The sequence below is a fragment of the Carcharodon carcharias genome, chromosome 13 (genome assembly GCF_017639515.1).
Source record: "Carcharodon carcharias isolate sCarCar2 chromosome 13, sCarCar2.pri, whole genome shotgun sequence".
In the NCBI taxonomy this organism is placed as follows: Eukaryota; Metazoa; Chordata; class Chondrichthyes; order Lamniformes; family Lamnidae; genus Carcharodon; species Carcharodon carcharias.
The window spans coordinates 104,971,567-105,105,937 of NC_054479.1; the positions used below are offsets into that span (position 1 = coordinate 104,971,567).

Sequence of the window (134,371 nt, forward strand, 5' to 3'; positions counted from 1 at the left end):
TGGTGAACAATGGCAGGTGTTTAAGAAAATAGTTCATGACTCACAGCAAAGATCCCAGTGAGGAAGAAGGGTTCTAGGAAGGGAATAAACCAAACATGGTTAACCAAGGAAGTTAAGGATAGTATCAAATGAAAGGAAAAAAAAACACACAATATGGCAAAGATTAGTGGTAAGCCAGAGGATTGGGAAAGTTTTAAAAACCAATAAAAGATGACCAAAAAATAATAAAGAGGGAGAAAATAAACTTTGAAGGTAAGCTAGCAAGTAAGATAAAAATGGATAGTCAGAGCTTCTTTAAATATTTAAAAAGGAAGAGAGAGGCCAAAGTGAACATAGACCCATCAGAGAATGACGCTGGGGAAATAATAACGAGGAACCAGGAAATGGCAGAGGAGATCAATGAATACTTTGCATCAGTCTTCACGGTAAAAGACACTAACAGCATTCCAAAAATACTAAACAATCAAGGGGCAAAAGTGGAACAGGGGAGGGGAATGGTGGGAGGAAATAAATACAATAACTATCACTAGAGAAAAAGTAAAATGGAAACTAATGGGGCTAAAGGCTGATAAAGCCCCTGGAACTGATGGGTTGCATCCTAGGATATTAAAGGGAGTAGCTATACAAATAATGGATGCACTGGTAGTAATCTTCCAAGAATCCTTTGCTTCTCAGAAAAAGTCCCAGAGGACTGGAAAACTGCCAATGTAACACCCTTATTCAAAAAGGGAGAGAGGCAAAAACACTTTAACACCTGTCATTGGGAAAATGTTAGAGTGTATTATAAAGGATGTAATAGCAAAGCATTTAGAAATACATAATGTAATCAAACAGAGTCATGGCTTCATGAAGGGGAAATCAGGCCTGACAAATTTATTAGAATTCTTTGAGGAGGTAACAAGCAGGGTAGATAAAGAGGAACCAGTAGATGTAATATATTTGGATTTCCAAAAGGCGGTCGATAAGGTACCGCACATAAGGCTAGGCTACTTAATAAGATAACAGCCCATGACATTGAGGATAGCATATTAGCGTGAATAAAGGGATTGGCTATCTAATAGAAGACAGGGTTGGGATAAGGGGGGCATTTTCAGGATGGCAACCTGTAACTAGTGTCACAGGGATCAGTGCTGGGGCCACAATTATTTACAATATACAGTAATGACTTGAATGAGGGAAATTAATGTACTATTGCCAAGTTTGTGGATGACACAAAAATAGGTGGGAAGGCAAGTGGTGAGGATGACACAGTCTACAAAGGGATATAGACAGGTTAAGTAAGTAGGCAAAAACTTGGCAGATGGAATATAATGTGGGAAAATGTGAGGTTATGCATTTTGGCAGGAAGAATAGAGGAGCTGAATTTTATTTAAATGGAGGAAGACTGTAGAAGGCTGCAGCACAGAGGAATTCAGGGGTCCTCATGCATGAATCACAAGAAGCTAGCATACAAGTTCAGCAGGTAATAGGGAAGGCAAACGGAATGTTGGCCTTTATTTCAAAGGGAATGGATATAAATATAGTGAAGTCTTGCTAAAACTGTACAAGACATTAGTTAAACCACACCTAGAATACTGTGAACAGTTTTGGCCCCTTATCCAAGGAAAGATATACTGGCTTTAGAAGCAGTGCAGAGAAGGTTCACTAGGTTGATCCCGGGTTTTCGTATGAGGAGAATTTGAATAGGTTGGGTGTGTACTCATTGGAGTTTAAAAGAATGAGAGGCAATCTTCTTGAAACATATAAGATTCTTAGGGGGCTTGACAGGGTAGAGGCTGAGAGGTTGGTTCCCCTTGTTGGGAAGTGTAGGATCAGAGGGCATAATCTCAGAATATGGGATTGTTCATTTAAGACAGAGATGAGGAGGAATTTCTTCTCTCGGAGGGTAGTGAATCTGTGGAAGTCTTTACCGCAGAGGGCTGTAGAGACTGGGTCATTAAGTATATTCAAGGCTGAGAAAGAGAGATTTTTAATCAGTAAGTGAATCAGGAGCTATGGGGAAAAAGCAGGAAATTGGAATTGAGGATTGTCAGATCAGCCATGATCTCATTGAATGGCAGAGCAGACTCGATGGGACGAATGGCCTACTTCTGCTCCTACGTGTTATGGTCTTATGGTCTAAGGAGGTGATGTATTAAGAAAGGTGGCCAATAGTTTGATCAAAGAGTAAGGTTTTAAGGAGCATCTTAAAGGAAGAGAGAGACATCAAATGACCATCAATGACCATATCTGTAGCAGCTTTTAAACACCCTTTTATACCGGTTTACTTTCTCTTCCATTCAGACTTTCTTTTGCCTTCCTGGCCTATTGACGTAGTAATATCCATCTTTGCAGCAACTGCTGCAGAGAGGCTGACTCCATGAATTGCTGGCCTCCCCACGCATCATAGGGAACACTCCATTGCCGTGCCACAAATTCACCCCTAATTGGGGTCTTAACTATTTAAATTACCTGCCCACCTCCATGCAGCTTCCTAGGTCTGCTTCCCATGTCTCCCGGCAAACTTCCCAGGCAGTGGGAATGCATTAAGGAGTCACCCGATGTGGCTTCCTGCTGTCTTCCGGCCCCCAAACCTTCACTCCTGTCACCATGGGGCTGGGAAAAATCAGCCCCTCAGGTCTGTGTCTGTTGGAAATTATTGGACAAAGACTGATTACCATAATTAGTTAACACGATCATTGTACAATGCAACTACCAGGTCCTGAGCAGGTTAGCAAGTGAACACTGGGCAAGGCTATGTGATTCTGGGGTTGAGGATTGGCTCCTTAATGCATTCCTGCCGCCTGGGAAGTTTGCTGGGAGACATGGGAAGCAGACCTAGGAAGCTGCTTGAAGGTAGGCAGGCAATTTAAATTGTTAAGGCTCCAGTTAGGGGTGAATTTGTGGCATGGCAATGGAGAGTTCTCTATGATGTGTGGGGAGGCCAGCAACTCATGGACTTGGCCACTCTGCAGCAGTCCAGTGGTACATCGAAGTCAGAGGCTATATCCCAAAAAGTGGGGTCTGCTGACAGGAAAGGCATCCCTCATGGTCCCAACAATGCACCTAGAGCGGTTTCCCCTCTGATCCGAGCCTCCCCCCTTTAAAATATTTAATTATTTTTATGCTTCCAAAGGCACCTCTGTTTTGAGGCACCCCCTCACATTCTCAGTCCTGCCTCAGCAGCTTCTACCTCTCCCGGTGGGGCTGCTGACACTCTAAAGGGCTGGCAGCATCTGGAGCCCAACCACTATCCCCAATAGGATGGCAAGCTTTGAGGTGGCCAATTAGGAGGCAGCCTCTGAGAAAATAGCTCCCCATTTAGTCTTGTCAGGGTCCAAAAGCCCAGAAGAAAATCCTGCTGGAGTTGAGGAAAATTCCCAGTGGTGGAAAGCTTTGGGAACCATTGATCCAATGTCAAGAGTTCCTCCTTGGAAACCAAGCATTCCCATAAAGCAGCAATCCCAAACCTCATATCCTATGATAATAAGAATTATCCTATTGTTACTCCATCCCTAGATGTGACATTCTCCAGCTCCTCCTTCACATGTTTTTAACTCCAACGCCTTACTTTCTCCTTGCCACATTCCTCAGTCCCTCATGGCACCTAGCCCAAGTCACAGCACCTGACAAGATCTCCACCAAGAATATATGTTGCTTGACCTCGTTATTATAAACCAGTCTATAAAAGTGAGAAGAAAAGATAGTAATCCTGATATTCTGATATTAGTAAAAATGGCACTGTACTAGCTAAATGCACAAGCTCGCCAGCAAAGGTTATATATCTATATATAGTGCATAAGCATCTGATTAAATATTGTAATGCAAGTTCCTTCCCCTTATTTGAATTGTTTACAGGCATAGGAAAAGCTTGTCCAGAAACTTGATGTCAGAAAATATAGCAAGTTGACCATTCTTAATGGGCAGCAGAGTCATCAAAGGGAGAGTTGCAGTGAGGAGAGAAATCAGAGGAATGGTTCACAATGACACAGCAGGACATTTGGAAAACATTGCTCCCTTTGATGCTGACAGTTGGGAGTCTTGCTGCTTTAAATGAGCCAAAGATGGGCCGTCCTTTAGGATAAGAACCAACATCTCACAAAAGCATGGGTGAAAGCTTCATTGTGGAAGGATGCCAACCAAGTCAATGTAGTCACCCAAGGTCTCTTGCACCAAGAAGTAGTCTCACATAAGTAAGATTACACTGTCTAATACAACATAATTGATGTAAATTCATATTTTACAAGATGATCCAACAGACTCTGAGAACTTTGTAAAAACATTTTTTTATTTTCTTAAAGTTAAGAAAAATAGACATCCTTGTTCATTCATTCAAGGTTACACATATATCAAAGATGTTGGCTTAATTCCCTAGTTTCTAAAGAGAGAAAAAAAGAAGTGAATCTGTTTAATCCTGTTCCGGAGGTGATAAATGAAGTAAGTAATGAGAAATGGCTTCCACTAGATAAGTACACTGGCACAAATCCCACTGAAGACCAATTGAAATTAAAGGATAATTAACATGATGAAATTTATATTCAAATTTGCTCGTATGATTTTGAAAGAATTAATTAATATTTTTGTCAAAGTTTGCATTTACCACATCCATGCTATACTGATGTTATAAAAGACATAATCCAATAAAAAAACAAGTGTTAATTTTATTTAAAATTTTAAACTGCACTTAAATTTGAGATCTTTCATACTAATAGCCTACCCGGTTTCTTAATTAAACGCTAAGGATAAATATATATACATGTGTATGCAGATGGGAGAGTTCAAACAGCAATGCATTGCAAATAATTCAGTTGGAAACAAATGTTCTATTCAATAGTAAGGTAATATTATTCATTTTTGAAATCAATTATTTCCTTTACAATAACACAACATATAAGATATGTGATTTTTAACTTGAATTTGATTTTGAAAGGGTAATCTTGACAATGATAGTGGCAAACACAAGCTTCATAAAGAACATAATTTGTTCAATCTTAGAAATGCAATAACAAACTGCTTACTGCTATAAGGTGTATTTTCAGGAACCATGGTCCCCTAGATTTTGAGAGGAGGCTGTTTTGTGACTTAGATGGGATCATAGAAAATACAAAGAGGTTGTAATTTGGGGTGCATGTGTGTAAATGCATGAAATATGGCTAATAATGTTGGTGAGCTGCAGGCACAAATAGCCACATGGGAATATGATGTAGTGATGATGTCATGACTCACTGGGGATATTGAGCTGGAATATCTAGCCCCACTGCTACTCGAGCTGCGACAAACGTGAAAATGTTTGATCAACCCATCTAATTGTTTAATTTAGGTTAACAGAATACAAGTGCCAGATTTGTAAACTTAATAAGTAAGTAACTGTTTATTGAACAAATTGTTTTTAACCAGTGGCAAAAGCAAGAAATAGGAACTGCTAATTTCTAACTCTATATCCTAAATTCTACCCATTCTTAAATCCCTATAGACAAGACACATAAGACACACAAAAACATGGGGCAGAATTTTGCCCTTGTCGGACGGGCTCAGTGGGGGCGGTCACCGCCCACAATCAGGGCTGGACCGCAATTTCACACTGGTGGGCCAATTAAGGCCCAGCATGAAACCCAAACGGCAGCGGTCAGCATTGCCTGTGTAGGTGGGGAGGAGGGTGAATGCAAACTTCGCATGTGTGTGCGCTTGAAAATCTCCCTGAGGCACAGAGCTGTCTCAGGGAGATGAACAATTTTTTAAAAAAAAGGAATTTTAAATTGTTATAAAACATGTCCCCGACTCTGTCACATGAGCCGGGACATGTTATAAATCAGTTTTAATTGCTGTTGGAAACCTTATCCTGCCCATGAATGAGGTTTCCTAAAAAGTGAAAAAGCCACTTGGCCTTTCTGCTTGCCCACCGAGTGTAAGGTTGGATGGACAGCAAAAAAATTAAGTTAATTTACTTTAAGTGGCCTTAATAGGCCTTTTAATTGTTGGCGGGTGCGCTGTCGATTCCCATGAGTGCCCACTGACTGAAATATCGTGCAACTGCGCGTTGACGTTGGTTTGCTCACCCGACGTCAATGTGCGTCATTTTACACTTGAGCGGGACATTGCCCGCCAAGGTAAAAATTCTGCCCGTGGATTTTAAGTGTGGGATGAAACAGTTCAATAGCACCAATTCCGGAGTACAGGATTCGATGGGTTGATTTTGATTGCTGTCTTCCAAATTCCTTTCAGTTCTTTGTTGATGGGGCACGAGGTGGTCTTCCAGCACTTTCAATCTTTAGTTCACTTGTTGAGCACTTGCCTTTCTGTGTCTCTAATCGTGATTTTTCCCTTTGCCTCTTGTCAGGGGTTTTCAGAGAGAGAGAGCAGGTTATACAGATAAGAGGAGAAAAAGCCAGCTCGCTATTATTGTAGAATTACTGGAATCTGACACACACAGGAGACAGGGGCTTTAGGTCATTTTCCTTTCAGGCTAGGAGCTATTCTGCTGCACTGTTCTCACACAAAACCTGGTCATCTGGTTAGGGGCCAATTAAAACATTGTTGCCAGTGAATTGCCCATTAGACCAGACTCCTCCTCAGCACCATCCTGTCTTTCATGGCACATTCTGTTCCAGGACAGCAACATTGTATATATCCCTCACACTGTTCCAGTAGACATGTCTTTCAAAGTGCAGCCATTGTGATTTTAATAGTTGAGTGATAGTTGAGATCAATATCAAAAAAGGGTGGGTTAGATGCTTAATATTCCTGTGTATAAGGGATGATAGGGAAGAAAAAAGGAGAAGGGGTAGCAATTTAGATTAAAGAAAATATCACAATGTGAGAAAGAGAGAATGTCCTTGAGGGGTCAATGACAGAATTTATTTGATTGGATCTAAGAAACAATAGAGGAGCTATTATGTTACTTAGTGTATTGTGTATCCATCAAATAGGGGAAGGAGATAGAGGTACAGATTTGCAAGTAAATTACTGAGAGGAGCATGAAGTAGTGAAAATGGGAGGTTTTAACCAATATTGAATGGGACAGTGGATTGTGTTAAGGGTGGAGAAGGGGAGGGATTTCTGGTGTGTTCAAGAGAAATTTCTTGATCAGTATGTTTCCTCAACAATAAGTAAGATGGTGTTGCTGGATTCAGTCCAGGAGAATGAAATGGATCAAGTGGACAATGTCAATGGGGGAGCATCTTGGGAATGGTGATCATTGTATCATAATGTTTAGATTAGTTATGGAGAAGGACGCGTAGCTATCTAGAATAAAAAATGTTTGACTAATTTTAGCGAATTGAGGAGGGATCTGACATGAGTAAATTGGAGTCAAAGACTGTCAGCCAGAAATGTAATTGAGAAATTGTTCAGGGTATAATCTGGTACATTCTGACAAGGGGAAGAGGAGGACAATCAAAGCCAGAGCTCCCTGAACAATGAAGGAGTTAGAGTGTAGCATGAAGCAGAAAGGGGCATATGACAGATATCAGTTTCATGATACAATGGAGAATTGGGCTGAATATAAAAAGTACAGAGAAGTAAAAATGGAAATAAGAGGGGGCAAAGACACAAAATGAGAATAAATTGGCAGCTAACACAAAGGTTATCAATCCAAAGGTCTTCTAATAGTATGTTGATTGTAAAAGGATTGTCAGAGGAGCAGTGGGACCAATTAGAGACCATAATGGAAAACAATTGGATGCAGGAGAAGTCATGGCTAAACTGTTAAATGAATACTTTCTCTTTTTTTGTTCATTGGATTTGGACGGCACTGGAAAGGCCAGCTTTTATTTCCTGTCCCTGATAGGAGAAAATGGTGGTGAGCGGCCTTTTAGAACTGCTGCAGTCAATGTTGTGTCGGTATGCCCACAGTGCTCATGTGGGAGCATGTATCAGGAGTTGACCCACCTGTGATGAAAGAACAACAATACATTTTAAAGTCAGGATGGTGTGTGACTTGGAGGGGAGCTTGCAGGTAGTGATGAAACCATCTGCCTACTGACCTTGTTGTTCTTGTTGGTAGAGGTTGCCGCTTTGAATGGTACTATCGAAGTAGCCTTGGCAACTTACTGAAGTACATCTTGTACACACTACCACTTGTGATAGAGGGCGTGAATGTTTATGGTAGTGAATGGGGTGCTAATCAAGTGAGTTTCTTTGTCCTGGATGCTGTCGAGCTTCTTGATTGGGCTTCCTGAGTGTTTCGTTCATCCAGGCAAGTGGGGATTATTCCATCACATTCCTGACTTGTAAATGGGGGACACAATTTTGGTCACATGTTGTCTTGATGTCACTGTCATTCACCCCTGAAATTCAACTCTTTTGTCCATTAATGGACAAAAACTATAATGGGATATGGAGCTGAGTGGTCCTGATGAAATTTATGTTGTTACATTTTGATATGAAAGCAAGCGTACTTTTTACTAATGAAAGGCTATTGACTTAAAACTTTAACTTTGTTTCTCTTTCCACAGATGCTGCCAGATCTGCTGAGTATTTGCAACATTTTCTGTTTTAAGTTCAGATTTCCAGCATCTGCAGTATTCTACTTTTGTACTTGCTGTGCAGCTGGAAGCCTAAGGCTTGTTTTCCATTGGTTATCAATTACAGAGCTGTTAGCAAATGGCAGTTCCATTATGGATTTTTTAAAAAGACAATAATTTTACATCTTGACATCCCTACCACCAGCACCCCTGACCCAACCTGAATGGAGCAGTAACATGCTGCTCTGAAGTTCCTTGCCCTACTCTGAGACGGATAAAATAATTTTCGGTGCAGAAGAGAGTTTGTCAAAATTCCTGGATTCTACCTCCACTGATGGGTGTATTGTGAGGCAGGATTTTCAGGCAACAGTTTGCCCCACCCTTGATCCCATCTCAACCCCAGTTCAAATCCCAGGATTGGGGTCTTTCAATTTAGGTACATGTACCTATATCAATGACCAATGCTTTCATCCTGTGGCTATTTGCATTGTTTTTTTCTTTTTCTGTGTTTATTACCGGTAGTTGTATGTTTGGGTTGTTGAAGAGTGAATAAGTATGTGAAGAGAGAATAGTCCCTCTGGAAAGCAGAGGGGTAAGGAGAATATTTTCTTGATGGTGACATCAGGCAGAAATACCAAAAAAGGATTTTGCAGGGATGGAAGCTGTTGGAAAGAGATGATGGGGATGGGGGTGTGGGTTAGTAGAGGGCAGCCCTGTCATAGCTGTGAGAATAGGGGGAAATTGAGAACAGAGGCAGGGGATAATCCCATTATTTGTATCTTGGGGCATTAAGGAAGTAGAAATAGGCTGTGTGCAGGTTCAATGATGTGTGCATGGTGTAAAGAGTGGGAGGAGGAGGTCTGCAGAAGAGACAAAACTGGTAGTAGTCTGTGAAATAATGATCTGATGTTCAGTAATAGGGTTATACCCAAAGGAAGATAGAAAGAGTCTTCAAACATTTGGTTCCAGCCTATTAAGGTGTCCTTGTACCATGACCAACAACATCTTATATCAGCAGATTTAAGGGGGCTATGAGGATTGGAACTGAGAGAACAAAGCATTACCAGTTCAGTGGGAGATAGACTAGAGAAACCAAGATGACTGATTTGTTTTCTGAGCTATAAGGTTGCAATGTTCCAATTAACACATCTGGATTCTCATCGACATGGTGCAAAATAGGAATCGAGAGAGTCATTTCCTGCTTGTTAAAGTGCTAAACTGTGGTTTTCACCATTGAATCCTGATGGGATATCTTAAATTTTCAGCAAGTTGGAGTCCTGCTGCTGCTGATTGGAAAATACGATACATTCCAGTGTTGGGGAGGGACTGTTGAGCTGTCTGCCTGCCAACTAACCGCTTGAAGGGATCTAGCACCTGAATTTGGAAAATCATCTGTTGTACTTTATCATCCCAAAAGCACCAGCGTGCCATGTCAATCATCCTAAAATGTGAACTATGGCAGTGAAAGTTGTACCGTTGCCATGGTGTTACATGACACGTATTCATTAATGATTTTTGAAGAATTCTATTGTGCCAAGTTTACTCTGTTTTTATCTTTATTCAGTTCTTTGGTGATAAATCCAAGTATATTTTCAGGACACTACATCTTATTGCTAAAATAAATCTGGTGCCATTGGAATGCTTCCTGAATTAGGTGAGTAGGTTCTGCGTTTGTGCTGATGAAAGATCATAGAATCACAGAATTGCTATGGCGCAGAAGCAGAAGGAGGACATTCGGTCCATCATGTCTGCACTGGTTCTTGAGCTAGTGCCATTCTCCCACCTTCTCCCAGTAACCCTCCACATTCTTCTTTTAGAGATAACAGTCTAATTTCCATATGATGCTTCAATTGAATCCGCCTCCACCACACCCTCAGCCAAACTCTAACCACCCGCTGTGTGAAAAAGTTTTCTTTGCATACTGTGCATAAAAACCACCTTAATGCTGTCTTTCTTTCTAGTGAACCAAGCAATGTTATGTACAAGGCCTCAGAAAGGGGCTTAGAGCCATGATACCGTGGAAACCATTAAACAAGTTAGATGCTGAAGTATATATTCCTGTGTATTTCAGGCAGATACTTAATGAGCACTCCCTGAGAAAGAGTGATTGTGGAAATAGGTATATGGGGGTCTCTGGAGTGGGTTTATAGATATTATGGAAAGGATAATCTTACTTGGTGTAAAGTTATTTCTTAAATACTTTTCCATCTTACAGAGATTTATAATTATTATAGCATTTAGATGGACATAAAATGCTAAGATCCTGATAAAAAGCTACATAAATTACTCCTAGACTGTTTCATATGGGCCTGAATTTTTCGCTTGACGGGTGCGTGTGATTGGCAGGCCTGGGAGCGAATGAGAAACTGGCCCCTCACCGCGATCAGCCCCTGACTGAGATTTCACGCTGGCCAGCTGACAAGTGCTTAGCACTGCCAGTTGGCGCAGGAAGAGGGCAGGCACCAACCTCACCATGGGTGCTGCTGAGCACTTCCAGTGAGCTCTCTGAAGGCAGACAGCTGCCTCAGGGAGCTGCAGACCTCCACAGAACAAATGAAACAACAAAAATGCTGCAAAATATATCCATGCAACACAATCAAGCAGCTAAAAGCATACCTCATAAAAAACAGTCCCCAGATATCTCTTTGTATTTTATTTCCCCACGGAGATTTCATCCTGCCCTGGATCGAGGTTTGAACCAAAATGTAAAGGTTGACTGGCCAATTGGCCCATCTACCAACCATAAAAGTGGACAGGAAAATCACTTTCAATTGCCTCCTTAATGGGCTTAATTGCCTGCTTAATTGCTGGCGGGTGCACTTCAAACTGCCGCCTGTGCCCACCGACCTGGAGATTGCTTGCGTGCGGGATGACGTTTTTGATGGTGTTGTATTTCGGAATTCTTTTTGAGTATTCCCACATTAGGACAGCATATATTTTTGACTGCGTTTGGCAATTAAATACTATATGACTTAATTAAAGGGGATATAAGGAAGAAAATGTAAATTGGCAAGACACAATATACAGTGACAAATCCCTATAATTTCTAGACTTATAGGGTGTAATTCGCTGCCTGAGTACTACAATTTGGGATAAAAATTCCGAGAGGCAGGAAAATAATGCATCTGATTTGAATTTTTGGGGCATGAGTTTGGTTGTGGGTGCCAGGTCAAGGAGGAAATTTGCATGATGCTGTCGGCATGAGGCCCAGGACACCAAAAACATGGCCCTGCAAATTTAGCAGTGGGACGAACATCTGCACAGATTGGGCATAAGCCATCCCACTGCTAAATGGTGTGTGTTTGGTCCAAAAAGGCAGGCACAAACCATACCATTTGCTTCCCAATGGAGTGTGGAATTGGTTCTTCGACATGGCCCTACTACAACCTAAACACAGCAACATTTTCGCAACCACTTTATATGATATAAGAAAATATATTGGAGCAACATATCACAGGACAATGTCAAAGTAAAGCTGTTACCTTTCTTATAGACATCAAAGAGCCTGACAAATGTGTTTGTAATATTACTTACTACCACTTTATAAAATTTACATAACTTTGTTCACCTCTCCTAAAAATTATTTTTTTAATTCTACATCCCAGTCAATTTGCAATATTTATTTTACATGCAATTTATTTATGGTTTTATTCTTCTCTTCTTAAAAACTCAATTTTCCCAGTTATTTATGTAATTTAAAAGGATTTTTATCTGCTTTATTTTCACAACTGGATTTCTGCTTCTCACTGAATCTGTCATTGACCTAGCTGTATTTTTTTGAGGAATTGTATTGGCCAATTTTCTGGTAATTCCTTGTTTCTGAAAGATAGCTTTGAAAAAAAAGGAAAGATTTGATTTCTCAGGTTTCTGCTATTATTCTGATACTTTGCTGCCTCTTTGAAAGAGCTAACTAGATAGATCTTTCAAAGGCCCAGCACAGGCATGATGGGCTGAATGGCCTCTTTTTATCCTGTATCATTTTATGATTTGAATGTCGGCGCCAACTGGGGACACTTTAACTCGGGCTGGTGGGAGGTGGGGGCAGGAATAGCTCAATGTGATGCAAAGAGATTTCAGCATTTAATGATAAAACTTCGTGTGCACACACTTTCCCTCCTCATGTTTTCCTTGTATCTTTGCAGTTGATTTTTAATGTAAATGTGCAAAACAATTGTTCACACAGGAGAAATATTGATCCAAAAATATACAAATAGACATTAAGGTTGCAGCATCTCATTTTTCTCCCTCCCAGTGCTCCCAGGAATTATCACTGGTTCACATAGCTTCAGCAATCTGGCTAAGGTCAGTATTAATTAAACACCCTGCAGCAAGGTTAGCCAAAGCTAGAGCATGTCTCAGAGATGCTAAAGCAAAGAAAAGGAAAAACTATGTAAATTAGTTATTGTTGATGGTCACCAATAATAGAATGTTATTTGATAAAAAGATTTTCAATACAAATGCTTACTTTTAAACCCTAATTTTCTAGAACTTGCCTTTAGCATAAGCAGTATTGAAGTTTCCATCCTGTGGATATTTGCATTGCTTTTTATTCCAGCTGAGAGGCATTGATGCCTATTTTCATTGCAGATCTTTATTGACTTTAGATACTATGATGCATTAACATTAGGATGGTTGTTTGAAACCAGACTTTGTTTCGGGGCGTGGGTGGAAATTTCTGGAGGACTGTGTTTGGCATTCAATTGGACAAAGTGCACGTTCCAACTGAGAGACTCGAGGCTAGCTAGACTTTGAGTCTCAGGCCTCTTAATGTTACTTGGAAAAGTTCCTGGCACAACTCCATCTCGCTAATTTTACGAAGATGTTTATTGGCCCACATGCTTTGCTAGCAGCAGTCTGAAGGTAAGTCCCTGGATGGGGGTGGAGTGAAGACAGGGGTGCCTGATCAGGATTATTCTCCTAGCTCTGTAGGAATGACTTTTGAAAACTTTGAAAGAAGAATGAAACTTGTCTTTTTGTCAGTGACTGCTGTTTGGGGCTCAGCAGCGACTGGAGAATCTTGAGTGGAGTTGGCCCAGCTCATTGGTGTTCAATATCCCAGAGGAGCCTAAAACAGGTGTTGTACTTTGCCCAAAATAGCCTTTGAAAAATTGGCGCAATGAAGTCCAATGAGCTTAGGACGGAATTGAAGTAAGTAAATTAAAATACAAAATATAAGAACTTGGCTCTTTTAAAGAGGTGCTGCTTGTTGCATCTCATTGGGATTTGTTTTTTTTAAATCTCAGAAACGATTGCACTGAAATATATCACAGGATAATCATAAATGAGACCATCTGACCCATTTAATTTCTCCATCATAGAAGACCTTCATGTTCCCCTATTTTATCATCAAACTTATGCTTGAATGGTTCCAGAGTTTTTCACTTTACTACTCTATCTAGGATTCCATTTTATGTATCGATCACTCAATGCATTAAGAAAAACTTGCAGACATCAGCCCTACATTTTCCCTTTGCTAGTTGGAAGCCGTGAATTTTAATTAAATGTTATGGATTTACCTTTTCTGTAGCACTTGCAAATTCATACCTCACTAAGATCAACCATTGGACATTTCCTTCTAAAGCTAAAATATTGTTTTTCTAACCTTTTCTCATAACACAGACTTCAAGAATTAGGAATCGCCTTGTGACTCTTCTCTACACTGCCTGCAATACCTGAATGTTTTTTGTTGTGCCTCAGTGCCCAGATCTGAAAACCATACTGAAGGTGTAGTCTGGCCAAGCAACATTCAGTTTTATAATGACACTCACTGACTGTTTTGGCTATTTAGTTCAACATTTTATTGCCCTTGCTTGTTGCAGATGTACATTGGTTGAACATATTAAGCATAAAGTGTACTAATACTTAAAATAATGAATTGCTTCATCCTTAGCTATTTCAACACCATTAATAATGTATAAGTTTTACTATTTTCCCTTCTTATGAGCAATACTTTACATTTGTTCATATTAAACTTCATCTTCTATTGCTTTTCTTAGTTGCATATTTTGTCTATTTTATTCTGTAATTTCATGAGCTGCCTCCTCCAATTCCACTGCCACTCCTTGTCTGAGTAGCATATGCAAATTTGGCCATAATGTAGTGGGTATCTGAGTGCAAGTCATTGATTAGAAATACTCATCCTTGCCTTCCATAGCCCTCTCCTCCCTGTCTCTATAATCTCCTCTTGTTTTACAGCCAACAACAACAACTTGTATTTATATAGCACCTGTAATGTAATAAAATGGCCCAAGATGTCTTACTTGAGTATAATGGAATAAAATTTGACATCAAGCCATATAAAGAGATATTAGGTCAAATGACCAAAAGCTTGGTCAAAGACATAAGTTTTAATGAGTATCTTAAAGGAGGAAAGAAAGGGAGAGAGATAGAGAGGATAGGAAGGGAATTCCAGAGTTTAGGGCCTTGGCAGCTGAAAGCATGGCCCCCAGTGGTGAAGCAATTAAAATTGGGATGCTCAAAGGGCCAGGATTAGATGAGCTCAGATATCTCAGAGGGTTATAGAGCTGGATGAGGTCACAGAGCTAGGAAGGGGCGACGCCATGAAGGAATTTAAAACAAAGATGAGAATTTTTAAATCAAGGCGTTGCTTAACTGGATGCCAGTGAATGTCAGTGAGCACAGGGGTGGAAGGTGAACAGGACCTGGTGCGAGTAAAGACATGGACAGCAGGGTTTAAATGACCTCAAGTTTATGGAGCAAAGAACATGGGAGGCCAGTCAGGAGAGTGTTGGAATAGTCAAGTCTGGAGTTAACAAATGAATAGATAAGGGTTTCAGCAGCAGATGAACTGAGGCATGGGCACAGTTGGACGATGTTACTTAAGTGGAAATATCTGGCCTTAGTGATGGGGTGATATGTGGTTGGAAGCTCATCTCTGGGTCAAATATGATAACAAGGTTGCAAACAGACTGGTTTAGCCTCAGATAATTGGCAGGGCGGAGAATGGAGTTGGTAGCTAGGGAAAAGAATTTGTGGTGGGGCCCAAAGACAATGGCTTTGCCTTCCCAATGTTCAGTTGGAAGAAATTTCTGCTCGTCCAATATTGGACATCAGACAAGCATACCTGTGCTGTTCCAATTCTTGCTCCTTGCCTATCCCTGATTTTAATTGCTGCACCATTGGTGGCTCTGTTTTCAGCTGCCAAAGCCCTAAACTCTGTAATTTCCTCCATATATCTCTCTACCCTCTTCGTTGTTTTTCTCCTTTAAGATACTCCTTAAAACAAACTCTTAGACTTGTTTTGGATTTCCAGCATCCGCAGTTTTTTGTTTTTATTTCTTTGTTTAATTGACTGCCACTCCTCGTCAAGGAATGCCTACCTTGAAGAAGTTCTGTTCCTCTCTGCGCCAAGATTACCGTATCTCTCTTTTGCCTTCTTCACTTTCATTGCTTTCCATTTCTCTCCTGGTGTTTGACAAGGTGTTTACTAAAACCCGCTTTCATAGCCATATCTCCTTTCTCAGTGACTGTCTCCATCTCTGACTTGACCCATGTGGATTTCAACTGAAATTCCATCCCTCTTGTTTCGAACCCACCCAGGATTACAGGTATCTCCGGGACACAAAACGTTTCTCGGACTGCTGTTCCCATCACATTCTGTGATCCACACTCAGTGCCTTGCACTATAAACTGCTTGCTTGGCCCTACAACCACCCCACCCCCCCACAACTTCTCTCTCCCCCCTCTACACCCCCCCCCCCCGCCCCCTCCTTAAACCAGCTTATATTTCACCCCTTTCCTAAGATTCACTCAGTTCCGTTGAAGGGTCATGAGGACTCGAAACGTCAACTCTTTTCTTCTCCGCCGAAGCTGCCAGACCTGCTGAGTTTTTCCAGGTAATTCTGTTTTTGTTCTTAGACCAAGTCCTTCATCATATGCCCTGGTGCTCTAGTGAAGTTCTTTGGGACATAAAAGTACATGAAAGGGGCTACATTAGTCCAAGCTGTTGTTGTATACATATCAGCTGTCACAAATTGATCATGTGGGATACAATTTCTCAGTAAAGTTATGCCTCGTGGGCTCTGAAATCTTAGGATTTTGTGACATGCAAATGTCACAGGTGAGGCTGGGGCTGGAAATGGGAAGCTGGCAGTGGCTGAAATTATTAGTATGATGGAGACACAGGGAAAAGAGTCAGTGTGCTCATAAAGTCATAGCCATAGAGTCATGGATGTCTACAGCACAGAAAAAGGCCCTTTGGCCCAATGATTCTGTGCTGGTCAAACAAGTACCTAACTATACTAATCCCATTTTCCAGCACAAGGACCATAGCCTTGTATACCATGGCATCGCAAGTGCACATTCAAATACTTCTTAAATGTTAGGAGGGTTTCTGCCTCTACCTTTTAGGCAATGAGTTCCAGATTCCCACCAACCTCTGGGTGAAAAAATTCTTCCTCACATCCCTTCTAAACCTCCTGCCCCTTACAAATCTGTGCCCCCTGGTTATTGATCCCTCCACCAAGGGGAAAAGTTCCTTCCTGTCTACCCTATCTATGCCCCTCACAATTTAAACACCTCAATCATTTCCCCCCTCAATCTCCTCTGCTCCAGGGAAAATAACCCCAGCCTATCCAATCTCTCCTCATAACTAAAACTCTCCAGCCCATGCAACATCCTGGTAAATCTCCTCTGCACTCTCTATAGTTCAATCACATCCTTCCTATAACGCGGATTCCAGAACTGCACGCAGTACTCTAGCTGTGGCCTAACCAGCATTTTATACATTTCCAGCATGACCTCCCTGCTCTTATATTCTATGCCTTGGCTAATAAAGGCAAGTATCCCATTTGCCTTCTTAGCCACCTTATCCACCTGTCCCACTACCTTAAGGGACCGGTGGCCATGCACACCAAGGTCCCTCTGATCCTCGGTACTTCCCAGGGTCCTACCTGCATTCATTGTGTATTCCCATGCCTTTTTTGTCCTGCCCAAGTGCATCACCTCACGCTTATCTGGATTAAATTCCATTTGCCACTGATCAGCCCATCTGTCCAGCCCGTCTCTATCCTCCTGTAATCTAAGGCTATCCTCCTCACTATTTACCACCCCACCAATTTTCATGTAATTCGCGAACTTACTGATCCACCCCCCCCTACATTCAAGTCTAAATTGTTTATATATACCACAAACAGCAAGGGACCCAGCACCGATCCCTGTGGAACCCCACTGGACACAGGCATCCAGTCTCAAAAACGCTCCTCGACCATCACCCTCTGCTTCCTGCCACTCATCCAATTCTGGATCCAATTTGCCAAATTGCCTTGGATCCCATGGGCTCTTACTTTGGTTATCCATGCGGGACCTTTCAAAATCCTTGCCGAAGTCCAAGTAGACTACGTCAAATGCATTGCCCTCATCTACACACCTGGTCACTTCTTCGAAAAATTCAATTAAATTAGTTAGACATGGCCTCCCCTTAAACAAACCATGCTGACTGTCCTTGATTAATCCCTGCCCCTCCAAGTGTAGATTAATTCTGTCCCTCAGGATTGCCTCCAATAGTTTCCCCACCACTGAGGTTAGACTAAAAGCAAAAAACTGCGGATGCTGGAAATCCAAAACAGAAACAGAATTACCTGGAAAAACTCAGCAGGTCTGGCAGTATCGGCGGAGAAGAAAAGAGTTGATGTTTTGAGTCCTCATGACCCTTCGACAGAACTGAGAGATACAGAAATCTTGTCGCAGAGACGAACAGAACTTCTTCAAGGAGGTAGGCATTTCTTGAAGAGCAGTGGCAGTCAATTAAACACAGAGATAAAAACAAAAAACTGCGGATGCTGGAAATCCAAAACAAAAACAGAATTACCTGGAAAAACTTAGCAGGTCTGGCAGCATCGGTGGAGAAGAAAAGAGTTGACTTTTCGAGTCCTCATGACCCTTCGACAGAACTGGTTCTGTTGAAGGTTCATGAGGACTCGAAACATCAACTCTTTTCTTCTCCATCGATGCTGCCAGACTTACTGAGGTTAGACTGTCTGGCCTGTAGTTCCCTGGTTTATCCCTTCCTCACTTCTTGAATAACAGTAACATATTGGCTCTCCTCCACATTGGCTGTCTGGCAGCTGCTGCCAGTGGTGCAACAGATCTCAATAGTGGTAGCAGCTCTTGAAGTTGGGATGGAGTGGGGGTGGAGAGTAGCGGGTAGGGCTCCAGTCCAGCCTCTATATCTTGGCCTGAAGTAGCAAGCTATTAGCAAATTTTTTACCAGTCCAGGCCTGGAAGACACTGGACTCAGTTCCTGTAGCTGTGCTTGTTTAGTTTGCTGGGTCTAGCCTAGCAGTGCAAGGGGGTCCCAGTTGGTCTCATTTTCCTATGAGCACTGGAGAGGAAAGGTCAGTCAGTTTCTGCTCCTGAATTGCTGTCTAATGATCTCTCTTAGGAAGTGCATACACATATTGGTGTGTTTGTACTTGCATATTTGTATATTATGTGGGATATTGGGTGAAAACAAGATTTTACTTGTCTCTGATGCCCTTCCTGCTGAATAGCTGACTTAAGGTAAAACTTGAATGAGATACCAATTGAACTGTTAACCAACAAGATATGGTGCCTAAAATTAGAGGGAGTGGGAAAAGGGAATTGGATAAATACTTGAAGAGGAAAAAACTTCAAGGTCTCTGGGGAAAGATGACATGGATAGCTCTGGCAAGAGCCAGCATAGGCTCAATAGGCTGAATTGCCCCCTACTGTGGTGGGAGGGCAAATCCTTTTTCAGATGTGCTGGGATAACGGGTAGATGAAAAAAAATTTGTCAAGCACTTTCAAATGCAATAACATAGTTTTTGTAAAGAACTCTGACCTGTTTGAGAATTAAATACACCAGGTTCAGAAACCTACTGTCAATCTGTATTAGATCATGTTTGGAAAAAAATAGCAACTCATGATTTTTATACAAGGTCACTTGAGTTAAGAGGCGGTAGGGATGACATTATTGTTGCTGTTATGGTTTGTTTTGACCACTCAAACATGACCCACAGCTGCGCTGTCGTATATTGACCAGCACTACAGGACTCTGCAGCAGGCAGCATCGCGCCTTTAAACAGAAATTGTCTTTTCTGAGCTGTTGTTTCACCGACGTAAATTCCCGGCCCTGGCAGTTTCCATGGTTTCTGGGGTCACGTGTAACTGGGGTTGTTGAGTGGTGAGGCTCTTGTGAAAGATGCTGCGAATTATACTCTGCCATTGAAAACTGGTAAGGAATGGGGTGGGAAGTACCATGATACTTAAAACTCAGCAAAGCGGCATCCCCCATGCAATATATTAGGGTCAACTCAGTTTCCATGTGCAGTAACTATTTGAGACGGCTCAGCATTAAGTTACTGTTGCTTTCTATTGATTCATACACATACACATTGTATCTATAGATATTTTGTGTGTAGTAATTCCCTGTGCATCGCAGCATAGGAATGAGCATTAAAATCCCAGCTGGGCTGACAGACTTGCTGCAGAGCTTCACTGTGGAGGTGCTGAGGAAGCAACCGGCCGATCTGGTCGAGTTCGCCGTGCAGTACTTCAGCAAACTGCAGGCGAGCCAGAAGCTGCCATTCGGCAATGAGAAGAGCGGCAGCGGCGCTTTCCGAGCCACCAAGGCGGTTAACTTCGCCGATGAGCCCATGCAAACCGACTCGGAGAACGGCGGGGAGGACGACGAAGACGAAGAGTTTGAAGGTACCGTCGCTTAGATTTTAAACTTTTATGTATGATCGATCTGAATAGATGGGGTTCGTTGCATTGCATTTACTTTTGCATTTTAACTATGCGAGAGGGCCTTGGGGATGAGGAAGGGATTTTTTTTTAATCTTGGCAATGTAATTAATGGGAAGCTTGATAAGTACATGAGGGAGGAAGGAATAGAAAGATATAATAGAATGATATCACAGAACCACTATCCTCCCCCGACTCCTAACCCTATCCAGCATACACAGCCATTCGGGTCATCCTGTGTGTTGGATAGGGTTATGAGTGGGAGGAGGTTCGTATGGAGCTGGCATCGACAAGTTGGGCCAAATGGCCTCCTGTGTATGCGAGATAGAGTTAGGAGTGGGAGGAGGCTAGTGTGGAGCTGGCATTGACCGGTTGGGCTGAATAGTCTGTTTCTGTGATGTAAACTCTATGTAATTGGCTTTGTTTGCAGTCGGCCTCATTAATTGGAGCCCCACAGGACAAATCGTCTGATCTACGTTTAAAAAATATCCTGCAGCTTTTTTGTTAGGGTGAAAACACTGTGTTGGATGTGACAAGCGATGGTTACTGTTTTATCATCTTGAAATTGTTTTCACTGTTAGCTGGGCACAGCATCAATAAGTGCACAACTCGCTGAGAATAGACAATGAGCCCGGGAGCTGAAAAGCTGCCGGTTTGACATGGACATTTCATATTTTTCAGAAGGGAATCTCTTTAATTTGGCTGCAGTGTGAGAAACAAAATAAGCAGGAAAGCTGAAAAGCAATTAATCGAAATGCTGCAACTGTTCCTGCAAAGTTTAATAAATTAATGCAGAGATCAGAGTTAATCTGGTCATTATATAGACAGTTATTAATTAACAATTGTTTTGCTTTTACATGAAGCATTACTGTAATTTGTAGTCCTGTATATTGTAACCAGCATCTCAACATCTTGCTTGGGCATTATTAAAGTTTTTTGCTCTTTTTTTCTGCCCCACCCCCCCACCCCCCCACCCCCCTCCCCCCACCTCCATGAACCCATCACTAATAACTCTGCTTCAAAGTCCTGATGAGACACCAGATTATGTCACTATTTTCCCTCACTTCTGCTACACTGCATATGAGTATTGGCAGGTATTGTGAAATTTGTATTGTAACCTGTATCAAACAACGTCTTGAGAAAAAATATAAACTTGTGCATAAAGCCATCTTTAATGGTTTGCCCAAGATTTCTCATTTGCGGATTTGAGAAACTGTGGAAACAACATAATCTTTGGTGGTTGAGAGTTTTCAAGGCTTAAATGTCTACCATTAATGGTGATCCAGCACTTCAGGAGGAAAATCCATTTTTTATAAATGGAGTTTTGTGCCCAGGAAATTTAATCAGTAATCATAAGAACTCTTTTGTAAGTGACTGATTTGCAGTTAGGGGTTTAGTAAGAAATCACTAGCTATTCTGACCTCAAACAATGTTACATCAAGTTAGTGTTCCAAGCAATTGTGTAGAGTAGGAAGCAAAACTTAATATGTGAAAACTACTTTTTTTTAAATTCATCCATGAGATGTGAGCATCGCTGGCTGGGCCAGCATTTATTACCCATCCTGAGTTGCCCTTGAGAAGGTGGTGGTGAGTTGCCTTGAACCACTGCAGTCCGTGTGGTGTAGGTACACCCACAGTGCTGTTAGGAAGGGAGTTCCAGGATTTTGACCCAGTGACAATGAAGGAACAGCAATATATTTCCAAGTCAGGATGGTGAGTGACTTGGAGGGGAACTTCCAGGTGGTGGTGTTCCCATCTATCTGCTGCCCTTGTCCTTCTGGATGGTAGTGGTCATGGGTTTGGAAGATGCAGTTGAAGGAGTCTTGGTGAGTTCCTGCTTTGCATCTTGTAGATGGTACACACTGCTGCTACTGTGCGTCAGTGTGGAGGGAGTGAACGTTTGTGGATGTGCCAATTAGCTGATATGCCATAGCATTTTACAAGGAGAGTTGAGAATAAATAAATGTCTTTAGATGGCAGGGTATAATTTAAAGTCATAAATTCTGTATTTATATTTTATATCTCTTATAACTTCCTTTCATTATGTCAATTCTCACTAAATTTTGTCTCACTGTTATTGCAGTCTTTTGCCAGTAATAACATTGTAGTGCCTCCACTGGTGGATGATGTGATGGCAAGTATACATAGGAGGCGGAATTTTGCCGTCGGCGAGCAGGGGGTGGGGCCCACTTGCCGACGTGGGATGACGTCGGGTGGAACCTCTGACATCATCCCGCCCCATTTAAATTTTCAGGAAGGTGGGGGCGCAGCAAAATCAGCTGTGCGCCCGCTGACCTGTCAATGGCCAATTGGCGGCCAGCAGATAAAACATGAAACCTCATTCACTGGCGGGATGAGGTTTCATGTAGGGTTTTAAAATTTTGAATAAAGTCATTATGTTAATTATGAACATGTCCCATCTCATGTCATTTGCACATGAGGGGGACATGTTAGGGAATTTCTTTTTCCTATTTTTAATATTTTTAAAAAGGAAAGCGAGCTCCCTGAGGCAGCGCTTAGCCTCAGGGATTTGTGCGCTCTTTCGTGCGCATGCGCGAAAGAGTGTGCTCTTGCTTTTGGGGAATCCCCCCTTGCCCGCACAGCATAGCGCTTCCTGTCGGATGTCACGCAGTTGAATCAAGTCAAAGGAGGAACTAGCAGCAGAGACGATCAAAAAGTTTTGCAAAGGCTTGTGTTTTAAGGAGGATAATAAAGAGGTGGAGGGGCATAATCAGTGGTATAATTATATCATACCTTGGATCAGTCAAGCATTGGGTGCACATTGTTGGTGTGATTTTAATGCTGTTTTTGGATATGTGGCTGAGTTTGATTAAAAATGACAAGACAGATGTCCTCTATGTACTCTGTAGTCAGATCAGCCTTAGCCACACGTTGCACTCCTGTAATTCCAAATGTCATTTTGCCATCTGCTTCTTTTAGCATATTTTTTTTTGGACATATCAGTCTAGCTCTTCTAATTTTGGTTACAGCTGATGTTAACCCATTATCATGCTGTTAAAATAATACCAAAATAATCAGGCTTCTGTGCCTTCCTATTCTTGTTGTGGAACACAAATGAAATCACAGCTGTTAACCATAATGCAAAATATTTCAATAATCTTGAAATACAGAACTAAAATTTTCAGTACAGCACCAGTAGTCATTGTGTGGTAGATCTTTGTAAATCACATGTCTCATTCTTGCAATCACTCTCTAACTTGATCTGGCCATCTCTTTTGTTCCTCAGCACATCTTTCCCAGTCTCTCAAAACTATGGAACCCAGTCTTTAATTTTCCTATAATTTAATCCATATTTTTGTTTTATCATCTCTACTTGTTTTTCCAACCTTGATTGTGTCTTGGTCTACAGGCTTCTGACCTTTTGCCTAGATTTCTATCTCTGTTTTAAAGAAAGGCATTGGTACATTAGCTGAACTAGACCAGAGCCAATGGGGCTTATCACTGCTGTCTGAATGGAACAACTCCATTTAGTTCAGAGCAGAATGCTGCTCGGTCTTGTAGAATCTTCTTCTCAGAAACGATGAAGACTGCTTTGGGAAGCCGTCTTAATATGATTTAGGGGAGATGGTGGCATAGTGGTAATATCACTGGACTAGTAATTCAGAATCCCAGTCTATTGCTCCGGGGGGGCGGTGGGGGGGGGTGCATGGGTTCAAATTCCACCATGACAGCTGGCGGAGTTTAAATTTAATTAATAAATCTGGGAATATAAAGCTAGTTTGAGTAATGGTGACCATGAAAACTATCATTGATTGTTGTAAAAGCCCATCTGGTACATGAATGTCCTTTAGGGAATGAAATTTGCCATACTTACCTGGTTTGGCCTACATGTGACTCCAGACCCACAGCAATGTGGTTGATTCTTAACTGTCCCCTGATGTGGCCTAGCAAGCCACTCAGTTCAAGGGCAATTAGGGATGGGCAACAAATGCTGGCCTTGCCAGCAATGCCCACATTCCAAGAAAGAATAAAATATAGGTACATCAAGTGGTTTCTCTATAATTCTAAACGTAATGAATCCCTATTTATGTTTTCTTTTATTTATTCCATCATGGAATGTCAGCGTAATTGGCTAGGCCAGCATTTGTTGTAGATCCCTTATTGCTCTTGAGAAGGTGGAGGTGACCTCCTTGTGCCATTGCAGTCCATGCGGTGTAGGTATACCTACCGTGCTGTTAGGAAGGGAGTTCCAAGATTTGGATCCAACAACAGTGAAGAAGGGTAATATAGTTCCAAGTCAGGATGGTACGTCGCTTGGAGGAGGACTTGCAGGTGGTGGTGTTCCAATGCATCTGCTGCTCTTGTCTTTCTAGGTGGTAGTGATTGTGGGTTTGGAAGGTGCTGCTGAAGGAGCCTTGGAGAGTTCCTGCAGTGCATCTTGTAGCTGGTACACACTGCTGCCACTGTGCGTCGATGGTGGAGGGAATGAATGTTTGTGGATGAGTTGCTAATCAAGTGGGCTGCTTTCTTCTGGATGGTGTTGAGCTTCTTGGAGTTGTTGGAGCTGCACTCATCCAGCCAAGTGGAGAGTATTCCATCACACTCCTGACTTGTGCTTTGTAGATGGTGGACAGGCTTTGGGGAGTCAGGAGGTGAGTCACTCGCCACAGTATTCCTAGCCCCTGACCTGCTTGTGTAGCCATAGTTTTTATATGGCTGGTCCAGTTCAGTTTCTGGTCAGTGGTAACCCCCAGAATTTGATAGTGGGGGATTCAGTGATGGTAATGGCATTGACTGTCAAGGGGAGATTGTATTTTCTCATTGGAATAGTCATTAACTGGCACTTATGTGATATGAATGTTAACTTGCCACTTATCAGCTCATTGTCCAGGTTCTGCTGCACATGGACATGGACTGCTTCAGTATTTGAGGAGTCATGAATGGGGCTGAACATTGTGTAATCATCAGCGAATATCCCCACTTCTGACTTTATGATGGATGATAGGTCATTGATGAAGCACTGAAGATAGTTGGGTCTAGGAAACTATTCTGAGGAACTTCTGTAGCGATGTCCTAGGATTGAGGTGATCAACCGGAACCATCTTCCTTTGCACCAGGTATGACTCCAACCAGTGAAGAATTTTCCTCCTGATTGCCACTGACTCCAGATTTGCTAGGGCTCCTTGTCAAATGCTGCCTTGATGTCGGGGGCAGTCATCCTTACCTCACCTTGGGAGTTCAGCATTTTTGTCCAAGTTTAGGCCAAGGCTGTAATGAGGTCAGGAGCCAAGTGCTCTGGCGGAACTCAAACTGAGCGTCAGTCAGCAGGTTATTATTGTGTAAGTGCCGCTTGATAGCACTATCAACAGCACTTTCCATCACTTGGCTGATGATTGAGAATAGACTGATGGGGTGGCAATTGGCCAGGTTGGCTTTGTCGTGCTTTTTGTGGGCTAGATGTAACTGGGTATTTTTCGATATTGTCGGGTAGATGCTGGTGTTGTAGCAGAAGTCTACAGTTCTATTGCCAGAATGTTGTCAGGGCCCATAGCATTTGCAGTATCGAGTGTATCAGCCGTTTCTTGATACCACATGGAGTGAATCGAATTGGCTGAAGACTGAGGCTGAGTTGAATCACCCACTTGGCACTTCTGGCTGAAGTTAGTTGCAAATGCTTCAGCCTTGTTTTTTGCACTGATGTCTGGGTTCGCCCATCATTGAGGGTGAGGATATTTGTGGTGCCATCTCCCCCAATGAGTTGTTTAATTGTCCACTGCATGTGGCAGGACAGCTGAGCTTAGACCTGAGGGATTGTTTAACTCGAGAGCATGCTGCTTCCACTATTTGACACGCAGGTCATCCTGTGTTGTAGCCGCACTAGGATGACACCACATTTTTAGTTCTGCCATGTGCTGCTGCTGGCATGCGCTCCTGCACGCTTCATTCATGTTAAGCTGCTCAAGAAATTTGTTACATTATATGAAGTCTGAATCTGGTGTTGTTTTGGTCCACTGTGAACAGTTTTAATATTGTGTAGCTTGCACCGGGCTTGATGTGAAAAGCTCTGATTTTCAATTCTTTTGACCTCCAACCCAATTTGCTATTGTGTCCAATCATGCATTGTATTTTACAACTATCCCAGGGGGATTTTTTTCATAAACACACTTCCAATTTTTAAAATAACTAAATACTATTAGCCATACGTACCAATATCATAGAAAAAGCTTGCATTTATGAGGTCCTTTGCAGTACTTGACAGCCAGTGATGTGCTTTTACAAGTGTAGTAAATTTTTGTAATGCAAGAAATTGTGCTCCAATTTATGCACAGCAAAGTTTGTAAACAGTGGGTAAAATAAATGACCAAATTAAACTTCCAAGTGATGTTGAGTGACAGTCACATTTTGCCAGGACATTTATTAGAGCTGTGGGATCTTTTCTGCCTACCTAAAAGGTTTAATGTCATCCAAATGATAAAGTTGGCCTGTTTGTGGCCAGTCATTACTACATAGATGATTCCATATTCCTGATCTAAGATGCTGTTTTCTGATGTGCCACAGCTCATTTAGATTGATGTTAACTGTTCAGAAGATTGATCATTTCACATTTCAATGCTATGTCCTTGAATTTAATTATCCTCTGATGGTCAGATAATGGTGTTTGGTCCACCATTGTACAAGTATGCGCACAGCATATTCCTTTTCAGAAATTTAATACTCTGGCTTTCTGGTGGCAACCATTGCTCTTCCAAAGGTTTTTGCCTTGAACAGAAGTTTTTTTTTCCCTAACAGTTTTTGTAACTTCACTTTTTCTCTTTTGATTATATTAAATCTTGTTTATATATGGATGACCTCCTTACTTTGCAAGTTTCATATTGCCATGTTATCATCTTATCTGGGCCATTGTAATGCTTACCAAATTTTAAGCTTTACTGTCAAATTTGATGTCAGCTGCCTCCAATTCAAGGTCCATGTAATCTCAGATGTTATCAGTTCTTTCCATTTGCTTTTAGGGGTCTTCACACAGTTCTACAGCAGAGAACTTGAAGCAGCAAATTCTGCGCCCTAACCAAAAATGTTTTTTGAGGTTGTTTTTTCGTTATCAAGACTTTTCACAGTAAATTAGCATGTCTTCCTGTCTACGGTGCCATGCAGAATGAACATGTTAAATGAAAAAATTATGGCCACTGGAAAATGAGTATAACTCCAACTTTAAATATACTAATTAATCAATTTGATTTTGAAAGCTAATGGCGGTATGAACAAAATTGCTGGAATCTCGTTGACATTTATACAACTTATATAGTAAATAATGTGCTGGTTGATGCATTGTTTTCAGCTTCGTTGGAATCTGTGATGGTGTTCTGGATATTAATATAAATTAATATTTATTAAAGAAAATGGCCCTTACAATTGATACGGTTGGTGAGTGCTAAACTGCAATCCTTGGAAACTAGCTTTGTGATTACCACTTTTTAAATATATTTTGCGCATTGGCAAAACATAAATTCACTTCTATAAATCTAACCGACGACAAATTGGTACCACTACAAAGTATATAAAGCTGAAAAAAATAAAGAGCCAAACAAGAACACGTCCTTATAATCAGTTTACACCTGGTCACTGGAACCTTGACACACCGAGGGCAACATGACATGTATTACAATGACAATTACTGTGACCTATGCTTGATGTACCACTGCATATTACACTTAGTGCAACAAGTTGGTGCTAGGTCAATAAATTAATTTGAAAGCATTTTAAAATGTTCAGCTCCATAATATAAACTTGTAGGTTATACAAGGAAGCAAATCATGTTGATAATGTTGTAGAATACTATACTACCTTACAGGGAAAGGAAATGTATTACTCTCCAGTTATGTGGCCTCTATTCATAGTGTAATATTTAATCAGTTGTGGTACTTTGCTGCAATATATTGCATTGATCATACAAACTTAATTGTATGAGTAGAAAGCAGAATAGATTCCATTGGAACCCCCTGGTCCCTATGACTTGTACTTGTATCCTTGTTGAGCCTCTGCTTGTTTCTGCTAGTTGTATTAGCACAATCTGGGCAGAATTGGTTGAACCAATGCACAACATTGGGCTATTTTAAATGCAAATGAATTATTCCCAAAACCAATTATGTTTGTGTTTTCCGTGAACTTTTATGCTGGTTCAATTTGACTGAATCAGGCTTCGCACAAAGAACTGGTCATGTCCCTAGGTCAAATTTGCAAGATTCTGCCAATTGCGCTGGTTCAGGAAAGCTATTTCAAATTGCGTTCATTTTCTTAGGCAGCCAGGCATGAATGACCCAAGTCCCACTAAGCTGCATGGATATTTGGCCCAGCAGCAGTCCAGAAGATACCTTGTAAGATTTGTTCTATAGTAAATGTCATGTGTGGACAGCCATGCAAAAAATATTAGAGGGACTTTGCCCTGACAATTGGCCATGCAAAGCAAGCGAAGCTTAAAAGGAACTTTGACTAGTAAGCATGTTTTATCATATCAAAATTATTTAATGTACTAAGTTGACTAATGTATACCAGTTAAACATTTTAAATGGTTTAGTATAGATTTTCAAGTCATTTTCAGTGATTTCTTTTAAAACCAGCTTATCACAGGTGGGGAACTTATCATCCATATTTAAAAATGCTTATTTTTGGTGATAAACCCATTTTCAGCTGAATTAGTGAAATGGCACTAGGTTGCCATTCTTAAAGGCATCAAGAAATAGTTTATAATGGAAAGGAAAAAACCTGAAACAGTTGTATTGTGATATGCTCTCCAGGTGTGCTGGTTAGTGGAATATTTTGCTTTTGGTTATGCAAATTGATTTTAATTAAAATTTAAAGTGTAAATAGCCAGCATATTTTTGGTGCAAATTCTTGCTTGTGGCCAAAGGAAAAACTTTATGCAAGTGACTTTTATATAGCAAAATGCCTTTGAGTGGATCACTGGGTGGTCACCAAGGGTAGCAAGGGTCGCCAAACAATATATGAAAGAGCTGGGGAAAGTAACCAAAAATTTGACTGAAGAGGTGGAGTAAGGTGGAAGAATATAGGAAATTCAACCTGCAATACTGACACTTGCCTCATCAGCCTGGACCAGGAGAAGGGCTTTGACAGTGTATTGCACACCTACATGGTGGATGTGCTCTCCAAAATGGGATTTGGGGAGGGAATCCACAACTGGATCCAACTGCTCTACACAAACATCTGGTGTCAGGCAGGTCTACCCTCTCTCCCCTGTCCTGTTCGTGTGTTGCATTGAACCCTTTGCTGAGTCTATCAGGAAGGATTTGAGCATAAGAGGAGTGACGGTCCCAGGCAGTTGGACTCAGGTCAAAGCCTCCCTGTACATGAACGATGTCGCCGTCTTCTGCTCAGATCCGCTGTCGGTGCGCAGACTGATCAACATCGGGGACCAGTTCGAACTGGCCTCAGGAACCAAGGTGAATCGTGGCAAGAGCAAGGCCATGTTCTTTGGGAACTGAGCTGATGGTTCCTTTATTCCCCTTCACTGTCAGGTCAGACTACCTGAAGGTGCTGGGGATATGGTTCAGAGGGACCAGGTTATGTGTCAGAAACTGGAAGGAGCGAGTAGCTATAGTGAAAAGAAAACTAGGCATGTGGGAGCGACACTCCCTCTCCGTTGCAAGTACGAACCTAGTCATCGGGTGTGAGGCACTCTGTATTGCTGTACATGACACAGGTCTGGCCCATTCCTTATCCCTGCGCTGTGGCGATCACCTAAGCCATCTTTTGCTTTATCTGGAGGTTGAAAGTGGATCGTGTTCGCAAGCCTCTAGATAAAGGGGGAAAAAATGTGCCCAACATCGCCCTTATCCTGATGGCCACCTTTCTGTGTGGATGTATCAAGCTATGCGTAGACCCTCTGTATGCAAACTCCCAAGTGTCACTACGTGCTGAGGTTCTACCTGTCCCTGGTATTGCGAAGGATGGGTCTGGCCATGCTGCCACAGAAAGCTCCAAGTAGTTGCACTGTGCCATACCACCTGTCCGTTGTGGAAAAATTTATGCAGAGAAGCACCTTGGACCACAAGTCCATCAGGCAGTGGTCGGCATGTAACGTCCTAGAGGCCCTGCAGGAAAAAGAGATAGTGGATCCTGTGGGATGGTTCCCTGAGCAGACTGTCAAAGTCATTTGGCTGAATGCCTCATCACCAAAACTTTCCAACAAGCACCAAGTTGTAGCTTGGCTGGTGGCGAGAAAGGCCTTCCCTATCAGATGTGTCCACATGCCCAGAGTCTCACCCGACTCTGCACGTTGCCCTTGAGGTGGCTGTGGTAGAGAAGACTGTTGTCCACCTCCTTGTGGATTGTGCAAAGAAGGTCTGGAGAGAGATGCAGTGGTTTTTGTCGCAACATGACTATGTAGATAATTTAAATATCATTGCACTTTGGCTATTTTTGAAATGTTTTGTAATGTTTTTTCAGAAATTGTATGAAGTATATTTGTACAAAAAAAACTAAAGCAATGATGGAATAGATGTTGCTTTGTTTAATGCTGACACAAAGTTCTTTCTGAATTCTGTCCTCCTTGAGTGTGTTTCATTTGCAACAGACTATTCCTCTTAACACGACAACTGCATGCCTTTCATTTCAGGTGGCCAGGGTGCATGAGGTAGGGGAAACAAAATTTAATTATGTTGCACGCAACATATTAGCAATTCAGTGCACCAAATTATTCATGTTTATGATTTAGAATGGGATATTAATTAGTAGTTTCTGTGAAGTTGTTAGGGAAATATGTCTTTGATGTCTGTATTCATATTGAAAAAGGCAGCAAATGCAGATTCATTAACATAGGTACTAAAGCCACAAATGTGGCTTGATTGGGTTACATGCTGTTAAATTGTACATTGGAACTATTTATTTTTATAAACATACCTGAATGGTAAATTATTTAGGCTATGGAGAAGCTGAATGCTTATAGCAGTAATTTAAATATTTGTGCTATGAAAGAAAATGTATTAGTAATAAATTGCAAATAAAGCTTTTCATCTTTTTTCTTCATATCAGATGATGCTATCTGACTGGGGTTAATGACCTGACTATCAACGTTCAGTACAGTAGTAAAAGAAACCAGCCCCTACAGCAGCATGGAAAATTGTAGATTAAACAAAGACATGATTTGAGTAGTTTGTTTTGTACAGGTTATCCCATGGATTAGAGCATATGTCAAAGCAAAAACTCATTGAAGGAATGAAATGATAGATTACACCACAGAGTGAAGTTCAACCAGATTGTGTCCTCCCAATCATGAGGGATGTTAATTGGAAAAGTGTGGTATTTCCTGTAATAGGTAAAAATAATGATTTCTTTCAATTTATTTTACTTGTGGGCAATGGACTGGGGTTTCAGAGTGGAGTGATGCACACAATGAGTTTTTTAAATGTACCACATGATTTCATGAATAGGAACAGCTCGTTTGATTTTTGCCTGCATGGACTTTAATAACTTGTGCTTTTTAAAACTGGAATTACAATTAATCTTTATAAACCATCCATTCTTCGTTGTTTGAGCCCTTCAATTAATCCCGTAGTTTTGCGTTACACTATCCATGCAGTTATCTGTTTATAATATTTAATCTATTTAAAGTTGATGTTCAATACTGGTGCATTATGTTTGTATAATTCTTGCACAGCTACAGAAAATGTATTGTGAGATGCATTGAGTGGCTGTACTCTGTTCAAGGGAATAGAAGATTGAAAAAATGTCAGAAATTTTAAGTGGCCTTCATGTCATTGCTCATCTATCTCCCTTGCTGTAAGTTAAAATAGTGCAAGGACTGAAAGCTGATGGTTTCTTTGGTCCACTATTTATATTTAACTGAACCCTCACTGATGTTGGACTCCTTATATTTTAGTTGAGAGGGCAAACTTAGTTTTGTGAGGAATTGTTTTTAACATGCCTCAACATTTTTATATCTGCCTTGGAATTTGCACAAATACATTTGCTGAGTTATAGCAACCACCAAGAGTTTAAAGATTTCCATAAAAGGATGATAAATCCAAAGCTTAAAAAAAGAACTGGGCAGAATCTCTTTTGATATTCCTTCGTGGGACTCGGCCAGTACTAAAATTGGCATTCCAGAATTCCCAAGTATATTGTTTTTGCTTGACAGTATGTTGAAATAATGTAATGGCAACTAACTCAGACTGAGATATTTAAGACTTTATGAAATGTATATACTTTTGGGAAAAGTTTTTATACGACAGGAATATGGACATTCGTCTTTCACTTTGTCACCTGGAAACGCAGGCTAGTAATGCCTCAAGCCTACCTGCAGAGCTCCAGAGGCTGCTGCAGCTGTGAACTCCTCCTGTGCTGATTAAGTTGACATTTAGACAGCACAGCAGATGCTGAGAAATCGTATTTTAAGGTTAATTCCCTTTTGCTGGTTATAAATTACCACTGTTAATGGGAAGATTTTTAATGGGTTAAGATTTATTGGTAATGTAAATATAACTCTCTAACATTCTATCTAGTGGCTTGTTAAAATTTCACAATTATTTCCCAATGTTTCTGTTTAATGTTTTATGCACATTTGAAGAACGCACAACTTTTTTTACCTATTCTTCTTCATTCTGTATTCTAACTTTGCAGCATCATTAACTTTTTACTTGTTTTCTACCTTTCAGTCATTTGGGATCTGCAAGGAATTCCTGACCACTTGTAAAAATCCCTGTATTATTTTAATATTGAGGTCAAAAGCAAGTACATTTGTTCTATCTTCTGCATGCCTGTATGGAGATTATCAAAAGTACAGCCTGAGTTCCTCATTTTTAGTGATTGGACGGCCAATGTAACTGAAGTTCTTCATCCCTGGTACCATTCTTGTGAATCTTTTCTGCACCCTCTCTAATGCCTTTACATCCTTCCTGAAATGTGGTGCCCACAACTGAATGCAATACTCTAGTTGAGGCCAAACCCCAGGTGTTTTATGCAGGTTTAACATAACTCCCCTGCTTTTGTACCCCACGACCCAGTTGTAAAGTCCCCGATGCCGTATGCTTTATTAAATGGTCTCTGAACCTGTCCTGCTCTGATTTTTGCCCATATAAACTCAGAAACCCCCTGCGCCCACTTTAGAATTGTATCCTTTATTTTATATTGTCTCTGTGTTCTTCCCACACTTCTCTGCACTAAATTTCATCTGCTACTTGTTCACCCATTCCATCAACCTATGTCCTTTTGAAGTTCTACATGATCCTCCTTGTGGTTCACAATGCTTCCAAAGTTTGTATCATCCACAAATTTTGAAATTATGCCCAGTACATCAAGGTGCAAGTCATTAATATGTATCAAGAAGAGAAATGTCAAATCAAGCTAAATGGAGAGACAAAATGAAGTGGGATTGAGAGAAAGAGCTAAAAAGAAGTCAAAGAAAAAAGACATTTTTAAATCTCCAACACGAGTTAAAAATCTAAAAGGAATGAGCTCCCCCACTTCTAAAAGTTCATTTTCAGAGCCAATGAGCTTGTTTGGCAGTAGTGAAGACTTATCACTGGACAAACACTCACATTTCTGGCATGTTTAGTGGGTACCTACCCTGCAAATACAAGAAATTCATGCTGTTCCATGTGTTTCAATGCCAGTTCTTTGTGAGATATCCACTGTACCTCCTGCCAGCACAAGTTGGCCACTGATAACATGCGCACTGGTCCACACATGTGCAGAAATCCAATGACATCACGCCTGTCAGGCCAGCAGGACAATGTAACAGAGATCCAGAGCCCACATCAATTTCAGAGAATTTAATCCCCTGCATGGACACACAACTCTCACCTTGCCTGGGAAAACTCCCCCCAGAGGTCTGGGCTGTTTGTCGGGTGGGGAGGGTGCTGGGAAAGGCTACAGCCGAGGAGCAATGAGATTAACGTTGCGGCTAGAGGGAAGAGTGCAGTTGGCAGGTACAGATCGAGATTGGATTGGTAATGGGGAGTTCACAGGGGAGGGGGTTCACATGACTGTTTCATAGTCATCAGAGTCTATCTCACAGTTTTCTAGGCTGCTTTCTGAAATATGATTCTAAAAATCTATGAACATAAAATATGAATTTATTTAGCATTATACCTTGAAGTTGAAACAATGGACTTTGTTAGAGTCACATGCAATTACGTTATTATAGATCAACATTCCTATAATAGCTAATATTATGTTAAATGCTCAATTTATTATTTCCCTTTCCTAATTTTATACAAGAAAATGTTTCACACTGGCAGGAATTAAAACTCAAAGACGGTCAAAGAAATCCATGCTTCCCTGTTTTCGGACCAGAACCCTGTGCCCTGTTCCTAAACGCCGTCAGAGTAAAGCGCTAGAACTACACATGCATGGCATTGGCAACAATTGCAGCCTGAGATATTGATTATAACATAGCTTTTAAAGGAGCAGGGCAGCAACTTCCTGATTGGCGCATTTAACTGTGCTTGTGCTGTCGACACATGTTGCTGTTAGTGTTGCCGTGTATTCCTACACTGCAATGCCCTGGCCAATTATTTGTCTTTGTGCTGTTCAGTGGACTCAGTAGATTTGCTCACACCTGACTATACTTTCAGACTTACCCAGTCAGCTCTTATCTTGCGGCTCTTGAAGGGGCAATGCCCCTTTCTGTTGTATAAATCTGCCCAGTCAACTCATTATTTCCAATTATCATCTCATTCTTATCTAGTGGCATTTTGATACAGTTCTTTACACAATCCTACAGGTATTTTTTTATCACCTTAAAAAAACTAGCTAATTTAAATCTTGTAGTGGAACCCTATTGTATTGTGGGTAATTAATTTTAGAGCTATTATCAAGTTTCACATCAAACCTATTCCATGCAATAGGAGGGGAGTGCACATAATATGGAAAACTCAGCTTCCAACTTGCATTAAACATTTGTGTCCTAACCTGGTTCAGTCCTCCTAACTTAATTTCTTAAACAAATACCTCCCAAAGCTTGGATATTGGACCATATGATTTTAAACTTTGCTCTGCTGAATGGCTAATTTTAACTTTCAGGGCTAACGTGTGCAAGTACATCTCAGATGCTTGTTTCTTGATACAATGAAAAATAAATGCTTTGAATATCATTGGAGTACATTTAACCAAAAAGCTGGCACATCAGCTTTTGTTTGAAGAGGCTTTAATGCAACGTCAAGAGAAAGGGATTTTGAAAAGAAAACATCTGTCAGTATTGAATGAGACAAAAATACATGTGCAACAGACCTGATAGTTTATACTTTTAAATCCTGGCTTTCCTACAGATTCTAAGGTCTTTCTATTTTCTTAATACTGTCATGTAGTCGGAGAAAAACATGTCTATTTTTAGCCCAATTTAAAAAAAATTATGGTAGTAATTTTCTTAGAATTCTGCAGAGATTGAACATGAGTTGGCTTTAATTCCCAAGCTACTTTGTGAACGTTTCCTTATTGTTTTCCGTAGTAAGATCTCAGTAAACCCAGCAATGATCACTGCACTGGGAAAATACAGATTTATAAAAATGGGATGAAAACTTCCAAGATATGTCAAATCTGCAGCACTGAGGGGCAAAGAGAATTGCATATAATGTTGCTTTATGAAATGCCATTTTCTATTGTCCATTTTTTTACTTCCAAGAACAGCCTGTTAATTGCTGCAGTAATTGATCCTAATTTTCTGCAAAAACAAAAATCCTGTTTGCCTTTTAGATCAATTTGAATGTGCTATACTGAGAACTCTGATTTTCATTATTAGTGGATTCCTCATGGCATTGTACATATGTTGGATGATATAGTTGGGGGCGGGGGAAGTAGCCAGATAAATTTTTGAAAACTGAGATCAGGTGGAAATAGAATTTAAAAGCTGTATGGCTTGGAGTTAGTGAGTGAAGGAATATGTTTAGGCAGTCGGGGCTAGGAACTTGAAACGGGTGAGTGGGAAACTGCAGTGACGCAAAACTTTGAAGGATCCATGCTAAGTTTCATGGATGAAGAAAGTTCCAAGAACTGTGGCCAGGGACAAGGTTAGGCTGGGATTTGGAGACTGTTGGCTGGATAGGCTGCAAAATGTTAAATAGTCATAGCCAGAGGATGGTTTGGGAATGTGGGAGAAGGTTGGGAGCATATTGCAACAACCAGACCTTTTCCAGAAGGGGTCAAAGAGGAAGAAGCACTGAGGTTTTGAAGAGTCAGGCTTCAGAACAGAGAGGGCTAACATTTTACATATGGGGTAGGAAATCTGTTTGGGGTAGGGTTAAAATTTGTGGAGAGTGGGACTGGATCGAACATAAGAGAGCAAGGATGACAATGGGGAGGCAGAATTTTTCCTGGAGTCTGAGGGGAAAAGACACTTGCAAGCACTAATCTAGGAAAGCAAGTGTGGCTGAACCTCTGTTGTGAAGATATCCAGATTGCAGGCAACCAGAAATAAATTTAAAAAAAAAACAAAACTTTGAGGCTGAAAATTAGGCAGACAGCCAGAAGATGCTCAGCGGTTTGATGGGAAGCGTATAACTACAACATGATGGGTAAATGTTTACATCAGACATTGCTATTGTAAATATTTATGTAGGTGGTTAGATTAAGAGTTATTCAATATGATTTAAGGAGTGTGTGGGTACAAGATTTTCAATAGTATGCATGTGCATACTGTTCATAAGAATATAACTTAAGAAATAGGAGCAGGAGAAGGCCACATGGCCCATCGAGCCTGCTCTGCCATTCAACATGATTATGACTCATTTTGGGCTTCAACTCCACTTTCTTGTCCCTGCCCCCACCCCCATTGATTCCCTGAGAAATCAAAAACCTTATCTATCTCAGCCTAAAGTATGTTCAATGATGGCTTATCCACAACTATCTGGGGAAGAGAATTCCAAAGGTTCACAGAAAATGCTGAAAAAACTCAGCAGGTCTGACAGCATCTGTGGAGAGAGAAATAGAGTTAACGTTTCGAGTCTGTATGACCCTTCTTCAGAGCTCTTCCTCAAGCTCTTCCTTAGAGCTTTCATCCCAAGGATCAGCCTTCACTGCACTGCCTCCAGTCAAGTTTATATTTCCTTAAATATGGAGGCCAAAATTGCTCACAGTATTCCAGATGCGGTCTCATCAAAGCCCTGTACAATTTTAGCAAGACTTCTTTATTCCTGTACTCCATTTCCCTTGCAATAATGGCCAACATGCCATTTGCTTTTCTAATTGCATGCTGTACCTGCATGCTAACTTTTGTGTTCCTTTGTGAGTACACCAAAGTTTCCCTAATTTTGAAGTTCCACACTTTAAAAAAAATTCTGCTTTTCTATTCTTACAACAAAAGTGAATAATCTCACTTTCCCTGATTATAATCTATTTGCCATCAATTGTTGCTCAGTCGCTTAACCTGTCTATATCTTTTTACAGTCTCTTTGTGGCCTCCTCGCTGCTTGCATTCCTACCGTAGCATTGTTTCATCAGCAAACTTGGATAAATTACTCTCTGACTCTTTGTTTAAGTCATTAACATCGATTGTGACTCGATTATGAAGAACTGAAGCCTCACCACTGATCTTTGCAGCATTCCACTAGTCACAGCCTGCCAACTTGAAAATGCCCCATTCATTCTTACTCTAAGCTCCCTGTCTGTTAACCAATCCGCAATTCATGCTAATATATTGCTCCAACTCCAGATAAGGATGAGCCCTTATCATCTGTGGCCAGTTGGTAAAAACCAATCTGGTTCAGTAATGTCCTCTAGGGAAAGAAATCTGCCATTGTTATCTGATCTGGCCTACGTGTGACTGCAGACCCACAGCAATGCTGTTGATTCTTAACTGTGCTCTGAAATGGCCTAGCAAGCCACTCAGTTCAAGGGCAATTAAGGATGGGCAACAAATGCTGGCCTTGTCCGCGATGCCCACATCCCATAAAAGAATAAAAAACAAGTTACCCACCCATTCCGCAGCACATAGCAGTTACAGCACATGAAGGAAGGGGTTTCTTGGATAGGGGCCTGCTGGACATTAATTCTTCTCAGTTTAGTTGGGAGCTGTCAGGTACTGTAGCCGTACAGCAGCCATCTCCCTGTGTGTTGGCTGCCAATGCAGCTGATCCTGGGGTTGGGACATCCATTCCTCAAAGGTAAAAGACTATCAATGGCAGTGAACCGATTGAACTGATATTGCATCTCACTAGCCTGGCTTCAGAATTAGCCACAATCCCAGCTTGGGACAAAATAAAGAAAGAACACTGCACAATAACCATTTTGGAAATTGGAACACCTGAAGCAAGTTCCTTGGGTGCCCCTAATTGACAGGTTTCACTGTAATCAAAGAACACTATTAGATGTAACTACAAGCATTGGAATGAGTTAAGACTTGACAACCTTAGCCTACTCAAATTTCCAAACTTCACTTTGTTAATGTCACGGTGTGTCAGGAGAGATCTCTCGCAGACTAGACAAGCAAGTTAGATATGATTGAAATTAATCATATCTGGCAATCAACCATTCAGATCCTGCATAACCATCCCTGGCATGACATGCCTCACTGGCAATAACTGATCCACCAAAAGTGAGGATACAGTGGCAGATATTGTTGATGGGAACTAGAAACAGAATCAGGAAGTTGAGCCAAATGATAAGTTTATACAAATTCCAATGGGAGAAGTGTTTACTTAGCAAGAATGTGGGGAAGACAGGTGGCATCATTACATTATACAGGAGCCTCTCACTCTTAAAATCACAAATCGAATTAGCAAAGTTTTGGTCCATGTATGTTATTTTGTTTGACTTAATGCATTGGATTTTATTTATACTGAGTAACATAGGAAATTTATGGTACAGAAGGAGGCCATTAAGGCTATTGTGCCAGTTGAAAAAGCGCTATCCAGCTTAATTCTCCCTTTCCAGCCCTTAGTCCATAGCTTTGTAAATTATGCCGCTTCAAGTGGATATCCAATTTTTAAACTTAAATACGATAAGGGTTTCTGCCTTAACCAACCTTTCAGGCAGAGAGTTCCAGATCCCCACCACTCTTTGAATGAAAAGAATTCTCCAATTCCTTTCCTATTCCGTCTTTAATTTTAGATCTGTGACATCTGTCAATTGGCCTCTCAGTTAAGGGGAATAGATCCTTCTGATCTAGTCTACATGGACCCCACATAATTTTATACATTTCTATTAAATCTCCCCTTGGCCTCTTCTGTTTAAAAGAAAACAACCCCAACTTATCCAAAAGAAAAACAGAATTACCTGGAAAAACTCAGCATATCTGGCAGCATCGGCGTAGAAGAAAAGAGTTGACGTTTCGAGTCCTCATGACCCTTCGACAGAACTTGAGTTCTTATCCAATCTTTCTTCACAGCTAAAATTCTCCATTCCTGGCAACATAGTCCTAAATCTGCTCTGTACCCTGTCTCATACTCTAGCTGATACCTGACTGGTGTTTTATACATTTTAAGAGTATCCTTCCAGCTCTTATATTTTATGCCTTGGCTAATAAAGGAAATGATCCTGTACCCCTTCTTAATTACCTTATCTACCTGCCCTGCTACCTTCAGGGATCTCTGGACATGCACATCCTCTACACTTCAGTTTCCTACCATTTACTATGTATTCCCTTGCCTTGGTTGCCTTCTCCAAATGCATTACCCCTTCTCCAGATTGAATTCAATTCGCCATGTTACTGCCCTCCATGAATATCAGTCCATTGATACCTTCCTACAATCTGCTGATTTCTTTCTCACTGTCAACCACACTGCCATTTTAGTATCACCTCCAAACTTTTCAATCATGCCTCCTACACTGAAGTCAAAATTATTGATATACTATGAAAAGCAAGGGAACCAATACTGTGCTGTGCGGAACCCCATTGGAAGCAACCTTCCAGTAGCACAACCACCTGTTGACCATTATCCTTCACTTCCTGTCACTTTCCCTCTATTCCCATGGACTTTTATTTTTCTGACCAACCTGCCATGTGGGACCTTGTCGAAAGCTTTGCTGATATCCTTGTAGTTTTGCTTACTTAAGTACTCGTGGGTAATGAATCTTGGTTGCTCGGATCTGAGGTCTCCTTTTGCAGCACTTTTTATGTTTACCTGATTAGTCTTTATTTTAGAAGAGAAAGCACCCAGTGTGTGATTTGAATTTGGTGCTTGTTTTGGCTTCTGGTGCTGATACTCCATTTAAAAATTTAGTATTTAAATAAATTATTTGGCAAAGTCTAACTGACCTCAAATTTTCCCCTACCCTAAATGAGTACTTAATTGATTGACAGAATACAAGTTGTAATCTACTCATGAAATTATGTTCAGACCACTTGTTTCCATTTGTATTACTTGGACCTTGAGGTGAGAAACAGAGAATAGTTATGATTAAGCTGACTGCTAGCAAATTAGGGGCATAGCTGGCTGTGAGGAAGAATTGAGAAGGACACACTGGATGTACAAGTATGTGTAGATATGTGGCAGATGCAATTCAATGCAGATAAATATGGTGTATATGTGGAAAATTCATGAATGGCGATATGTGAATAAAAATTGGTTGTTATATATATGCAACATTGAATGCAAAAGGAAAGACTAAAAGTACATACAGGGTTTATTAGTCGAGGCATTGAATACAAGAGCAGGGAGGTTATGATGGAGATGTATAAAATATTAGTTAGGCCACATGTGGGGTACTGTGTGCAGTTCTGGTTGTCACACTATAGGAAGGATGTGATTGCACTAGGGAAGGTGCAGAGGAGATTTGCCAGGATGTTGCCTGGGCTGTAGCGTTTCAGCTATGAAGAGAGACTAGATAGGCTGGGGTTGTTTTCCTTAGAGCAGAGAAAGCTGAGGAGAGACCTGACTGAGGTGTACAAAATTATGAGGGGCATAGATATTGTAGATAGGAAGGAACTATTCCCCTTAGTGGAGGGGTCAATAACCAGGAGGCATAGATTTAAGGTAAGGGACAGGAGGTTTAGAGGGGATTTGAGGAAAAATTTTTTCACCCAGAGGGTGGGGGGTATCTGGAACTCTTTGCCTGAAAGGGTGATAGAGGCAGAAACCTTCACAACATTTAAAAAGTATTTAGATGAACACTTGAAATGCCATAGCGTACAAGGCTACGGGCCAAGTGCTGAAAAATGGGATTAGAGTGAATAGGAGCTTGATGATCAGTGTGGACACAATGGGCTGAAGGGCCTTTTCATACTGTGAAAATCTATGACTCTATGGCGTTTGTTAGGCTACATTTGATGTACTATGTGTAATTTTGGGCATCCCATTGTTGGAAAGGATACAGTGAAAATTCATGGAATTAAAGGTTATAGTGTAAAGGAATGCTCAAAAAGTTGGAGCTCACAGGGTTCGAGAAAGGGAGGCGGGAGTTGGACACTTTTAAAAACTTATGAATGATTTTTGAAAGGATAAGTAGAGGATTGTTTCTTCTGATTGAAAACAAGTGATAAACTCAGGATGATCACAAAGAATGAAGGAGGAAGTTACAAGATTGTTTTCAACATAAGGTTACTAGAACATGGGGAACTTTATTTTGAAGTTATTGAGGTAGATGTTCACAATATTCAGATGGGAATTGGATAAATGTTTCAAAAAGGAAAAATGTGACGATAGAAGGGAATAAGATTAAAATAGTTGCAACTTAAATCTAATACAGCTGTGATGGGCAGAATAACCTCCTGTGCTGTGATTCATGATCCTGTTTCATGAAGATTTTGCTGTTAGCCGGATTTTTGTTTTAATTACATCTTTTGGATAGAATGAATTTTACACCTCTGTTTACAAGTCAGCGTCACCTTCATCCTGCAGTGGTGATAGTTCCTGGTTTCACTGTTGCTAATTTGTTATCACAATGACTTCAAGTTAGAGTATGCCTTCAATGGAAGCATTCAAAGATTTCTTATTGAAGTGCAGCAAACTTGTCATTAGGCTTAACTACCAATTTCATGTAGATTATGATGCACAAGTAACAATGTATTTTCTCTATTTACAATTTTCACAAAAAATGTTTGTGAAATCTTTGCAACATTGACATTTACATTGGACTTTTTTTATATATAAATGTATTCTCAAAGGTTTTTAATTCAAACCAATATTCTTTAATCAATGATTTGAATGAAATTTCCCGAAGTATTCGCTAAAACGCTGCATTCTTCCTTTTTGTTTTCCAGCTCCGGTGATAAACAGATTTACTCGACGAGTGTCTGGTAGGAACGTATTATGTACTCATGATTCTCCTTGGTGAAGAATGAAATTAATGCTTTAGAATTTAATACAAGCTTTGACACTTACTGTCAAATACAGTACAGTATGCTTGAAAAAGTTATTGAATTCTGTGTTTCACTGAATCAGTGGACAATAATTTCACACAACACTGGAATTATGTAATGCAAAATACAAGCTAAAAAGATCATTTATCAGCTGACAACATTGCAAAGTTCATTGAAATACAGTGTGGGCAGATTTTGATAGTTCAGTTCTGAAAGAGGAACAACTTATTGCCGAGGAAATGACTTTAAGACATTTTTTCATTTATCCAAATGTCTCATATATATTTGCCTCTGTCATTTATCACTTGCAAACTTGCCATTACCAGTGAGCTATTCTGTAAATAGGATTGACACTTTTAAAAAGCCTTGTCCCCATTATGCACACTGTCACAACTGTAAGATACTCGATTTATATACGTAGGAATACGATTGGTTTTAATCTCATCATTAAAGTTTTTGGTTTCTTTTTACTTACAGATAGCTATAGTTCAAATATACAAGCTAGAAAATAATGACATAATTACAGTTGTCCATTTCTAAGATGGTTTGGGGTTTAATGTGTCAAGGTGCAATTTAGTTGACAATTGTTTAGCTTCTGCAGAAAGTGCAGGATGTGTAATTCGTGTCTGTTCCCCTATTTTTGTGACTGCATTGTGAATCGCGATAGCCAAGGCAGCTTTGAGATAGGAAGTGGGACAATGTTACCCTTGAATGCTAGGCAAGTTGGCATCTGGTGTTTTTGAAAGAAAAATTTAATTTCAGGCTGTCTTGTTCACAATAACACTTGTCATGGCATAATGAATCAGCAATGCCTGTGTTCATGAGAGAGAGCTGAGGCAGATATTAAGATTTCCTTCACAATTTGGAGAGAAAGTCAGGACTGAAGATTATTTGTCGACCCAGGGGAATACAAGTCTTATTATTTATTGCTTTGTGTCTGCTACTCAAAGATATTGCCTGTATTTAAACTTGGTCTAATACAATAAAAAATGTTAGAAACAATATTTGATGTAATTTTCAAACTTTTTTGTGATCCATTGCAGGTATTCTTAATAAAATTTTAACTTAAAATTTATTTTTCTTCTATGGCCAGACGTGGATCCTTTGGAAAAGCTGAAATGTAAACTTTGCCAATGTTCTCTTTTTAGTATTAACATGTCTAATATCTTTTTAGTGGGTTGGTTTGGCTATTATTAAGATTAGCAGGTAGCGAGACCAGTTGGGGTAAATACAAATCAATTTTGCTTTTGAAGAATTCTATCAAGAAGAGTGTTTATTCCGCATTGCAAGACCATGTCATAACTTCAAAAAGATACTGTGGTGTACTCTTTCTTTGGAAAAAAAACAGAAGCCTGTTAAACATCAGCTTATCTCCCATCACGGAATAGCAAACTAGCAGTAACATTTGCATGCAAGAATGGTGGCATTTGTACAGTAATGAGAAGAGCCTGAAATGGTAAACAAAGCTGATGGCTTCCAGTAACTTCATTGACAGTGTATTAAGTCATCACAATTATAACCTTAAATTTGAAAATTATGTTGTTTGTGTATTAAATCTAATGTAGGATCACAGCTAAAATACCTCATGCACAATCTTTTTAATGGAACGTTATATTTTGTAAACTATTGCCCATGCTTGGTCCAACTGTTAGAGACAGCTCTGGTGCTAAGAAATCTGACAGATTCTCAACTGCTCTCAAACTGCAAGTAGAACCCTTCTAACTAGTTGCCAGGAAATGTAGGAGATTTTTGGGTTAATTTTTGTATTTTTAAAAAAAATTTCGACTCCACAGGCAGGTGCTGCAACCTTGGCTTTGCACTTCCCCAGTCATTTGAAACGGCATTGTTGCTATTATGTTACTATCAGCTTGAGACCTTTTGTTCGCCAGTCTTACTTCCTTTAATCTTTGCCTCCGTGTGCTATCTCATGCTGAGATACAATTTCACAGAGTCAGGCTGCTCTCTGGTTCATACTCAAGTGGTTTTTGTTCATGCGTCAATCTATATGATGGGTATTTGCAGACGTTTCAACATGGAGATCATCAATCCAACATCACCAATTCAGACACTTCAGTTAGATGGAGAAGCCCTCTTTATTTTGTCTTTGGTAATTGTACTACATATATGATGACTTTGGCAGAAGTCATTGAAGTTGGCATAAAGCAGAGGTGGAACCTGGGACCATGTTGATCAATATGCCTTAGAACCACACCAAGTGCTACATTTACTCAGTCATCAGGAGAACTCTACTATTTTAGTTTATTGAGGAGAATAATTTCAAAATGTATGTACACTCCTTAAAATGCAAAAAGATACTTTTTTTCCCTTTGCATTGAGCCTATGAAGCACTCATTTCCATAGCTTCCTAAAATGGGTAGCGTAGGGCCTATCCTTGCTGGAGGTTGATGGGGGACGCTTCTAGCTTTCCATCACACTCTTCTCTACATCTTCCATTGGATGCCTAAACTGTAGTGGTCCTGATTTAGTGATGGTGCCTTCCCTGAGACCCATTTCAGACTGGAGAGTTTATGGTGATCCAAGTAGCTGTCATTGGAATGGGTGCTTTTTCATTCCCTTTCTGTCCTTCTCTCTCTTTCTCCACTTCCTCCTCTGCCGACACTCCTGTCAACAATCAGGCTCTGAGGCGAGTGCTCTCATAATCTGACCACAAGGCCCTGCCAAGGGATTAGTGTGCCTCAAGGTGCAGGATAGCTGCAGGCGGCCATATTTTGGATGCCATGTAGTTTGTTGAGGAAACGAGACCAGCAAGGAGAGCATTGAAGTAATCGAGTCTGGAGGTGACATGAACATGGTTGATGGAGATATTCGTAAGGGTAAGGAATGGTAGAGATGAAAGTGGGCAGCCTTCACAATGGGAGAGGATATGCTGTTGAAAAATAAACTTGGGGTTGACCAGGACCTTGGAGGATGTGAACAGTCTGATTCAGCCTGAGTGTGTGATGAGAGAGAGGTGTTATCTGCACTGGGGACTGAAGATAAGTTTTACCGATGTTAAGCTGAAGAAAATTAAGATTTTTCCAAGACAGGATATTGAGCAAAAAGTTAGCACAAGAGGGTGTCAATGGTGTATGTGTGGAAGCTCAGCTGATGTCTTTAAATGCGCCTCTTGAAAACATCATGCAGAGGAAGGGGCCAGTGATGGATCCTAGAGCGTCTACCCATGTGAATGCTGGGGTAGAAAGAGAAGTCATTGACAGAGTTTTTCTGATAGTTATGGGTTCAGGAGCCTTGGAAAGAAAGGGGGGTTCAAGATGGGGTAATGGTGAAGACATTAGAGCAAATGGTAGATTTTTTGATTATGGGGGTGAAGGTGGCTTTGATTGGGAAGGGGAGATAGGACTTGAGGAAAAAGAACCGCATACAATGGAAGAAACTGGAAATTGGGTGGACAGGATTTAATGGGGGCTGGACTGAATCATATGGAAAAATGAGCTTGGACAGACCTGCGAGGGTATTGGGGAGCAGTTAGAGAGAGAAATGGGGATGTAGGATGTAAAGGAACTTGGGGAAAGTGGGAGGAGCATTTGAGGCAGCAGAATAGATGGCTGTGATCTTGGGACAAAGTTCATCATCTGAGCTGTGTTTATTTCTCATTCAGTTGGTGGATGGCTAAGTCAGTCATCTTTTAAATTCACTGAAATTTGTCATAGAGTCATAGAGGCCTACAGCACAGAAAAAGGCCCTTCAGCTCATCGGGTCTGCACTGGTCAAACAAGTACCTAACTATTCTAATCCCATTTTCCAGCACTAGGACTATAGCCTTGTATGCCATGGCATCGCAAGTGCACATCCAAATACTTCTTAAATGTTATGAGGGTTTCTGCCTCTACCACCCTTTGAGGTAGAGAGTTCCAGATTCCCACCACACTCTGGGTGAAAAAAATTCTTCCTCACATCCCCTCTAAATTTCCTGTCCTTACCTTAAATCTATGCCCCTGGTTATTGATCCCTCCACCAAGGGGAAACATTCCTTCCTGTCTACCCTATCTATACTCCTCATAATTTTATACACCTCAATCATGTCCCCCCTCAGTTTCCTCTGCTCCAGGGAAAATAACCTCAGTCTATCCAAACTCTCCTCATAACTAAAACTCTCCAACCCATGCAATATTCTGGTAAATCTCCTCTGCACTCTCTCTAGTGCAATCACATCCTTCCTATAATGCGGATTCCAGAACTGCACGCAATACTCTAGCTGTGGCCTCACGAGCATTTTATACAGTTCCAGCATAACCTCCCTGCTCTTGTATTCTATGCCTCGGCTAATAAAGGCAAGTATCCCATATGCCTTCTTAACCACCTTATCTACCTGTCCCGCTACCTTAAGGGACCGGTGGCCATGCACACCAAGGTCCTTCTGATCCTCGGTACTTCCCAGGGTCCTACCTACATTCATCGTGTATTCCCATGTCTTGTTTGTCCTGCCCAATTGCATCACCTCACGCTTATCTGGATTAAGTTCCATTTGTTACTAATCAGCCCATCTGTCCAGCCCTTCTATATCCTCCTGTAATCGAAGGCTATCCTCCTCCCTATTTACCACCCCACCAATTTTCATGTCATCTGCGAACTTACTGATCAACCCTCCTACATTCAAGTCTAAATTGTTTATGTAAACCACAAACAGCAAGGGAACAACACTGGACACAGGCATCCAGTCACAAAAACACCCCTTGACCATCACCCTTTGCTTCCTGCCACTTAACCAATTCTGGATCCAATTTGTCAATTTGCCTTGGATCCCATGGGCTCTTACCTTGGTTATCAGTCTCCCATGTGGGGGACCTTATCAAGAGCCTTGCTGTAGTCCAAGTAAACTACATTAAATGCATTTCCCTCATCTACACACCTGGTCGCCTCTTTGAAAAATTCAATCAAATTGGTCAGACATGACCCCTTAACAAAACCATGCTGACTGTCCTTGACTAATCCCTGCCTCTCCAAGTGTAGATTAATTCTGTCCCCCAGAATTGCTTCCAATAGTTTCCCCACCACTGAGGTCAGACTGACTGGCCTGTAGTTCCCTGGTTTATCTCTTCCTCCCTTGAATAACGGTACCACGTTAGCTGTCCTCCACATTGGCTTGCTGGCACCTCTCCTGTGGCCAGAGAGGTATTGAAAATTATTGCCGGCGCCCCTGGTATCTCCTCCCTTGCCTCACTCAACAGCCTGGGATACATTTCATCCGGGCCTGGCGATTTATCTACTTTTAAGCCTTTTAAATCATAAAATGATAAGGACAAAATGAGGCCATTCAGCCAATCATGCCTATGCTGGGTCTTTGAAAGAGCTATTGAGCTAGCTGTTTGAAAGAGGCAGCGAAGTATCAGAAAAGCTAGCAGAAATCTGTGAAATCAAACCTTTCCTTTTTTTTCAAAGCTATCTTTCAGAAACAAGGAATTACCAGAAATTGACCAGTACAATTCCTCAAAAAAATACAGCCAAGTTAGTGACAGGTTCAGTGAGAAGCAGAAATCCAGTTGGGAAAATAAAGCAGATAAAAATCCTTTTAAATTACATAAGTAACTGAGAAAAATTGAGTTTTTAAGAAGAGAAGAATAAAACCATAAATAAATTGCATGTAAAATAAATATTGCAAATTGACTGTGCTCCCCAACTTGTAGATGGGGACCAAGGCTGGAGCAAAGCGTTGTCTAGGAGCCAAGGGAGGTTTCGCAGAGGCTTTTGAACAAGGGGTGCAGGTCAAGTCCATCATGATATGCAAGTAGTTATTTGGTGATAAAGGCATATGGTCCATCATGCAGTAGCTCATAGTTGAACTCTGCTATCCATATACTATCCTATCCCTAGTCTCCATTCTCTTACCGAGTGCATCTGACATAGAATCCATTGTAATTTCTACAAACTCCCCGAGGGCTTGTTAATGTTGCAAATGCTGTGACAATTAAGTGCGTGCTCTGGTTGTGGTTAAAAGCAGCTGACACTAATTAAGGAAAGGTTAGGGCACATATAAGAACCAGTTCCCACTTGCGGAGAGTGAGGCCTGTATGGAAGGAAATGTAGTCTGCGCTTATGTTATGCCAGGTTTGGGAATAAATTGATTGTTGAAGACAGACTGGCTCCAGCTTCTTCCTTTGCGATGGATGTTCAATGAATTAACAGGGCTCAGCCCTCCCCATCTCTGAAACCTTTCCACCTCTTGATGCCAGTGAACACCCTTCCTTGCATTTACCATCTGCTGCATTCCACCAACCTCACCCCAAGCCCCCAGTCACTACTTTTCAGTTGCAGAGCATTCAACTGTTCTTGGCCCACTGATCTGGGAATGCTTTAATTTCTTACCTGCTTCCTTCTTTGAAAAGCTTCTCAAAATTAGTCCATTGGGCATGCCTTCAGTCCTCTATCCTCTTATTGCCTTGTATGTTTCGTGAATGAGAAATGGAAGTTGATTTGCTCAAGTTACTAAGCAGTGAGAATTTTCTAAACCCTTAATGTTTGAAGTTGCCAAAGATGAGTTGCATGGCAAGAATTCCGATCTGTATACTTGAGGTTTTGTACCTAGTCTGTATCTGTAGTGTACACCTTAAGGCATCAAATTTGAAAGTGTCGCACATCCATAGCACTAAAATATCAATTGCCTCAAATAGCCACTTAACTGTTAATAATCAAACCTGACTAAATGGAAATGGATTTATGAGTGAAAAACCAAACAGATAGGTGGAATCTTGGGTTAACATCTCATCTGAAAAACTACACCTCTGGTAGTGCAGCAGAGCCTCACTAATGCAAATAGTGGAGCTAAAACCCATAACCCTCCTCTGAGGTGAGAGCACTACCACTGTATCAAATTCCTGCAAAGTTACAAAGCAAGCTTTGTGAACTGGTAGATACACAGTATTACATTTGCACCAGGCCTGTATCTTTTGTTATCTTAAAGAGCAATATTCTTATACTGACAGTCAATTGATATTTAATAATTTGCTGAAGACTGCTGTTTACTTGTAGAATAAAATATTTGTATGGTGAGGCTTGAGTTCTACTTTTGTAATGTTGAATGCAATTTGTATGTGTTAATGTATAGTTTAGAGTCAGATTTCCAAGAAACAGTGTGGTGTAACTTTTATTTGAAACCCACAAACTCACGTGGAACCTATCTGTTGTTAATGTTTTGGTATCCTGTGCCATAGTTGACAGGACATGGGGAATCATAAGGACAACTTTGTGGTGAAACGTTAATCTCAACTATCTTACTTACTGGAACTGCAGAGTGGAGGTCAGGCACTTTTTCTCACTTGTGTGGTGGGATTAAGAGACGAATGGGGAGGAAGGGCTATAGCAGCCAATCACTCTAGGCTTCTTGAAGGGCTACGTTATTGAATGGTGTGATTTGAGAACAGTTATTCAGCCTGCTCTTGTGGATGAGGAAGGTGTAAAGCATTGGAAAGGAACAATTGGCAACTGTTGACTGCTCCTTGTTCCTCCTCTACCAGTGTGAATTTGCCTTTGTGGGGAATACAATTAAAAGCTCTCTTGCATGCATGAAATTGTTTTAAATTTTGCAGAGTGCTTTCATTTCAACAGAGGAATAGCAGGATTCAAACTTCTCTAATTGAATTCTCAAAAATGTAGGTTGCAGTAATTTATGAACCCACTGCATAATTTGATTGCATGCTGCTGGATTTTTTTTTGGCCAAAACTGCTCCTCTGCTGGTAGCATTGGGGATCCAGGTGTTGTGCCAACTTGTTTGGGTTTGGGGGATTAGTTTGGCTTATGAGCCCAGGAGGGGGAAGGGGAAGGAGGAAAGGTTCTGCATAGTTTCTGATCGTGTTAGTTGAGATTGTTGCCCTTCATGGTCTGTGGGTAGGATACTCAGGTGGGAACATTGCACTAAGGGAGGCTCTTACGACTTGAGTTCCAGGTAGAGGTTGCTGTCTGATATGGAGGGATGAAATTTGTACAGCTTATGATGTATGATCTTGAGTTAGCCACCTATCTACAACAACGTGAATTTATATAGTGCCTTTATCGCTTTTTTAAAAAATTGCAGGATTCTTCACAGATGTGTAAGGAAAGATTGATGTCAGTCCAGGGGGAATGGGCTCATTAAAAGCTAGTCAGAGGTGGGTTTAAGAAGACTCTCCAGGTAGGAAAGAGATGATAATTTAAAAATTAAAGCAGCCTTGGAAGCTCCCATTGCCATAAGATCGTGAAGAAGGTTAGTAGACCTGATGGAATCTTCAGGAATGTTAAGACCAACCTGTAGGCTGAAAGGATTGCATTAGGGTATATTTAACTTTTTTTTGTTTTGCTCTTGTCTCAAAAGATGGAGGAATCATGAACTCTGTTGGAGGCTGGCCTGGATACTGGTCTTCATTCCCAACTATGAGTTTTGCTGGGAAGCTGGGGACCAGGCCATGATCTCTTGGGGCTAGGTTGCCCAAAAGAATTGAGCAACGTCTTGAATATTTGAGTTCCTCCCCACTGTTTCTCATTTCAGGAACTGAAAGTACATTCAGCCTTCCAGGTCCCACTTTCTAGAATTCCGTCTCTAGACCCTTGCACCTCTCCATCCTCTCTCTTTCACAATCTTCTTAAACCTCTTAGGGTGGAGAAGTTTCAGTGGCAGAGCAGTGAGCTTCAGGAATGAAGTATAGAAAAACTCAACTGAATTACCATCAGACAGGGAAATCGTTCCCATTTTAAATGCTGTATCTCCAACTGGAGCTCACTGGTTGAGTTTGGGTATTGGGCAGTTGACTGTGCCTGATACTTGGCAATAGAATGCGATATGGTAGTTTATGAATTCTATATTCCTTGGCAGCATTGGCAAACTTTAAGAAGGTTCCCAGGGACATTCAACTAGCCAAGAGTTGAAGCATAGATGTAGATCGGGCTGCAGTCTATTTGAAAGCCATTAATAAAAGGAGGGGAGTAAATTGACCGATGTATATTTTATGAATGAGTACTATTGTGGGGAAAAAAAAACAGCAGTCATTAAAATGTTGAACTGTATTTTTATTGCTGGGAACAGCATGGTTTCTCACAGTGGAGCTCTATAAATATAATTCACAATGCTCCTTGGGTTGAGTAATTCAAATGTGCTTGTGGTGTTAGAATTCACTTGAAGCATCAGAACACCAAGATACTCGGAACCACAATGGAAGGGTTGAGACATTCTGATATCAACACACTAAAACAATTTCAAATACATTAAGAATTTGTGTTCAAATTTTTTTTAAACAATGTTTTCATCAAGATCAGAGGAGATGTCGTCAGAAATGCCATTTCATTGAAAATTTGATTGAAATGATTAAGGTTCCTCATTTTCTTTTTGATCAGATAAAATGCTGGGATAACTAGTTTTTTTGACCAGAATATTAAATCTACAGCATTACAACTTCATAAACTTTGCAGGAAGCAACTTTACATATGGACATAATTTTAAGGCAAAGGTTATTTCTTTTCGATGAAGAGTCTCCTGCTTGTTTTAGTTTCATTATTGATCCAAGTTATTGTGTCCTTTGGTTTGAAGACTGGTGATGTGCTGAAAAGTTGAATATTTAATAGGGTCTTTTGAACTGGATTTGGCCATCGTGCAAAATTAGGTTAGGCCACAAAATCTATTTGGGAGTTGTTTAGCGATGGTTTGGGCTGTTGAAACCAAATTTCCATGTACTTTGTGACAAGTGTGTAAATGAAGAGCCTTTGTGACATTTCATTATCTCACATTAATGAAACTGGAAATTCATTGCATTCAAACTATTGATGTTTCATTTTATGATCAGTAAGTAGTTACAACCACAAATCCTCTGTCACCACCCCCACCCCCCCACCACCCCCGCCAATCCTTGCATTAACTTCAACAACTTGAATTAAAATGCAAGATTTTTAAAAAATAATTTGATTACAAAGAAAGCTTTGATGTACCCTAACCTAGTAACATTCCTTTAACTCATGACCTTCAACTGAACAGCTGAGGACCTCTTACCCGCTGTGATTGTTGGAATTAAACTGCTGATTGAGGTCAAACAAAGGATAAATGGCATGAATACTTGAATAACCCACTGGCTTAGATGGCACCCTGAGGGAAAAGCATAGTGGGGAAGATGGAACTGATAGGGAGGTTGTCAGTAAAGGCAGAATCTTCACATGCAAGTATTTATGAAGTATCGTCATTCCAGAATAGCAAAGCTATTATTTTTCTTCCAGTAATCAACTTAATTATACTATTAAATTCATTGCAAACTAATCAATTTTTTTGTTCTGAGCTTTGATTTTAATTTCTTTTGAAACTAAATGCTGAAAATATCAGGAATGTATAGAAAGATCTGAATTGAAGGGATCTGCCAGGATGAGATGATTAATAAATTTTTCGTCCAGAATTAAAAGACTGTGTGCAGTTTTGGTTGCCCTATTATAGAGGTGGCGTGAAAGACAGAGAGCACACAATGTATATCTTTCTTATTCATCCATGAGAATATGTTGTGGGCAAGGCTAGCATTTATTGCCACCTCTAATGGCCCATGAGAAGTCAATAGCGAGCCATTGCAGTTCATTTAGTGTGGATACACCCACAGTGCTGTTTGGGAGTTAGTTCCATGATTTTGACCCAACAACAGTGAAGGAATGGTGATATAGTTTCAAGTTAGGATGCTGTGTGACTTGGAGGGAAACTTGCAGGTGATTTTTTCCCCATACATCATCTGCCCGTTTTCTCCTAGGTGGTAGAGATTATAGTTTTGCAAAAGTATTGTCAATCAACCTTGGTAAGTTGCACAGGTGATGGAGGGAGCGAATGTTGAAGGTGGTGAATGGAGTGTAACTCAAGCAGGCTGCTTTGTCTTGGATGATGTCTAGCTCCTTGAGTGTTGTTGGATTTGCATTTGTCCAAGCAAGTGGGGAGTATTCCATCACACTCCTGACTTATGCCTTGTAGATAGTGGACAGGCTTTGGGGAGTCACGAGGTGAGTTACTCGGTCTAGACCTCCCAGCCTATGATTACTCTTGTTGCCACATTATTTGTATGGCTAGTCTAGTTATGTTTCTGATCAATACTAATCCCTAGGATGTTGCTGGTATGGGATTCAGCAATGGTAATGCCATTGAACATCAAAGGGAGATGGTCAGATTCCGTCAATTCTTTGGTGTCGATGTTATTTGTCACTTATTAGCCTAGCCTGACTGTGGCCCAGATCTTGCTGCACATGGGCATGGCTTACTTTTGTATCTGAGGAGTTGCGAATGGTACTGGACTCTGTGCAATCATCAGCAAACACCCCCAATGCTCACCTAATTTTGGAAGAAAGGTCATTGAAGCAGCAATGTTGTGGATGCCCAATTTTTAGCTGTTGGATCTGTTCTGAATCTATCTCATTTAGCACTGTGGTAGTGCCACATAACACGATGGAAGTGTCCTTAATATGTAGGATTTTGTCTTCACTTGAACTTTTGATGGTCATAACCTACCTGGACAGATGCATCAGTAATAAGTAGGTTGGCAAGGATAAGGTCAAGTCGGTTTACCCCCCTGCTGGTTGGCTCATCACTTGCTGCGGGAGCAGCCTGGCAGATATGCCTTTCAGAACTTGGCCAACTCTGTCAGTACTGGTGCTACGAAGCCACACTTGGTGATGGACATGATGTCCCCATCTAAAGTATGTTCTGTGCCCTTGCTACCCTGAGTGCTTCTTCCAAGTGGTGTTGAACATAAGTTGAAGGAGGAGGGTGGCTGGTGATCAGGAGATTTGATGCCAAAGACTTCCTGGGGTCTGGAATCAATTTTGAGGATGCCCAAGGCCAATTCTTCTATGTCTGTATATCACTGTGCCACTGAGGGGCAAGCTCTTCTGTACAAAAATATTGTTGTCTTGCTGATCAATGGAAATGTCACTTTTTTTTCTCACAAGAGTTTGTGTTTATTATTGTCTGTGATCAAGGTTTCTTTTTAATACGTGTGGTTAGTGTGTGTTCTTGTCCTCGGAGTGATTTGTCCCAATTAAAAATGTTCCAGCAGCAGGCTTTTGTGAATTTAAAAATAAAGATGATTTATTATTAATTATTTATTAGGCCACAGCTACGGCACTGTGTGCTGTTCTGATCGCCACATTATAGGAAGGGTGTGATTGCACTGGAGGGGGTGCAGAGGAGATTCACCAGGATGTTGCCTGGGATGAAACATTTAAGTTATGAAGAGACATTGGATAGACTTGGGTTGTTTTCATTGGAGCAAAGACTAAGGGATGGCCTGATCGAGGTGTACAAGATTATGAGGGGCATGGACAGGGTGGATAGGGAGCAGCTGTTCCCCTTAGTTGAAGGGTCAGTCACAAGCGGGCATAAGTTCAAGGTGAGGAGTCAGGAGGTTTAGGGGGGATGTGAGGAAAAACTTTTTTACCCAGAGGGTGGTGATGGTCTGGAAAGCGCTGCCTGGGAGGGTGGTGGAGGTGGGTTGCCTCACATCCTTTAAAAAGTACCTGGATGAGCACATGGCACGTCATAACATTCAAGGCTATGGGTCAAGTGCAGGTAAATGGGATTAGGTAGGTAGGTCAGATGTTTCTCGTGTGTCGATGCAGACTTGATGGGCCAAACGGCCTCTTCTGCACTGGAGGTTTTAATGTGATGGTTCACACATACTATCTCACACTCAAAGAATAGATACGGATGAGGAAGTAAACCCCAATACAATTACAATTGAAATGACTTCAGTCTCTTTTGTAGGAGGCCTGTAGTTTCTTAACTGAATTGATGATGTAGCTGGAGTGTAGGTTGGGTAAAAGTGGAGGATCCTCAGTAAGCTGCAAGGTTTACTGTAGTTGGATTACCAGGTGGTCGGCTGTCAGCTGACAGGTGAAACAGGTTTGGGGGAGATTCAAGATATATCTGTTTTACCTTGGCTGCGTTGTCTTGCAGCTGGTTCAATGTTGTTTCAGATGAAATCTCTCAAGGTGTTTCTCTGATCCAAACGACTTATCCTGTAACATTTAAAAGCAGGTACAAGCATGGTTCCCTTAACCAAATGACCTATATAAGTCCAAAGACAATTTCCAAATAAGGCCATGGGTTTGGCTGATGCACATCCTGTCTTGTGGCCTTTCACAATGAGTGTATTGAGATGAGGGACCAGCACAATGCAATGAAAGGCTAGCAATACTTATTTCATATTCATCTAACATCCATTGAGTTTTGACATCTCTGTTGTCCACAGTAAGGCAGGAACACAAATCAGCTAGTGTCATGGTCCTGGTTGTTTACAGTTCATCGTTTAAAAAAAAAAGGGCTTGTGAATTTCAGTGGCTCGGATTGTTTATATTTTTGAAGCATTTGCTTAAGTTTCATGTCTTGTCTGGAGCCAATATTGTCAAAGTCATATGATGTGTTGCCAGCCATCTTAAAAACTGTGGTGTCCATTTTTTTAAAATACAGACTTAAAATTTGTAACATCTTCATGCCTGTACTGGACATGACAATTTGCTTTCTCTCAAGGATTACCTGACAGGTGACTTTGATGTTCTGGATCCAATAGGGAGGAAATCCATAATGTCTATTGGGGAGCCAAGGGTCTAATGAATCATAGAAGGGTTACAGCACAGAAGGAGGCAATTTGGCCTGTCATATCTGAGCTGGCTGCCAGCAAGAGCATCTAGTGCGACTCCTCAAATTGCTATTTTCCCTTGGCTTGAGAGCCTAGAAATAGGGGTCATATCTCAGGATAAGAGGTCAGTCATTTAGGATTGAGATGAGGAGAAATTTCTTCAGAGGGTTGTAAATCTTTGGAATTCGTATCTCAGAAGGCTTGGCTGCTCAGTTGTCGAGCATATTTAAGACTGAGATTGGTTAGGATTTTGGGAACTAAGGGAATCGAGGGATATGGGAAAAAGGTTGGAAAAGTGGAATTGAGGCAGATCAGCAGGAGTAGGCTAAATTGATTATATGGCCTTCTTCTCTGATATCTTTATCTTTTACTGGTAACATGCTAAATGCTGTACCTCCTTAATTACATTTTTTTTATTTTCATATTTTTACAACGGTGTGGCCAAAACTACAGTCATTAGTCCAGCTGCAGCCTGATTAAGGTTGTGTACAAGGTTAACATTATCTTATTTTGTGTTCCATGTCTATAATACAAAAAAAAGGATTCTCTTTCAAAAGCAAAATACTGCAGATGGTGAAAATCTGCAGTAAGACATCAGTGTGTGAAGAGAGAACCTGATAACATTTCAGGTTGATGACTCTTCAGCAGATGCATGTACAGTGCATGTTTGTTGCATTTCCTATCATGTCCATTATTTCTTAAGAATTCTGTGAGGTTGTTCAAAGATGAAGACTGAATGTTTCCTGCTTTATCCCTGTTTCATTTTGAAGAGGGGTTACATTTATCACCAAGCAGCCCTCTAATAATTTTTCTTTCTACAAAGTTTTGATACATTATGGGCTGAGCCACTCTGTTTCTTCTCTAATTCCCTTCAACATCCTTGGATGTGAGCATTCTGGGCCCTTCAGTTTATATACCTTAAATTTGAAAACTTTAAATACCTTTTCTCTTTGAACAATGCTTCCATAGTTCTAAACCCATTTCTGGTGACTTTTACAATCCCAATGCCTACCACTTTTCATTACAGGCTTTCCTCTTTGACTTAACCATCTTATTCTCGCCTTGAATTTCCCTTACTATGAACATGCTCATAGGAAACCTTCTACTACAAACTCACTCAGTCTTTCTAATGGCCTTTCTGTAGCTTTCCTTTATTTCTTAAGTATCTATCTCATAGGAAGTGTCTTTGAAAGAATACCTGTTGGTTCGAGTGCATTATCACAGCAAGAAAGTCATGGAAACCAGATGGAAATCGAACAATCTTGATTGAAATCTAAATCCAAAGTTATAGTGCATATGCCTAATTATTCTGTGAAGGTGGGTTGATCCTAGCTTAGTTCTTTCACGTGGATTTTCATGCTGTCCCATCTAATTTTGAGGTAAAACATAATCTTGAAATGTAAATCAGCAAAATTTAAACATCAAATCTAGTGATCAGCTTTAACTAAATCAGGAATTCTGCCTTTGATCTTGTTAAATTGCTTTTTTGTGTTTAGGCAGTAATAATTTCTTAGAGGTCAGCATTTTGTTATCTTTGTGTCAGTTACAAACCAATAGTTGCATGGCACAAAAAAATGTTCACTTGTATAGCCACTCTATCCATGGCTGTTAGAACAGACAGAATTCATGGCCGGAATTAATGTAAGGATGGGTAGGAGGTGGGCAGGTATGTAATTTGGTGCCGCCGGCATTCATGCTAGTTTACCGCCACAATCCTGACTCTGGGTCATTTTCGGGGTCAGGATTGTGCTGCCTGGTGCTTCCCAGTGGGCAGCCAATTGAGACCAATTGTTGATAATTATGGGGTCTATTAAATCCTGTTTATATAATGATTTGGATTTTCAATCGCCAATGCAGGCAGCCCACATCGGCCTGGACCCTGTCCAGGCCAATGTGGTGGACTCAGGGCAGGAAGCAAAACTGGGGATGAGCATGATGGATTATGTGAGAGAGCCGCTCTCAACTCATAATGGTCACAGGGCCACAAGTGTGGCTGATGGCCGTCTCCTTGAGGAGTTGGCCCTCCAGGATCATGGCCAGGCAGCTGTGATGTTTTTAAACAGTGAAGAAAGCTTTTCCTCTTTTTTGACCTTCAGATCCCATCTCAACCGGTGGGGCTGCCAATCAATAAGTGCTGAAGGGTCTCCCATTGGCCCTCCAGCATGGGGGTGCTGCCTGCCGTCCCTGATTAAACAACTGAGCCCACCACTGGCCTTTAGTTGACTGCAGCTTTGAAAATCGTCATGGGCATGCCTAAAACATGTTGTGCAAGATCAAGACCTGGAGCAAACTACTATGTCCGGTTCCCAACTCTGATTGAAAATCCATCCCAAGGTGCGTGTAGGATTGCTCGGGAAATGGGGTGGGAAAGAATGAATATTTAGTTGGGATAATGGAATGTACCCAATGACAGTGAGGGATGGGAGAAAAGGGATGTCAAGTATGAGTGTGTCTTTTTCTTTACTCATGGAAACAATTTAATGAATAACATTTTTAAAATCTTCAATTTACAATCTGCGCACAGAAATAAACTGGTGACTTAATTCATTATTTAGTACCCTGATATATAAATTTGCATCTGGATGATTTACTTAAGCAATCTGGATGGTCATTTTAGAACAAAGCATTCTTTTAGACTGATAGTCACAGAATGAAATGTTTAGCTTTCAGGCATGCTACTTGTGTGCTCATTTACTGGAAGTAAAATTAAAACTCTTTAAAAGCTATGGTGACATTGAGTAAAAAAAATTGACATGGCATAAAAATACAAAATGGCATATTTCATAATGAAAGATCTTGAAGGTCAGAGTCAGGTTTCCTATTTGTATCTCAAAATAGATGTAAGGCTGATGTGGTCGAAATTGGACACACAATTTCTTGTCACTGGGAAATATCTAATGGAAGTACTGTACAGAATTTGCAAATCATATAGTATCGAGGATCTTATGTTATTAACAAATAGGATACATCTTTCTTATTCCGTCAAATAACTGTTAAAAAAATATTTAGTGTTGTTCAGTTTACACTTCAAGTGAAGAGATTTGCTAAATTATCTTTTGCATCACTTACGCTATTTTCTCATCTTTGAAGGAAAGTATGCAATTACCAGTGATACTTCTGTTTAATAGATTTCACCATTGTTAATAAAAAATGTTTTTGATAACACTGAGAACTGCAGTAGCTTTATTTTCAGTAAAATATGGTGAGCTAAGAGTATTTTGTAGTACCCTGTTGAAAATTTCTTATGGTTTTTCTGATGAAAATAAGCGTTGTTAGTATTAAGGAGTGAAATACTTTGCACTTTTTGTCATACCACCCAACACAAATGACAAATTTGTGGTATGCTGAAGGTTGCTTCTGGGGTTTTCAGACTTTCCTTTAAACAGATTCTGTGTCACATTCTCATCAGTTTATCTGCACTTTCCAATAGCCAATCACTGGCCAAGGGGTTGTAACAATTAAAAACCTTGCATTATATGAACTGGATATGGTAATCTCACTTGTGTCTCTACATGTGATTGTCTCACTTTTCGAAGGACAAATTGATTCAACACAGTTTGGTGAAACAAGACCAGATGTAAATAAACAGCTGGTTGATTTTTGCAACTGTTGCATGAGCAGAATATCTGTCATAAATTGCATCATTTTACAACTTATTTTGTTAAAACAAATGATACTAAAATTAGTAAAATGCACTACTTCCTCTGTTAGACAAGATGATCTTTAGTTCCCTGTTGACCTTTCCTTTGGATGCGACTGGTTACATGTTGAATTGAAAAAGCCTCCGCTTGCTTGGTACGGCACCCTTCTCATTCTACCAAGCTTTCACTTTCTCTATCAGTAAACCTTCTAGTGTTCACTTGTCAACTGTGCGCTTCTGTTCCTTTGTTTCCTGGCTTGACAAGAAACCAACTACTTAACCTTTCACTGATTCCCTGTCTTGGGAGTTAGATAGTAAGGCTGCCAATTAAATCAGTTACTGCCTCCTTGCATGGCTCTACACAGAAGTATCTCCTCTGTTCTCAGCTGAATGGTACTGGGGTTTCCATCCTGAACTAATGATTCTGCATAACTCATAGGAAGGTTCATATGCTCCCTGTTATCTCAAGCTACAGTGATATGCTAAAACACTGGTTTTTCTTGCTCAAATCAGGGTTGAAAATTTGCTGGGATGGCAAGCGAATTCACTCTCGAAAACCCACAAAAAGCTTGTGAAAATTCAATCGTGGGGCCAACCAATGAAAAAAAATTGGCCCCCTATACATGGAAGAGACAGGACCTGTGAGGAGCTCTCCTCCAATCACAGATTCTGTCTCTCCCATGCTACTGTTCCAGATCCTCCAATCACAGGTTCCCTCTCTTCTGATCCCAGAGGCAGAATCTGTGATTAGAGGAGCAGAAAGGGCGGGAGACCGGGGGCCTGGATGGACCAGAGAAAAGCAGAGTGCAATCGAGAGAGGTAACTGGAAACACAAGTGTACAGATCAGAAACAGGTCAATCCACTGTTAGTAAAACTATCTCTGACTCTCTCCAATAGTGACCAGTCCTTTGACAGATCCTTTGGGTAGCTCTGAAAAGAGCCTTTGGATTATTAGATTTACATTTTGCTCATTCTGTGCTGGACTACAGGTGCTTGCAGTAAGAGAGGAGGCTTTACTTCCTTCTGGACCTGGGCTGGGACCCTCGCTGTTACTCTAATTCTCAATCTATTCCCTCTCCATCTTGGAGTGGCACAGGGTGGGATTTACCAAGCTCCATAGTCTAAACTTGTCGCTCAGTCCTGATGCCTGAGTCCCAAGCAAGGGGATTGACAGTGGGAGCACTTGCAAAATCTTTGCAAAGGGACTCAAGCTTGACAAACCCAGTAGCGTTGTGCGCCTATAGCAACTTTACACTCCAGCATAACTCACAAACGTAGCTTGCATCATCAGCCTTAGTAATGGTTGGAGCCAAAGTGAGCCACTTTTAAAATAAATCCCCATTCTTTTACTTCACATTTCCAAACAGTGGAAAAATACACGAGCAAAATATCACACCGGAAGCTGATTATTTTATTCTTACTTATTATATTCAAATTATGCAACAGGCCACTGCCCTTTTGATGCCTCAGATCAAGCTTTGTAATGGTAGTTCTTGCTAACTTAGCTAAACGGTAAAAAGGCAAAAGGCAAGGAGGGCTACCTCACAACATTGGGATGGTAAAGTAATTGGGTTGAACTTTACAGGGATGTTTGGGGGGGTCAGGGGTTGCATACAGCTGATTGCTGCCCCCCCTTCCCCACTCCCCTGGAAGAAATATCTAGACTGGGGGTCTGGAATTAGGGAACATAGTCTTAGAATATGGGGCGAGCCATTTAGGACTGAGATGAGGAGGAATTTCTTAACTCTGAGGCTAGCGAATCTTTGGAATTCTCTCCCCCGAGGGCTGTAGAAGCTCAATCATCGAGTTTGTTCAAGACAGAAATTGATAGATTTCTAGATACTAATGACCTCAAGGGATAAGGGATGGCACAGGAAAATGGCGTTAAGGTGGACAATCAGTCATGATCTAGTTGAATGGCAGAGCAGTCTCGAAGGGCCGAATGGCCTACTCCTGTTCTTGTGTTCCTATGACTGATGGTAAACAAGGCTGCCCGCAGTCATAATGCACTCTGGGAGGTGAGGGTGGGACCTCCGGTCCCTCAATGGGCTGTGAGCAGTCCCAGCAGTGCATACTCAGTAGTGGGCTCTGCTGGGGCTGCAAATAGGCCCCAGGATGAAGCCAACATGGATTCTGGGGATATAGGGAGGGGTGGTAAGGTTGCAGGGGTGGCAGGGGTTGGGGGTGGGGAATGCGGTGGGGGGGCTGGTTGGGTGAGTTTTGGTAGCCAGGCAGGACGTGATAAGGTGATTGGGGTGGCGGGGTGGGGGGCGGGGAGAAGGTATCCCTGACAGGCACAGGGCATCCCCTGAAGGACATACCCCCTTCCTTTCTGCCTTTTAACCATTGGATTTAAATCAAGGCCTTCCCACTCCTGCCCGTCTGTCCACTCCAACTGTATTATGGTGTGGGCAGCTTAATATGCGGGTTAATTGGCTTGTTAGTAAGCTCAGTTGTCTGGTAATTATGGTTTTAAAAATGGCTGCTGGGCTGCTGATTTTAGGTACCTGCTTGACTACCGTTTTTTGAGGAATGGGTCAAAGCTAGGTGGGAAAGTAGTGGGCGGGCCACCCGTCATGTTTTATATTTGCCCCCCCCCACCCGAAAACGTGCAGGAGGGGGCAGGGATGTAAAATCCGGCCCATTGAGTGAAGAGCCCCAGAAATCTATACAAGAACCTCCCGATCTACACAAATAACCTGGACTGAGATTTAGTGCTTGTGAACTTAGTTTGAAGATGAGGAGAGCAGAAGGTGTCAGAAGGCCTCAAGGTCTTAGATCAGCAACAAAGCAGCATTTATATCTGAGTAAATGATGTCTGATACAGCAGCTTATATTTATATAGAACCTTTAACTTAATGAAATGTTCCATGGTGCTTCACAGGAGCACTATAAAACAGAGTATGACACTTAGCCACATAAGGAGATGGTAGGTCAGATGGCCAAAAGAGGTAGGTTTTAATGAGTAGCTTAAAGGAGGAAAGTGAAGGAGAGAATTGGAGGGATGTAGGGAGGGTATTCCAGAAGTTAGGGTCTTGGCAACTGAAGGCATTGCTACCAATGATGAAGCGATTAACACTAGGGATGCACAGGAGACTAGAATTAAATATGTTGGGTGGTTGTGGAAGTGAAGGAGATTGCAGAAATGGGGAGGGGCGAGGCCATGGAGTGATGTGAAAACATGGATGAGAATTTTGCAATCAAGATGTTGCTTGATTGTGAGCCAATGTGGGTCAGCGAGCACAAGGGTGATAGAGGAATGGGACCTTGCTGCAAGTTAAGATGTGGGCAGCAGTGTTTTAGATTACCTCAAGATTAAGTAGGGTAGAATGTGTGAGACCAGCAAAAAATCAACATAAATACAGAAGGTAATGATGATATGTGACTGCATTACCTAATAAAGGAATTGGTGAGAATGAAAAAGGAGACCCTGGAAGCCAATAAGTAGGCCCTGAAAAACAAAAGGTAGCCCATGTGAAAATCTCAAGAAGTGCCGTCCCCCCACCCACCCACCCACTGCCCAAAAAAGACATTTTGATCTCTGACTCAAATACACATTTCTTAGATTGCCTGTTGAACAAAATACTAAGGATGTTGGAAACCTGAACTAAAAACAGTTATAGTTGGATATACAAGCTGCAGATCAGGCAGCACCTGTAGAGAAAGAAACAAGAATTAACTTTCAGGTTGATGACCTTTCATCAGGAACAGAATCTGTTTGTGTACTAAACTGGATGGACACTGTCTTGAAACCTTCCTTCAAGTGAACATTTCCTGTCTTTCCAAAGATGGACAGAGAAACGTTTTTTTGTAATATGAGGCTAGATGTGAATTGTGATGTGCTCTTCATGTAACAGTCAAAACAAATTCCACTTGGTTCATTCCATCGCCCTTTGTATTCAGACAATATTGATTGAGGGGGTGGTGGGAATGGAACTAACCAGCTGCTAATCCCCTTAACAGCTCACTTGCATGCTTTCGGAATTGCATTTCTTTCTAGGCACTTTTTTAGCTGCAAAGCTGCATGTTGACTTCCAGCTCCTAACTGAGGATTGTTCATCACAGTAATTTATTCAAAAGCACACATGATCCCTGCCACACCATCTGAACTTAGGTGTTTTCTCCTTTGTAAATTACGACATCAGGAAGCAGAGGTGCGATATTTGACACCTTGTCTATTCAGTGGTACAGTTAGTCCTGACAACCAAAAATGACAACTGCCTGTACTGCAAGTATATTCTTAGCAAACAATAAACATGAAGGAGGAGAGAAAGTGCGGAAGGATCTGAACCATAAAATAGCTAAAGTTGCATCAGTTACCAGGATAGCCTATAGAAAATAAGAATGTCATTCTGGAATTATGCAGATTGCAATCTGCTTCAGAGAAATACTGTTGAGATGGTAATGTGTTCAGCTGTTCAAGACAACCTGGTGAATGGACATGTTAGGTTGTGTTTGCCAATGATTTTAGTGATCTGCTAGTTGCTGCCTTTATAAGGAAAGCTTGAGTTTTGGAAACAGATGGGTTCAATGATTTGAACATTTTAAGAAATGCCATAAAACCACATCTTGGAAATGATACCAGGGTCTCTGATTTTTCTTCACCACCTCCTCCTACCTTTTGTGCATGTGGGTACAATTTCATGGGGACCAGCACCCAGCCATTTTTTTTTTTACCCATGTAACTTTATTCATTCATTCATGGAATGTGAGTGTTGCTGGCAAGGTCAGTATTCATTCTCAGTCTCTAATTGCTTTTCAGAAGGTGGTGATAAGCTGCCTTCTTGAACCACTGCCATGCATGAGGTAAAGGAACTCTCACAGTGCTGTTCGGTGGAGTTCAACAATTTTAACCCAGCGATGCTGAAGCAACAGCCACATATTTCAAGGTCAATGTGATGTGTGACTTGGAGGGGAATTTGGAGGTGGTTGTGTTCTGTGACTGCTGCCTTTGTCCTTCCTGGTGCTAGAGGTCACAGAGTTGGAAAAAAACTGTTGAAAGTGTCTTGGCGAGTTGCTGCAGTGCATCTTGTAGATTGTACAGTGGCCAGCATCTGACTTGATCTTGCAGCCGCAGTACTTTTATTGCTTATTCAGTTAGGTTTCTGATCGATGATGACTTCTAGGATGTTGATAGTGGAGGATTTGAAGGTGGTAATGACATTGAATGTCAAGGGGAGATGGTTTGACTCCTGTTGGCGGGGGTTGGGGGGGTCATAGCCCAGTTCTTGAGTGGCATGAATGTTATTTGCCACTAGTAATTTATCTCCCAAGAGATGTGACCTTTCAGCAGCATTCTTCATCTCTTTTTTTTCCCCCTTTGGTTTAAAATTTCCAGCATCTGCAGTTTTTGTCTTTTGAGGGGCATTGGACTGATTTGAAAAATATTTATCTTAATTTAGAAATACACCCTCAAAACAAGACAAGATTTATAGATCAATTAAACAATAGAATTCTCAACTGTAACTCTTCCTGTGTACAGAGTGCAGTGCTCCAGAATTTATCTTCAGGAAAGATTCTTTCTGGACCTTCCACAGCTGGTTCAGGTCTTGGGAGAAACAACAATAATGAAAGTCTTCAATATTTCATGATGATACATTTTTGGCATTCAGAAAAGCTTGAATTTTAAAGGCATCTATTGCCAAGTGGAAAGAGATTTGTTTGTGTTATGGTGCTAAGACAAGCATTTCACATCTATAAACTGACATCTTTGCTTTATTTTCAACAGTTCTACTGAAGCACCAAAGATCTCTGTTTATAATCCATTTAGTAGCCAACACTCTTTTTATAGATGGAAATCCAAATATTAGCAACCTCTGTTGTTACAATCCATCATAAGGACCTGAAAGATTTAGCCTTTTCTTTTAACCTACGTGCATACAAAGGATCTGAAAAGAGCATTTGGAAATTGTATGAAGACGTCTCCCTACGTCTTAAACTTCTTAAAAGTAATACTATTGCCTTTAACTAGTAACTCATCAAGCCAAAGTGATTCAGATTTCCACAATAGATTCACTGTCTCCTGTGTTCGAACTATGGATGGGACTAGGTAGAATTTCCATGTCGTTGGCAACAGTGCCAACATTCTTTCTACCATTGCGTTCCTTAGAAAATGAATGTGAAATTTGCTGCTCTGACAACTTTTGAACCTTGGCCTATTGTACCAGTAGCCGAAAAGCACTGCCTAATTTAGTGACTAACTCACTTAGATCATTTGGCAAATGAAGCTTTGGGCCCCCATTATCAATTGATATTTCCATTATGGAAAATGTTTTTTTTTTCATCATGAAGTGACGATGAGTAGATCAAACGAATGGAAAAAGTTTCCCAGTCATGTGGTTATGTTTGGACCAATGTCAAGAATGTAGATTCTATTTGCCAAATGGCTACTAATCTTCATTTCCTGCCTGAATATTGTTTTCTGAATTTCTAAAAACTCTCTTTAAGACAAGTCTCAGCATTAAATTTTAGTTAACTCACTGTGGTCCATGCTGCCACCTTGATGTACCAATGGGGGTCCGGGTAGTGCATGTTCAGAAAGATTCTCTGAATATATACTTTGCTCTTGGCTTTTTTACTAATTGTTACAAACTGTAGTTGGAATGTTTGCACTTGGTTTTAGCAAACCAATGAAAATTATGTTATTGCGGCTTCAATTTCTGTCACTGCAGTTGAAAACGACTGCTCTGGAGTGGAATTGAGGATGGATTCTTTCCTTTGCAGCAACAAATTGAAAAATAATTTTTCGAAATGTAGTTTTGAGAATAATCTGATGCAAACATTTTGGTGGGTGGGATTTGGTTGAATAGTAACATTATTTTCATGGTACGTGGAATATTAATTTCATGATTAAAGGTCCTATTACCCCAGGGTCTGATGATTTTTGCCATTTATTTTAACTCTGTTCCTGAATATGTGACACGAAGTGATATTTGTGAAGCTAAATAATGTTCAGCATGATCCATTGCAGCCCAACACCTAAGACCAATGCTGAGAATAATGGGTAGTCATGTCACTGAGATACTGTAGAATTCCTTTTGCTGTCTGCTCACAACAAAGCTTGAGAGCTTGTTTTCATTTTCAGTTGTGAGCTAAGAGCATTATAGCCATTATGTAACTGTACTATATTTTCTTTACTCTTTCATGGGATGTCGGCGCCATTGGCAAGGCCAGCATTTGTTGCCCATCACGTCTAGAATCATAGAACCATAGAAAAGTTACAGCACAGAAGGAGGCTATTTGGCCCATCTTGTCCATGCCAGCCTGAGGACACCCAGGTGCCCTTTCTAATCCCACCTTCCTGCACCCGGCCCATAGCTCTGCAGTTTACAGCACTTTAGGTGCAGGTCCAGGTACTTTTTAAAAGAGTTGAAAGTTTCTGCCTCTACCACCAACTTGGGCAGCGAATTCCAGACACCCACTACCCTCTGCATAAAAAAGTTCTTCCTCATGTCCCCCCTACATCTTCTGCCACTTATCTTGAATCTATGTCCCGTGGTTCTAGAATTCTCCATCAAGGGAAAAAATTTTATCCTGTCCACTCTATCTATTCCCCTCGTAATTTTGTACACCTCAATCAAGTCACCTATCAGCCTTCTTTGTTCTAAGGAAAATAACCCCAACCTATCCAATCTCTCCTCGTAGCTACACTTTTCTAACCCTGGCAACATCCTTGTAAACCTCCCCTGCACTCTCTCCAGATTCCCTTCCCTAATGGACATAAGTGAACCAGATGGGTTTTTATAACAATCAATGATCATAGTCATCATCGTTACTAAGACCAGCTTTCAATTCCAGGTTTATGAATTCAATATAAATTCCACCAGCTGTCATGTGGGATTTGAATCCATGACCTAGAGCATTAGCCTGGGCCTCTGAATTACTTGTCCTGTGACTTTACCAATACGCCACCATCTCCTCCCCTTGTCTATATTGAAACTTACTGCTTCTGAAAAATGATCCACTCAAGCAAATTAAATTGTTCATGTGAACATCTGTCATGTTATAGTTTGAGTTTGTGATTAGTTATTTGTAATGCCTTATATCCGAAGCTGTCAGAATGCTCAAATTATTTAAAAACATGTCTGATTATATACAATGTAACCTAGAATTCCCATGTTATGAAAAATGAGTTTTTTGATTTAATATGTATATATATTAAATGTTAATCATATTAAAAAACCAGTAATGAAGCTGTCAGTCACATTTTAGAATTGTTTCTTTTGGTGTGAATTAGTTAGCCATGCAATCCTTTTATATTAATGTTATTGTCTCCTTTTAGTATGTGCAGAAGCTTTCAACCCTGATGAGGAAGAGGAGGACACAGAGCCTCGGGTAAGCAACATTATTTAGAAAATGGAATGTACGAGCAAGTGGATGAAAGCAAATAAAATCTATTATTTTGAGGGGAAGAAGTAACTTCTCACCACACCCCCATAATCTTCCTCATTGGTGGGCCTACATACAGACACTTGTCCTCATATCTGTGCCACTTGATTTTTAAAAGAATCCAATTATATTTGGTTTGGGAGAGGGTTGTGCACTGATGGTAAGCAGCAGATTTGGGATAGGAAGTGCAAAGAGGAATAGTGTAGCAGAGGTTTTGAAGATGTAAACCATCTTTTTGTAGCAGTGCAGCAACAAGAGAGAAGAATATCTGCACCAAGACACACACATAGAGGGACAGAAACACAGACACATACACACGCTGTATTAAAAAAGGGAAAGTAAGGCAATGGAGAATATTAAAAACAAATAATGGAATGTGCAAATGGGAGGGATTACCTTGTAAACTAAAATCACAAACATTAAGATTTTTTTGAGGATTGCCTTTTTATTGCAATATCATTTGGTAATTATAGTTTAGGCTGCAGCCACTGCTGACTGCCTTAAATTTGCATCGTGAAATCAAAGCATATGAAAGCTCTTGTCGCATGAATATCAGAAAGAATAGCAGAGGGCTAGTGAATTGCTCTCTGATCATGTGGCCCAGGGAGGTCTGTGGAGACTGAAGTGTTTTGTGCTCAAAAGAAATGCACTATGTAAAAAGTAACATAAGAATGATGGCAAGTAACAGTAGAAAATTAATTTGACTAGTTCTGAAAGTATATCAGAGAAAATATGTTATTTGTGTTGTGTCCCAACTTTGAACTATGCTATAAACATGAGGGAAGAAGAACACTGCCTTTGTATCATGCGGAATTATTTTCCTAAACTGCATGCTATCAGTCTGTTTAAACTTTACTGTATAAATAGCCTAAATGCAGAGATTCTACACTAGCACTTTGAGTTAACAGTCGTTAGCTGCTATTTCTCCCCCTTAAGATATAATAAGTTAGCTAAGTCTAGCATTCTAATTCAGGTAATTATTTTAAAACTTTAATTTTATTCCATGCCTAAAGCTCTTTATTTTCTTCATTCCTTCCTCCGTTGCGAGAACAGTTGGCAAATATTTGCTTCCAGGACTCTGATTGTACTAATCATGGGAGATGGGCATTCCGAATTATTTTTCCTTGCCCCTCCAGCTGCTTGGTAGTTCCCTATGATGGCATTGGTGAGACCCCATTTAAATGTCTTGGTACAAACCTGCAGCCTATATACTTGCCTGTTGAACAGGGACTGTTAAATAATATGAATTTGTAAAGCTATATACAGCAATATCCTATCTACATTTTAGGTTGTCCATCCCAAAACAGATGAGCAAAGAAGAAGATTGCAAGATGCTTGTCAAGACATTCTTCTCTTTAAGAATTTAGACCAGGTATGACCTTGGCATTAAGCTTTAGACTATAACAGAAATAAGCAGGAGTTACTGTGAAGAAATCAAAACTGTTCCAGCTATTTGAAAAATCTTAGCCTCGCGTTACATTGCAAAATAAAATATTGTTCATGTATTTGGTTTGAATTCTGCCCTTTCCTTCTGGGGGAACCAAGATCTAAAGCCAACACGGACTGAATTTTGAAACCAGAAAAGGGCATTCTGTCTAATGAGCCCATCTCTTTTTTTTAATTCATCAACCCCACTTTTCACCATCTCTCATTCTTTACTGTCTAAGTGTTTGTGTAAATGCTTCCTTCTTCATTCTTCTCTAGGAATTTGCTTCACAACTCATTTTGGGTAAACAGACTATCCCTAACTTCCTTTCTTATTCCCAAATGTGTTTCCTGGTTTTTGAAAGTTTAGCATACTGGACAAATTTGCTTGATAAATTTTCTTGTTTTGTTGTTGAAAATGTCAATTAAGTCATCATAAAGTCTTGCCTTGTCAAAGTAAACTGTGGAAATGAGGAGTGGATGTTTAAATGTAGCCTTACCTGGATTGCTTGTATCCCAAATAATTTTCTTTCAAATAAAAAAGGCCAACCTTTTAACCACTTCTCCTAATTTAATTTGCTGACTCTTTTCCTGTTTCTCAGCTGGCTTTATGTAAAGTATGCCTGAGTTTTAACTTGATGTCAAAGTCCATGAAATTTTCATACTTTCAGGAGGTGAGGATTGTAAATTGAGACTATTTTCTATTCCCAGTCATGCCATCTGAGCTCATTTTCATCCATAATGTCTAACTCTTAGTCTCCTACCAATGTATACTGCTGACCACCCAATTTCACTTTCATGTCCCATTCTAGTGGAGATTGTAAATGGTTCCCTCTCCTAGGGTACTGTCACTTCCTTCCAAAACAGTCATCGCCTGCCTCCTCACAAAAAAACAAATCCTTGACCCTCCCCTTCCCCACCCACTCTGTCCCTGCCAACTCCTATTCCATCTCAAATCTCACTTTTCAAATTCTTGAATGTGTTTAAATTGACTTTGCTCTCCTTATTTAACACCTTTCTTAAAACCCAAGTTTTTCACCCATCCTGATAGCTTCTCATTTGGCTTGGAGTCCATTCTGTTTGTTCACACCTTTGTGAAGCACCCTGGAATGACTGCTACATAACGAAGCTGTGTAAGGGCAGATTGCAGTTGTGACCCCATAACATACGAGTGTATAGAATCTTGAATCACATTGTCTTTGGGGATTTAAGTTTTTTTGTGGAGACTGATATCTTCAAATGGTTCCACAGCTTACTGCTTCTGAGCTTTGGGCCAAGGTGTATTAATTGGTCAAAATAAAAGTAACTTTACACTTATTTTGTTTTTGTGCCTGACTTGGGAGTGTCTGGCAGAGTGCCTAAAGTGAGAATATTGGATTTCTCAGACAAAAAGATCAAAATGATACCCATATGAATAATTGTTTTTCTCAATAAGCTGAAGATTTTAAATGCAATAATTCATACATTTGTACAACCTTGGACTCTGATTTGTTGCTTTAAATTAATATTTAGCACATATGCTTTCCGAACACTTGCACAGGCTATGCCTTTAGTAATGCTTTTGAATTTCTTCCCTTCCCTTTGTTACACTTCTATCATTGATCAGCTACATTTAGTGATTCCTGTGTCACCAAATCATTTCTTGCATTTCAGTATTGATGGTAGCCAGGATTTAAGGTATTGCCTGCTGTGAGATCAAGAATGTGCAATATACTACTTTGGTGAGGGAAGGTACAAAAGTAGAAATTTGCTTTTTTTTTTATTTGGTAATTTATTTGCAAACATGGAATACTACGTCACTGATTGCAGTATATGATAACCCCTGTCTTTTACAGGAACAAATGTTTCAGCTGTTGGATGCCATGTTTGAAATGCATGTCAAAATTGGTGAACATGTCATTGATCAAGGGGATGATGGTGATAACTTCTATGTTATTGAAAGGTAAGAATCTTTCTAAATTCCATTTTATATTCTGCCCAGTTTATGTATTGAATAAGGTGTAATGTTTTAGGGTTATTAACTGAAGCTGGATGGCATGGGATTTGACTGGAAAGAAAGATTTGGGTACTACAAATTTTGTCAGCTAAATAAAGGCATTCTTTCTGTAATATTTATTTGATAGTCGTGGGTCCTTGTTACAAATTTCAGTTAAAGATTTTATCAAGCTCAGCATCGTCTCCTACAATTTTGCCTACTCAATATCTAATTAAACGATAGCTTGAGCAGGGTATCATAAATGACCTATTTTGTGTACTTGATACTATGATCTCTCTCATGCTGTCACGTGATGCCTTCTGTCTTGCTGAAGCCTCTAAGACTCAGAAGGAAAAGTACTCTGATGAAGTGAGGCATGATTGCACCCTGGTTTATTTTACATGAAATATTTGAATCAACAGAAAATACATTTTCCTGTGAGAAATGCATCTACTTCTTGTCACTCTGTAGTGTAAAAATAATAAAGATACAACCTTGTGACGAGGCAGACATGATTTGTAAGCTAACTGACCTTAACTAGAATTTCCAAGGTCACATGGGTTCACTGTCATTCTTCAGCCTGTGTCTGTTTCTGGCTGACTCTCCCTATGGCTATATTTCTACATCCACAGAGGATAAAAATACACATAGGTTCAATTTATTTATATATTTATTCAAGCACCCTCTGCTGGGCTCAGTGAATGTACATCATTCTAACACTAAGATGCAAACTACTTTGGAATTCACTCAGTATCATCCCATTTGTCTCAAATCACAGAATCACACAATGCAGAAGAGGCCCTTTGGCCCATTGAGTCTGTACCGACACGTGAGAAACATCTGACCTACCTACCTAATCCTATTTACCAGCACTTGGTCCATAGCCTTCAATATTATGACGTGCCAAGTGCTCATCCAGGTACTTTTTAAAGGATGTGAGGCAACCCGCCTCCACCACCCTCCCAGGCAGCGCATTCCAGACCGTCACCATCCTCTGGCTAAAAAAGTTTTTCCTCACATCCCCCCTAAACCTCCTGCCCCTCACCTTGAACTTATGTCCCCTCGTGACTGACCCTTCAACTAAGGGGAACAGCTACTCCCTATCCACCCTGTCCATGCCCCTCATAATCTTATAAACCTTGATCAGGTTGCTCCTCAGTCTTCTCTGCTCCATTGAAAACAACCCAAGTCTATCCAACCTCTCTTCATAACTTAAATGTTTCATCCCAGGCAACATCCTGGTGAATCCTCTCTGCACCCCTTCCAGTGCAATCACACCCTTCCTATAATGTGGCGACCAGAACTGCACACAGTACTCCAGCTGTAGCCTCACCAACGTTCTATACAACTCCAACATGACCTCCCTACTTTTGTAATCTATGCCCCGATTGATAAAGGCAAGGGTCCCATATGACTTTATCACCACCCCACTAACGTGCCCCTCCACCTTCAGAGATCTATGGACACACACGCCAAGGTCCGTTTGTTCCTCAGAACATCCTAGTATCATGCCGTTCATTGAATACTTCCTTGTCAAATTACTCCTTCCAAAGTGTATCACCTCACACTTTTCAGGGTTAAATTCCTTCTGCTACTTATTTGCCCATTTGACCATCCCGTCTATATCTTTCTGTAGCCCAAGACACTCAACCTTACTGCTAACCACCCGGCCAATCTTTGTGTCATCTGCAAACTTACTAATCCTGGGCATACTTTGTAAAAGAGCAGTTTCGTAGCTGTTCCTGCCTGGGTTCAACCCAGAAAATATCTTTTCAACATTCCAAATCGCTTATGTATCTCTGGGAGCTGAAGCTGGATAGGATCTTAGAGCTGTAACCTAACTTAAATAGCTCCCAGACCATAAGTAAGAGTCACAAATGTTATAGTTCTCTTGTTAATGCTAACACGTAGCATTAACCTAGCATCTACTTTAGTCGCGACACCTGTTATAAAAAGATCCATACACAGAGCAAATTCCCATTTTAAGTAGGAACCCTATAGATTTAACGGATCATTTTCACGGCAATGATCTAAACTTGGGCTCCCGGTGACTTGTGAGTATCTCAAACTTGGAACATGAACTTAAGTATATTCCTGATGCTGCTGCCTTCTTGTAATTCCTTTCTGTTGTGTGTCATTATATGAAACCTCCTTATCAGTTGACTTGTAATTCTATCATCATCATAAATTTCGACCATGTTCTGGTGATTGCTCAAGCTGTTCGAAGATACTGGCCATGAAACTCCCTAGCGGGTCAAAATAAGAATTCTAATATCTTGCATATTATTGCAAGCCTAAATCAGGTTATTAATTGTTTGCTGTCATTAATGATTATTTGTTTAAATGGGGCTGTTATTACCAATTTGTATTTTTACTCTTACTGTAATTCACTTCAAAATATGAAATGTATTTTAACTTTCAAACATACCAGTGTCTTCAGTCTTCACCATTTTTAAGCTGTTCCCATGAGAGAAACTAAATATGGACCCTTCTACTAATTAATCTTTCCCCTTTGCAGGAGTTTAATAAAATTAGGGAAGATGTTAATGACTTCACATTCTTAGATGTTTTGGTTGGGTTCTTACGCCCTTTAAAAATAAGCCCGGCAACGTGGAAAATTGCCCAGATATGTCCTGTCCAAAAAAGGTAGGACAAATCCAACCCATCCAGTTATCACCCCATTCAGTCTACTCTCATCCATCAGCAGAATGATGGAAAGTGTCATCGACAGTGCTATCGAGCAGCACTTACTCAGCAATGATGTGCTCACAGACGCTTCGTTTGTGTTCTGCCAGCGCCACTCAGCTCCTGATCTCATTACAGCCTTGGTCCAAATATGGAAAAAAAGAGCTGAATTCAAGAGCTGAGGTGAGAGTGACTGCCCTTGACACCAAGGCAGCATTTGACCGAGTGTGGCATCAAGGAGCTCTAGCAAAACTGGAGTCAATGGGAATCAGGGGGAAAACCTAACACAAAGGAAGATGGTTGTGGTTGTTGGAGGTCAACCATCTCAGTCCCAGGACATTGTTGCAGCAGTTCCTCAGGGTAGTGTCCTCAGCCCAATCATCTTCAGCTGCTTCATCAATGACCTTCCTTACATCATAAGGTCAGAAGTGGGGATATTCACTGATGATTGCACAATGTTCAGCACCATTCGCGATTCCTCAGATACTGAAACAGTCCATGCCCATGTACAGCAAGACCTGGACAATATGCAGGCTTGGGCTGATAACTGACAAGTAACAATCGTGCACACCAGTACCAGGCAATGACCATCTCCAACAAGAGAGAATATAACCAAATCCCCTTGACTTTCAATGGCATTATCATCACTGAATCCCCCACTATCAACGCCCTGGAGCGCATCATTAACCAGAAACTGAACTGGACTAGCCATATAAATACTGTGACTACAATGACAAGTCAGAGGCTGGGAATTCTGCAACAAGGAACTCACCTCCTGACTCCCCAAAACCTGTCCACCATCTACAAGGTACGTCAGGAGTGAGATGGAATACTCTCCATTTGCCTGGATGAGTGCAGCTCCGACAACACCCAAGAAGCTCGACACCATCCAGAACAATGCAACCCACTTGACTGGCACCCCATTCATCACCTTGAACATTCACTCCCTCCACCAGCAATGCACAGTGTCAGCAGTGTGTACCATCTACAAGATGTGCTGCAGGAATTCACCAAGGCTCCTTTGACAGCACCTTCCAAGGCCACAACCACTGCCATCTAGAAAGATGAGGACAGCAGACGCATGGGAACACCACTATTTTGCAAGTTCTCCCCCAAGCCACACGCCATCCTGACTCGGAAATATAACACTGTTCCGTCACTGTCTCTGGGTCAAAATCCTGGAACTCCTTTCCAGGGCCTGTGATACAAAACACTGGGACCTGGGGCTAGGGGGGGGGGGGTGCCTCGGGCTCATTGTTGTAATTTGAGTTCTTGTCGCTGTCCTGACTGAGTAGCCAGAGCTTCACATCTAAAAAAAATCATTTATTTAAAAGCCTGCCTTTTGGGTCAGTTTCACTAGGTTGCCGAGCTCCTCCTTTGGGCAGTTTCATGGGCAGAATATTGGCGTTGGCCTGCGGGGGTGTGCCTGACATGCTGACGCGTAAAATGACCTGCGATGATGTCAGGCATGCATCCTGATGTCATTGCGCGTCATTTCGATAGTTCGTTCAGCGGGCACGTGCCGGAGGCGGCTATGTGCCTGCTGAACTGTCAATGGCCTATTAAGGCCATTAAAAAAGTAATTAAAGTTGTTAACAGCACTACCCATCCAACCTTAAGGTTGGCGGGCAGGTGAAGAGCCCAAGCGGCCTTTGCGTTTTCCAGGAAACCTCATCCACGGGCGGGATGAAGTTTCGTGAAGGGTTTATAAAATAATTAAATTTTGCAAATTTCACAGATATGTCCCAGCTCATGTGACACTGTCACATGAGGAGACATGTTTAAATAATTTTTTACTTTATTTATTAAGAAGTTTTATTATCAACTTAATGTCCCTGAGCAGCTCCGTGCCTCAGGAAGATTGCCACGCTGTTTCACACACATGCACGAATGAGTGCAGGCCCCGACTCTCCCTCCTCCCCCCACCCGCACAGGTAGCGCTGAGTGCTACTGGCCACGCGTTACGCTGGGCAGGCCTTAATTGGCCCGCCTGTAAAAACTGGCAGTGTGCAACTGATCACGGATGGCGATCAGCTCTGCTCTGCCCAGCCTGCCCAACAAAGGGAAAATTCTCCCCCATGAGGCCGATCTTTTTTTTAAACCAGTCAAACATGAAGCTGCCCAAAGGTTGAACTGTTTACAGAGCAGTGATTGGAGGAGCAGAAGGCATGGGAAGGACAGAGCTGCTTCTCCCACTTGTGCACTGGCCTCCAAAATTCTTCTGATAACTTTGAATGAATGTGGAATGGATTACTTATTGTTTTTTTAAATCACTCACTCCGGGATTTATGCATTCTGCTCATGGAAAAAAGAGGAGGATGTGCTTTTAGAGATGGTATGAGGAGATGGGGGCGGGGGTAGGTGTGGAGAGAGAGGGATTGTGAGAGAGGGAGGAGTGGAAATAAAGACTCTGCCTATAATCACATCAGCCATAGCGAGCTAGAGTGGACAAAGGTTAATGTGGAAATCTGTGCAGAGGTGAGAGGTAAAGCAGCAAAGATTTCTTGGGCTGTCAGATTGTGCTGATGTCCTTTCGTGTTGTAAGTTATTGAGCGTAGTTCATTATGTCTTATTAAGGTGTTTGTAATCTTTGGTAGTTCAAATGTAAGTATTTATTAACTACTAAAAACTAGATACATAGGTATATCAAAGTCCAAGCCAGGAGCTGTCTCCATGCTTTCTTCTACACACAGCTCTGTCCAACACTACACCAATCCCAATGTGCTCTCTCTCATCAATTTGTGGGCGGTGCTGTACTGAGTCACATGTTAACTCTTTATGTGCAAGGCCCTTATACTACAGATGAAGATTAGTATGGAAATGTATGGAGGGGCAAGAGGCAAAGCAGCAAAGATTTCTTGGGCTCTCAGATTGTGCTGGTGTCCTTTGGGGGGCGCTGGATGGTTAAAACAGCTGGAATTAAAACTTGTCTGTTTCAGGTTTCAATGGAAACAGGGAATCAGTTAAATAATCAAGTTTTTGAACTTAAAAATACTTAGAAGGGCCAGCACTAGGGGAGCTCCGTAGAATGACATTTCTGTTAGTGTAAGTGATTGTTTGTAAACCTGTTATAAATCGTTAGAGTTTTCAACAGCATCACATTCATAGGCCCAAAAAGGCTGAGATTTTACTTGTTTTTAGCTAAGATTTACATAGAAACGAGGAGCAGGAGTAGGCATTCGGCCCTTCAAGCCTGCTCTGTCATTCATTATGATCGTGGCTGATCATCCGACTTAATAGCCTGCTCCTGCATTCTCCCCATATCCTTTGATCCCTTTCACCCCAAGAGCTATATCTAACTCCTTCTTGAAAACATACTATGTTTTGGTCTCAACTACTTTCTGTGGTAACGAATTCCACAGGCTCACCACTCTCTGGGTGAAGAATTTTCTCCTCGTCTCAGTCCTAAATGATCTACCCCATATCCTCAGACTGTGACCCCTGGTTCTGGACTCCCCCACCATCGGAAATATCTTTCCTGCATCTACCCTGTCTAGTCCTGTTAGAATTTTATAGGTTTCTATGAGATCCCCCCCTCATTCTTCTGAACTTCAGCGAATATAATCCTAATCGACTTAACCACTCCTCATATGTCAGTCCCGCCATCCCAGGAATCAGTCAGATAAACCTTCACTGCACTCCCTCTATAGCAAGTACATCCTTCCTCAGATAAGGAGACCAAAACTGCACACAATATTCCAGATGTGGTCTCACCAAGGCCCTGTACAATTGCAGCAAGACATCCCTGTCCCTGTACTCAAATCCTCTCACCATGAAGGCCAACATACCATTTGCCTTCTTTACCGCCTGCTGCACCTGCATGCTTACTTCAGCGACTGGTGTACAAGGACACCAAGCTCTCATTGCACGTTCCCCTCTCTTAATTTATAGCCATTCAGATAATAATCTGCCTTCCTGTTTTTGCTACCAAAATGGATAACCTCACATTTATCCACATTATACTGCATCTGCCATGCATTTGCCCACTCACTCAGCTTGTTCAAATCACACTGAAGCATCTCTGCATCCTCCTCACAGCTCACCCTCCCACCCAGCTTTGTGTCATCTGCAAATTTGGAGATATTACATTTAATTCCCTTATCTAAATCATTAATATATATTGTAAATAACTGGGATCCCAGCACCGATCCCTGCGGTATCCCACTAGTCACTGCCTGCCATTCGGAAAAAGACCAGTTTATTCCTACTCTTTGTTCCCCGTCTGCCAACCAGTTTTCTATCCATCTCAATAAACTACTGTTAATCCCATGCGCTTTAATTTTACATGCCAATCTCTTATGTGGGACTTTGTCGAAAGCCTTCTGAAAGTCCAAATAAACCACATCCACTGGCTCCCCCTCATCCACTCTACTAGTTACAGCCTCGAAAAATTCCAGTAGATTTGTCAAGCACGATTTCCTTTTCACAAATCCATGCTGACTCTGTCTGATTCTGCCACTGTTTTCCATATGCTCAGCTATTAAATCTTTTATAATGGACTCTAGAATTTTCCCCACTACCAACGTCAGGCTGACTGGTCTATAATTCCCTGTTTTCTCTCTGCCTCCCTTTTTAATGTGGGGTTACATTAGCTAACTTCCAATCTGTAGGAACTGTTCCAGAGTCTGTAGAATCTTGGAAGATGACCACCAATGCATCCACTATTTCTAGGGCCACTTCCTTAAGTACTCTGGAATGTAGATTATCAGGCCCCGGGGATTTATCGGCCTTCAATCCCATCAACTTCCCCAACACCATTTCCCTACTAATACTGATTTCTTTCAGTTCCTCCCTCATTTCCCCAACATTTCTGGTATGTTATTAGTGTCCTCCTTTGTGAAGACAGAACCAAAGTATGTATTTAGTTGTTCAGCCATTTCTTTGTTCCCCATTATAAATGCCCCTGTTTCTGACTGTAAGGAACCTACATTTGTCTTCACCAATCTTTTTCTCTTCACATACCTATAGAAACTTTTACAGCCAGTTTTTATGTTCCCTGCAAGTTTACTCTCATACTCTATTTTCCCCTTCTTAATCAATCCTTTGGTCCTCCTTTGCTGAATTCTGAAATGCTCCCAATCCTCAGGTCTGTTGTTTTTTCTGGCCAATTTGTATCCCTCTTCCTTGGATCTAATACTACCTCTAATTTCCCTTGTAAGCCATGGTTTGGCCACCTTTCCATTTTACTTTTGCACCAGACAGGAATAAACAAGTGTTGCAGTTCACCCATGCACTCTTTGAATGTTTGCCATTGCCTATCCACTGTCATCCCTTTAAGTAACGTTTCCCAATCCATCATAGCCATCGTAGTTTCCTTTATTAAGATTCAGGACCCAAGTCTCAGAATCAACTACGTCACTCTCCATCTTGATGAAGAATTTTATCATATTATGGTCGCTCATCCCCAAGGGGCCTCGCACAACTATTGCCAATTATTTATGTTACAAAACAGAGCCACTGTCCAACAATAGATATATCAAATATAACAACTTAGTGCCATTCTTAATGGCCTCTTTTTTTCCAGTTGCAGTATTTTAATCTGGCCATTTTGCAGCTCCTAACATTTACAAAATCTCCTGCTCTACAATATTAGAATATTAATTTTTTGTGGAAGTTAAAACAGTGCACTGTGCAACAGCAACAAGAACTTAACTGATTTATTTATGGTATTCATTAGAAAGCACCACTGCTTTTAATAGTTGTATTTTTAATCTTTTTGGCTTTTCTGACAACCATTTCTAACAGTATTGAACAGGGCAAATAGTTGTTTTATTGAACTTTGAGTCTGTAGAAAACCCACACACAGTCCTGGATTTTCATCCCCTGGGTGAGTAGTGGGAGTTGAGAAAATTCCCAGCTCGACTTGCCTGCCTTGGGAGGAAGTGCTCGCAAAGGCGGGATCTTCGTTGCCGGGGTCCGGTGTGGGCTGGAGTCAGGCCAACTGACCTGGGAAATAGTTTGGAGGCAGCGACAAGGCCTGCTGGGTGCAGCCTGCTTTGGTGCAGTGCAACTTTGTCCCAGTTAAAATAACAACATAAAGGCCCTCCAGCCCTCATCCCTCTCACCTCCTGACCCTCCAAACACTCCCTGTGCCCCATCCATGCCAGCTTATGCCCCCCTGGCACCACTTATGGCCCCTTATGCCCCCATGCCAAGCTCTGCCCTTCCACCCACCCACTATGCCCCCCCAGGGAATTGCTGCTTCAACAAGATTAATGGATGTCTTGTACATACATAATGAGGCTTGACTGAGAGCCCAGACATCCATTATTCATGTTGAAACAGCTACACTCCAAAAAAAACAGTTTGATTGACAGCTCAGGCTCTTTGATCTCTGCTGTCAATTTCACACTGTTTGCTTGCGCAGGTTAATTGCTTTCAAGGGTTTGTGGTTTTTGTTACTGACACTTTATAGAGTCTGGATGATTGACACTTTTATTAGCTAGTAGTGAAATGACTTGTTTCAACAGATGAGAAAGTTATGAATTGATTACTTTTTTTTCAAAGCTTTTTTTTTACACATCTGTCACTATAGGTTTCCTTAGTTCCAGACAGTAGGTCAATGAGCATGGAAGTGCCATAGCTTAGCATAGTGGGTGTTTGAAAGGGCAGAGCTTGGCATGTCGCCATGAGGAGGACCTTTTGAACTTGCCTTTTAAAAGGTCCTCTTATGCAGGCTAGGGTTCACGACTCCTCTGAGGGGCCATGAACCATGACTCTTTGAAAACCTGGCTCGACTCCATTAAAATTACCGAGGAGTAGGAAATTCCATATCTCCGTAATGGAGCCAGCCAGGTCGGGAGGTTAAATGTGGGTTTTTGACAGGAACCCTTTAAAGGCATTTCCGAAAATCAGACCGGGAATGGGATCAGGAATCCTGGAATCTGGACCTTCCTGCCATTTTTAAAAGGCTCCCAAGTCATCCTGCCTCTGAAAATCCAGACCATTCTGACTGCTATTTGTGTTTCCAATCCAGTTGCCATCCCAGAGTAAGGACTGAGGTCCTCGGCTCACTGGTAGACAGGGTGCATTCTTCTTGAGAAGGCAAACCTGTCAGTGAAGCAGGTACCACAATGCATTCAGGAGTTCTTACAGAACACTGGGATCCCGCTTAATCTGAGAGGCAGTTTTATTCACCTTTGTCCAAGTAAAACTGCATCCCTAGCCTTGCAAAGCCCACTTTGGACATGCATGGGGGTGAAATTCGACTTGGTCAGGGTCATAAAACAGGAGGAATTGCTTTAGCTTCCCATCATACCATACTTCTACTGAAGTAATTGGGATTGAATAGAAAGCAGAGCATACAGTGGTTGTTTCAACCCAATTGTCTCTAAACTCTGCAAACTCTTCTCTTATACTTTATACTGAGAGCAGTCCCTACCCTGGGGATCTGTGGGGACCACATACTAGAAAAGGACAATGCTGTGAAATATTGCCATTCCAAAGCTAAATGAACAAATAGGCGAGTTACCAAAAAACTTCTATTAATGTGATTATTTGTTTTGTCTGATCATTGTGAGGAACTGTAGGTGGAAGGAAATGAAGTTTGGGTCTCTATCACACCTCCATCACATCCGTCAGCTGTGACTGTGATTCAGTTCTGGTGCTGTGTTTATATTGAACATGTAAACTCTCACCACATAAATGATCTCTGTTTTAATAGTGTCTGGGTAAGGAAATGTAATTATACCCAGCATCCTTATAACCTGGTGTAGTTCAAATCATAGAAATAATTGTGCATTGTATAAAAATAGGTTCATGTGGTCCATTGATGCAATCCCCACTGCTTCCATCCAATAGAAGCTGAGGCTCCTGCTTGCTGACATGATCCACTGGATGTATGCAGTTCTTCTTTTCGTTCTCTTGTTTCTGGTGATTTGCTGGTTTTCCAGTGGCTCTTTGTGGTGTGGTGCTGTCTGTTCCTCTCTCCCTCTTGCTGCTTGGTCTGCAAAGGTCATCTAGCAATGCACTTCGTTCTACGTCTGAGAAAGAAATGAGCAAGTTATCAACAGGTGTGTGAGAGAGTGTTTCTTTCAAAGCTGTCATGTTATTTCCCTTTAAGTTGCAAAGATCTGTTGAATGCAATCTGTTGGGGAACCCAATGAGACATGATAAGACAATGTTCGGTGGTTGAGTTAGTCATTGCTCCAGCTCCTCCGATCATAGGTTCCCCCTCTCCCAATTTTGTTGTTCCTCCAGAGACAGAATCTAAGATTGAAGGGGCAAGAGAGAAGGAACCTGTGATTGGAGGAGCTGCTGCTGTTATATTGGCCATACCCCCTGGCCGAGATGGAGCAGGAGTCTTTCAGCTGCAATGAACAATTTGTAATGACATCTTCCGGAGGCCCAGGAGAAGAAGCAAAATATGAAAGAACAAGAGGGAGTGTCCTCTGGTAACGAGGCTGGAACAGGCCTGGGAAAGTTGTCACTCAGCCTCATGCCAGGCTGGACCCGGCTGTCGTCCACATCCGCAGAAGGAGCCATTTCCAGGGAACAGGAACCTCACTTCTAGTGATACTGAGTTATCTTGAGCAAGGCAAGTGAGTGCTGTTGTTAGTGTGCCTGGAGTCAGAGGAGGGACCTTAGGCAGCAGCAAGTGAATGGAACTGTCCCCTCCCCTTTTTGCAACTCTCCAACAATGAAACCATGTGAGCTGCAGCATGGAGACGGTCTTTCTGTTCTATACAGAACAGGAAGTCAAAATATATAAAATATATAAAACCTGGAAGGTTTTCTTGTAAACTGGATTGCAATTATTGAAATTTTCCCCCAAATATGAATTTACTGTCACTATCTACATATGGTGTAATGTACAGAACATGTCAATGAGGACCGAGGCAGCCATCAAAACCAGTGTTATCACCAGCACAGTTATAAATAACCGGAATATTTTCCTGTCAAATTAACAATATTGCACGGTGCTGTTGAAATAAAATTTGTACTTGCTGGTTTATTTAATAGTCACAGTGGGATCATGTATGGGTGCACACAAACAAATACTGTATTATATCGTTACTGCTCTTAATATTAATGTCCCATGCTGCAATATTTGTAGCCAGTTGCAAATATTGGGAGTTATCATTTTACGAGGATCCTTCTGTGATTGATTGTTGAATTGATTGGTGAATCTTGAAAGGGCAAAAAATGTCGCGTATGATTGAGGGTGAGGAGGGGATAAGGGGCCCAGAAACAGGAGAAGCACCAAGGCCCATGATTTCTCATGGTTCTGTTGAAGGGTCATTTGGACTCAAAACTTTAACTGTATTCCTCTCCGCAGATGCTGCCAGATCTGCTGAGTTTTTCCAGGTATTTTTGTTTTTGCCCATGATTTCTCTCCCTGGCCCTGCTTTCTTCCTAACAGCACTGTGGGTGTACGACACCACATGGACTGCAGTGATCCAAAAAGGTGGCTCGCCACCACGTTCTCGAGGACAATTTAAGGTTGGGCAATAAATGTTGACCCAGCCAGCAACACCCGCATCCCAAGAAAGAATTAATTTTTAAAATCACATATCTGGACCATTTCCGGGTCCCCAGCCCTTGATTGCTGGCAGTGTGCCCACTGGTGTTAACCTGTGGGAGATGGCCTCCTAATTGTCTGCCGCAGTCAGTCCAATCAGAGGGCCTGAAGCTTTGAAAGTAGTTCCACTGGGAGAGGTGAGTGCAACTCGTGTAAGTTGGGGATTGTGAGGGCACCTCCATCTTGAGGAACCCTCTGAAGAACTTTGAACTTTAAAAAAAATAATAAACTGTGCCACAGCTTCCAGACTCAATTTTATGCGCTCTTCAGCAGTTTGGAGTTTAATTTAATCCTAGATACTTCTTCATTCCAAATGCTGATTTGATTGAAAACACTGAGGGTTAGCAGAGTTATTTGCTCATAAAATATGAGGATATTTTTCTTTGACTAAGGCCAGGCAATGTTTACATTTTCCAGGGGAAAATATGATATATTTGTCAATTTGGATGGATTGCAAAGGTGTGTCGGGGTCTATGATAATCGTGGTAGCTTTGGTGAGCTGGCATTGATGTATAATACTCCCAGAGCAGCTACCATTATTGCTACCTCCAATGGAGCACTATGGGGTCTGGTAAGTGTTGAGGAATTTGAATTTTATAAATAAATACATTTTGTGTTGTCCAGTCAGAGCAGTTGAAATAGGAAACCAATACATGACATGTTGAAAAACTGAAAATACCCAATATTCCTATCTGAAAGCACTTACTTGCTGAATTGAAATCTAGGCCCAACTATCTTCAGTTGTTTCATCAAGACCTTCCATCCATCATAAAGTCAGAAGTGTGGCTACTCACTGAGGATTGCACAATACTCCGAACTCCTCAGATACTGAAGTAGCCCATGTCCATATGCAGCAAGACCTGGATAATATCCCGGCTTGTACTGATAATTGACAAGTAACAATTGTGTCATGCAAGTGCCAGATAATGACCATCTCCAAAAAAAGAGAACCTAACCCTCTCCCCATGACATTCAATGGTATTAGTCCCACTATCAACATCCTGGGGGTTATCATTGATCAGAAGCTGAAATGGACCAGCCATATAAATACTGTGGCTACAAGAGCAGGGCAGAGATTGGGAATTCTACAATGAGTAACTCACTTCCTGACTCCCCAAAGTCTGTCTACCGTCTACAAGGTACAAGTCAGAAGTGCAATAGAATGGTCTCTACTTGTCTGGATGAGTACAATTCCAACAATACACAATACCCTTCACCTTGTCCATGGCAAAGCAACTGCTTGATTAGCACCCTCTCCGCCACCTTAAACATCACTCCCTCCACCACTGAAGCATAGCGGCAGCAGTGTATACTAACTACAAGATGCACAGCAGCAACTCACCAAGGCTCCTTCAACAGCACCTTCCAAATCTGTGACCAATACCACCTAGAAGGACAAGGGCAGCAGATGCATGGGAACACCAGCACCTGCAAGTTTCCCTCCAAACCACTCACCATCCTGACTTGAAACCTATGTCGCCACACCTTCAGTGTCACTGGATCAAAATCCCGAAACTCCCTTCCTAACAGCACTGAGAATGTACCTGCATCACATGGGACTGCAGCGGTTCAAAAAGGCAGCTCACCTTCTTGAGGGCAATTAGGAATGGACAATAAATGCTGGCCTTGCCAGCGATGCCCACATCCCGTGAACGAATACAAAATAATCTCGATGGAATACAATGAGTATTTAAAGATTCTGCAATAATATTTTCAGGCAACAACCTTACTGGCCCTAAAATGCCCACTATATTTTGCAACTGTCTCCTACACATTTGACATCTTGAACACTGAAAATTATGGCTTAACTGCAACATGGCAAGGTGGGTAATCTGATGGTACAGATGTGGCTATGGAATAGTGTTACTTTTTCCCCCACGGATGTGGGTAACCACGGCAAAGTCACAATTATTGACCATCCCTGGTGGGTCTTCTCCTGGAATAACTTAAGTATTCAGCCTGATGTTGCTTCCAAAATAATGTTTGGTAGGGAAGCTAGGATTTTGGACTCTAACTGTGACAATGACGATATGTCCGAGTCAGGGTGGAGTGCAACTTGGAGGCAAAGTTGGAAGTGATAATGTAGTGCATAGATAGTTAGGCATTAAAAAGATTGTGTATACTGATAACATCTCCATGAGCAACATGTTACATGAACCAAAAATTGGGGCCAAAGATGAAACCTTGTTGAGTGTAACTGGATGAGAGGGGAAACCATTGTTCGAGATATGCTACCGTCATTGGACTTCAACCAAACTTAGCCAGTCCCCTGGTGAGAACCAGAGGAGAAATGGTGGGCTATGAGGGAATGGGCGACCATGCTAACAAAAAGCTGAGAAATTAAGGACAAGAAAGGATAATGACTGTAGTTATGGTTAAATTGTATAGACACTTTGTCTAATGCTGTCTTGAAGCTATGGGCAATTTGGTAATCATGTTACAGGGATTGTAAGATAGAATTTCGGGTGAGGTGACTATCTTTGTGGCAATGGTATACATTCAGTACAGTATTCAATTTCAGCACCAGGGACTTGAGACACTTTTCCACATGGAGGGAGATGAACAGTAGGTTACTGTTGTGCATCATCTTGTGGCTAAACTTGGGTATTGCTGGGAAAAGTGGGTGGGAGGGAAGAGTTTTGAAATGGGAAAAGGTATTAATACATTTTTGTATATCTGACTAGCGTGTTAGCACATTATGCTCAACAATATATTTACCAGTAAAATTTGATCAGAGCATTACAAAAAGTCAGATTTGAAATTAATAAAACTGAAAATATAATTCTACAATTTAACTTGACTGTATAAATTTATAGCTAGCTACCATTTTTTTTAGGACAGAGCAACTTTTCGTAGAATTATTCTCAAAAACAATGCGAGAAAGAGGAGATTGTATGAAGAATTTGTCAAGTCACTGCCACTTCTAAAATCACTAGAAGTAAGTATGGTTTATGCAGTTTCCGATTCAACGTACCAATGAATTGTGTTTGGATACTATATTGAACCTACTATTCTGTCCTTGGAAGCTTAAATTGTGTAACAATGTAAATATATCGTTTATAATGTTTGCAAATTGGCATGGCTAAGAAATTTGGAATTCCCAGAATTTAATTTTTGTTTCTTATTATGTATTTCTTGATGTAGATAAATACTTAGAGCTGATTTAAGGAGTAAATATTTAACATATTTATCCACAAACTCCTAGGATCTTATAACTTGAAAATCTATTGAGAATATGTTCAAAAGGCCAAACTTATTCACAAATAACACAAAATGCTGGAAATACTCATCAGGCTATGGCAGCATCTGTGATTTCCCCAGTTCTAATGAAAGTCTCACACCTAAAACCTTAACTCTGTTTATCTCTCCACAGGTGCTGCCATAACCTGCTGAATTTCTTCCAGCATTTTCACTTATCTCAGATTTCCAGCACTCTCAGTATTCTGCTTTTCAAACTTATTCTTGCTTGTGTGAAGCATTGCAACCAATAACAGAAAATTATTTCAAATCTCAAGTTAGGAGAACGAATGAAGGTAGTTGATGTATTTGGAACCAAAACGTATAAGGATGAAGAACGAATAATTGCTCAGGTGCATCATTTTTTATTCTCCTCCTCCTGTTACATTAAGTTTGATCCTTAACAGTGTTTACAATGGGTTCAAAACATAGAAATTTCAAACCATTGGCATGGTAAAATTAAAAAAATGGCAATTTTACTGGGAAAAATGTATTTGCTTAAATAATTATGGATCTAACATGGCAACTTAAATTTATCACAGAAAAGTGTGAAGTGATGCATTTTGCTAAGAATAAGGAGGCATTATGAACTAAACAGTACAGATTTAAGGGTGTATATGTCCCCAAATCATTGAAAATGGCAGGATAAATCGAGAAGACTGTTTGTTTGGGGAAGAAAACAAACATGGGATCCTTGGCTTTATTAATAGAGGAATAGAGTATTAAAGCAAGGATGTTATACTAAACCTTTATAAAAGACAGGTTAGGCCTCTGCTGAAGTATTGTATTCTGGGCACTATGCTTTAGGAAGGATGCCAATGCCTTAAAGAGGGTACAAAATACTTTTACTAGAATGGTACCAGGAATGGGAACGTCAGTCAGTTATATGGATAGACTAGAGAAGCTAGGGTTGTTCTTGCAACTGAGAAGGTTAAAAGGAGATTTGATCAAGTTGTTCAAAGTCATAAATGGTTCTGGTAAACTAAATAACTGTGGCAGATGAAACAGTAATCAAAGGACACGGAGTTAAGGTGATTGGCAAAAGAACCAGAAGAAACCAAAAGAATATTTGTAAAACATGCAAATATGAAACATTTTTTTACACGGCAAGTCCATTGTAATCTGCAGTGTACTGCTTGAATGGGTGCTGGAAGCAGATTCAGTAGTAACTTCCAAAAGTGAATTGGATAAGCACTTAAAGGAAAATAAATGACAAGACTATGGAGAAAGAGTGGGGCGGGGGTGGGGGGTGGTGGGATTAATTGGACAACTCTACCAAAGAGATAAAAACCAAAGAGCTTGCCTAGGCATAATGGGCCAAATGGCAGCCTTCTGTGCTGCATAATTCTACAATTCTTTAATTTAAACAAAATGATGAATGCAGTAAATTCATGTCCCAGTATTTAAACAACCAGCCAAACCTTGCAGGCTCAATTTCAGATAAACTTTGTTTATTCATGTTGGACCCTGTGTGATTAAAGCCATCAATATACATGATGAAATTCAGTTAGAACACATAATTGTATTATGCTCTCACAATGTCACATCAGAATTCTCTTCCCCCTCCTTTCATCCCTGTCTTTCTTTCTTCTCCTTGTCATTTGCTTCTCTCGTCTGCTTGACTGATACTGTGGGCAGGAAGAGACAACACAGTTGGAACTCAGGCAGGTGGCTGAGCAACAGTCAGCAGCTTCAAGGTTCGGGTAGCAATCCAAAGTCAGCATCAGGGGTTGGGTAAATGGGTAGGTTAAAAGCAGCTGCATCTTGGGAGTCCTCTCGGCAAGCGGTGTTGGAAGCACTGGCATTGTGACTCAGCTGATTGGCCAGATTAGAAGAAACAACATTGGAGTACAACATATTGGTATGGTGGTATCGGAGGCAAGAGACACTGATGTATATTAGGAACACAGTCAGAGTCTCCTGGTTAAGTAGCCTTCTATGGGTCTGTTTTGGAGGATGGCAACAGGCATGCTCAGCTTTCCAATTTTAGGTTAGTTTGTTGTTCCAGGATGAGGTATTCTCCTTTCTGGTCTGAGGACAGAACTGCAGACTGGAGAAATGAGTGCTGTTAATGAGAAATCCATTCTGCAACATCCTGCCAGTGGGGCAGAACTTTACAAAAGTGCAGCTGGCCTTCTCAACAGTGCTGACCCAGATTGACGTGCATCTCTTGCCCTGCTTCTAGCTGTGTTGCTCCTCCCAAACCACAACTTGGGCCTTGTCTTGGGGATCCACAATACTGCAGGCTCCAACTGATGGAGGAGAGTGGTGTTGCAGAAGGAGAAGAGATGCATCAGTTTCGATGCATTTAATGCTGAGAAACCCACCAGCACTGTTGCGTTAGCCTTTCATGATCGCAAGAGTGAAAGATCAGTTGCTGCTGTCAACAGGAGATCAAAGACTAATCTTATTGAGTCAGGCAATATTGCCAGATGGGTGGTAAGTTGACACATTGTGTTTCACCTATGACGTGGTAGAGCATTGGATTTCATCATTCTCTCCACTGATTCCTTCTATGGCTCCATATATCAATGCCCTCTTGTATTTCTTTTCATGCACCATCTAATGTTTTATCATCTTGGGGAGCCAGTCCTTCCCTCAAATCCTTGATCGTCTATTTTAGCTTTTTACATAGCCACATCAAAGACTTCTTAAAATAGAATTGCAGCCATTTAAAAGTTGCTACTCTCTTGATTCCTCAGCCCCTTCAATTCTTAGTACTTACTCTGCTTGCTTCTGAAAATGTGAAATGAGCACATTATTATTATTTAAACAAGCTGACCTTGTAGAATATAGCAAAGTTAGATTCAGATTTCCCATGCACAGGTCAGCGGATGCTCCCTATCTTGGCTCTATATTTTCCAGGATGGTGTAATCGGCCTTGTAGTGTCTTATCACCCTGAAATCTCTCATAACTTGGCACCACAAATCCACCTTCTAAGCCTATTAAGGTAGCACAACTATACACTGACAGCAATGACAACGTATTTATATAGCGCCTTTGACATAATGAAAAGTCCCAAGGTGCTTCACAGGAGCATTACAAACTGAAGCATGACATCAAGCCAGGCAATGAGATATTAGGTCAGATGACCAAAAGCTTGGGCAGGTTTTAAGAAGTTTAAAAGCGGAACGTGCAATAGAAATGCCCCAATGCAGAGAACTATAATTGACCTTGACTCCCTCAGCCTCCTTTTCGGGAAGAAGTTTATGTTGTGCAATGCTGCTATTAGTGAATAATAAATGGTGCATTTCATAATATAAACTTCCTCCTAAAAAGGAGGCTAGTTTGGAGCTGCTGTGAAAGATAACTGTCATAACTGCAGCAGTGTTCACTGGAGGGTAAAGGATGTTTTCAGATACTGTGTCAAGATTCATGTTCAGCAGTCTGAGGTTCACCACCCATCTTTCCTCGATTTGCTGTTGGAAATCTGAATTTCGGGATTGTTGTGAAGAAATAGCCTAGTGCAAACTAAATTTAATTTAAATCCATTCTCACATGAGTATTTTTCTTTGAGGAGGAGGCAAGAGAGGCCTTGTGCCTATAAGTGAGCAGCAGATCCAGTAACTTAGAGCTGCAGCTACTAATTTGCAAGTAGAACATGTGGAGAGGCAAACTAAACATTGCCTGCCAGTCAGCTGGAGGGCCAGCTAACTGTGGCTCATAGAACACCCTCTTTACGTTGCAGATGTAAAGCTGGCACTAGGAAAATATAGCAGAACCTCACAGGGGCTTCATGGATCAATAATGCTTTTCCTGGTGAATGAACTGCTGCTGAAATGGATGTGTTGCCCACTGCAGAGGAACCATTTCACATTGACACGGATAATGTGGTTGTAACTCCATTATCGGGCAAACCAATTGTTATGAGAGTTTAGTGTGCAGTTTGGCTGGGGTAATATTATTGGTCCCAGTGGCACTGAGAAATCACCCTGCTATTTCATGACATTATTTTGATAGAAGCTGGTCATCACCATCAACTGTCTACCAACCAGGCTCTTGCTGGCCTTTTTGGGGGAAAGGAGATATGTGTCACCCAGAGAAATGGGAAGTGTTGTGCTTCCTTCCATTCCACGCTGTGTGGCCCAGTAACAATATTTGAAATTCAGGAGCCTTGTCCATCTTCTTTTTTGCAGCATTAGTTAAAGCGATTAACAGCATATTCTTGGTCACCTCTGTTTTCAGACACATTTTTGATCTGTTCCTTTCATTCATTCCCCTCCTTTTCCCTCACTCTACCCAAACTCTCCATGCTACTCCATCTAACATAACTCGTTGCTATGATCCACAGTCAAGAAATGGAGCAGTCAGTTCAAGATCTGATCATGTATAGCAACCAGGATATTAGAACAGAGTGCGAGCTGTCCTTTCCTGCTAGCTTTACTGTTGGTTATGAGAAAGATGCGAAGCTGACTAACTGACTTTCATCCTTCGGGAGAAGCCAAATATAATTTATTTTGGATTTAAACTCCAAATGCTTTTTTTGTGAATACTGCAAAGATTATTACTCTGAACTAACACTATCTAGGTTCAGGGTAACTTTCCTATGGACAAGTTACTTATGCCATACAATTTACCAGAATGGTTCCAGAGATGGAGGAATTTAGTTACAAGTGTAGGCTGGAGAAACTGGGGTTGCTTTCCTTGGAGCAAAGGAGGTTGATCGAAGTATGCAAGATTGTCAGGTTTAAATAAGGTAGACAAAGAAAAGCTGTTCTTATTAGCAATGGTACAGTGTCTAGCGACTTAGATTTAAAGTTTTGGATAAGAGATACAGGGGACATGTGAGGAAGAACTTTTCAACGCAGCAAGTGGTGATGACCTGGAACTCGCTGCCTATCAGGGTGGTGGAAGCGGAGGTAGTCAATGATTACAAAAGGAAATTGGATAGGCACTTGAGTGAAATTAACTCTTTCTAGGGAAGTAGAGTGGGGGAAGAGAACCAGTATGGATTTGATGAGCCAAATGGATTTCTTATGTGTTGTAATTATTCTATGACTCTAATTTTAAACTCTTTTTAAACATAAATAAAACTTATTTTTCACGCTTTATGAATTTAATTTTTTTTTTGTCCTTCAGGGAGAGAAAGCTGATTGTTTTTATATTGTAGAATCTGGAGAGGTTCGGATAACAATGAAGCACAAGGTAAACACAAGTACTCAGTCTTTTAGAAAGACAAATTAAATTACTAATTGCACATAAATGTATATGAACAACACAAAGTTTGTGTAATGCCTCATTGAAAATCATAGCATTGCTACATTGTATTTCCATTGCTAACCCTATCCAAATAAAAAATAAGAAACTGGATGATGGGCCAAGTTAAACAGAGGAGCACTTTCTGCACCCACATTCTTCTTTTCCTACTTCATGCTTATTCAGTAGATGACTCCTGTTTGATCATGAGCAGGTTGACATTCCCACCTGAACTGCTTCTATAGTCTGGGTTTGTTCAGCTTCTGCCCTTTCCTGCAGCCTCCCTGCCCTCAAAAAGGCAAAGTCTGCTTCATTAAAGAAAATTTTGTGTTTTCACATATTTGACTCATGAAAATACCCATGTTAATATTTGTGAATGTAAATTAACAGATGATCGAGGAACATCTATTGGACAGAAGACTCCACTTGAACATGCTGATCCTAAACCAGTTGAATATTTGTAATTCACCCCAACTATCCAATATTCTGTATGGAGCTGCCTTCATTATCCCATTACAAAATACTCTGTTTTAACTCTGAGAAGTGCAGCTAAGCTGTTCATTCCAGATGCTTGTAAAGCAACTGACTAGATCACTCTTAGTTAGCCAGTTTGGGCTCCATCTGTTTTTAAATTCATTTTAAATTTTCTATTTGGATCTGCCCGTTTACAGAACATAATCTGAAGTAGGATATGTGATTGGGGAAGTTTTTTTTTGCACATTGTGTGTAATTTGGGGATTCGGGAGAAATGATATGACGATTAATTTGAGCTTTCCATCTATAAATTCTTCCCTCCTTATTCCCTGCAAAAGGAGTTTCACTGTAAATGTAGGATAGAAATTCAGGACACTTCTGAGAAAAGAGAGGGACATGACAGCTTCAGAATTCTTTTCAAACTTGATCAAGGGAAAACACCAAAAAGCTACATGAAGTGAAAACCTGTGTAGCTTAAAATTTGTTTTTTTATTATAGACAAAATTATAATAGGTTTTTAAATTACACAATTACTATTTTTAACATGTGGTTCATTTAAAACCCAGGAAAATGTAGATGGTAGTAATCATCCTAATCTTTTGCTCAGTCAGCATGTAATGCAAAACAAGAACTGGATCAGTTAGGCTTAACATTGGTGGAATGCAGGTACACTTGGAGATTCTCTTTGATTACTATACCAGTATAAGCACTACATTTCAATTCAGGGTTAGCACTTAAAATATATATTGAAGTAAATTATCTTACATCAAAGGGTTGATTTATGACTGTTCTTGAAATTAGTAAACAAATGTTTAATGCTTGGCTATGACAATTTTTTGTTTGGTATGTTAATGGAAGCAGTCATAATAAACTGGTTTAATGTCAGTGTTAATATAGCACACAGAAGATTATTGTACCAAAATGTTTGGCATTTAGCCTCTAATACAGCAAGTCATATTTTTAACTGCTCTATTCTGTTTTGAACAAGATTCCTTGTTCTTTAAAAGCAAAAAGTACAGATGTTGAAGATCTGAACATTACATTAAAGGCATTATATAAATAATAAAACGTCTCAAGGTTTACATTATAAAACAAAATGTGACAATGTGTCACATAAGATATTGGGTCAGATAACCAAAAGCTTGATAAAGGAGGTAGATTTTAAGGAGTGTCTTAAAGAAGGAAAGCAATGTGGAGAAATGTATGAAGGGAATTCTAAACCTTGGGTCATCAAGGCAGTCATCAGTGGTGGCGCAATTAAAATTGGGGCTGTTCAAGAGGCCCTAATTAGTTGAGTGCAGACACCTCAGACGGTTATGGGGCAGGAGAAGTTTACAGAGATGGGGAGAGGCAAGGGCATGGAGGGATTTGAACACAAGGATGAGGATTTTAAAATCAAGATGTTGATTTCCTACCTGGGAGCGGAGCAGAGGCAGGTCGGGAACCTGGAGCAGCAGCATAAACAGAGCCCAGGGATTGGAGCGAGGCTCTTCCTACCTGGGAGTGGAGCAGAGGCAGGTTGGGAACCGGGAGCAGCATAAACAGAGCCCAGGGATTGGAGCATGGCCTTTCTTACCTGGGAGTAGAGCAGAGGCAGGTTGGCAACCAGGAGCAGCATAAATAGAGACCGGGGATTGGAGCGCCACCTTTCCTACCTGGGACCTGGGGGTTATATGGATATATCAGAGAGTAATATCAAGGTAAACAGAATACTTGGAGAGTTTGATGAAATTAGAGTAGGCAATAGAAAGTAATTAGGTGGGGCCAGAATCAGTGGAAAGTAAAAAAAAGCCTAAATCAGGGCTAATGTGCTTGTATGTGAATACATGGAATGTGGTTAAAAAGATTGGTGAACTGCAGGCACAGCTTGACAAATGGAATTATGATATTATTGCTATAACAGAGACCTGACTCAAAGAAGGGCATGACTGGGTATTAAATATTCCTGGGTACAAGGTGTTTAGGAGAGACAGGAAAGGAAGAAAAGTGAGGGGAGTGGCAATATTGATTAAAAATGGCATTACAGTATTGGAGAGAGGGGATGTTCTAGAAGGATCAAGGATGGAATCTCTCTGGCTAGGTAAAGGAATGAAAAAGGTACAATAACATTGATTGGTGTAGTATATAGACCACCAATTAGTGGAAGAAGACAAATTTGCAAAGAAATTACAAGAGGCACAAGAATTATAGAGCAATCATAATGGGGAACTTCAATTATCCAATATAGACTGGGATAGGAATAATACAAAAGGACAAGAGGGGCGAGAGTTCCTGGAATGCGTTCAAGATAATTTTCTGCAGCAGTATGTTTCCAGTCCAATGAGGGACATGTACTTTTGGAGCTGGTTCTGGGGAATGAGTTGGCCCGAATGGATCAGTGGGGGAGCTTCAAGGGGACAGTGACCATTGTATCATAAAATTTAGGTTAATCATGGAAAAAGATGGGGAACAATCCAAGCAGGGATAATTAATTGGGAGAAAGCCAACTTCAATAGGAATGCATCCGAGTTGAGAGAGTTGGAATCAAATGTTGGCAGAAAAGATGGTGGCTGAACAATGGACCACCTTCAAAGAAAAAGTGTTGCAGAAAATGTCAAGGTATATTCCCTTGAAGTGGAAATGTAGGACAAATAAACCCAGAGTGCCCTGGATGACAAGAGAAATAGGGGTAAAGATGAAAAGGAAAAAGTGCATGTACGACGGATGTCAGGTAGAAAATACAATGGAGAATCAGGCTGAATATTGAAGGACCAGAGGGGAAGTGAAGAAACTAATAAGAAAAGCGAGGAGGGAGCATGAAAAGCAGCTGGCAGTGAACATAAAAGGGTCTTTACATAAGAACCAGGAGCAGGGGTAGGCAATTCAGCTCCTCGAGCCTGCCCCGCCATTCAATACAAGCATGGCTGATCTCATTTCGGCCTCAACTCCAATTTCCCGCCCTCTCCCCATAACCCTTCAACCCATTACTAATTAAAAATCTGTCTATCTCCTCCTTAAATTTATTCAGCGTCCCGGCATCCGCTGCACTCTGATGTAGTGAATTCCACAGATTCACAACCCTTTGAGAAAAGTAATTCCTCCTCATCTCTGATTTAAATCTACCACCCCTTAGCCTAAAACTATGGCATTCTCATTCTAGAATGCCCCATAAGAGGAAACATCCACTCCACGTCTACTTTATCTATCCCCTTTAGCATCTTATATATCTCAATTAGACCTCCCCTCATCCTTCTAAACTCGAGCGAGTATAGGCCTAAACTGCTCAATCTCTGCTCATAAGACAAGCCCCGCATCTCTGGAATCAATCTAGTGAACCTCCTCTGAACCGCCTCCAATGCAACCACATCCTTCCTCAAGTAAGGGGACCAAAACTGTGCACAGTACTCCAGGTGGGGTCTCACCAATGCCTTGTGCAGTTGTAACAACACTTCCCTATTTTTATACTCTCTTCCTTTAGCAGTAAATGCCAAAATTCCATTTGCCTTCCTTATTACCTGCTGTACCTGCATACTAGCTTTCAGCGATTCAAGCACGAGGACACACAGATCCCTCTGCACTGAAGCATTCTGAAGTTTCTCTCCATTTAAATAATAAGTCACCTTTTTATTCTTCCAACCAAAATGGATAACCTCACACTTATCCACGTTAAACTCCATCTGCCAAATTTTGGCCCATTCACCTAACCTGTCCATATCCATTTGAAAATGTCTTATTTCTTCATTGCAACTTACTTTCCCACCTATTTTGGTATCATCTGCAAATTTAGCTGTAGTACCTTCTATCGCTGAATCCAAGTCATTAATATAGATTGTAAATAGTTGGAGCCCAAGGACCGAATACTATGGCACCCCACTAGTTACAGCTTGCCATCCAGAAAAAGACCCATTTATCCCAACTCCCTGCTTTCTGCTGGTTAACCAATCCTCTATCGAAGCTAATATATTACCCCTAACTCCACGTGATCTTATCTTGTGTGTTAATCTTTTGTGCGGCACCTTATCAAAGGCCTTCTGGAAGTCCAGGTATATTACACCTACAGGATCCCCATTATCCACTTTGCTTGTCACATCTTCAAAGAACTCTAGCAAATTAGTCAAACACAATTTACTCTTCATAAAACGATGCTGACTCTGATGGATTGCATTTTGACTTTCCAAATTCCCCATTACTACTTCCTTAATAATGAATTCTAACAATTTCCCAATGACAGACGTTAAACTAACTGCTCCACAGTTTCCTACTTTCTGCCTACCCTCCCCCCTCTTTTTTGAATAAGGGTGTTATATTAGCATTTTTCCAATCTATTGGAACCTTTCCAGAATCCAGGGAATTTTGGAATATTGTAGCCAATGCATCCACTATCTCCGCTGCCACTTCCTTTAAGACCCTGGCATGTAGGCCATCAGGTCCAGGGACTTGTCACCCGAAAATCCCAATAGTTTGTTCAGTACTTTTTCTCTAGTGATGGTGATTGTTCTAAGTCCCTCCTTCTCTATACCTTGTGCACTATCTGTTACTATTGGGTTGGTACTAGTGTCCTCCACCGTGAAAACTGAGGCAAAATATTGATTAAGCATCTCTGCCATTTCTGCGTTCCCACTATTAACTCCCCATTCTCATCCTCCAAGGGACCAACATTCACTTTAGCTACTCTCTTTCCTTTTGTATACTTGTAGAAGCTTTTGCGATCAGTTTTTACATTTTGCACTAGTTTTCTTTCATAATTTACCTTTGCTCTTTTTATTATTTTTTTAGTAACCTTTTGTTGATCTTTTCCTAATCTTCCAGCCTGCCACTGATCTTTGCAATTTGGTATGCCTTTGTTTTTGCCTTTGTTATCTTTAACTTCCTTGCTTAGCCATGGATGCTTTTCCTCCTCTTAGCATCTTTCTTCCTCTTTGGAATATATTTTACTTGAAAGGAATTGAATATCACCTTAAATATCTGCCACTATTCATCAACTGTCCTACCTTGTAGTATTCCTGCCCAGTCCACTAAGGCCAAATCTGCCCTTATGCCTATGTGGTTACCTTTGTTTAACTCCAGAACACTAGTGTGGGACTCAAAATGTAAATAATAAAAGGGTGGTAAAAGAAATAGTAGAACTGATTCGAGACAAAAAAGTGGCCTTGCATGTGGCGGCTGGAGAAATAGCTTAAGTGTTAAACAAGTATTTTGCATCTGTTTTTACAAAGGAAGAGGATCCTCCCCAGACTGAGGTGAGAGAGGAGGTAACTGGTACATTAGAAGAACTCATAATTGAGAGGAAGGAGGTTTTGGAAAGGCTATCTTTAATTAAAATAGATAAGGCACCAGGACTAGTTGAGATGCATTCAAGAATACTGAGAGAAGTGAGAATGGAAATCGCAGAGACACTCGTAATAATCTTTCAGCCTTCCTTGGACAAAGGGGAGGTGCTAGGGGACTGAAGGATTGCGAATCTTATACCCTTGTTCAAAAAGGGGTGCAAGGATAAAGTTGATAACTACAGACCAGTCAGTTTGACCCCAGTGGTAGGGAGTTATGGAAACTATAGCACGGGATAAAATCAATAGTTACTTGGACAAGTGCAGGATAATTGAGAACAAGAGTAAGGAGGTCATGTTGAACTTGTATAAGACTCTAGTTGGGCCTCATCTTGGGTACTGCTTCCAGTTCTGGTTGCCATACTGGAGGAAGGATGCAAAGGCATTGGAGACGGAGGAGATTCACAAGAATGATTCCTGGGATGAAGAGCTGTAACTTTGAGGATAGATTGGAGAGGTTGGGACTGTTTTCCTTGGAGAAAAGAAGGCTGAGAGGTGACTTGAAACGGATATTCAAGATCCTGAGGGATATGGACAGGGTAAATAGTGAGAAAATGTTCTCACTAAAGAGTACATCAAGAACTGGAGGGCACAGATTCAAAATAATTGACAAAAGGAGGAAATGTGATGTGAGGAAAAAACTTTTCACCCAGAGGGTGTTTGGAGTCTGGAACAAACTTCCTGAAAGGTTGGTGAAGGCAGGTTCGATCGAGGTATTCAAAAAGGAATGGGATTGCTATCTGAAAAGAGAGAATGTTCAAGGTTATGGGGATAAGGCTGGGGAGTGGGACTCCGTGGAATGCTCTTTCAGAGAGCCAGTACAGACTTGATGGGCTGAATGACCTCCTGCACTGTCAAGATACTGTGACTTCCTTAACTGGGAGCCAGTGTAGGTCAGCGAACACAGGGACAGGTGAATACGATTTGTGCGAGTTAAAATACGGGCAGCAGAGTTTTGGATGACCTCAAGTTTACAAAGGGTAGAATGTTGGAGACCAACCAAGAATGTAATGGAATAGTAAGGTCTAGAGATAACAAAGGCATGAATGAGGGTTTCAGCAGCAGTTGAGCTGCAATAGAAGTCGGCTAATGTTTTGGAGGTGGGAATAGGTGGTCTTAGTGATGGTGTGAATATATGATTGGAAGCTCATCTCAGAAATAAAACATTTTGGAAGCACTGAGCAAGTCAGTCAACATTTGTGGAGAAATGGAGATGTTTCAGTTTGAGCGTGAATGTTTTGTCAGAATTCAACTCTATTTTGTTATGGGTTCCACAATCTAAATGTTAACTCCTCTGTTCTCTCCACAGATGCTTCCTGACCTGTTGAGCGTTGCTATCATTTTCTATTTCTGTTTCTTCAAACTTTATTTACACACAGAATTTGTATGTTGAAAGATCATTTTCCTTTTTGACTTCTTTTAATATAGGCCAAACCCGATGCAAATGGTGGAGTGGAAATAGCTCGCTGTTCAAGAGGGCAGTATTTTGGAGAACTTGCTCTGGTTGCAAATCAGCCCCGTGCAGCTTCTGCATATGCTGTAGGAAATGTGAAATGTTTAGGTAAGTCTTTCACATTTTAAGGAACGTTTTAAAAATGGGTTGGGGAGGGTGGAATCTAGTTAATGGTTTCCTGGCAATTCCTTTAATACTTTTTATATTAAATTGCTTCAATGTAATGAATGTTGTTCACAGAATTTCACACAGGCTAGAAATTTCATGGACTAAATGTAACCTGTATGTATTCCTCTAGAATAGAACTGAAAGGCAAAGACATGATTAAACATATATTGGTTAGACCATACTTGGAGTAATATGTGCAATTCTGGTCTCCATGTTCCAAAAAAAGATATGGAGGTCCTGAAGAAAATGGAAAAAAGATTTACAAAGATGATACAAGAATTGAGAGCTTGTAATGATCTGAAAAGGCTAAACAGACTGGGGCTCTTTCTGCTAAAAAAGAGCAGGCTAAGGAATTACCTAATTAGAGGTCTTGAAAATTGTGAATAAGTTGATAGGGTAGATGTAGAGTAGATGTTTTCACTTTTGGGAGTGCAAAACTGTAGGCAATAAATATAAGATGGTCACTAATAAATCCAATTAAGAATTCAGGAGAGCCTTATTTATCCAGAGTATGGCTGGAACATGAAACTTGTTGTCACATGGAGTAGTTGAGATGAATGGCATAAATGCATTTAAGAGCAAGTTAGGTATATAAATGAGGACAAAGGGAATAGCATGATTTGTACTTAGAGTTAGATAAGTAGGATGGGAGGAGGCTTGGATCAAGGGACTGAATGTGTGGTAGCTAAATTTGTTGATGACACAAAGACAGTTCGGAAAGTAAGTTGTCAAGAGGACATAAACATTCTACAAAGGGATTGAGATAGGTTACATGAGTGGGCAAAAATTTGGCAGATGGAGTGTAATGTGGGAAATGTGAACTTGTCCGCTTTAGCAGGAAGAATAGTAAAGCAGTGTACTATTTAAATGGAAATAAACTGCTGAACTCTATCGTACAGGGCATGTGTCCTGGCACATGAATCACAAAAGGTAAGTATGCAGGTACAGCAAGTGATTAGGAAGGCAAATGGAATGTTGGCATTTATGCAAGTGGAATCGAGTTTAAAAGTAGGGAAGTATTGCCACAGCTGTACAAGGCCTTAATGAGACCACATCTGGTGTATTGTGTACAATTTTGGTCTCCTACTTAAGAAAGGATATAATTGCATTAGAAACACTTTGAGAAGGTTCACTTGACTGATTCCCCAGATGAACGGTTTAGCTTATGAGGAAAGGTTGGGCAGGTTGGGCCTAACCCATTGGGGTTTTGAAGAATGAAAGGTGATCTTATTGAAACAAGATCCTGAGGGGACTTTACAGGGTAGATGCTAAGAGGGTGCTTCTCCTTCTGGGGGAGTCTGGAACTATGGGGGAGACAATTTAAAAGTTTAGGGGTCTCCCATTTAAGACAGAGATGAGAATTTTTTTTACTAAGTGTTGTTAGACTGTAGAACTCTTTTCCGAAGAGAGCAATGGAGGCTGGGTCATTGAATATATTCAAGGCAGGGTTAGATTTTTGATCGACATGGAGTCGAGGGTTATGGGAGGTAGAATGGAAAGTGGAGTTGAAGCCACAATCAGCCATGATCTCATTGAATGGTGGAGCAGGCTCGAGGGGCCAAATGACCTCCTCCTCCTAATTCTCATATGAATCATAACTCATGCAGAGACCAACAAGATCAACTGACCTGTTCATGCGTAACTTCTATACTTTATTCATGTCAATTGGGAGCACACTTTTAAATGTACATGAGCATTTTTCCTTAATCATTGCTAAATGTCAGTGGTTTAATTATTGCTGAAATAGAAGGTATTTTACTGTAGTTCTGTATCTACAAAATGTATATCTTAAATAGCATAGAAGATGCATTTGTACTGCAGCTCTAGCATTGGTGTGAAGTGGTTTCCACTTTGTGAAGAGGGATCTGTAGAAATATCCAGTTAAATTAGAGATGTAAACCAAAGATGGAGTAACATAAAAATGAATTAAAATTTATTTTTTTTAAACTGTGGCAGACTTTTTTATTTTGTCACAGTAATATTAAGATGATGTATTTTAACATTTGAGAGAGAAAATATTTTCAGTGTAAAATGCTTATTCAAAACCTCTTCCTTACAGGGAATATATTTTAGGTAATTTTGAAAGTTCAAAAGTTGTTTTTCTGGGACTAATTTACAGTGGTATTTTTCCCATCAAGAAGTCAGATTAAATAGTTATATCTCAGAAGATGTGGTAACTAATCCCTATACCACCAATTCTAAATTGCGAATTAAATTAATTTTTGTGTACTTTATTTTAATTACTCAGAAAATATGTGATATACCCATTATGAAATGGGTAATGTGGTCTAGGACGTTTCCAGTTTAATCTCTGGCTTTTGCAGAGTTAGCAGTTCTTTCTTATGATGGCTGAGGCATTACAGTTGTATTGTTGCAAATCAGTGCAGCTAGCAGTATCTGACAAACCTCTTCATAAGTGTGACCCAGCATCAAAAAAGCTGACATATAGGTCTTGTGACATACAAAGACAAAGTTACATGATGATGTAGTTAAATATGGGTTCCTGTCATTTTAAGGAGTAGGCATAATTTGTAACATTTTAAAGTCTATTGTAATATCCCTTCCAAATCAAAAAATCTTTACCTGCCAGAGTAAAATATATTTTAATTATAAAATGAAGTCATTATAAAGAATGCAATACAACTTTAGAGGCCCCAGCTCCTTTCATTTGAAATTGAAACTCATTATCTGAGCTTTCCCTATAGAGGATCCCGTTGCAGTGCAGAGAATTGCAGGATTAGCGGATTTGTGCATTTTCTGATTTAACCACCATGAAATACTTTTGAAAGTGATGAGAGTTAGCAAATGTATCAAAAACAAAATTTTAAAACAAGAGTTCTTAGGAAGGTTTAGAGTGAAACATTATTCATCACTGAACGCAATACACTTCAAACACTTCTTTTTAAAACCTTAAAACATATGCTGCTCCCTCACTCCTGCCAAAATGAATTTTTACTGGCAATCATGATTGCATGTGACAGTTGTTTTAAAAATGTGCAGTGAAGAGGTGGCTTGAAGGACCAGGCACTGAGCTGAACTTTTGGACCTGGCTGGCTATCTCTAATCTGGGGTTTGTAATTTGTTATACTCATTCCTCAGATTTCCCAAGGCATTCTGACGGTAATGTTATAGATAGTGCAGGCTCTCTCTCTGGTTACTGCATGATGAGAATGGACTTCATGAGTGTTAGAAATAAATTGCAGCAATTTATAAAATTATGGAATGTAATTTGGTATTAAATCAACCCAGTAATAGAAACAATGGTCCACATCCTACACTACAGTATTACAGATAGGGATTTCAGTGTACATTGTGAAACTCATCACTAGCCCAACCCCACTTGTAATTTTGCTTCCAATTTGTAGCAATTTCTTGTATGAGAGAGTTATTCTAATAAGAAAAGATTGATTACAATGGGCCTGTATTCTCTGGAGTTCAGAATAGAGGTGATCTGATTGAATTGCATAAAATTCTGGGAAGGCTTGATAGTGTAGATGCTGAGAGACTGTTTTCCCTGGCTGGAGAACCTGGAACTAGTTTCTGGATAAGGGGGCAACCATTTAGGACTGAGATGAGAAATCTTTTCACTCAGAGGACTTTGAATCCTTGCAATTCTGTACTCCAGAGAGTTGTGGATGCTCCATCGTTGAATATATTCAAAGATGGAGACTAATTGTTTTTTGGACACTGAAGGAATCAAGGGATATGTGGGGTTCAGGCAGGAAACTGTAGTTAAGGCAGAAAATCAACTATGCTTCTCGTGAATGGCGTACAATGCTCGAGGGGTCATATGATTTACTCCTATTTTTCTGTTCTTATTACATAAAGACAATGATCAGAAATCTTAAACAATAACAATACACTCACAACAGGGGATTACCCTCTTTACCTCCAAGTGACTGCAACATGTATTGAAGCAAGTCATTTGTAAATAAAGTGGTCACTTGGGATAGCAGTTGGGTGAGACTGTACTGGGGAAATAGTTTTAACAGCTGTGTTGAATCAGCTTACATAGCTTGTTTTTGTGCTGTAAATACTATTTGGACCACAGGTCCATATCGATATTTATGCTGCACACAAACTTCTTTGTTATATCTAATTTGCATGGGGACCAACTTAAACAATTACTGCTACAACTGCAGTTGGTGAACAATGCTAACTCACTTAATAACTATTTTAAAACATAATGGATGCATAATGTACTGTCGCTTACGGTCTCTAGTTATAACCCATTCTTCATTTGATTTGTTATGAAAGCCTCCAATCAAGAGAAAATGATTTCCCATTTTACTCCCCGTGAATAGTGGACTCAGATTGAAGTGCTGAAGGTCATAATGAAAAGCTCTGTGGGCATTGTATGCAATCAACATTGCCAATTCTGTGTTAGATGGAAAAATACCCAGCCAGGGTTTTGAATGCTGATTTATATGCAGTAATCATGCTGGAAAGTGCATGCATATGTAGACTTCACATGAGGACAGGTTGGGGCTCAGTTGAGATGTCTGCTATTGCCAAATAGCCTGCCAACACTCCACAGTCTGGGCTCACTTGGGGAATGACCACCAAGCAGGACATTGGTGAACTACCAGAACCTATGGAACCATACACCATGAAAATTGATATGTTGTGAAGGAGAAAACAGTGGGCGGAATTGTCTGTGCCTGCTGGCATCAGGCATGTTTGGTGGTCTGAGCAGACAATATGACGAGAAGGCCAAAAATCGGTTTCATCATTTTATGAAGCCAGTTTACGATCATCTGTTCCGACCGCAATGGTGGGCCGTGTTTCCTGCCATCAGATGTCAGGAACCTCACTGTAATATATCTGCATATCATTGTAAGTCCAGCCCACTGGATCTCCCCCCACCCCCCCACCCCGGCCAACCGCTGGATCGTCTGCCCATGTCGGAGTGATTGCATGCCGATGTGTTTCACAGCAGCATATAAAAGGCGCACGCTTGGCAGGCTGTACTTTGAGGGGTGCTCAAAGGTGAGTATACAGTGACGTTGCGGAGCACTCGCTTGGGTCGTCTGCTGGACTTCAAGGTTGAGGCATGTTGGTAGGGTGGGGGGAAGGGGCAAGGGCTGCCCTGCGGTAGAGGCGCATTGGGGGGTGGGGGTGAGGGCTGCCCTGCAGTTGAAGGTAGCACACAAGCACATGGCGGGTGAGGGTGTGGATGAAGGATGTGGCTTTAGGGAATTAGGGAAACTTCGTATAAAGTGACCATTCCTCTGTAGCTGAGACATGATACAATTGGAGTCAGACCCCTAGCTTCCCTGCCCACTTAAACAATGCATAGGCATGAAAGTGCTACCAAGTGCTCTAGAGCTTTTCACCCCTCAGACATGGACTGCAAAGTAATGAGCATTCTAGTGGACTGCAGAACAGTTGGATGACTGGGCACATTGTACAATCTCCTTGCTAAAGCTGGCCATGGAGCAGTCACTGGTGGAGGCGCCCACAGCCCCTTGCAATGTCATCATCCTGGTTTAGACCAATCTCCCCCATGATTCAAGCTAACAGTGCACCTTTGCAGCACGGGTTAGGAGAGTGCCTGAGCTGAGAGCATAACATACAGTCCAATGGGCAAAGCTACTGCCAATTGGTCAGGTGGGTGAGGTTTTGGGCATCCATGCAGCGCACTCATCTCTGGCCATCCAAGTGGCCAGCACTCTCCAGGATGTGCGAAGGGGCCTTCAGACTTAACCAAGACAGGTTCCTAGTACACCCATGTTAAACCACACATGTCTCTTTCATCCTGCAGGAGGAGTACATCAGAATCATGGAGCCTGGTGACCTAGCTGTATGCTTCGTGGCTTAGAGAGTGAAGACGACTGAGAAGAGAGCGACATAGGCACCTGGCTACGCAGAGGAAGGAGCAGCATCTTTTGGAAGAAGGGGCGGCTGGGGCTCCCGCACACACCTCCAAAGAGCCACAGTGAGCCATCACTGGTCAGCGCCTAGCTAGAACCAGGATCTATAGATGCCGCCTTTCATTCCTGCAGCTGACTGAGAACCAGTGTCGCCGGAGACTGCGCATGTCTAGTGAACTGTGGGATATCACAAGCCTCCACCTACAAATGCATCCATGAGGTCATAGATACTATCTTCGCAAGGACACACAACTTTGTGCATTTTGTCTGGGACTAGGTCAGCCAGGATGCAAGAGTGATTGGATTTTCCCAGGTGTCAGGTTTCCTAAGGGTGCAGGGTGCCATCGACAGCATTCATGTGGCACTCAGATCTCTGTCTCAACAGGCGGTTAACTTTGTCAGCCACAAAGGATTCCATTCATTGGAATGTGCAGCTGGTGTGCAACCACCAGAAACACATCCTGCAGGTCTGCGCGTGGTTTCCAGGGAATGTGCACAACTCCTACATTTTCAGTCAGTCACAGATCCCGCACAGCAGTGCAGAAGTGAATTCCTGGACCAAGGTCCCCATAGCGGCTGCCATCCTACCAGTGTTGACCATTGGCATGCCAGCACTATCACCTCAGCCTGAAAATGGACAGACTCCTCCATCGTGCCTTGCAATCTGAAGATTACAGGGGTCATCCCTTCCTGATGTTCCCAAGCTTGCCTTTACAACTCCACCAACTGTTTGAGGACCGAGTCCAGAGGCTTGTCATCTGACTCGGACTCAGCAATTTTTGGCCTCCAGTAGTCCTCCGAGTGCCAGACACCTGGGAAGTCCCTGCTGCCGCCTGCTGCAGATCAGGCAGTGCGATGTGTTCACCAGATGGTGATCCCAAGGTTACTGTAAAGCTAAGTCCCACCAAGGTGTGTGTCTGTGTGTTGGTGGAGGGTGTGGGTGAGTGCTGTGACGGGTCTTCAATGAAGTTGCCTCCAGATTCTTCTTCAGAGGTTTTTTTGGGACTTGATTGGAGGCCCTGTGTCATGGACTCCGTCGGCTGTTTGGGAAATGTGTCTGCGAAAGCAAGGTGCATGGAGGTGGCCTGTGAAAGAGGACAAACATTATGACATGGTTGTCTGATGGATCTTGCACTGCTGGATCCTCACTTGGTAGAGCACCGCCGACCTCACCATCAGCACAGGAACGATCCAGATTGTCACCAGCCAGCTGGATGGTTCTGTTTTCCAAGTCAGTGAGGACCTTGATTTCAGGTATTCCTCCACTGGTCTGCGACCTCTCCCTCTTGTGTGCCAACTTGTCCTGCGTGAATAGAGATGGAGTGTAAGCAGGACACCTGCCAGGCCAGATGATAAGTATGCCTGGCATGTCTGGGTGGTGAGTGGTCCCATGGATGGAATGAGGACAATGAAGGTGTGTGTGAGAGTGAATGGTGATGTCCCTTGAACCAGCAGTGAGTGAGGGCCCTGCAGATGTGTGATGGGTTTGTGAGTGAGAGTTGAGAGTGATGAGAAGAGTAACTTACCCTTGCGGAACGGAGGAGACCATTCATCCTCTTTCGGCACTGGGAGGCTGTCCTCTTTTGAAGAGTGTTGGTGTTGACCACCGCTGCCACCCTCTCCTAAACTGGATTATTGAGGTTGCTGGCCATCCTGTGGCCAGAGCCGGGGGTAGAGGACTTCAGAGCAAGCTTCCACTGCGTCCAAAAGGTGCTCATTGAACCTGGGGCTGCAATCTTTTTGCCTTTCAGGACCATGTCATCTTGCATCATTTGTGGGCCAGAAGCACTGAGATGTATGCACATGGCTGGACTTTAAATATGGCTCCTGAAGTGCTGAAGTGGCGAGGTGATGGCGTGGCACGTGAATGAGAGCCCGCCTGCCATGGAAACGGCATGTTTCCTGGGAATGCATAATTAATGTGGTGGGTTTGGGATGATACGGCCTGAAAAGCCACAATTGCAATTGGCGGGTAAAACGTCATTTTATCCACCTGCTACTGCTCTTAAAGTACAAATCTGGGACAATTCCACCCAATAAATGCAATCCTTCCTTTTTCATCAATGGAAGGTTTCTTGCCTTCTAAAGTACATGTCAAGTGCAATACTCAGGTGGTTTGCAGGGGTGGTGGGGGCTGCGGTTGATGGTGGTGGACAGGTGGGGGAGATGTGGAGAGGAGCTGCTTCCATCACTCTTCTAGCCAACCACAAACTGACTTTCAAAAAATGGTGCAAGCTGATTTTTTTTATTGTACCCGCATTTATTTTGGGAAGGAATTCCCCTTTGGTACTTCTCTCTTTTAAAGCTTAGGACTCCGATCATAACATGGAACATCACAGGGGAGGCCCTAACTTTTGACACGCTGCTGTGCAGCATCTTAGTGGAGTAATATGTATTAATTTCAGGAGGTATGTTTTTAATGCATTCTCCATAATACTAATGAGTGGAATGCAGCTATATTAATTTTGGATTACTGTCTGATACCTAAATGGAACGAGTAGCGTATTGTATTTTAATTTGCTTATAACAATGCTTTTAAGAAAATTGTTACTTACAGGTTAACAGTGGGATGGGTATTCTTGCTTCTCACTGCAGATTCTTTCTTTCCTTGGCATAAGCAGAGGGGGAGAGCAGGAGCCCAGGGGGAGCAGAACACGGAGAAACCCACTGGGGAGCTGGGCGTGGAGTAGGAATCCGCTTCTGGCTCCTGCTTATTTACATACTCTACGGCACTCATGGCAGTTGCCAACGGCGCCAACTTGTGGGCTGACCCTGAACTGCAGACCTCTAGAAAGCCCGCAGAATTCCGCAGAACTCTGAGAACCACTGGCTTATAAGACCAAATAGATACTGAATGTCAGCAGTTGAGCCTTTTCAATTTAGAATAATTTCTTGCTTTTCTGTTTGATCATTTATTTTTTCACAGTTATGGATGTGCAAGCTTTTGAGCGACTGCTTGGTCCTTGTATGGATATTATGAAGAGAAACATTGCAAATTATGAGGAGCAACTAGTGGACCTTTTTGGAACAAATATGGATCTCTCTGATTCAGCTGTATGAACAAGTAATTCAAGGACACCATCATGATACATCACTGTGGAAAAAAGTGGATTCCCCACTGAAAAGTGCATTTGAATTGTATAGAAGGAAAGCATTTTTGTAGCTATTCTGTTTACTTATTTTCTAACCAAAAACAGAATTAACACAATTGCAATATAGTGATAACCTAGAATCTAGCTTTTTCTGAAACAAACAGGTAATTAAATAATAGATAAATATTTGACTAAAAATGTGAAGTGTGAGTCAATATCTGCATTTGTTTATTCAATAAAATATTTGCTCAGCAAAGGATCTAAGAAAGGATAAGAATTTTTGACTTCAAAGATTGTTTATTGTGCACACAGTGCATTTTAACTTGAGTACAAGTTAGTTAAAAAACCTTATTTGACAGCTTGTGACCTGATTACATTGAGATATCCCAGTAAATATACAGGAAATGTATAGCAGATTTAAGAAAATGTCATTGTTTGATACAGAATTCTGCATCATTTTCATCTTGTAAGTTTAATTTTCATGCAGAAATATTTGAATATTTTGTGAATAAGATTTATTTATAAATTTTGTTTCAATTCTGTCATGGATCATTATGGAATGAAAATTCAAAAATGTAAACTATTGGAACATCTTTCACCAAAGAAAAGTGTGTATGGTGAGGTATAATTTAAAAAAAAAAGTATTTATTTCTAAACTCAATTTTATAGAGAAGTCTGTTAACAAATTTACATTTTCCCTGTTTTGTGAAGTCTCCCGCTTTTGTATGCAGGACTTGCTGGAACAATAACTAAGTAGAGCCCTTGTGATGTGCTTTGAATCTGATTATGTGATAGAAAGTGCATTGAGTTAGGATGTGCTAATTGAATAATTATCATGCAAGTATTTACTATTACAACTGACCCAGTGGCCTGTTAACCCATTTGATCTGTGGCCTTGAGTTTTAATGCCAGCCTTTGCCACTGCATGGGGAAAGGAAGTTGTACGTTCTAAAATCTTTCACCTTCATGCTTTGCACATTGCAAACCTTTCACTTTAATCCAAAATAGAAACCAAATTCAGTCCAATTAATACAAGTTATGTTTTAAAGTTTATCTCTTTAGCATCTACATGGGCCTTTGCTTTTACCTTTAGGTAATGTAATTGCAATATAGCCATTTATCTAGAATATATTTTGTCATTTCACAATGTGATCACAAAGTCACACGTGTAAAAGTTGACACTGAAGACTATTTACTGGGGCTAGTTATTTGATTGAGCTATAAATAAGTGTTGTACTGTATTGGATTATAGTCTGATTTTTAAAGCCTTTTGGCACTCTAGCTGTGTTGAGTACAACTAGGCATTTTTAGAAGACATTTATGCATCAAATAAAATATGGGCTTATTTAAGAAACATTTGCAGATTTTTATTGAATAATAGTGGATAGTATCAAAGTTAAATAAAAGGGTTTATCTGTTACCATTCTAAAGATGTTACAATCTTCTGTTTGTAAATTTCATTGTTCATATTGAGTTTTATGACAGATTTGGACCAGTAAAATCATTGTATGGTTATATTAAAAAAATCAATTTCCCTATTGAGAGTTGCTAGGACGGAAAGTATGTTTAGTAAACTGTAGATCCTGTTGTGCTCATACGTAGTTTTAGATCAGGCATGCCAACTTATGCAGAGATACCACTCTTGAATAAACCTCTCTAATATAAGATGCAGCTTTTTAACATCATTGTTTAGGAACTGAGACCCCAAAATTGTTAGGCTATTCTGGCAGGCTCCTGTTACAACTCCAGTGGCAGACTAGTGGAACTGATACAATTTCAGTCAGAGCCTTGATGCACCTGCTTCCAGACATGAAATGGAGCTATCTGTAGCCTTATGTATGAGTGAAATTTCCACCCACCCTAGAAAGGCCATTTCTGTGGAGGAGAATTGGCTAAGAGCATAGGCTTTCTACTTTGAGTTCTTGCTTCCCTGGAACCTAGTGTATGTTTGAAGGCCAATAGGTTAAGTGAGATGAGGTATACCAGCCTCCTGCTTCGGGGAGAAAAGGGCATTCAAGTTGAGATCATGGCCTGGACCCGGTGGGAATGAGGGAAATTAAAAATATATATATTTAAAGGAGCCCTGATACAAGACCAGTGAGGCAACTGTGTTTTGGGTGGGGCTTCTGAAGATATTTCCCCCAGGGTGCTGAAAGCTTTAATTTCCTTCCTGTCCCTGTGAGCTTCAGTAGGGTCAGAAGCATTGCTAATCCCAGGCTTGTGCCCCTTATATTTCATGAGCTTTGGTTTAATAGCAATGACTAGACAGTGTGACGTTTTTGGAAAATACCCATTTAAGTTGCTTCTTTGGGTGCGATTACATGATAATGCTGGCAACATTAGAATGCTAAAGATGAACTGTAAATCCAGTGTTGACCCCACACCTGAAGCTGGGAGGAGCATTTGAAATTCCTCGTGGAAAAGATCTTCTAGTGCTTCAGTTTGTCCCATACTTGATGCAGCTACTTGCATTAGCCAAACATTTAACTTCTGGGAGAGGAATTCTGCACATGTATGTAAATCCATATAAGTAACAGAATTGTACTTTGTATAAACGGGGTGCTACCTGGTGGATGCTGGAACTCAGACCGATAGCTACAATTTGTAGGTAACCCATCCTTGTTCACAAATATCTCTGCAATGGTGCTTAGCATCACCCAAAGATTGAACATGTTTAAATCAAGACTTTTAATTATCATCTCCCTCCAAATCTGGATAATGGTACTCCTTCCAGAATTTGCCAATATTTTATCCTTTTCTTGGTTATTGAAGGCTAGGATAAACATAAGAAATGGTGTACTCATTAGTTTACAGTACAATTTCCCTGCTCAGTGACTACTTCTTTGGATTTATGTTCTTGTGGTTACAGAAGATTGTCTAGTGATCAATACATATAGTTCTTACTTTTAAGGTTGTTTTAAAAGTAACAATTCTTGCTTTGCGTTATTCTTAATGTTTTATACAGTAGAAGCAAATCACTGCTTATAAAAATATTCCCCTTTAGGTCAAAGTCCCAAGTAATTCTCCAAGTATGGATGGGAATGCTGCTTAGAAACAGCCTGTTATGGCATTCTGTATTTATACCCAGTAAGGCTATCACTTTTTTTTAATGGGATTGCTGGGAACTGTATACTACAACCTGGAGTTTTTTTCAGTTGGCTGGGCATGGGAAGTTGCACTCAAAGCTCAAGTTTCTCACATTGCACAGTCCTTTGATGCAAGAAAGATATTTTCAATGCAACATGTCATTCTGTGTAAGTAGTCTTAATCTCTTCTATTAAATTCTCAATTTAGATTTTTCAGCAAAATAGTGACCAAAGGATCTTCAATACACTGTGTGAGCAGTTTAATTGGTTTGTAACATTTTAGTGGTAGATTGGTGCTGACTGTTCATTGTTTGTATACATCGTTTATAGTTTACCATTTTGTTTTAATCATTCATTGCATTTGGGTGTCGCTGGCTAGACCAGCATTTATTGCCCATCCCTAATTGCCCTTGAGAAGGTGGTGGTGAGCTGCCGCCTTGAACCACTACAGTCCATGCAGTGTAGGTACACCTACGGTGCTGTTAGGGAGGGAGTTCCAGGATTTTGACCCAGCGACAGTGAAAGAATGGTGATATATTTCCAAGTCAGGATGGCTTAGAGGGGAACTTCCAGGTGGTGGTGTTCCCATGTGTCTGCAGCCCTTATCCTTCTAGTTGGTAGTGGTTTTGGGTTTGGAAGGTGCTGTCTAAGGAGCCTTGGTGAGTTGCTGCAGTGCATCTTGTAGATGGTGCACACTGCTGCCACTGTGCGTCAGTTATGGAAGGAGTGCATATTTGTGGATGAGGTGCTAATCAAACGGACTGCTTTGTCCTAGATGGTGTGAAGCTTCTTGAGTGTTGTTGGAGCTGCACGCATCCAGGCAAGTGAAGGGATTTCCATCGGATTCCTAACCTTTGTCTTGTAGATGGTGGACAGGCTTTGGGGAGTCAGGAGGTGCTGCAGGATTCCTAGCTTCTGACCTGCTCTTGCAGCCACAGTATTTATTTGGCTAGTCCACTTCCGTTACTGGTTAATGGTAACCGCAGGATGTTGATAGTGGAGGATTCAGCTACGGTAATGCCATTGAATGTAAAGGGCGATGGTTAATTTCTCTCTTGTTGGATATAGTCATTGCCTGGCAATTGTGTGGCACAAATGTTACTTATCACTTGTCAGCCCAAGCCTGGATATTGTCCAGGTCTTGAGGTATTTGGACATGGACTGCTTCAGTATCTGAGGAGTCATGAATGATGCTGAACATTCTGCAATCATCAGCAAACATCCCACTTCTGACCTTCTGATGGAAGGAAGGTCTTTGATGAAGCAGCTGAAGATGGTTGGGCCTAGGACATTACCCTGAAGAACTCCTGCAGTGATGTCCTGGAACTGAGATGATTGACCTCCAACAACCACAACCATCTTCCTTTGTGCTAGGTATGACTCCAGCTAGTGCAGAGTTTTCCCTCTGATTCCCATTGACTCCAGTTTTGCTAGAGCCTGCTGATGCCACACTGTCTAAAGCTGCCTTGATGTCATGGGCAGTCACTCTCACTTCACATGGCCAGGTAAATATCAGTGTTGCAGCTGTACTGGAACAACTTGGCAAGGAACACAATAAGTTCTGGAGCACAATCCTTCAGTACTATTGTCAGGACCCATAACCTTTGCAGTATCCACTACCTTCAGCCTTTTCTTGATATCTTGTTAATCGACGGCTGAAGACTAGCACCTGTGTTGCTGGGGAACTCAGTATGTGGCCAAGATGGATCATCCACTCGGTACTTCTGGCTGAAGATTGTAGCAAATTCTTCAGCCTTATCTTTTGCACTGGATTGCAGTGGATAATTTTCACTTTACTGGGGGAAGGAGGAGGAACTTAATTCTTGCTATAAAGAAGGGTAGATTTCTAGCCATTTCCTAAAATCACCTTTTACTTGCCATAGCAGCTAGATCAAGTAAATTCAAGTATAAATAGATATCTATAAGATAATGGATCTCATGGGTAATCTGCTGCTTATAATGTTTGCTGCCAGCCTGCTTTTAATAAGTAAAGCCAGATAATTATCATTATACTTATACTTCTGAAGTCAGAGGATTATTGTAGACTTTATGCCAAACGCTCTTTTCTTTCCATGTCATTGCATACATCGGGAGATGAGATTAATTGAAGATTGTTTTACATTTTTAACTGTGTGATGGGTGTGTGCAAATATAAATATTAATAATGCATCTTTTATTGTTGGCTTATTTCTTTTGGTTAATTCCAGGTTCATGCTGGGTTAATGGAAACTTCCATTTTCTTGCCCAGAATCCAGCATTTCCAGATCCGGTAAAGCATAAAAAAGCTACTTTTACCCCGTCCTAATATTTATTGAGAGGGTGATATATATATAACGTCCACCTCAGTGATAAGTTAGAAAATCAATAAATCTTGACCCACGGCTTCAAAAAGCAGACCACTCAAGAAATGGCCCTGACATGATGAAAAGTAGTAACTATACAGACTTTGTACCTTGAGGAATTGATGTAACATTCCTTCAGTTATATTGCAGGAATAGAGATTAAGTACATGAATAGCTGAAAGTAAAATCCAAATATTAAACACGTAAAATCAGTGATACATTTCAAGGGGTTTCCTGGCATACTGCTGAAAAATTATTTTTTATATTCATGTATTCTGGATAATAGTGAAGCATACGTGCTTAAAATCAAAAGATTAATTATAAGAAATAGGAAAAGTACTGGGATTCCTAACGTAATGCCCATTCACTATCATTAACCCAACAATTACCTCTGCAATCACTCTCCCACATCCAGATTCCTTTGAGAGGTACTGTAACACTGTTTTTGAGGCAACTACTTCTTCCAGTCATGCAGTTTATTCATAGTACTTTGTATTCCTCTTGTTTGTCTTCTCAGCCACTCTTGGGTGCACTCTTGACTCTGAGTCAAGGTTGTAGGTTCAGGTCACACTCCACATTTGAGCATGTTATCTTGGCTAATATACTCGTGCACTACTGAAGGTGTGCTGTACAGTTGGATGTGCCACCTTTCAGATGAAATGCTAAACAGTCCCCATTTTCCCTCACCGTTGGATATAAAATATCTCTCAGTTCTATTCAAAGATCATTGGAGTTCTCATGTTGTCCTCAAATGTTTATCCCTCAAACGTTTGCAACAGATAATATGCTCATTTATTTTGTTGCCATTTGTGGGACCTTACCGTGGACAAAATGGTTGTTACATTTACCATACTTAAAATTACTTACTTGGCTGTAAAGTACTTTGGGGTGTCTGAGGCACTGTAGAATCGCAAATTAATTCATTACTACAGGCATCACAGGCTGCAACGATCTTGAAATGCTTTGTGCTCATCAGCTACCATGAGAAACTGGCATGTTTTGAACCCAAGCGTCTCCTGCACAATTAAACTAACTTTCAGAAAGACAGTCAACCATTTATTCATTGCCCTCCCAACAAACCTTGAATAAAATAATACATTTTATGTGATGTAAAAACTGTTACAAACACATCTATTATATTTCACCAAGGCCCTGGGTTGGTATTTGTTTCCTGCCCTTGCAGCTGTAGCCTTATTCTGACTCAGTACTGCATTTCTGGCCATCAGGCACCTTTTGCCATATTCCTGAGCTATGCATATATCAGACTGAACTACCCTACCTGCAGACATTGTGCATCACATCGTATGAAATCTCTGATTCACCATGTGCAATGCCATGGAATATCCGCTAGTCATGCATTAGAAATATTTCACTATATTTCCAGTGTCGCACTTGCATGAAAGTTGCTGGAGAAGCTCAAATTTTATTTTCATGAATCAAATCAGAAATCCCAACAAAATGCAAAAAAAAAGGGGACCAATTAAATTAACTTGGTGGAAAAATTCACGACCCATCCAATCACAACAAATCTGTGGTAAGTATTTGCAGCTTGAGGGACTTCGGATCTGAGTTAAGGAGCTGGTGTCTGAGCTGCAGACATTGCACCACATCAGGGAGGGGGGAAAGTTAACTGGACACTTTGCTCCAGGAGACGGTCACACCCCACAGGTTAGATAATTCGAATTTGGTCTGTGATCAGGAACAGGAGGATGTGACTTCAGATGAGGCAGGTATGGTGACCCAGGGGATAGGGTTCAATGAGTTTCAGCTCCTGAAATTGTCCAACAGTTACAAAGTTCTTCCAAGCTGTGTGGACAAGTGCAGGGAGGTTAAATGTACTGACCATGGCATTGTGGTACAGGGAGCCATTTAAGTGGGGGGAGGAAATAGGAACGTAGTAGTGGTATGGGTCTGTATAATTAGGGGGGAGGATAGATACTGTTCTCTTCAGCCATGTGCGTGAGTTCCCAAGGCGCTATTGCCTGCCCAGTGCCAGGGTTAATGACATCTCCTCAGGGCTGAAGAGGAACTTGGAGTGGGAGGGGAGGGATTCAGTTGTCATCATCCACGTTGGTACCAATGACATTGATAGGGCTAGAAAGGAGATTCTGCTGAAAGAATTTGAACAGTTAGGAGCTAAATTAAAAAGCAGAACCTCCAAGGTAATAATCTCGGGATTGCTACCTGAGCCACGGGCAAACTGGCACAGGGTAAATAAAGTCAAGGAGTTAAATGTGTGGCTCAAAGATTGGTGTGGAAGGAATGGGTTTCAATTCATGGGGCACTGGTATCAGTACTGGGGTAGGAGGGAGCTGTTCAGTGGAATGGGCCTCAATTGAACCATGCTGGGACCAGTGTCCTGATGAATTGAATGAATAGGGCTGTAGAGAGGGTTTTAAACTAAATAGAGGAGGAAGGGTTCTGGAGAGGGGATAAATAGGCTTACAAAGCAAAAGGATATGGCAGCATTGAAGGGCAGCTACTTAGGTAATGATACCCAGAGTGTGAAAGGAAGGGACAGTGTGTACAAACATAGAAAAAACAGCAGCAAATAGGGTCAAAAGGGGACAAAAATGGTAAAAAGGCAAAATTAGTGGCTCTTAAATGCGCAAAGTATTCAGAACAAAATAAATGAATTAACGGCACAAATAGAGATTAATGGCATATGATCTTATAGCCATTACAGAGACATAGTTACAAAGGGCAGAATTTTCTAGATGGCGGAGTGGGAATGGGCGCGGACCTGATTGCCACTCACAATAGGGTCCGCGCCGCTATTTTACGCAGGCGGGTTAATTAAAGCCAGCCCAGCGTACTTCACGACTCCAGTGCATAGCGGGAGTGGGCAGGCGATGGTGGGTGCGCTCAGACTGCCAGGTCCAATGGCGACCCGGCGGCCTGTATAAAGGAAGGCCTGGCAGCCTTGGAAAGGCTGCTCATTATGGATGGGCGAAGGGCTCTGCAGAGGGGCAATGGAGGTTATACAAGTACGGAGGGTAGGGCATCAGGGCAGGCCAGGCCAAAGGGTAGGCTATCAGGGCAGGCCAGGCTGGAGAGTAGGCCATTCAGGGCAGGCCAGGCCAGAAGGTAGGGTGGGGGGCCAGTGTGCCCCTCATTTTTCAGATGAGTGCCTTTCTGTCCTCCTCGAGGAGGTGGCAGCACGATGGGAGGTGCTGGTTCGCCAGAACAGGAGGAGGAGGCCCCCCCCCCAACATGATGAAACGTGCCTGGGAGGAGGTGGCGGAGATGGTGAGCTCCCGCGACGTGGTGTGGTACACCTGGATCCAGTGTCGCAAGCACTTCAATGACTTGTGCCCTGGAAGGGTGAGGACAGTGTTGGCATTGGTCACTTAACCCAGAAGGTTGGCTTTCCCCCCCCTGCTGCCTGCCCCTCCCCCAAGTCAGAGTTTAGTGACTGCATTGAATCATTGACGGCATGTGTACTTTGCTGGGTGGGCCAGCAGATATTGCCCATGCTGAGGTCAGCCTGAGAGGGTGGTGAAGAGATGAGTTATCCGCTCGCAGCATGTGGTACACTGAGACCCACATGACTGTTTTGGGGCAACCGAGAAGAGCTGCACCTAGGCGCTGTGCTTGCGCTGCAGGACATGTCCAAGTCAGGGTGATGACATGCTGGGGGGGGAGCTTCAAGGTGGCATGGCAACAAACCATCTGCTGCCCTCTGCGCTCCATGTGCTTGCACTTCCTTGCTATAGAAGGATATATCGTGTGGTGCCTAAAGTGATGTAGGCAGCATGTGGCCAAGGTGGAGTGAGGAACGGCCTAGCACCTCTGTGTGAGTGTTCGGCAGCAGCAGGGTGAGGAGGCACTGGAGCCCTGATATGTCCCACTCTGGTTGGGGTGGGCCGTGCACAAAGAGAATCCATGTACAATTTACACAAATCAATGCTCTTCTCTCATTTTCAGGAGAAGAATGCTCATAATGCAGCAGAGCGTGTGAGGACTGGTGGCAGTCCAGCACAGTTAGCCATTCTCAGCCAGTTTGAGTAGGAGGCCCTGAATCTGGAGAGGTGCCATGCGCCCAGATCCACTGGTGTCGTTGAGGCTGAGGTGCCACAGCCAGGTATTTATGCAAAGCAGTGAGGTCAGCATTGTTCTCCCAATAGCTATAGCAGTGCTGAATGTTAAGTGCTTTAATTTTGCAACATGGCTTGACAATTACTTATGGAAGGATGAATGCATAATAATCCGGGGGACAGGGATATACTTTGTCATTGTCTCCACTTTAACTGGTCTAATGTCCTTGTTCTTCCTTTTAGCATCATCGGAGCAGGGCTGTGAGGAGGAGCAACAGAGGCCCCCTCTCACATCTGAGGGCCCTGAAGTCTCAGCAGCATTACAGCATCTCTGCCAGGCAGGCAACCCAGGGCGGATACTAGAACCTCGGTGGGAGTTAGAACATCGGCTAATGTCCCGGGGCACAGCGGTGAGGGCACTTCACAGTCGCTAGAGGAGCTGGCAGAGACAGAGAGTGCCCATGGCACCAGCAGTTGGAGGACTGCAGGGGACGAGGCATATGCTCAGTCGGTGCGTGATGATGTGCCTCTGGAGTCGTCCACTATGCAGCAGCTGCAGGAAATGCGGCCAGGTGTGTGGGAGCATCTGGGGGAAATACATGAGGCTATGCTTGGCTTGGTCTCCGTGGCGGAGGCGTCTACGCGGACGATCACCAAAGCAATGAGCCACATGTCCGAGTGCCATGTGTCCTCCATGGAAAGCCTCCTCCAGGAGACCTATCAGGGTTTCCTGGGGATGTGCTCTGACCAGCAAGCCCTTGCCTTGACATTGACCTCAGCTGGTCAGTACTATTGTGGAAGATGGTGTGGGCACCAGGTTTCCCAGCTCACTGCCTATCCATCCACGATAAGCAGGGAGGTCCGAAGCGATCATATGTCGGCGCAGCAGCTGTCTCTGTGGGCACCTCTCAGGGCGCTCCAGATGAGGACGGCAGCTGCTCCACCCCTCTCCCAGTGACCATAGCATCCAGTGAGGCTGCGACGACTGAGGAGATGCCAGCTCTGGAACTGACAGCTCCCTCCCAGGCGGGGCCAGCACAGGTTCCATGGGCCAGAGGATGACCGCCAAGGCCATCGAGGCCAATGGAACAATAGAATAAGCAGGCTGTCTCAGATGCCACTCCCAGCAATGAGACAGCATCAAGACGAAGCACCCAGAAATGTAAACATAAGGCACCTTAGGCACACCACAGGTTTATCACTGGTGCTTTTGAGTTGGCCGGAGATGAGGTCTTTATGATTGCTTTGAATTAGAACTCCATTGTCATTTTGTTTCATTAAGTTTCTTTGCCTGTGATATTAAATTCAGACATGTGACCATGGCTGAGAGTGCCTCTTTTGCATGTGTATGGTTTCCAAAAATGTTAGGAGTTCTTTGTGGGACATTCAGCTTTATTAACAAGGCCTTTAGTTACTGTTCCTAATCTGGAAGATTTGGCAGTTAGGTATCGAGTATAGACCCTACAGCCCAGGCTTGTCCTGGAGGTCCATCTGTGTTTTGCAAGCTGAAGGTTCATTGGATTAGAGCCTCCCGGGCGTCCCTGCCTCCCTGCAGTATGCCCGGGTCAGCGTCTACCCCCTCAGCATTTCCCTGTGCTTGCTCGTCCTCAGAGTCACTGTTGGACTCATCGTGTGCAACCACAGCCACTCCATCAACATCTTCATCGTCTACTGCATCCCCCCTTTCCAGCATAAGATCATGGAGAGCGCAGCATGCAACCAACATCACCGACACACGATCTGGGGGGGTACTGGAGTGCGCCCCTGAGCAGTCCAGGCAATGGAAGCGCATCTTGAGAAGACTGATGGCTCTGTCCACCACAGCCCTTGTGGAGGCGTAGGTCCTATTGTACCGCTGCTCAGCTTTTGTTCTTGGATGGTGTAGAGGCGTCATGAGCCATCTTCTGAGGGGATAGGCCTTGTCATCCAGCAGCCAGCCATCAAGCCGGGCCGAAGCATGGAAGAGCCCTGGCACCTGGGAGTGTCTGAGGATGTAGGCGTCATGGGAGCTGCCTGGGTACCTTGCACACACTTGTAGAATCAGCATCCTGTGATCACACATTATCTGCACGTTCATGGAGTGGAAGGCCTTCCTGTTGACGAAGGCACCAGGCTCACCTACTTGATGGCCACATGTGTACAGTCTATTGCACCCTGGATGTGGGGGAAGCCAGCAATGGCTGTGAAGCCTCTGGCTCGCTGTGTCTGGCTTGCCTGAACCTAACGTAAGTGGATAAAGGTCATTGCATACCTAAACAGAGCATCTGTGACCTGCTTGACACAAGTGTGGACAGCTGATTGGGAGACACAGAAAAGATCACCACCAACTCCTGGAAGGAGCCAGAGGCATAGAGGTTGAGGGCAGCTATGACCTTTAGAGCCAATGGCATGGGATGTCCACCCACACAATTAGCGGAGATCTCAGGTCCAATCATCTCACAGATATAGTTGACTGTCTCCCTTGAGAGACGGAGCTTGGGCACTGCACCTCAGACATATTGAGGAAGCAGCTTCGCCGCCTGCAAACCCTGGCAGCAGGATAGTGGCATCTTCTGCGGCCCCTTCCGCTTTGGTCAACCTCTTGGCACTGCGCCCCTTGTGCCTGTGCCTGGTCCTCCTAAAGGTGGCTCCCCTGGAGGCTGAATGTACACTCCTGACCTCCTCCCCCTTCTAGCCCTCCCTTCCTCCTCAGACGAGGTGCCTCTAATGGAGAGTTCAGCTCCCATTCCCAGGCTATGGGAAGGCTTCCAGAAACCTGCAGGCCCAAAAAAGATTCCTCACTGCAGACTGCTGACCTGTGGGTTAAGAGTCCAGAAAAAGCAGCTGGTATGCATTTTGAAGTATTGCAGTTCACACAGGCAAGTGTCAAAAACTTTGAAAAATCAATACTTGAGAGAACACACCCGTGACCCCAGTGAGCCTCTTATCCTGCCCGTGGATGAGGTTTAAACAAATGTGTCCTACCCACCTGCCCGTTGTGCCCGTGCGCCGACCCAAAGATTGCACGGGCGCCAAAAAATCAGCATCGATTAGTGAGTCAAGGGCCTTAACTGGCCCGTTAACTAATGGCGGGTGTGCAGCGGATATCATTGCGTGCCGGCCCAAAAAAATTTCGCAATGGTCTGCGGTGACTTCAGGATGCTCACCCACCATCACCGCACATCATGCCAATGGGAAAATTCTGCCCAAGGAGTTCAAAGCTGGGAGCTAAATATTCAGAGGTATGTGACTTTTCGAAAGGACAGGCCGGAAGGAAAGGGTGATGGGGTAGCTTTGTCAGTGCAGGATGGAATAAATACGATCGCAAGAAATGATCTTGGATCAGAAGATGTGGAATCCATATGGGTAGAGGTAAGAAATAACAAGGGGAAGAAGACACTGGTGGAAGTAGTCTATAGGCCCCCTAAAAAGTAGCTATGCTGTCGGGCAGAGAATAAATCAGGAAATAATGAGGGCATGTAAAAAAGGCAGTATGTTAATCATAGGTGACTTTAATCCCCATGTAGATTGGGAAAATAAAATTGGCAGAGGCAGCCACGAGCAAGAATTCAGAGAGTGTATTCGGGACAGTTTCTTAGACTGATATGTTGTGGATCCAACCAGGGATCAGGCTATTTTGGATCTGGTAATGTGTAGTGAGGCAGGTTTAATAACTGATCTCAGAGTAAAAGATCCCCTCGGAAACAGTGACCATAACATGGTGGAATTTAGCATTTAGTTTGAGAGTGAGAAACTTAGTTCAGAAACATTTGTGCTAAACTTCAAAAGGGTAATTACAAAGGAATGAGGGCAGAATTAGCTGCAGTGGATTGGTAAAGGAGTTTAGTAGAAAAGATGGTTGATGAACAATGGCAGACGTTTAAGAAAATAGTTCATGACACACAACGAAGAAATATCCCAGTGAGGAAGAAGGATTGTAGGAAGGGGATAAACCAATCATGGTTAACCAAGGAAGTTAAGGATAGTATCAAAGTGAAAGAAAAACCATACAATGTGGCAAAGATTAGTGGTAAGCCAGAAGATTGGGAAAGTTTTAAAAACCAACAGAAGATGACCAAGAAAATAATAAAAATGGAGAAAATAAACTTTGAGGGTAAACTAGCAAGTAATATAAAAATGGACAGTAAGAGTTTCTTTAAATATATAAAATGGAAGAGAGAGGCCCCTTAGAGAATGAGGCTGGGGAAATAATAATGGAGAACCAGGAAATGGCAGAGGAGTTGAATAAATACTTCGCATCAATCTTCACAGTAGAAGACACTAATAGCATACCAAAAATACTAAATAATCATGGGGCAAAAGGGGGAGGAAGGAAATAAGTACAATAACTATCACTAGAGAAAAAGTACTATGCAAACTACTGGGGCTAAAGGCCGATAAGTCACCTGGACCTGATAGGTTGCATCCTAGGATATGAAAGGAAATAGCTGCAGAGATAGTGGATGCACTGGCAGTAACCTTGCAAGAGTCCTTAGATTCTAGTCCCAGAAGATTGGAAAACTGCCTATGTAACACCCTTACTCAAAAAGAGAGGGAGACAAAAAAAGGTCTATAGGCCAGTTAGCTTAACATCTGTTATAGGGAAAATTTTGGAGTCTATTATGAAGGGTGTAATAGCAGAGCATTTAGAAATGCATGATCTATTATTAGCATGGATAGAGGACTGGCTAACTAATAGAAGACAGAGGGTTGGGTTACGGGGGTGCATTTTCAGGATAGCAACCTGTAACTAGTGGAGTGCCACAGGCATCAGTGCTGGGGCCACAATTATTTACAATATATATTAATGACTTGGATGAGAGAAATGAATGTACTATTGCCAAGTTTGCAGATTACACAAAAATAGGTGGGAAGGCAAGTGGTGAGGATGACACAAGGCTTCTACAGAGGGATATAGACAGGTTAAGTGAGTGGGAAAAAAACATGGCATATGGAATATAATGTGGGAAAGTGTGAGGTTATGCACTTTGGCAGGAAGCATAGAAGAGCTGAATATTATTTAAATGGAGAAAGACTGCAGAAAGTTGCAGCACAGAGGGATTTGGGAATCCTCATGCATGAATCTCAAAAAGCTAGCTTACAAGTTCAGCAGGTAACAGGTAAGGTAAATAGAATATTGGCCTTCATTTCAAAGGGAATGGAGTATAAAAATAGGGAAGTCTTGCTAAAACTGTTAGACCAGACCTAGAATACTGTAGACAGTTTTGGTCCCCTTATCTAAAGAAAGATAAACGGACATTGGAGGCAGTCCAGAAAAGGTTCACGAGGTTGATCCTGGCGATGGAGGGATTTTTTTATGAGGAAATGTTGAGTCAATTGGGCCTGTACTCATTGGAGTTTAGAAGAATGAGAGGTAACCTTATTGAAACATATAAGATTCTCCGGGGGCTTGACAGGGTAGATGCTGAGAAGTTGTTTCCCCTTGTGGGAGAGTCTAGGACCAGAGGGCATAATCTCAGAGTAAAGGGGCACCCACTTAAAACAGAGATGAGGAGGAATTTCTTCTCTCGGAGAGTAGTGAGTCTGTTGAATTCTTTACCGCAGGGGGCTCTAGAGGCTGGGTCATTAAGTATATTCAAGGCTGAGATAGATAGATTTTTAATCAGTAAGAGAATCAAGGGCTATAGGAAAAAGACAGGAAAGTGGAGTTGAGGATTATCAGGTCAGCCATGATCTCACTGAATGGAGGAGCAGACTCAATGGGCCACATGGCCTACTTCTGCTCCTACGTCTTATGGTCCAATGGTATAAATCAGGTGTCTCTGAAACTATGAGCAGTGCTGAAACTCTACTAATAAACTGAACCTGAAATAGAAATTACTGGTCAATGTTTTTGCTATGGGGAGCTGAAATGGCTCAGTGGGTAGGTCTTCTGGTGATGATGCAGGGTTTGAGTCCCACTCCAGGAGTTGACGGTAACTGAAGAACCCAGCTAAGGGTGAACACAGACCAGTGTGTATCAGTTTCAGTCCCAGCCTCGATAAATTGGGGGATTAGAAGCAGGAAGGGCACCTGGCTGTAAAACCAGTCACCAAATCAAAAAATGATGGTTGCTATGAAGGTGATCAATCAGCACTACAGCAATCCCATGTAACATGGGAAAGGCCAAAAGAGGAAGGATTTTTTTTCTTCATTCATGGGATGTGGACGTTGCTGGCTAGGCCAGAGTTTATTGCACATCCTTAATTAGTGGTGCTAGTGAGCCAACTTCTTGCGCCTCTGCAGTCCTTGTGATGTATGTATACTCATGGTGCCGTTAGGAAGGGAGTTCCAGGATTTTGACCCAGCATCAGTGAAGAAACAGTGATGTATTTCCAAGTCAGGATAGTGTGTATCTTGGAGGGGAACTTGCAGGTGGTGATGTTCCCATGCATATGCTCCCCTTGTCCTCTTAGATGGTGGAGGTCGTGGGTTTGGAAGGTGCTATCAAAGAAACCTTGATTAGTTGCTGAAGTGCATCTTGTAGATGCATCATTTTGGAGTGGCCTTTCCATCTCCCCAACCCTCCTATTGACTTACCTTCTCTGTACCTCCGCTGGTTGACCCTCCCTCTCGCCACCCCTCCAGCTTGTGGCTTATCTCCGCGACTCTGCAACCTTAAGTTGCTCTCATTCCAAGCTGCTCTTCCTGCTTCTCGATGCTCATTTTCCAGGCCCTCATCACAGCGTGGGTTTGGGAGAGAGGAGGGGGACGGTCAAGAACACGGTGTGAGGCGAGCAAGAGGTTCAGTGAGCAGGGGTAACTGGCAGCGTTGAGGAACGGGACAGGCGATGAGCAGGAGGATTGGCAAGTGAGATGAGGGTGGTAAGTGGAAATAGCATATTTCTTTCATATTTTTTAATTGAACTTATTTTAAATGTTATTTCATTTGTGAATATAGGAATTTAGTAATATATAGTATTTCAACTTAAGTATAATGTTTTAATTTTTTTCTGAGCAATTAGATCCTAAAGAACCTAAGTATAGTTTTTACCTTGGTTGTAATGGGAAAATCTGATTCGCTTCATGTTGTTTCACTTAAAGTTGCACTCCTCAGGAACGTAACTATAAAGTGAGGACCTAGTGTAACTAGCTTGTATTTAAGGCTACTAGTTTTGAACTCTCACACATGTGGAAACAGTCCACATTTATTCTTTCTAACCCATTCATAATTTTGAAGACTTCCATCAAGTCTCCTCTAAGTCTTTTTCAAAGAAAAACATCTCAGCCTGTCCATCTTTCCCAATAGGAATAATGTGTCTGCCATTACAGCCTGTTGGCCTTCTTGTACTTCATATGTCGTACTTTTTGGTTTGCTCAAATTTTATATTCAACAAATCTGTATTCAAAATTATTGGAATGCGTTAATCAAAAGTGAGCAAAGCACCAACATGTCAAACAGCACCAACTAAATTCTATACATAAAACAAGGCAGAACATGAAAAAACAGTCATTCAAAAAATGTTTCTCTCACTTTTGGCTGCAACAAGGCTGAGTTCAGCTATTAGGAGAAGGATTGAGAAAAGCCTGAAAATATTTTTAACAAAACTTTCACCTACCATTTAATTTCCTCACAAGCTCGTATCCAAAATAAGATTTCTGACATACTTAAATGTCAAATTACGGCAAAAAAGTTGTATTTCGTGGGTGGGTAATTTCAATAATTCTTTTTATTCACAGGCTCTTTCAAAAAGCTGGGTTGGGAATTGATGTTCTTGTCAAAGCTATCAATCAGCCAGCCGAAGGAAATTACCAATTGTGAGTGTGTTGCCCTCTGAGCTCCCTTCAATGCAATGTGGAAAATCTCAAATGTACGTCAGTATGATTTTTAAATCAACGTCTAGAAGCTTGTCTTTCTTCAGGCTATAATAATAATAATTCAGTTTCACCAAATAATTTTGAAACTGGCTGCTGCATGAGTTTTTGAGGGTAAGGTTTCAAGTTTTAATTTATTTATACCATGAATTTGAAAATATTGATTCTTCAGGTACAAAAATTGCAGCCATGTTATTTATTTCTCAAATAGCTGCAGTGGGTAAGGGGAAGCCTTGATGTGTTTTGCAGGATTAATTTGAAAAACGTTAGGCTAAATTTTCCTGCAGGCTTCAGACGGGTCCCAGGACATGTGTACTTGTCAGCAAGGTGCCCACCGGCACAACTTTACATGAAACAAGCTCCTAATTGGCTTTTTCTGCATTTGCAGGCAGACTCCCAAGGCAGAAAGCCCAATGAGACAGTCCGCAGCACTGGCCAGCTGGCTGTTCCACAGTGGGGGGCGGCGGGTGCTGCTGAGGCAGAAAGCGATCACCAGAGCACCCCAAAGTGGAAGCGCTCTCAGAAGCTTGCTGAAAATTTAAAATTAAAGAAGGTCCAAAGTTGTTGGAGCCATCAGTGTGGAGGATTTTTTTTTTGATGCAGTTATGGCCTTTTTGTGCTTGTGTCTCATTCATTGGGCCAGTGAGAGGAGACACACAATGGACCTTTGGTCTGCTGTTTGGTGATTGCCTCTAAGTTGCTGCCAGCGTCCAGACACCGTGGGGTGGGGGTTGCTGGTGGTAGTTCTAACCTGGGAATAGCCAGCAGGTTCTGAAAATGGTTTCTAAGTGGGGCCTTAATTGGCTTAATTGCCTGTCTGCCTCTGTGGAGCAGGTTGCTGATTTCTGTGGCAACTGCCTCCTGGGATACTGGTTCAGAATTGGGATAGTGCCGGGGACGTGTCTGGGCCTGTGACTATCTGAATTTTCCCGCCTCGCCCCACCTCTGCAGTAAAATGCAGCCCATCATTCTTGGCAGAGGTCATGAAAATTTCTTTCCTAATTCTTTTACCATCTATGTAATTTCAGACCCATCCCCGTTTCCACAACCTGGAATTTCTTCTTCCTCATCCTCCCACCTACACCAAGTTCAACAGAGTGATGTCTGATTCTCCATGAACAACATTATGGGAGATTTGCTAGTGTAAGGAAAAATGTGCTTAAATGTACATCAGTCAAACTTTAGAGTTGAATATTAAAAACCTCTTACAAATCTGTTAGACTAACAATTGACTGGATTAAATATTTCTATAAATCACAATGACTTGAACAGGTCCAGAACATAATCAAGTATCAAGCAGAGCAAAAGCTGCCTATCATGATTGGTGATCAGCATGTGGTTGTCAATAAAGATGGGAACAGATTTCAATTTTAGTTAATAAAATGTTCAATATAGTACTAATAAATTTTATAACACAAAAAAATGAATAATTCATAACAAAATCATTAAACATCTGTATAAAATTATCCATGTTCTTTTGGCACAAGTTATCAGATGTATTACCAAGTTAAGCAGGAGTCTAGAGTTTGTATTTTCCTGTAGTTTTATTCAGATTGGCTTTCCCTCCTGAAAATTTCTATCTTTGAGAATGTGTGAGAAGTGAGACTTTGTTGTTTGTTTCTATATTTTCCAATGTTTAATAAATCATTAAATCAGTTGCACTTCTTGTGTTTTAAAAGAGTACTCAAAATTTGTCAGTAGGAGAAAAAAAGTATGTTTTGATGTGACTGTTACTATTCAAGTTTGGAATTTGTTAATAAAAGGCCTGTTTTCAGGATGTTTAAATACAATTTTTCAGTTTCATCAAGTACTGATGATATATTTTGGAAAGAAGGACAATTTCTCATATCTTACATTTTTTTGCTTTTGTAAAGAAATGAAGCCGAAACAGATAGGATAGCGAACAATTTGTCTACGAAAATGTTTGAAACAATATAATTTGAAGTTTCTATTTATAATTAAATTTGTAAATTTTTATTGAAAACATTGGCTGGAATCATCCACTCTCGTTGGCGGAGGGCATCATGGTGGGGTCGGGGGGTTGGTGGGGGGGAATTCGGCGGGAGGGTCAGAAATTGGTTTCACACTGGCATGAAATCACAGCGGGATCATTCGATATTGTCTGCCATGGCGGATCGTGAATCCTGCTGTAAGCAGGTGTGAACCCAACTTGCGTCCCACAAATGGGATGCAAAGTAAGGCCCAATCAGAATTGTCCCCCCACGACTGATTTACCGTTACAATGGTGGGAAAACATGCTGGCCCAGAACACATCTGGACACACGTGAAGTGCAGAAGTCGGGACTTACAGTTCAGACCTTGCTCAGATCGCGGGCATCTGCGGAGATGATGCTGCTGGAGCCCTTCAGCTACTGGACCCAAGAGGAACATGTACATAGAGGGTGAATCTTCATGCACTTGGCTCTGCCGCGAAGCAGCTCTTGGAAGGTGGGAGGTCTCCATGCAGCAGCTTTGACTTCGCTGAGGCTTTGGAGCTTCACAGACTTCGCCACGGGCTTGCACCATCTTCTGTGGTTTCCGTCGATGCTGCAGGCCTGCTTCAGAACCGCACGGACTTCGCCAAGGGCTGGTATGGATGATTGGAGCTGGGAGAGGGGGGCGGGGGTAGTGGTGGAGAAGGTCTAGTTGTGAGTAGGGGAGGAAGATATACTGGGGAGAGGGGTGGAGGGGGGCTGTGAGGTGAGATTGGAAGGGTGCGGGGAGTGGTGTGGAAGGAGGGTGAGGTTGGAACGGGGGAGAAGTGAAGGTGTCAATGGAGGGATGAGGATGGAAGGGGATGGATGTAGGTGTCTGGGGGTTGAGGTTGAGAGGAGGAAGGAGGGTGTCTGGTAGTAGGAGGGAGTATGGGGGGAGGAAAGAGTACAGGGGGGAGGACGGTACAATGCTGAAAGTGGGGAGGTAGGTGTAAGTTGGGGGGGTGGGTAGAAAGGTGTAAGGGAGGGAATTCAGAGAGGGGAAGGTGTCCGGTGGGGAAGAGGGAGTCCGGAGAGGGTAGGTGTCGGGTTGGGGGGGGAAAGAGGGAGTTCAGAAGGGGGAAGGTGTGTGGTGGGGGCGATGGAGTACTGTAGGGGGGAGGAGGGAGCTTGGACGAAAGATGTATGGGGGAGGAGGGAATAAAGGTGGAGTAAGGAGTAAGGGGGGTGTGTGGAATGTCCAGGTGAACATGCAAGGGAGGGGTCTGTGGAGTCATTGACTGCCTCCTGGGGACCGAATTCAGGGTGGGTGTGGTAGGAGGATGTGGTGATTGAGAGGGGGTAGAGGAAGCCAGTATAGTGGGAGAGTGAGGGTGTGTCAGTACCAGTAGAAGGGGCGGCGAGGGTGGTTGGTGGGGACACAGAGGCAAACATGGACCCTGGAGGTTGGAAAGGAGGAGGTTGCGGATGTCAATATGGATGGGGTTGGATTTTCAGGAAGGTAGGGAATGCGCACGTTCAGCTGGACATCATAGAATAACAAGGGTTCAGGCTGTAGGGTAATGGTGGGAGGGTCGATGGTGATGCCGGGGTGTCAACTGTGATGGGGGAAATCACATGGGTGACTGGTGGAGGGGAAAGGATGGATGAGCTTATGAGAAACTTGACAATGACCATGTTTTTCAAATTGAAAGTGAGCAGAGCCTTGTGTTGGATGGGCACAGGTGCTGCAAGGAAACGCAATCAGTGGTGGGTGGGCGGAGGATGCAGATCAGCTCAAATGACAACTGAAAGAGAACCCCAGCAGGCAGCATTGAAAATGCTCAGGACACTGAAATGAGTGTGATGGATGAAGGCTCTGTGTGTGAAGGAGAGTGCTTGCATGAGGCTCCAAAGGCCCTGCCATATACACTTCTGGTATGGCACAGCAGATGGTAAATGCTAAGCTGCTCAAATCCCAAAGGGAAACTTGAAACAACTGCTACAACTGTTCTGCAATTTTATATTTATTTTAAGCTGCATGCCTTGAATTCAGTAGTAATAAGACCACTGAGTCTTACTGGTTTTCTACAAAATGAAATTAAACGTTTATTAATAGAAGAAATGATTTTAAGCACATAGGTCTAAAAATTACTACTATGATAACTCCCAGCTCCCCTGATTAATTTAACTCCCAATTACACCCCTGTTAAGGCAACAGTAAAACAACATAGATTTCAACAGAGCCAGGCAAAGCAACACGAGACCTTAAACAGTCAAATTCAAAGTGAGTTTTCTTAACTTCAGTTCTTGCAGGCAGAAATTTTGGCACTGAGGCTGGAGGCTTTTCATGCTTGTTAGATCTTAGAATGCTTGCCCTTACACATAGCCTTCTCTCCTTTATACATATTTTCCTCTTTGAATGTAAATTCCCATTGTTTCAATGTGTCTTTGGACTTTACCTCTTTCATAATAAAAAATCTTCCATAGCACTAATTTTACCAGTAATCTTTGGGAAAAATAAACACACTGTTTCTTAACTTCTGGATAGGAATTCTTTTGAATTCAAGCTACTCAGGTTTATTTGAAAATGCAAATATTCATTTTACATCTCACATTCTAAAACTTCACACACACACTTGTTCTACTTTATAATAATTTTCATAACGTTATTGGAATTTATTGTATCTTCCTGACAACTTTTCCCTCCAGAATCACTCGTGGTCCAGCTGCCTGCAGCTGAACTGCTAGTGGCGAGGGATTCTTGGGCAGGACTCGTGAAGCCTGTAAATGAAGCTGAAGGACAACATTACACATTATTCAATGAGTGAATATACATTCAGATTATGAAGAGACAAAATGTGTTCACCCATGCAACCATCTGTGATCAGAATTTCTAGGCTTACCACTTCTTCTAGGTGCTGCCCTGACATTCGCAGCAGGGATAGAGACAGCCTGTGCAATGGTTGGCCCTGTTGCCTCTGATGACTTCGGCGTGTGTCCTCTAGAGAGCTGAGGCCTTGAGGGCTCTGGCTTGCTTTGGCTGTTCTCCTGTGAGCCAGCTGCTCCCTCTGCAGTGACAGAGGAAAGGGTTGAGAGGGTCAAAGGCAAAGGGGACTCAGAGGGAGCAGACAGCCTCTGAGATTCCTGAGTGGATGACCCAGGGGTGTTCAGCTGCTGGTCCTCCTCCCGTCGTTGAAAGGAGGCCCCCCTAGCCTGAGGGCCCCGGCCTGACTCCTTGAGGGAAAAGCGCGCCTGGAGGGACATCGAGGTGCCCCGTTTCCCCCTCACATTGCCACTGCAGGAACTCACCCATGGCTACCGTGATAGAGTGCAGGTCTGTGTGCATCTCCACGTTCTGTCGGACCAGGGTCTCCATGGCATCCGCCATCCTTCCCATGGAGACCTGCACATGTGCACATGTGGGTAACACTTCAGAGAGCAGGTGGACGCACTCCTCCACTCCATTGAGGGCTTCCAATAGCTCTGTCTTTTTCTGACTCTCCACAATGAGTTGGAAGGCTGAATCCAGAGGATCGTCATCTAACTCGGACCTCAGAGATGCCTCTTGCCCATCAGTCCTCTGAGTGCCGGGGAACTCAGCTGAACCTGCCTCCTCCTGATGTGGACATGTGCCTGTGCAGTGACCATCAGATTGTGAACCCGAGCCTGCTCTAGATCACCATCGCTGCAGGAACGGTCCACGTCCTCACTAATTAGCGCGATGGCACACTCCTCAAAGTGAGTGAGGGGCCTAATGTGGGCCACTCCACCGTCAGTCTGTGACTCTCGCTGCTGTTGTGAGCCAGCTTCTCCTGCATGAGAACAGATGGAGAGGGTGTGCGCAGGATAAATGGCACTGCGTGGAGTGTTTGTGTGGTGAGCGGAGCCAAGCACGCAATGAAGATGCGAGTTCTAGAGGATATGAGCCTCGCTGATGTAATGAGCCTCATGGCAGAGCATCATGCTTCCTCCAGGGAGAGAGTGGCAACTCTCATGGAGAGGGGTTTCCAGGAGAACAATCAGGTTCTCCTGGGGTTACGCTCGGACCTGCAAGCCCTCACAGCACCAGTAGCCACAGCCGGTCTGTGCCAATGTGGGAGATGGTGTGGGCTTCAAGCTTCCCAGCTCGTTGCCCATCCATCGACGATGAGCAGGGAGATCTGGGGTGACCTCACATCGGCGGAGCAGCTGCCTGTCGTATCTGCAGGCTCCTCTCACGGCGCTCTGGATGAGGGCACTAGCTGCTCTGCCCTTCGCCCAGTGACCACTTCATCGGGTGAGGCTGCGACAACTGGGGAGATGCCAGCTGTAGCCCCAGGTGGGCCCAGCACAGGCTCCACGGGCCAGAGGACGCCCGCCAAGGTCATCGAGGCCAACAGGACAGCAGAGTCAGCAGGCTGTCTCAGATGTCACTCCGAGCGATGGGGCGGCACCAAGACATAGCAACCGTAAATGAAAGCATAAGGCACCTTAGGCACACCATGGGTTTCTCACTAGTGCTTTTCTGTTGGCCCGAGATTAGGTACTTATAATTTTTTCTGCTTGATTAATGTTTTGTTTTGGATTTGTGAGAACTTCTGATGGTTAAAATAAAAACCAGATGTGTTACCATGGCTGAGGGTGGCTCCTTTGTTCTGCATTTATATGTTTAAGATAAATGTCATGAGTATTTGTTTCGACATTGAAGTTTATGTCCAAAGCCCTCAGTTGCAGCTGATGACCTGGCAGATTTAACACTTAAGTGCCAAGTATGGAAGCACCAGGCAAGGCTGGTTCTGCTTATCCATTTGTGTTGAGCTAGCTGAAGGTTTGTTGGATTAAAGTCTCCCGGGTGTCCCTGCTTCCTTGGTGTAGTCCCGGGTCAGCGTTTAGCCCCTCATCATTCCCCTGTGCTTCCTCATCCGCAAAATCAGTGCTGGGCTCATCGTGTGCAGCTGCATCCACTGCGTCAATGTATTCATTGTCCACTGCGTCCCCCCTTTCCAGGGCAAGATTGTGGAGAGTGCAGCATGCAACCACTATCACAAACACACGATCTGGGGGTATTGGAATGCACCACCCGAACAGTCCAGGCATCGGAAGCGCACCTTGAGAAGACTGATGGCTCTCTCCTGCCCAGCTCTTGTGGAGGCATGGCTCCTATTGAACTGCTGCTCAGCTTCTCTTATTGGATGGTGGAGAGGCGTCATGAGCCACCTTCTAAGGGGATAGCTCTTGTCACTCAGCAGCCGTCCATCAAGCCGAGCTGGAGCACTGAAAACCCCTGGCACCTGGGAGTGTTTGAGGATGTAGGTGTCATGGGAGCTGCCTGGGTACCTTGCACACGCTTGTAGAATCAGCATCCTGTGATCACACTATCTGCACGTTCATGGATTGGAAGCCCTTCCTGTTGACGAAGGCACCGGGCTCACCTGCTGGCGCCTTGATGACCACGTGTGTGCAGTCTATTGCACCCTGGACACGGGGGAAGCCAGCAATCACTGTGAAGCCTCTGGCTCGCTGTGCCTGGCTTGCTTGCTGCCAGTGGAAGTGGATGAAAGTCAATGTACTCCTGAATAGAGCATCTGTGACCTGCTTGATACAAGTGTGGACAGCTGATTGGGAGACACTGCAAAGATCACCCACCGAGCCCTCGAAGGAACCAGAGGCATAGGAGTTGAGGGCAACTGTGACCTTCAGAGCCACTGGCATGGGGTGTCTGCCCACACAGTTAGGAGAGATCTCAGGGCCAATCATCTGTCAGATATAGTTGACTGTCTCCTTTGACAGTCGGAGCCTCCTTCGGCACTGCACCTCAGTCATACTGAGGTAGCTGCTTCACCACCTGTGTACCCTGGCAGCAGGATAGTGGCCTCTTCTGCGGCTCCTTCCAGCTTGGACTACCTCTTGGCCCTGCGCCCCTTGTGCATGCGCCTGTAGTCCCAAAGGTGGCTCTCCTGGAGGCTGAATGTTCTATTCTATTCCATCTCCCTTCCTCCTCAGAGGACCTGCCTCCAGTGGACACGTCAAGACTCATACCCAGGCTAAGGGGAGGCCTCCGGAAAGCTGTAGTACCGATAAAGATTACTGACTGCAGAGTGCTGACCTGAAGGTTCAAAATACACAGAAAACTGCTGGAATTTGTTCTGAACTGGTGCAGATCACACAGGTAACTTTAAAAAACTTTCTGCAATAAATACTTGACAGACCAGATTGACGACCCCACTGAGCCCTCCTTTCCCGCCCGTGGATGAGTTTCATTAAAAAGTCTCTTACCTGCCTGCCTGTTGCGCCTGTGTGACAACCCGAAGATCGCACGGGCACCTGAAAATCACAGTCGCTTGACGAATTAAGGGCCTTAACTAGCCCGTTAATTATTGGCGGGTGCGCATCGAACTTCATCGCATGCCGGCCCAACAAAATATCGTGATGGCGCACGGTGACATCGGGACAGTCGCCCAACATCACTACGCATCATTTTACACACTGACATGCGGGACCCACCCCCCGCACATCAAGCAGAAAATTCTGCTCCAGGAGATGGAAGGGAGAGAGAAACTCAGGAAAATTACAATCACCAGGGAAGTGATATTTAGCAAATTGTTGGGGCTGCGGGCTGACAAATCCCCAGGTCGGATGGACTTCACCCTAAGGTCTTGAAAGAAATGGTTGTGAGATAGTTGATGCATTGGTTTTAATTTTCTAAAATTCCATAGATTCAGGGAAGGTTCCATTAGATTGGAAAATAGCAAATGTAACTCCTTTATTCAAAAAGGGAGGGAAACAGAAAGCAGGAAAGTACAGGCCAGTTAGCCTAACATCTGTCATAG

General features: G+C 41.9%; 1 protein-coding gene and 1 long non-coding RNA gene across 2 annotated transcripts; one reads left to right on the plus strand and one right to left on the minus strand.

Moving 5' to 3' along the window:
- The first annotated feature begins 19,535 nt into the window (after positions 1-19,535).
- LOC121286369 (cAMP-dependent protein kinase type II-beta regulatory subunit-like) lies at positions 19,536-109,807 on the plus strand. Its single transcript, XM_041203460.1, has 11 exons — positions 19,536-20,132; positions 42,277-42,312; positions 67,876-67,928; positions 69,271-69,354; positions 71,243-71,349; positions 84,005-84,158; positions 86,424-86,525; positions 87,103-87,177; positions 91,905-91,970; positions 99,230-99,362; positions 108,222-109,807. The coding sequence occupies exons 1-11, from the start codon at positions 19,871-19,873 to the stop codon at positions 108,353-108,355; spliced, it is 1,206 nt and encodes a 401-aa protein (XP_041059394.1). The 5' UTR covers positions 19,536-19,870; the 3' UTR covers positions 108,356-109,807.
- On the minus strand, positions 81,709-108,029 carry LOC121286371. The gene is made up of 2 exons (XR_005944922.1): positions 107,851-108,029; positions 81,709-82,049 (listed from the first exon to the last, which is right to left on the minus strand). It is a non-coding gene; the product is annotated as an uncharacterized LOC121286371 (long non-coding RNA).
- Positions 109,808-134,371: the final 24,564 nt, after the last annotated feature.

Excerpts from the sequence above, each read along its gene's own strand:
- LOC121286369 (XM_041203460.1), top strand. The coding sequence starts at position 19,871 with ATGAGCATTAAAATCCCAGCTGGGCTGACAGACTTGCTGCAGAGCTTC. Across the intron at positions 42,313-67,875 it reads ATTTACTCGACGAGTGTCTG|TATGTGCAGAAGCTTTCAAC; the intron begins GTAGGAACGTAT and ends GTCTCCTTTTAG. Across the intron at positions 71,350-84,004 it reads AACTTCTATGTTATTGAAAG|GGGAAAATATGATATATTTG; the intron begins GTAAGAATCTTT and ends TACATTTTCCAG.